This window comes from Channa argus, chromosome 13, assembly GCF_033026475.1.
Source record: "Channa argus isolate prfri chromosome 13, Channa argus male v1.0, whole genome shotgun sequence".
Taxonomy (NCBI): Eukaryota; Metazoa; Chordata; class Actinopteri; order Anabantiformes; family Channidae; genus Channa; species Channa argus.
In genome coordinates, this window is record NC_090209.1 from 20,868,625 (window position 1) to 21,012,803 (window position 144,179).

A 144,179-nucleotide genomic window follows, 5' to 3' on the forward strand; every position below is an offset into this window, starting at 1 on the left:
GAAATAAGGAGGATATTACTTGATAATATGACAAAAACCTCTGGGGCAAAACCTGTAACAGTCAATGAGCCTGAAGCTCTATTTAATACACTAACTGGAAGTATTATTTGCATTTGATCTGCTCTGTAGGTTTAAGCTTTTTATTGATGCATCCTGGTGTGCAACCTTTTTTTGAGAAAACGACCAACTGTGACTCGGTGGTAAAGGAGATTATTATAGATACAAGTCATGTCAGCGCTGTCACATTAAAAAGGAAAGTGGCATCTACACCTTTTAACTGACTTTTAACAGACCACACGTGCCTGTAGAAGAGCTGAAAGTTGCATGTATCCAGCAGGGGGCGCGTTTGTCTTAAATTTACTAGTTTGTGGGTCACTGGTGACAGATTAGGGGTCTAAATATTTAGCAAATTTACGCACTATATGGTAATTGGGATATTTTATATTAATACATGGTGTTACCCATGATCAAAATGCGTTAAAAAATAATGGCAGATATGTTAAACTGACAGTTTTATTAGGTTGCTAGAATGCATTTCACTAAGAAGGAAATTTTCAAAAACATAGGAAATGCAGCTCAGTTACCTCCAATACATGTGTATTTCTCATAGTCTCTCATTAGATTAATTTCATTACTCCAGAGCAAAGTTCTGGGCATGGATGTTAATTTAAATGTAGGTTATAGTACTAATACTATAACAAAATGTTTACATTGAACTCAGCCGTGTGTCTCCACTTCAGGGTTTTTCTTTTCATCGTGGAAAACAAAAAAGCCAGCAAAGACAGAAGTAACACCTGTGGGACACTACAGTGTGTGGTGACATTGTGGCTTTTTGTTGTCTGCTGTAATTTCTGTGTACATATACTGTGTTTCCCCATGTAATAAGAAGTATTTCAGTACAGCCGTGGTCATTTTAGTAATTAGGCTACTTTGTTTCCACTCCTGTGTGTCTCCTAGTTATGAGTTGACCTTCTAGTAGGCTACTGATCTGTAATATGCTACTGTAACACACTGGGCCTGATAATATTTAGTTACAGCTGTGTTTGTGTGTTTGTTTTTGTGCTCAGAGCAGTAGTGTGTGTGTATTGGTACAGGGTCCCCTGGTCCCCTGCTCCCCCCCCCCCCCCCCCCCCCCCATCTTCCCCTCCTCTTTCTCCTCCTCCTCCTCTCCCCCGTCTCATGCTCAGCTGGTTTTTGCCTCTGAGCGCGCTCAGCTGGTTGTTGCCTCTGCGCGCGCGCGTCCTCTGCTACTTTGGATGAACTTTATTTCCAGTGTGGCGTTAATGGTGGTGCTGCTGCTGCCGCCGCCGCGCTCCGTATCGATACTCGTGGAGATTTTTGAAAAAGTTGCTGCTGCAATATGGACTGAAGCAACAACTCCGAAAAAGTGTGGATATTTTGGGGGAAGTAAGAAGAGCAATTCTGTTAAGAGCGACCTCACAGAGGGTTGATTGCCATCATGGAAGAGGACGACGGGCATCTGGAGAACGGTATCCTCGCCTCTAAGGACTCGGACCGACAGCAGCGCCTCAGGCTTTGTGTTTTAAATGAAATACTGAACACCGAGAGGGATTATGTTCGGACGTTGCTTTTCCTTCAGTCGGTAAGTTTGTCATGATCTCTTCACGTTGCGTGTGCCCACGCTTTGCCCTCTGCTACACGGGCAGCACCTCACGCCAAACTCCAGTGACAAATATTAGCCTTTAAGGGTTTGGCCCGAAATGCACAGTGTCGTACGTTAGATTAGACGGTTTGTCACGTTCAATAAAACAACATGCTGCACTTTTTAATTCGGCCTTTTTTACGATGCATTAAATGACACACGTGGCAAGAAAAAAAAAACTTGGTATTTAACTCCGCTGTAGCTTACGGCCTGCGTCTGTAGACAAATCCGCTGTAAATTGTATTGGGTTTGGCGTGAATTCCTAACTTTGTAATTTCCTTCCAAACCTGTATATAAACAGGCTACAGAGCGCACGCAGTAGTTACAGCTGGTGATGACACCCTTCAGAAAGGATTAGAAAAGCAGCCAGCCTGCTGAATTTTTTAGAGATAGAACAATTCAAATAAAGTTCCCACAGTAGCTGAATGCGTGGGTTTTTTGGGGCATTCGTGCTGGGGGCCACCATTCACACCTCTGTCTTGTGCTTTAAAGAGTGCTCACGCTCGCTCTGCAAATAAATAGATATTCATGAGTCCTAAACGCCACCACGCCTCCTCCCTTTTTACCTCCCCAGACACAGATAAGAACATCGGCTGCCTCAGATGAATGTCCTTGTAATTTCACAGTAGAGGTGTCTCCCACCTGCATGAGCCAGTTGAATTTGTCACTTCTCCTTTCTCTCCAATCCTCCTCGCTTCATTATCCTATGGTGCATGAACAGTGCAGGTGATGTCTGCAGGCTGACAATAAGTCTTTGTGACTGTGACTCCAACGGGGCTGCATTTAATGTGACAGTGATAATGTGGCTGTATGACTGCGCTTCACTGCTTGCTGTAGGAAAGTCCCTTTTTTTTCTTAGCCCCTCAACTACAAAGGTCAGGGTCAGCTACAAAACACTTCCCTTTGAGCTGCTATTTTCTTTCTTGCTCTGCCACCCCCCTGGCTGACATGAAAAGGCAAAGTTTGATTGTTCTTATTTTTAAATAATCGCCTTTGCTCTTGTCTTATGACTCTGTACATTTTCCAGTTTCAACATCTGGCAAAGCATTTGTCAAAAACCATCACGGTTCCCTCTTTCTCTTGTGTTGTCACATGTTTAGAAACTTCCTCAAAGTCCTTGAAATAGTTCTGTTCATCTGCATGTTCAGGGTGGCTTAGTGTCACTAAGATACTATGTCTCATCACTTATGTCTGACCAAGCTCTGCTTTAATTTATTGAGCTTGTATGTATTTATTTATTTGTTTTTAAAAGCATCCTTTAACATTTTGGACCAACCCCTGTGATGCTGCTTCCTTTTTCTGTTAAACGTGGCACCAGAGGGACATGCTTTGACCTGCCCCCCCCCCCCCCCCCCCACCACCAAAACCCAGTTCTGGCACAGTGATAAAGACAAAGCCTCTGTGATTTGTCAGAGAAGTCTGGGAGCTTCTTCCTGTGGACATCTGAAATCTGTCAGGGCCTGTGCCCTCCGCTGTGCTACTCCCCATCACCACATCCCTTGGCATCTTTTGATTTAAACTGCGTGCTGTAAAGCCAATTCACCCACACGCTGTGAATTATGTTTTTTAGAGCTCTGAAAAAATACATGTTCTGACAGGTGGATTATTATTATACATTTTTGCATTGTCCTTTTAAGTGTTTCTATAGGCTGGAGTGGAGGGATATGATTGCTCTATGACTAATCCTCTTTAAATATAGGTACATGAAAACTGTATGAACTCTATGTTGCAGGAATTAGTGTATTTTCTCTAAGTTGTCAGTTTATGAGAGACACAGACAGCTAAAACTAAGTCTAATTTAGTCCTAGAAACCCAGCTTCATTGATACAGCTGTGTAAAACTCCTGGTAGTACAACACAACACAACAGCGTCAAACACTACAGCCTCCCTAGTGATCACACATATGTTTCAGCAAAAACTGAGCATTGTAACTTTCAAAAATAGATTTATTAGAGTGGATTAGTTTCAGCAATGTGTACGATCTGAACGTGTTTATTTGAAATGTTAAAATTACAGTAAAGTAGTTTTATCAGATTTTGTTGTTGCTGCTCTTCAAAGCCTTTTTTTTGTTCTAAGCTGGTTCTGAATTCAGTGAGTTTCCTCAAGGCTATTTTTAATTTGAAATAATAAAAAAAATCTATATTCATGAATTGTTCGTTTAGGTTTTCAATCTTTTTCTGTTATTTGTTATTTTTAAGTTGCATGTTATCGGAAGTAAAGAGAAATAAAAAAACAAAAACAAATCATCATCGGCCTCCATCCCTCCCTAAAGATTGGCATCAGTCAATAAAAACCCCTATTGGTAGACCACTAGTGAGAACAAGGTTTGCTGCTGTGTACTAATGTACGTATATATTGTGTATATTTGTGTTATCCATCAGTCAGTAGCAAAGATCACTTAATTCGGACATGGAGATTCAAAACAAAAAAGAGCAAAGAAATACCAGTCCCTAACTTCTGGACATCTTTCCAATATGCTCGATCCTGGATCCAGCTGAGCATGCCCCCCTCCCTTCCCTTTCCTCAGTAGGAGTCAAGGCTTTGTCACCGTGCAGATCCCCATGGTGCTGATAAGGAAAGTAGCTGTGAGAGCTCAGAACATATGGTTTCAGTAAAGATACAAAGAGGTTCTGGCTGGGTTAGGGAGACATAGTTCCAGAGCATGAGGGACTCCCCATCGCTGAATGACGTGGTTAGAGAAAAGGCTCCTTTTCTCTTTGAACCAACCAGTGAATGATTTTCACTTTTCCTCAACCTGCCTCGTGTTGTTAGATAGCTCCTACATTTCCCAGAATGCCTATAGACCTCTCATGTGATGTATGCATGCACATGGCGACAGGAATAGAGATAATGTAGGAGTTTAGACAGCACCAGGTGCTTTCCCCAGTCAAGAAAAAGTGAACTGCACCTATGATAGGGTTTGAGGTTTCCATGCTTTCTAGTCCATTGATGCCGCATCCTGAGATGCATTAGTGCAGAGTGCTGTTTATGTGGAAACGACACCACAAATTGAAAATGAAACATCACGTCACTGTATTCTGTTGTCAGAATTGGGGGAAACTGTATGTTGATGTAATGTCATGCAGATATTGAAGTCCTAAATACATCCTCAGGTCAAACTCTTGTCAATATGATGTTTCTTATATGAAGCCACTCGGCTTCTTTATGTGAAGTCACTCAATCTCATTAGGGTTTTTCCCTCATGTTTCTGCTTGTAGAGACTGAACCCCACCTAATTCAATAGCATCTTGCTTTTGACTGCCCACATCACTCTCCATTGCCTTATCACTGATTTGTTTTCCACCTCCCTTTTTGCCCTTCCACAACCTCCTCCGTCTTTAGCCTACGCACAGCATCACTTATCAATCACAATGATTGCATTGACACACCAAAGCGATGGTTATCCAGCTTTGGCATCTCAACCATTTTCCGTGTCACTCATCCTCTGGCGATTAACCAGCGCCACGGAGCTCATCTGATGTGCTGGAGTATAGCATGGAGGAATGGTGGCAGGAGAAGAGGTGAGAAAGGGGGTTGGGGGTGTGAAAAGGGGGATTATCATTGGCAGTCTCAGAATTGCTTCTTCGAGAAATTCCTTCTCATTTCCACGCTTGTAGTGATAATTGCTCTTTTCAAGCTTTGGTTGCATTACACAATTTCCCTATGGGATCAATAGTTGTTTGAATGTTGAATCTTTGAATTAAGTTCCCTGCTTTTTGTCTAAATTGGTAATTCATAGATTAGTGGGGATTTTATTCAGGGCATTGCTTTGTTGATTTAATCTAGGCAACTGGATTTTCCCTGCCATGATCCACCAAAATGTCTATGACAGCACTACGGTCAGTGGTGTCATGCCCACTAGACTATGGGAGTTTCCTTTATAACCATAAAAATGGGGGTTTGTCATGTTTAAAGAAGGATATTTTTTTTTTTTTTTTTTTTTAACCACATCCTTCATTTGTCAGTGAATCCTGTCCAGTAACGGCAACAGTGGGGTCATGTGGCCATTAAGTTTGTCCGCTTTTGAGCCTCTTTATTGATTCTAAGATGAGACACAGGTGACCAGGAAGGTCTCATCAGTGCTATAGGATGATGGGAAACATCTGGAAATCCTGCCCCCTGGTGTGACCCCTACTTTGGCCCACACACAAGTAAGATTACACAGCTAGTACTGATGTGTGCTTTTGTGGATAACTGACATTGTGTTATTGTGTGTGTGACTGAAGGAATGCTATGTAGCTGCAGTCTTTCACACCTCTTTATCCCTTTTCGCTGATGTTGTCTTTTCTACATGTCCACCTGTAGTTGACAGGAGATGCTAAGCAAACAGGATGAGAAGCATACATGCTCACAGACACACATGCATTATCCAAGCAGTGCCTGCAGGAAGCTTGAGCTTCCTCTCTGAACTCATGCTTGCGTATTCCTCTTTCCTTTCCTTTCTTTTGCTTTTTTTTTTTTAATTTTCTGCACCATCCCTGTAGCCCTCCCCAGTCGGTGGGAAAGACCGGCATCAAGTTTCTCTGGGCTAGGGGGGTATATAAATAGCTTCAGATTCTAACTCTTGGCCACAATGCTGGTGGTTACAGCTCACTGCAACCTCAGCCTTGCTGAAGTCATTCAAACACATCACAAATATAGCCTGAGTGAAAGAGTGGAAACAGCCCATGGAGTCCCAGCAGCAGGTACTGCCCCCCACTAACCCCAACAGTTACTGTAAGAGACTGTTGGGGTTTTTGTGAGGTTTTTATTATTAATTAGCTTTAAACTCTCATAAGAATTGATGGGACTATTTCAAGAGATGGGACACAGAGTTTCATCTTGTAGCTTCTAGCTCCCAGATTAATCAACCCTTCAAATGCAGAAGGTATTATTCAGTTGTAAATTGGAAAGTACAGTTTATTTATACAGTAGAGGGACACAATGCTGGTTTTAAAACAGAAGCGCAAGAGAAGGAGCTTTAGATGTAGATTTAAAAAGAATGTGACCTCCCCGCCTAATCTTTCATGCAGGACTTTCATGTTTGCATACTAAGACGTACAGTGCTACCTTAACACTGGGTCAATGCATAAATCACAGAGCTGCCTTTGGTTCACACATCATGTTCATTATTCAAGTTCCAACTGTGCACCCATCTCGCTCTGGACAATTGATATCTTGCAGTCCAGCTACTATGCCAGACTAACTGATTCAAATGCAGTGTGTTACATAAATGGGGTAAATGCCAAATTTTCAACTTAAACTAGTGCTTTTTGCAGTGATGTACCCCATTAAGCCATTTCTGTGAGGCATATGACTGCAGCAGGAATTTTAAGAATTCAAGTTTAACAAGTCTAAACCATTTTAACACCCGGAGGCATCAAACACCCTTCCCCTCCCTCCCTCCCTTCACAAGAGATGTTTGTAGATTCTTGGAGCTAAGAATTAGCATATGATCAAGTCATTTTACATAATCTGTATGGATTGATGTCTTTTTACGTTTTGTGAAATTCATTTCCCTTTGGATAAAAAATTTGTTGATGACTTAAATTGCTTTTAGTTCCCTGGTGGTGTTTAGGCAGTAAAAGTATATCTTTTCATGAGTGGTAAGAAGGTTGTGAATTAGTCAAGTATTATATCAGCCGATTTGCTTTGTCATGGCTGAGCCAGGCAATATCAAGAACGCAGCCCAAGAGATGCACTTCCAATAAGAGATGGTGTAACTGGTAATGAAAAACTCCATGAAGTGTTTTTCAACAGGCTGATATATGATACAGTGGGTGACTGGCCTAAAATTGCAAATGCGCAGCAACGTGAGATCTCCAGTGTCCCTTCAGAGATCATGACCCAGACAGAGTTGGGACACATATTTCCTCAGGATGTACTGGGTGTAGTAACTGTGCAGCATGGTTTTAAGTGCACTCATGAAGGTTGAATGAGTATGATGAATGGATGTCTGCAGAGTGATTTGCCATAGACTCTTCCTTGGGAGCTTCCTATTTGGTTAAGTGGCAGCAGGCTTACAGTGTTTGTTTGCATTCCCAACTACAACCAGATGTGTGGCTTCTCTTGGGGTTCGGAGGTCATTTCCCTGATAGAAAAATCTGAAGTGCCAAAGAAAATCTTAGCTCGAAGTTTCTGGGTGTGTGGCGAATATGGCAAAGATGTTTGATTGGGTTACATCACAGCACTGTTGGAGTCATTCAGGGCAGGTCAGAGGATATGCCTGGCCTGCACTATGTTCACATGATGCAACAGGACAAAGTTGTGTCAAACACACATCACCCTCTATCCACCTAGGGGTGTGTCTGTGCTTTGACTCATCCTCCACATACAGCTCATTCTTGTTTCTTTAGTCCATTACTTTGATCAGCGGGCTCAGGTCCGCTCTTTAATGTCAACCTAGAATTCCCACTTCTTTTAAAAGACCATCACTATTTGTAGTGACAAAACTGAAAAATTAACCTTGTTCTGAGTAAGAACGCCAACAGAGCAAACTTTGTGACCGACTGAATCAGTGACAGAAAAAGTGGTGGGTGAAGCTTTGCTGGATAATCTTTTCTAGCTGCCACAACAAGGAACAGAGAGCATTTACAGCGTTGAAAATAAGGAAGGCTTATGTTGTATTATTGTCACTTTGTTAAACATAAACCTAAAGTAAACACATTCATTTTTCCAATTAGTGGAGCTTCTTGTCTATTTATGTTACTAAACCCCACTATTCAGCCTGTTGACTGTGCTGTAACTGTTCGTGGCAGCTGTTGGCAAATTCCTGGACTTCATTGCCAAAGTGCTTTTACTTTGGCACTTATGCAACGTGATGACATTTTTGCCAACTAACATGGCACGATTAAAGGCTTGAGTCATAGTACATGCTTGCGCTGTTACTGTCATAATTGTGTTCTCACATGCTGACAGGAAACCTTTTAGGAAACTGTAGTACATTTTGAGATGAAGAATTACCACAGGCAATTTGGGAGGGATTTTGCCTACAGCTGTGTTTTTATATGATACTTTACACAATGGATGTGTAACAGGGTGGAAAAAAATCTTGACATTGAATCAAACCATTGTTTTAATGAGAATTACACAAGGACCATGGAAGATTTATTAAACAGCCCTACCAGGTTCAGACCCCGGGGGGCTGAGAGGTCAGGGGGGACCATATGAGCCAGAGACTTTGTACCTATTGGTCATATTTCTTGTGTGAAACACCTCATTTAAAAATAAGAAATGACAAATAAAGGCACAGAAGCCACATGCGAAATGACTTAAATTGATGAATGACAACTCAAACAACAAATTTTTGATCAACAGAAACAGACCCTAAATGTTGGAAAATAGACAATAAAAGGCAAAAAGTCTAAACGGCAGACCCAAAAGTTTAAAAACAAATGTATAATTATCACAACAGACTCAAAGACGCAAAAGAAAGGGTGAGGAACCATTTCCCTGTCTGTGCCCAGGCGCCCGGACTGTTGTAGGTTTTCATCACACGATTACATGTACAGTAATTCAGTCCCAAAATCCACACTCTGTTATCTCTCTACTGGAGGGAGGGGGGGACTTTGTGAATGAACATTATCCTGCAAGCATTAATTTTAGGTGTGGAGACGAGTGTTAGTTGCCTTTTTGCCAAAATGAGAACTGAATCTAGGTCAATTGCATCAGTTTTTTTCAGACAACAAAGGACTTTAACCAGCTGCTGCTTCTCTGTTCATTTAGCACTGTACTCTGTAAGGTTGGTAAATACAGTTTTAGTCAGGTCCAGTGGGTGTTCATCAGGAACCAGAACCCTCGGCATCGCCAAATGACCATTACTGTGTAGTGTGGGACTTGTTTCTTTGCCACGTTACCACTATTTTCTCTGCCTGTTTATGTCTGCCAACTGAATGCCAGGTGTGGCATGTTTAATTTTAGATTTTGCTCTGTTTTGTTATGTATATAAAAGAAAAGCCATGTGTGTGTTCTGAAACACACACGTGTACAGGTATTATGGAATATTACAAGTTTAGTTGAAATTATCAGCTGTGTTGGAAGCTTCTCAGGTGTCTGATGGCTCACTTAACACCTCACACACCGTGCTCTGATCTAGTCTGCGTGATCTCAGTGTCTGTCTGCAAAATATAAAAAATAAACCACATGTCCAATTGTGCAGATGGCTTCTGCAATCTGGTACATTATGTTATCTCCAGATCATCGCATGTCACCCTTCAACAGGAACTGCCACCTAGAAAAAGGGCTCACACAGTTATGTGGATTGATGTGAATTTGGTTGATCCTTTAGCAGAGAAGTAAATAAACATGCCGAGCAGAGATAAAGTTGGACCATTTTAACAGATTTACAGTTTGAAGCAGATGAGCAACTCCAAATGAGTGCTGTGTGCTCTGTGTTTTGTTCCTATAATTAGTGACAGAGTGAGTGTGTAGCTGTGTAAAAGAAGCTGGTTAACAAACTGAAGAAGTGTAGATATCATAGAGGATATTTATAGCACATTAAAAACATGCAGCCACTAACTAATTAAATGAGACGGTGAAAATGCCTGTTTGTTTAAATGCAAAAAAATAAGGCCTTCCGAGAAGTTACAGCTCTTGCAGTAGTGATATCTTTTGGAAGCCGAATTGTAATGGACTGTAAATGTTTGCTAATCCAGGTCCAGGCTTTGAGTTTTTTTTTTAAATTCATGTTAATTTGTATTTCACATAGTTATCATGTGCGTCATCCATTTATTAATGCAGTGGAGCTGATGTGGGTTTGATGAGTAGGCAATCCTAAAAAGGAAGTCCCTGGTCCAGTGCCATCTGTCAGTCTTCAGTGGTCGAGACACTGCCTCATCCCCTGTAGAGTTTAGTTTCCGCCCATGTGAGCAACTCAAAGAGCCAAGAAGTTTGAAGTCCTTTAAAGCGGAAGTGAATGAGGGGGAGCAAAAAAAACTGGAATGGACTCAAAGGAGACTTTGTGTTTTGGTGATTGGCTCTGCCAAAAAGGGGTTTCACTTGGAAGACAGCAAGGGACTGGTTGGTGGACGAAGGGGGAGCTGAGGGAGGTTTTGGATGGTTTGGGAGAGATGTGAATTACGGCTTCAGAGAGAAAGAAGTCTGCTAAGGCTGGGGTCTCTTATTGTGGCATCGCCACGGGCAATTCTCTGGCTCTGCTGCACTCAGGCTACAAAGAGGGGATTTCTTCATTTATTTATTCAATTTCATGCCATGTCGACCCCAGAATGGCCCCATTCCCTCCGCAAAACTGCCCTGTCCCTCTTTGTGGCTGGCCACCCTGGTCCTCTCGCCAAAAAGACAGACCCTTAATGGAGGCATTGTTTTTTAGCTTGTTGTTGTTTTCTCTTCAATGAGGAGGGGTAGGGAGTTTGAGACTGGTGACCTGAGAACCTGCATAGAAAAGTCCTGGACCAGTGGATCTGCGTTTCTGTTTGAGGATTGTTTCAGTAGGTGTGGGAACCGAAGCAAATTGAAAAGGAGCTCTCAGGACCTGCTGGAAAACCCCTGACAAATGTTACAGCTTATTCTTGACATACGAGGGTCTCTTGTGAGATATCTGAATTGAATGACCTGGCTGAGAATTATTGCTGAATGCTGATGATACCACAGGCAAACACAAAGCGGCCTAGTTTGCTCCCCATCCTTAGTTTTAATAGGGTGAAATAAAGTTTCATATGTTAAAGCCATTAAAGCAAGCATAGAATGTGATCTGATTGGCCCACTAATAAACAAACAAATGTCTCCATAAAAGGGCCTAATTTGTATTTCAGCACATGATATTAAATGCAGCTTTCAGTATGACAAAGAGAGAAACCAGTGCCACATCACCACAGCTTCTGAACTGACAGTCAAGCTGCCATGCGATCATGTTTTCAGACATTAATTTTCCCATTAATCCCTTTCTAAATGAATAACCTTTGCTGATAATAAACATCCATGAAGGATGTTGTGCTCCTGACTTTCAGGGACTCTCGAGGCCGGATCCCCTTCCAACTGTGTGACGGCACCTAAAGCAGCTTCAACCCTGGCTGTATGTCTCACTCCTGGGTTGCAAAAAGGATCGAATTGGCCATTTACTTGTTTCTCTCTTACCATGTTGATTTTAACCAATTTAATAATGTTAGGACAAAAATGGTGATAAATGATTATGACTGTAATCCTGTTGTGAACATATAGATGAACTCATTGCTCTTCACAATAGTGTTTTGCATTTTTGTGACCTCCGTACCAGATAATTAAAAACCACAGCAAAGAGAGCACAGTGTTGGATCAGGTTACGTGGTTGGCTTTGCTGCAGGTACAGAAGCAGACGAGGCAGACGTGGAGGCAGCAGGCCTTTTTACTCACTGTCCAGTGGAGCGAACGCTGAGCCCACACCAGCATATGGTCAATCTGTATCTTCACACCTTACTGTCTAGCCCCTCTTCGGTCTGATAAACCTCAACATTTAGCAACACGCCCACTCACCCACCCACATCTGACCCATTGGCTGCTTGTCATGTGAGATGATGCCTGATCCGTCATATGGCCAAGGACCAGTCATTAGTGTTCAGTGATCACACCGTCTGGGGTGGCAGGTGATGATAGAATTTTAGTCAGACATGCTGTGATGTGTTTTGACCCTATGAGTACTATGAATCGTAGTAGCTAATTGTGCAATAACCTTTCAATCTATAGCATATAGACTAGGGATGTAAATCACCAGTTTAATCACAATATGGACTCCTTAAAGCAGCAAGCTGATGTTTGCAGATATACACATAAAGGGATGCGTTTTTTATCAATATAAAATGACCTTTCCTGCCTATTCACATAGTCTATTTAGATTAATTACAAACGCAACCAAGTCAACTGTTGTGATTGAGACAAGACTCCACGACACTAAAACCGACATGTTTCCTTTTGATTTTGGTTATTTTCGAAATCAGTTATTTTCTCCAGAATCATCACACATTGTAGACAGATGAAAAATGTAATCAGGCAAAATGTCAAGTGCCACTAGCAGATACAGGACCTGAGCTGCACAATCTTATCTCCACCAGCATCACCATAAAGTACTATGTGTTTACTTGTTTTCTTGTTTTTCTTTTTCTCTGTTTGCATGTGAGTATAAAACTGTCAGACTTGACTTAAAACACAGTTGAGTTAGTGTCCAGTCAAACATACCTTCTATTTACTAAAGCCACAGTTACTGTCCAGAAATGACATCTGCTTTTGTGCAAGCAGGCACTGCTTCTTTGGGTGGACTGTTTGTTTGCCTTCCCTGCTGAGTTGAACTACTATATATCTGCTTAGAAAGAAATAGAAATTTTGTCAGTGATTCCGGTTTTTAAAACGTTAAGGCTTTAATTCGGTGTGATTGCATTGTTTTCACTTCTTCTTTGCATGTCAAAGAAACATGAACATGCCTCTTCTGTTGCAGCTTGGGGTTTTTTTTTGTTTTTTTTTACCTTGTCATCATTTTCTCTTGCACATAAATTGCTGCAATGAAGTGAACAGAGAGTCACTCGGTGGGATACGCCAACCTTACTTCAGTCGCTCATGTGCCTAGTCCAAAATTGGCACGCTTACAGTTTTAAGCAAAGTGTCACTTTCACACTTTGAGTTCAAACCCTGGCTAGTTTCTTTAGTTATTAGGGAGGGACAGTAATGGCCTATTAACTTGAGACTTTTTTGAAACAGTGACTAAATTTTGCCTCATGCATCCATGGCAAAACTGAACACTGCTTATGTCAGGTGCCTTAAACAAATGATTTATATAAACACATTTTATATTAACACATCTTAGGAATGTCCTGGCATATGCCCTGGCATATGTCATAATGATGTCATAATGCAGCAGCACCTGTAAATGAGCTCATAAGCGTGCAGACTTTCACCACATGAACACTCTGTTCTCTATTCTATCCATTATTTGCATTATGGAAGTAACAAGACGGACGTTTCACACTTCAGTAAACTTACAGTAATCTTACTCCAGCGTTGTGGGTAATAAAAACCCAAAAAAACAATGTTTCAAGCATGAAAACACCCTTCTTCCAGTTTCTAAATTAGCTTATATGAAGGGGTGTGGGGTTGTAAAAGTACTAACTGAAAAGATAAAGCCAAGAGCCAAGTGCTTTTAATAAAGCACAGACATTTGTTTTCTGAAAACTCACATGATTTAGTACTGCATCTTGTACAACTCACTTTTTCCCCTGTGTAAACCTGTCTGATTAAATACTTAAGGTACACGCAAGAATACCAAACAATGACATGTTATTAACCAATGACAGGAATTGGGTAGGATTTATCCTGCTTACTATTAATGGTGTATATCCCTTATGGTGTAATCAACAGATATAGGCCATTAAATGTAATACTATTTGCCATTCAGCCACCTCCAGTAAATTATTATTAAGCATAATGATCATAAGTATAATGTTTTTGACATAATATAACTTCTGTAATTGATAAATCATTGATAAACTAACTCTTTATGTCTATTTATAACTTATTTCTTATTCCGATAAGCGTCTGTTTTCAGTGCCTTCGAAAGCAAGTTAGATGTTTTTAGAATGACTTTTGGCTATTTCCTTTGTGGTTGATGTTAGAGTCTCTTGTCTTTACCATATTGAAATATCAGTGGTATTATTCTGCATTAGTATTGTACTTGCCAGCTACTTTGTGGTCTGTCAAGAAGCTTGATGGTTCCGTACTAGTCTCCTGTGGGATTGCATCATAAGCAGTTTCCCCTTACAGCACATCAGCCCTGTGGCAAGAGACCATCACGTGCAATATCTCTGTTGTGTTCTGTGCAGCAGCTGAGCCCCTTTTGTGCAGCCACTGTGGCCCATTATTATCAGTTGAAGAATATCAAAAAATGAATCTGTGTCCCAGCTGACTAGCTATTATTAACACATTGATTGATGCCATCACTATTTTTAGCCTTTGGAGAGCCACTAGGCACCTCAGTGAGCTGCTTAGGGAAACCTGGGAAGGGAATGCTACAATTTCATTCTACAATTTTCAAAATGCAATCATCGCTTAGTTCATCGAATCAAAATGTAGAATCCGATTTCAGTCAAGAACAGATGATCAAGCTTATTTATATTAACCAACATAGACAATTTTGTTTATCCATTAGTTATGTTAATACTATTGGATAAATGTTTGATCCTTTTCACATTTAATTATACACCCAACGGGCAGTGAGGTTACCTGAGATGGAGATATGAAAGAAAACAAGGACTGTCAGCCACATCCTGCTTCCTCTCAGCATGTTGATTAAGAAGTAATGAGCTCGACCACTGTGTCCAGTGAGTAGAGTTAGCGTTGTCCCAACTGTTTTTCTGTTTTTCCAATAACAACATGATTAGCTCTGTACTGTACTGTGGAAAGGATGTCTCCTTCAGTATTCATCTCATATCTTATTGTGTGGGTGTGGGTGGGTGGGTGGGGGCGGGGGTGCTCTGAGGTATTGTCCTTTACATGCAAATGATGCATGGCTTGTAATATGCTTGGGTTTATCTGAGGGTGCAATCACATCTGCCTTTTTCCTGTTATCCAACCCAGAGTGGAAAACCTGATTTGCATTGTATTCATTGTCCATGACTATGAGTTTGTAAATCTAGATTTAGGCTGTGGAGAAAGTGCAAACAAAGACCGTGCTGGAGACCTGTCTGTCCTCTTGGCAGGGTGTTATCTTGATTGATGCTCATTACTGTCAAATTCTCAAGAAAACACTAGATTTGAAAGTCAGTCCACTCTGCAGTTTGCCCAGACATGATGCTCAGCTTTCCAAGCTCAGTGAGCAGCTGTCCATCAGATATTAGCATCCTCCAATTATAACTGTAATACCTTGTTTTTGGGGTTATTTCTAGTTATTGATTCTGATCACATGCTACAGTAGGTGTGCACTCTCAGTTCATGCTCTGCTCTGTCGTGCACTCTGGCTCCGCTGAAACAAGTGCCTCAGTCATGATGGTGGACTGACAAAGCTTCCAATTTTCTCTCCAAATAAACCTGTGTGCTTTGTGATGGAACAATGAAGACAGCCAATACAACCCTTAGTGACTGTACTGAAAGGATCTCTTTGTTGATCCTTCCCACCATCCTCCCTGCTGATCCCCCTGTCACCACATCTGTGTGGCACATTGTAGAATCCTGCGTGGATGGTAACTCTCTAAGATGTCAGTAAGGAATGATTCTGAAGTCCGAATACCTCACCATCTATTCCACCATTACCCCTTTCCTCTTCTTTGTTATCATTCTTTTTGGCCCTTTTGCTTTCTCCGGCTCCCACCCTGCCCTCATCCTGCTTGCCTTCATCTGAATGCAACTGAGGAAAAGCCTTGTATCCTGCCTTTTCTTGTCTTCTCTGCCAGAGAGCAATCTCTCACTTGACTGACTTCTACAGTGTGGACACGATGCAGATTACCATACGGGAGATTTAATTAGTGTATGCCTCAAGCACAATCAGCTTCTTCCCAAAACCAGTCAAGAACACTGTGACTACTGCTTCCCTTTAATACTACTCTTAATTAGCGATGTTGCAGCTCACTGCTAACGACCTTTGCTTTCTATTTTGGTAAAACCTATGCAAAAGCTAGTGAAGAAGAAAAAACTGAACGTAACCATTCTGAAGTGTTCGGTCTCTGAGGAAATGACATGATAGTTGCCTGACATGCCTGCTCAGCTGGTTCCTTTTTTTTAGAGCAAATGCATGATTACAAGTGTCAGTCTTTTATTAAATGCAATTGACTTACGTGTAGTAGACTGAAATTATGTGGGCCTGTGTAGAGCATGCAAGCGATTTCTATAAAGGGTTTGTTCACCCAAACTACATAAATCATTTTTACTCCTACCTCTAGTGCCATGTGGCTGCGCAGACTGAACTGCTCTGGAAAACCTAGAGAAGGCAGTGTCAGCTATTTTCATATGATATTTTCTATTATAACTATTTCCAATAGTATTTGTTGGGGTGGATTTTGAAATTTAATATATTTTAACACCGGGCCCATCAACATTCCCATTCTTAAATTGAAACACAATTTCTAATTTTGCACTAAGTTGTTCAAAACCAATTTAACACTAAATAAGACTTGTTTTAAAATGCTTTTATTTTGCAGTGGACATTGACACAGTTCCTATTAAGACATTGCTGTAAAAAAATAAAAATAATTGATCCACTTTATTGGCATGGAGGCAGAAATCTCAGAGATGAACATCCTAAAAGACTGCACAAATGGCTAGTAACCACTAGAGCCACTGACCCCCGAACATGATGCAATATTTCTAAAGACCATTGTGCTGCTTTTTTGATCACTGTGGCTTTGAAGTGGCCTGTGAAAATCAGCCAAGAGGTAAGACAGCACAAACATCCAGTAAAATGTATTGTACATTCATCACTTAACTGAAAGCTTTTATCTTTTGTAAAACCCTTCATCTATGGAGCAATGTATCAGTTTTCAGCCTAGAGGCGCCCAATATACAGGCAGACACAACAGCAGGAGACAGCCAGATGAAGGAGGCTTCAGGAATTGAGTTTTATTTGGTGGTTTTGGAAAAGATATCTCCTCTCCTCCATCTTTTTTTTTAAAGGCGGTATTGGTGTCTGGAGATGAGGCAGACCGTCAGTCAGGCTGAAGCCAGTTAAGCCTGTCAGACACAATTTGATAGACAGTGAAATGAGGAAACTGAAGAAACTTTTTGCAGATTCACTTCCCTTCTCTCTAAAATTCTTTTTCCTGAGTCAGAAATCTGGCTTACAGACGTGAATACACAGACAGAAAGAGACAAAAGTGAACTTAGATTACATGCAAAGCTCAACTTGATACAACCGTATTACGGTTCATCTTCAGTGAAGTGGTGCAACTATGAAGCAGTTTCTGTGACTGATGTCTTACTGCAGAGTACTCAGGTATATTAGCCTCCACTAAATAAGAGCTTTAAGTCACAACACTGTGTCTTGTCCAGGTCTTGTCAAGTAGCTGAAAGCTCTGGAGGCCTTAAGGGACAGCGAAACAAGTGTGACATAAATCTTTTGACCCGATCTCTGGCTCCTCTTGGGTGCATGCTGCTGTGTCCTTGGACAAGAACGGGGGCTGTTCACAACAACATTTTCCCCATTGGATCCACAGAGTATTTCAAAATCAAAAAGGGAGAGTACAGACGTTTTGTGTGACTGTGTCACAGGAAGCAGAGCAGTTCAGTCCCCTGCCCCTGCAGACCATTTGTCAATGTGTCCTTGAGCATGACATTATGTCCTTGTGTGTGCCCCTCACTTAAGCTGCTTTGGATAAAAGTCTGTGTCAAATGATTAAATGCAAATTTGAATGCACTTGTTCCTATGTGAGTATACGTTTTCTCAAAGCTGAATGAATTTACTGACAAAAGTTCAGTAGAGGGAACCTGAACTTCCACTTCCACATCACTCTTTTGTGCACGAGATGGTTCAGGATTTCAAAACTCTGTCTTGCCGTTGAATCCGCCGCTCTCAGGATTTTGAAAGCACACCGTGCTTTCCAAAATGTGTGGCCCAAGCCCTTATCAACAGCACAGTTCTTATTTTTAAATTGTGTTTTTCTTTTTCTCCCCAGGCTTTTTTAGAAAGAATCAGACAAACTCCAGATGATCAACAGTGTCTCTCACCTGAACATGTCAAGGTACAATTGTCTTTTGTGCAGCCAAAACTTAAACATTAAAAATTATGCAGATAAAATATTTATTTGCTGATTTTCCTTCTTTTCCCACATCTCTGTCCATCTGTTGGTCACTTCCTTGTTGTTTTGCGTCTCTTCCTTCCACACTACTGCTTTATCTCTTCCTTCCTCCATGCCCCTTCCCTTTACATCATCCTTCTGTTTATAGATTCTGTTTTCAAATATTGAGGACATCCTGGAGTTGCATAAAGGCGTGTTGTCTGCTGTGGAGACCAGTCTACAGCCTGAAGCCCAGGCTTACCATGGACTGGGAAATGTCTTTCTTCAGTTTGTAAGTGATGCACAAGAACATTAAACAGCAGACAATCACACACATAGACATGCATGTGAGAGCACATGCATACTTGAATACCCCATCAATGCAAAAAAAAAAAAACACACACTAACTCTTTTCATGAGTTACCCGTAACCACAGATGCAGGGAAAGCGTGCAAAGCCTGCTGTGAAAATATCTCTGAATTCTCTTTTTCTCACATACACCTCCCATCTCCAAGACTCCCCATTCTCTCTCTCTAAACCCCCTCCCCTCCACACACACACACACACACAGATTACCTCCGCCCCTCTGCCTTTCCTCTTTTTCCAAACAGGCGTGCATCCTGTCAGGCAAAAGACTCTCTCTTTCCTCAATTTCTCTTCATCTGTCTATGCAAGTCACTTTCTGCCATTTCCTTGCCCCCCCCAATCCCTCAATCCAAAGATTTCCCTCTGCTCTGCTCTGCTCCCTCCCTTCCCACACCTCTCTCCTCTGTTTGAACTTGTTTGGCCCCGGGGAACAAACAAAGAAGTGTCTGTGTGCGAGGAGGAAGAGATGGTGCGACACTCAGCGAGGGGACAATGCTTCTGCTGGACTCAATCTCAGCTCTTTCTCTCTCTCTTTCTCTCTCTCTGTCTTTCTCTTTTTCTCTCTCTCTTTCTCTCTCTCTCTTTCTCTCTCTCTCTCTTTCTCTTTCTTTCTCTCTCTCAAAGCACTTCAACAAGGTATCAGCCTATGTTATTGTTTTTGAGGTTATACAGTTTTTGATAATTGTTACATTATCAAAAACTGCACATTGCCTCTTTTCACCCACATCTAACACTGGAGGAAAAGTCTTTTGGTCTTTGCCTATAAGATTAAACAGAATCACATCACTTCTCCTTAGTTAAATGACAAGATCAATAAAAGTCTATCCACTTTCTTCCTGTGACATGAATAACATTTAATCACATCTGGAGAGACTTCTTAAATTAGCCCATCAAATTGCACCTTCACACATATGTGAGCTGTCATGATCGTTCAGTCTGTCAGGCCAACTATCAGGGTGGAGAATTGATTAAAAGAGCTCAAGGTATTTTTTTTTCTCTCCTTAATTTAATTTTCCGTCAAGTTTGCCTCACTATATTGATAGGTAAGAAATCTTTGTGACAACAAATCTGTTCAGTTTCAGGAGTGATAATGAGTCAAATCAGTAAAATAAGAGTAAATATATCACTGCAGCATTGGTTTCATGTACATTAAACCTGTATATTACTTTTAATGAGTTATTCATGCAATGATGCAAGAAACAGGCAATCCATCACAATATCAGGCACCCAGTGGGACATAATCCGAACCCAAATATACTAAGTTTATATTAAAATAAAAAAACAGATTGTGTTTGGCATTTCATATATGCCATTAAAAAGACCAAAAGATTTTTAACAGATGCTACTGTGTAAGGCAATTACTTTTACAGAAATGACTGAAATCCAGAAAAGAGCAGATGTCAGAGGAGATGGTCCATACGACCACTAAACTGATTAAGGGAGAACGACCACTCACGGTTGTTGCTGCGGCATGACGGTACATTTGTGGGAGGTGCAGGTCAGCCTACGAAGTAGATTTGATGCATGTATAAATCTTTACACTTTCTTCTCCAACCCGTTACAACCTTGTCTCCTTCGTTATTGACATCTCTCAGCCAATGAGCTGGCCTTGCTGGTACCCTTCAGCCATAGCCCTTGAACTCGACCAGAGGTTAACACCATGACTGGGATTTCATTAACCTCCTGCATTATTCCACAAGACTGGCTGCCACTCACATTTAGGGAAAAGAAAAGATTTATTTCTATTCAAAGTCAGATGTTGCCAAGATGGCTTGGAATTCAGCAGATGTTAAAAAAATTAAGATAATGGTGAATCTTTTTGTAGCTAAAACCAGTAAACTGGTATTTTCATTTTTAACAAAAGGCAAAAGTTTTGAATGTGTCTATTTACTCAGACCAAACACACGGATGTTTAGTACTCAATTCAACCTCATTTTATGCTTTGGCTTAGTCAGACTCGACAAAGGTGAAAAAGTGACTCATGTTGAGGAGGAGAAATCAGAGACATCAATATTTGCTCTTTTTCTGAGAGTGTGTATATACAAGCACTATGCAAGAAGCAACAGTCATCTCATTATGCACTCTCTTAACTACACTCATTATGCTTTGACTCGATTTGATTTCTCTGCATGTGATACTACCTTCTGATCTATCTCCGGAATAACATTCCAGTGATGAAGAATTCAAATACCTATGTTTATCAAAAGAAAACCCACGTCTTAGAGCTATTCTGGGTACAACTGGTGTCTTTCAGTCTAGTCCTGATGTTTAGAATTGACTCTTTGGAGGTTAAAGGTTAAAAGTTTTTTCCTGGCTACGTGTGCCTGATCTTCCTAAACAGAGGCAACACCATGGCATTGGTTGTAAACGTAGCTGCAAATAGGTATGCTATTTTTTTATGTAAAGACTGCAGCTCTTAAACACCTAAAGCGCGGTGTTCAAGAGCTGCAGCGGTTATTTCAAGGTTCAGTGCCACCGTATTCAGGTTTAATGTCCATAAACCCTCAGTTATTAAAGATTATGTTGCTGTTTTCAGGCAGTTACAAAATGAACTCATCAGACTATTCAGGTGTAATGTCCATAAACCCTCAGTTATTAAAGATTATGTTGCTGTTTTCAGGCGGTTACAAAATGAACTCATCAGAGGTGGAAAGTAAAGTATATTTACTTAAATTATTAAACTGAAATGTAATAATTGCTTATTATAGATTCACCACCTGTCAGGAAAGAAAGTGGTTAAATTCTGCTTAAGCTTTACCAGCTGTGTTGTTGCCCATATTTCGAAATGATTACATTACTTTTCTTGGCCGGAATTTTCACCTGAGTCTTGATACAACTTGCACATTCAGCATCAAATTCTGTACTTTTTTGAATACATAGTTTTTGTTTTGTTTTTTTTACATGTATTTTGTACTTGAGTAAACATATTTGAAGCAGTAGTTCTTGTAGTGGAGTAGGTTTTCAGGCAAATACTTGCACTATTACTAGAATATTACGCTTGTGGACTTCTCTCCCCTTCAACTCAGAGACTTTTGTGGTATATGTACATGCATTTTATATTTAAAAGTCTTGACCCTCCTGTGCTCCCTTTCTCTTGCTGTGTTGTGTATTAACTGAATTTGACAGTAACTGGGGTTTTACGCCATATGCCAACCCAGCTGTTAGTCCCAGTGGGGTTTTGGACTGGAATCCCCTGCCAAATGCAGTTTTGGGTGTGTTTGTGTTCCTGCCTGCCTATGTGGTAAAGGCTGACCACCGTTTACACGGTGCCACTCATTTGTGTGTTTCGTGTGCTACACATCTATGAAAGATCATTAAAGTGAATGGAGCTAAGGGTTTTCATCTGCTTCTGATCAACAGAACAGGATAAAGCAGAGACAAAGTGTTCTATATAAAGAGCTGTAAGCTTTGTTTTGGCCTTTCTGTCATCACTGCTGCGTTACCATGTAAAACAGACACACACTGAACAGTGATGCATTGAGTTAAGTGTGTGTGTGTGTGTTTGTGTGTGTGTGTGTGTGTGTGTGTGTGTGTGTGGGAGGGAGTAAAACCACATGCATCCGTACTTGTGCAGGATGCTGGCTTGGTAACCATTTGTGTTTTTTAAAGATGTTGTCATTTTGTGGAAAACTTAAAATTACTTAAATATACCACCAAACTCTTTAGTGTGATTAGGCTCTAGGACAGAATATTGATAATTTCTTTACAGCATTGGTAGTCTTCAGGCAGAAGTATTGAAAGCGATGTCAAAGAACCTGCAGGCTTAGATTTCACTTAGTAGGCTGTTTCAGATAACAGTTTTAGTTTCTAGACCTTAAGCTCGGCCCACATTGTGCACATGGTTTCACATCCCAATTACGGTAGCATAATTAAGGATGCGCAATAAGCACCATTAAGTTTAAGGTTGCGAATTCATCTGCATCTGTCATATATATTTTTTTACTATAGTGTTCTGCATGAATAATTCATTTCAAGCTACAGTATATTTACTTCCCCAGGTGTTGTGTTACGTTTTGTAAAGGAAACTTATTGGCAGTTTGACAACAGCTTCTGTGCAGGTGGTAGGAATGTTTTTTCTTGTTGCACAGTGTCGCTGTCACTTTGTATAGAGTGTTGTGTGTTGGCATGTTTTAACCACTATGACGTTGACTTTAAAAAAAAAAACAGAAGTGTGTCAAATGATGGTGATGAAAAAGAGTACATATTGATTTAAAAAGCTTTATGAAAGCATGTGTTTTTTCCAGTAATTTTGTGTAACATTGGAGTGATTCCTCCATGATAGCCAGGTATCACAAATGCTATTACTGCTACTTATAGTAATGTCAGCTATGGAAGTGCATTTTTCTTGCTGTAGTATATAAAAATCTGTAGTGTAGCATTGGAGCCTCCTTCCAGTTTCTGCTCTATTGTTAGTTTTCTTAGTTTGTTCCTCGTTGTTGCCAACAGTTACTTAACTATATTTGTTAACTCATTCACATCCCTGAGCCTTTTTTTGTGTTTATGTCTTTTTTTTTTTTTTTTTTTTTTTTTTTTTTTTTTTTGCAGAAGGAGAGTTTTTCAGTATATGGAGAGTATTGCAGTAACCATGAGAAGGCTTTGCGACTTCTAATGGAGCTAAACAAGATCTCCAACATCAGAACCTTCTTGCTGGTAAGACATATTTACCCTTGCTTGTCTTGCTTATCCTTTTCGCAGCTCCTCCACACCACAAGTCGTCACAAGCACCTTTCCCCTGTATTTTTTACAAGCTTCCTTCCTCTTCTTGCTCTGACTCAGATGCCACTCTTTAATATGTTTTAATCAATCTCTTTTTATTATAATCTCATGTCAGATGAGTTTTATAAATCATGCTCTTTTGTTAGGCTTGTAGTGGTGTTTGTGCACATTAACCTCTCACTTTTTGTCTTTACTGCCCTCTTCCTTTGCCCTACATTTCTTTGTTCCTGTGTTTCCTCTCTCTACACATCCTCTCCTTCCATTTTCCTTCCATCATATCACTTCTATTTCCATATTAACACTTGAATAAAAGGCAGAAACCTTAACAAGGTCAGATGTTTCTTCCTGCCTGGACAGGATGTAACAACCATCAAGGTCACTTGTGTGTCGCTCTTGTAGTGCTTCCGTGGCCAGCTGTTTCCGTGTTTTGAAAACTAAACCTTAGCACCCTGGACAATGAACTTAGAATGTCGACAGGACCTATGATGGGGGCCCAACCAATAAATTAATCTGCAGATTGTGGGCCAGCCAGCTGTGGAGTGTTGGCAGCCTATATGGGATTGGCAGAAAGATCTGAGGCCCCACGGTTGTTGCTGCCTGATGGTTTGCTTCCATAGCATTATTCTGACCCACAATACTGGAAACAGTGGGATCATAGTGCTGCTGTTTTCTTCAGGTTTTTGCATCTCCTGCAGTGATTAATTGGTTTGGTGTTATGGGACATGAATGCTTCCAAAACAACATCTGGTTATCAGAGCGGTTACAAGTTCTGCTCAGTGTAATCTCACATACAGGAGGACAACTTGTCTTTTGTTTTTTTATCATCCTCAACCATCATCAAAATACAAACAAGATTGAGTTACTAAAATGTAGGACATGATCCGTCTAGTAGAGATGTGTTGACTTAGATAAACTGAGGATATAGACTGAATGTACCGTTGGAAATCACTGTGATAGTTATTAATGGCACTGTAATATGTATTAGCAGTGCCTTATTTTCAGCAGTTTTTAATTTAATTGGAAGTTTTGGGGGGTGGGGATTCAAACAATAAACGAAACTTCAGAGCTTCGTATGTCAAAATGAAGTTAATTTTATTGGAAGAGAGGAGAGAAGTGAAATGCAAGCAAAAGGAGGTCATAGTGAAGAGCAGAGGGAATTCTGACTTCAGGCTACACATTATATATAAGCTGAGATGAGAGAAAAACGAAACTAGAAATTTGGAAAGATATGTTGGTGTGGGAGCAAAATAGACTTGAGATTAGTGCTTAAGGAATTTGGGGAATTCCTAAGTTGCATTTTTGTTTTTTCTTCCCATTATAATGCTGCAAAATCCCTGCTGTCTTTTCTTGTTTGAGTTTGAAGAAAGTGCCAAGTGATTATATACTATACTGATTCCCCCCAGCCCAACAGCACCTTTTCATTATCAAATACAGTATTGTGTTTTTTAAATTTAATAAGCAAGCATTTTGAATCTACCTAGTTAGTAAATTTTAAACATATAACGTTAAATTATCGATAATTTCTGGTTATTTATGACCTTTAATTTCCTTATGCCTCTTGGATTTAATGCTCTATGTTATGTTTAATTTATCATTTATGTTTAATATTGGTGTTTTTTTGTTTTTTTTTCTTTAGCACTGCATGCTACTTGGAGGGAAGAAAAGCACAGACATTCCTCTGGAGGGCTACCTTCTCAGTCCCATTCAGAGGATCTGCAAGTACCCTCTGCTTCTGAAGGTGCCGTACGATTCCTGGTGCTGTCCTCAAACAATAACACCAGCTTTGTTTTGTGTAGATGTTAGCCACTCTAGAAACTGTTACATGATTATTGTGCAGATCAAAATGCATGATGTGCTGATTCATTTCATATTATTTGACCACATATTGTTACCAATGGTATATCCGCTGGCATTTTGAGCCAGCTGCTATTGTTATCAACTGCAGAGGTGGCAGTTTTGCAACTTATGTCGAAGAAGTTGTTGGCACTAAAGGTCACAGACTACTTCAATTCTTAAAATGACTTTAGTTTTTTAGGTGTTAGCCTCTGTAGACATTTCTCTGTTATACAACTCAGCCCCTCTCCACTTTCCCCACCATAGGAACTTCTGAAGAGGACCCCTAAGAAGCATGCAGACTATCCAGCAGTGGAAGAGGCTCTGCAAGCCATGAAGGCAGTCTGCTCCAACATCAATGAGACCAAGAGGCAGATGGAGAAACTGGAGGCTCTTGAACAGTTGCAGTCCCACATTGAAGGCTGGGAGGTGAGAGAGAGTTAGAAAAAAGGAGTTGAACATAAGCTTGGTACTTTTACATTTAGAGAAACAGAAATTGAATTATTTCAGGAAAAGCAAGTTCTGTAAAATAACAAATATTGAAAACAGACAACCTTATTTTAAGACCTCAACTACCACAGTATCCATCTGTCTTACAAGTTGAGCACTTTTGCAGGCAAATCACTACACAGAGCACAGGGGCCGTGGATGGGGCTTGGGACCCGGGCAAAGGGTCCAGTGAATTTTTCACGCCTCCCTCAACCACCACAACAGAAGCCTTGTCTTAGAGAGTACCAATGGGACAATCCACCCACACAGGGTGCCAAGGGGGATGCCAGCGGGCATACCGCCCAATTAGAAGAGACTTGGGAAGCAGAGTGCCAGTCTCACATGCTCTGGGAGGGTTATATGAGGGGACCTTCAGGAGGGGTAGAGGGGAAAAAATGAAAGCTTGAACCACAGAGTGGGCCCTCTGGGTCATCCTGCTATCTGGTATGTGCATCTAAAACATTTTTGGTTTCATTTAGAAGAATCTCACAATTTGACACTGATAATTGTTGATGAAACAACAAAACAAGAAATTATTAGTAACAACTTTGGAAAGAATATTTTCAAGTCTCTATTGTAATTAGTTATACTGCTTTCTTTCTTGTGTGTTAACTACTGCATGGCCCCCATTCTTTATACTTTCTCAACTTTATACAACTTTAAATGAACTGGATTGTTAGCCAAACAAAAATAAGTACAATTGAAAGTGTTGCCTTGGACTCAAGGAACATGTGATTAGCATGTTTTACTATTGCCTAACATTTAATACACAAAACAATCGCTGATTAGTCAAATGGTCCAGCCTGCATTATACCTCCTGAGTTATAGCTGCCATATTAACTCAGAACCTTACGAGCCATTAACACATCACAGCCATTATATCTGATTGAATTCTGAAAACCTCAAGCATTGTATTTTTTTGCAAACCAAGACTAGCATTTATTCGATTTTCTTCCTTTGAACAACTCTGTATAAACCTGGAAGGGCACTTTACCCCAACCCTGCCCCCCCACAGAGCCTTCCACCTAACAGCATTAGTCTCGCTCTTCTTTCCCCTCTCCAGCTACTATCCAGGCTAATTCCCTTTAGTTCTAATGGAAGAGGCCGCTAATAGTGCAGAATAAGGCCCAGATGCATTACTGCTGCTCAGATACACTGTTCAGGCAGACTAGCACACACACACCACCACCTTTATATACATTTTATGCTTACACTTACATTGTTAAATGCTTTCAATCCCACACAGCAACACGTGCATGTGTTTGCGCACATAGATACATTCAGGTGCCCTGGATTTTCATGCCATCATACACATCATGCCCATGCCCACCAGTGCATCAGGTGGGATTGTCTGAAAAAGGATCCCCTTCTCAGACGTATTCAGAGTACACCTTTAAGTAAAGCTCTGATAATGTTGTTTTCTCTCAGTGAGCTGTGGAGTGATTAACCTCCATCATAAACTAGACTCCTGGGAATCAATTATGGACGCTTGAGAGTGGGTGTGGCTGGTGGGTTTCCACAGATCTTGCTGTCTCTCTTGTGGATCCGTGTCAGAAACATCAAAGACAATAGTAATGCCCAAAGCTGATGGATATGTGGGTGCCTATGGGGAGGTGATGGTGGTGGGTCTACAAGCCAAAAGCTGGGGGGGAGGTTTCCCTAAATCCACACATGGGTGAATTTAGTTCCAGATGATTTAGGGTGGAATGAGCCATTGGACAATGAGTAATGAGGTGTCTTTTAACCATCACTTAATTTTTTTCCTAACCCTTTCTGACAGCTTTGTCGAACGGGGTGAACAGTCACCTCTCCTTATGGACTCAAGTTATCCTTTTAAAACTGAATGGTTTATATTTTCCTGGTTGGTCATTGAACTTTAATAGTAGGAAATTGCTTTGTCTGTTATTTACAAGTTGGGCAGGAAGTGTGACTGCATGGTTGCTCTTGCATGTACTGTATCTGTATCTGTGAAAGTGGTTTCTTTTCCCTAGTCGGAAATGTGAAAACTGAAAATGAATTTCTAAAAATAATGAAGTCTTCATAATGTTAGTAACTTGTCCAGAAGTGCAGACCCTTTTGAGAAGGTTAATTAGACACCATGCAGTAGTTAATCAACAAGGCAATTCTTTTAACAGTTCCAGATTGACGTCAACAACTTCATTATCAGCGACCTAAAGGTGCATACATTACATTTCTAAATATTAATTTTCTAATTTTAAGTCATAAGTTTATGATAAGAAAGAAAGTACTTAGCCACCTCTTGATCTTTGATGATTAATATAATTATGTTAATTCAGTGCAGAAAACATGGCATTATGTGTTGGAGTTTGTTTCATCTCTTAGAGTCTTTGTTGCTTTGACAGTGAAAGACCATTGCCTGTGGTTTGTAATTGTCCTTTGCTCTGCTTCAAAAGAGAAGCGCTTATTTTGGTTTTAACAGGTTGTGGTGTTATTCTTAGCTGACGAGAAGCAGCTTTTAAGAAAGACCAGATGACATCCTGTAAAGGAGGGAGAGGCTTAGGCTGCAGACTAACATAATACATGCATCTACATGCATACATACAGTGGAGTTATATATCAATTTTAAAAAATCTTCTTTGCATGGCAGCAATACAAAGCATTTGATTAGCGTTTCACTGCAGGGATCAGAAGTAGCCTTAAGCACATACTGTATGTCAAGATGGTTGTCATGATTCATGGTCTCAAGGTTAAATTTCATATTTTTTCACTGAGGCTGTGAACTCAAGTTGTTCTAAACACAGCCTTGTTTTCTTTGCAACTCACTAATTTAGCCAGGGAATAAAATAGCAGCTTCCATGTTGTGCTCAAATAAAGTAAATCTATATGTGAATAATCACTGTGTGCATGAAAATGTCAACGTCTTAATGTTGTTAATCTATGTCAGTATCTTATTTAATCTTGGGCTTCTATTTGTTTTTTCTTCAGGGAACCAACCTTACCGATATCTGCACAGAGCTGTTGCTGCATGGGAATCTCCTAAAAATCTCTGCAGGCAATATCCAGGAACGCGTCTTCTTCCTATTTGACAACCTTTTGGTTTACTGTAAAAGGAAATCAAGGTGAGAAATGAATCTGGACAACTGTACAGCAGATGTGTGTATCCAATTAACAAACTAGCATCTCAAAATAGTTTTTACTGACTGAATACATGTCTGTAGCAACCATATCTGTATGAATATGCATGTGTTACTAACACAAGTTCTTTTCTTACTTAGATCAACGGATGTTTTCCCTGCCGAGTGTAACCGTAGTGTCGTCCAATTTGCTAGGGTTTCTGGAAAGAAATCCACCAAAAGGACCAAGTCTATCAACGGGCCCCTCTATGTGTTCAGAGGCCGGATCAACACAGAGGTGATGGAGGTGGAAAATGTGGAAGATGGAACAGGTTTGTGTTTGCCAAGCAGAGTTTCCTTTAGAGACTGCCTATATGTCCATTCATGCAACTCTCGTGGGGAATTTGTTGAATTCTGATGAGGTTCTGGTTATTCCTGATGCATTGCAATGCAACTTTTTTGGATATTTCAGATAGTTTAGAAAACTAAATAGTGCAATAATAATTGCTGCTTTTAATTTGCCTACAGTGCTCATTTTTTATTTCAGGCCTTAGTTCATGAAACTGCCGTTTAGAAACTGCTGGTTGGATATGAATCAGGTACTTGTTGACAGTTTGGGTGGAGTATCTTACTTGCACCTAGTTTCACACAGGATGTAGCTCGCAACCTCACACACCACCTTTTGATGTCGGCTATTCAGTAATGGGTTGAGGTGTTGATGCAAATCTGAAGTGCAAAACAACCCCGAGCTAGGTGATAAACTTGAGGCGCTCTTGCACTGGGGAAGATGTTCTGCCACAGATAAACGACTCATCTTTAGGGCGGTAGTGATATGGTCATCGCTTAACTCATTTTGCCCTTGTGGTTTGTTGCGAGGCACTGCGCTATGCTTGGTATGTGTTCTCCGCTGGTGTAGAAACACTTTGTCTGTCTCTCTCTCTCTCTCTCTCTCTCTCTCTCTCTCTCGCTCTCTCGCTCGCTCTCTCGCGCGCTCTCTCTCTCTCGCTCTCTCTCTCTCTTTCATGTTTCCTCTTTTTCTTCCTCTGCACTGGCAGAATATTTTGCAAGCTCACGTGACCTTTTTTCGGCATGTTCGCTGTCAAAGTTAAACTGCTGAAGGGAAAACCACAGAGAAAAACATGTCTTATTTGCAGAACTAAGGGGTCCCACATTGCAAATGTGTACATATGTGGTCTACAGAACACAGATTATCTGATTAGCAAGTGTCAAGGATTTTAAATGTGGAGATTTGAATGCATGTGCTGAAAGTGTGAGCAAAAATGCTGAGAGCTCAAAGAAGTTAATTCAAAGAGCATTCATTTCTTGCGAGCTGAGTGGAAAACTGTCTTTCTTGCACTTCTGTCTCAATATATATAAAGCCTGCACTTACACAAGATTTCACTAGAATCCATCTTTTACTTCTTGGTGGGCAAAGAACACTCAACAGTAGTATGTATGTCCAAACCCATTTCCCTGCTCTCCAAGATCGGCTGCTCCCGGCAGGGGCTTAAGTATCGGATCTATTTATATGACCTTTGAGCGTGAGACTAATGTACCCCATTCCCAGTGCCCATTAATTATTCAGTAGCTGCTCACCTGCAGCTAAATGGATTATAAAGTTAGAAAGGGGTACGAGGAGAGATTCTGTTGAGTCAGTGGAAAGATGTTCTTTTACTGCTCCCTTGTTTATCTTTTGAAATGGCTCATAAATCTTTGCTTAAGTGGTAAATCCACTTTAGAGGTAACTTTAATGTTAATGTATACTTCCTTACCGGTGTGATATGATTATGCACATTATTTCTGCCTCACTTACCACATATGTCAGTGTTTACGTAGTATGTGTGTATCTGTGGTTGGTGTCTCATCTTCTTAGTCATGTGACTGAAAACAAGCATGACAAAAACCCAGTAAGCCAAAAAATTTGAAGTAGAACAATTTGACCTAACAAAGTCTTTAATGTTATTTTATCACGACCCTTCCCCCTTTGTTGAAAATGAATTTCTTGCCTTGCAGCGGACTATCACAGCAACAACTACACAGTGACTAATGGCTGGAAGATCCACAACACAGCTAAAAACAAGTGGTTTGTCTGCATGGCCAAAAACGCAGAGGACAAGAAGAAGTGGTTGGATGCCATCTTGAAGGAACGGGAGCAGAGAGAGAGTGAGTAACAAAGTGTCATCAAGATGTTGCTATACTTTGAAAATCATTTTATAGGTCCCAGCTATGGTTTTGCAGTTGTTTTCTTTTCTTTTGTTTTTCTGCTGTTGCACCCACACCACTTTGCCCTTTGTGCTAGTGTCACCTTCGATGCGCAAACTCTCAGGCTCCCTTCAGCTGGCACACAGCAATGACTCAGAATGTGCTTGTGACCTGGCTTAAATGTTTGTAGCCAATGGTTATGTCCCACCTTGAACAAGCTGCCTGTCTTTGTTCTGTAAATAAAAGCTTTGGTGACATGACTTGTTGGTTGGCCTGGCTGACCTGCACACCAAGCACAGGCTGCTACAACAATCTGTTCATTACTTTCTGGAAAAACAATGCATCAGAGGTGTTTGATTAACTTAAGCCCTGAATGGGACGTGATTGGTAAATCTTGCATCTCATTCTCAAAGAGCTGATGTTCTAAAAACAACATCTTAGTCTAATGCTTAAAATAGGAATTTCAAAGAAAGCGAAGTCCCATAATACACACCAACTTTAATTATTCTGGCTTCATTCTTACTGTAATCCAAGTATTTGTGTCTTGCATAGGCATTCAGACTGACTTTATTCCATTTGAGCTGGGTTTTTTTTTTTTTTTTTGCAGCCACACAATGAACATGGAAATGCTTTGAATTGCTGTGTAGAAAATCAAAAGTGCGGATGGTCTAATCCACCAGGCTTTACTGTAGATTTCATACACCGATGTCACATAAAGGCTCCACCACCATGTTCACTAATTTAAGATTAGCAATGAAAACCAATATTGTTGTTGCTCCTCTCATTTGCCTTGAAATGTCTTCCCACCTGTTCAGCACTGGCCATCTGTCTTTGTTATGGTGTGTGTTAGTCAATATAAAAGACTGCACAGGTTATAAAAGGGTGCCCAGCATGTCATCTGATATCATTGATGACTAAATGCGATTTGGATGAAAATAATCCTGAAGAGTTCACTTGCACCTGCACTTTGCATTTTTGTAAATTACCTCTTTTTAAAGTATGGATTCTTAGCAGTGTTAGACAGCATCAGCATCTGATCCTGCGATGAAAGGGTTTCAGAGTATGAATAAGAATGAAGGAGTGTGCTTCAGCTTTTGGTGTTAAGTTTCAACCCGGCGGAAATTGACCTGAGGCTAACAGATGCCGGATCAGTCACAGTGCCCAGGTTCCCCACACACTCCCTCTCTATTACCCTCTCAACAGTACACTTTGCTCTCAGTGTGCTTACATTTCTGTCAACCTCTTTTCTCCAGTCTAGACAGCTTCATGATGAATTTTGACTGCAATAAATCCTGGCAGGGATTTTATTTTTTTTACTCCTTTTCACTTAATGCATTATTGCTTTTCCTAAATCATGTTGTTTAAATTAAACTTTTCAGTGTGCTGCTGTGGTCCATCCCTGTAATTGACATGTGGCTCTCCTCAGTCCTCCCAATAGACTTTCATTGCTCAACAACTGCCAGCTGGAGGTGTTTTGTCGCATCACTGTTTTCACGCAAGTGTAGGGAAAATGTGTGGGTCAGAAAATGCAAAAGGGTATTAACTGGTGCCAGTGAGTGCATCGAGATGAGGAGTAGCGAAGGATGAACTCTGACAGCTGTACCAGAAGCTGAGGGGCCTCTATGCTGGACAAACCCCGTCTGTTGTTCAATGACACTCATTGTTGAAGTCTACTCCAGCTGCTGTCAAATGTAATATTACCCCACCTCCATCACAGGCTGCCACTGCAGAACCGCAAAGACTCAATGGGAAAATTGGATTCAAGAGTTGCCGTGTATCTTCCTACATTGTTTCTTCCTTTCAGCTGGTCAGACTCCCACCTTAACGCTTGTCTCTCAGCTTTATACCTTCAAATGGTCTAAATTGCTCAATGCGTTTCAAAAGTTATTTGTTTTCAGCTGTTTTACTTGGTATGTGCTGGGCTCTTTAGAGAGTTGGAAGGAAAGAAAGACCCAATGAGCTGACCTAAAAGACAGGTCTACTGACAAAGGCTGGTTGATCTCATCATCTCATGTCTTCTACTAAAAAGTGCACTTGAACACTCTGCAAAGGCTAGAGGGAAATGCCAACTGACAGCCACTGTGCACATCTGTAGCTGTGTCACGGGAAATACTTCACAAGTTCACAATATCACAAATTCATCTAAATCTCCTCAGATTATTTTGTCATATGCTCAGAATACAAACTTAGAATACTGTAGAGCTGCAACAACTTGTCATTGGCGTTTTTCATAATCATTTATTTGGGTTCCATCATTTTTCAAATAAAGGTGCCAAACATTTGCTAGATCCAGTTTCTCATTTCTGATTATTATTTTATCTTAGTCTTTTAGCTGGACAACAATTTGAATACAAAATGAAAGCAATTGTTAGTTGCCATCCATATTTAGACAATTTAAAAAGAAGTTACAATTACAACAGACATAATTTAAAGGCAATAAGACAAAGGAGAATACCACTAACTGAGGAAATGATTGTATTCTGTAGTAATTATATTGGTTAGCATTGTTCAATTGCACAGTTGCAACCCACTGTCCAACTTGACATCGGTGGCCTTGTGCCACTTATATACGAGATATATTTTATCAAGTATATGTGCCCCTGTAAATCAGAATACTTTATATTTAAGCTCATCAGCTTGATGTGACTCTCAGTAGAGTTTAGCAGCATATGGAATCAGTGCAGTGAACTGCTCCAGGCAAAAAGTCTCACAGTACGGTCCAGAAGTTCATTAAACCTCACGATGAGGTTAAGCTGCTCAACAGAGTATTGGGGCAGCAGGCCTTACAATGGGCCGTCACATGTTCTACTTTACAATAGAGCCCTCCTGAACTTCACTCACCCTAAAGACAACTTTAGAGATTAGCATTTGGGTTTGATCGAGAAAGATGGGGCATCCATGCTGTGCAATACCAGAACACGACAAGCTGTTCGGGCAAAACCCCTTTTCTCTTCTAACAGAACAAGGACAGCCTCTGCCTTTTGGGTTTGATATATGCGTTTATCTGTGGAAATCAACTTGATATTTGTGTCTCATAGTGGGTCTGTTGTGTTTTTTGGGGGCATAGTGATACAGTCACAGAGTTTTGGGTGAGCGTTTGTTAGTGCATTTATTTTCCTTCCCACACCATTCACCCGGTAGATTTTTGTTCCACTAAACATGACAAATCTTCTTGTATCTGATGTTTGTTTCTCTGTTGTTGGTAGGTCTCAAACTGGGAATGGAGCGGGACGCCTATGTAATGATAGCAGAGAAGGGTGAGAAGCTCTACCATATGATGATGACCAAGAGTCGGCATCTGATAAAGGACAGACGCAGGAAGCTCAGCATTGTGCCTAAGTGTTTCATGGGAAAGTGAGTTTGTTTGCTTTTTCAGTGCCTGTTTTCGCCAGCCTCCAAGAATGTGACTGCAGGGCTATGCTGTTCACAAGGGGATCTTTACAAATCGTTGTTACGTAAGCAGGCTTTCAAAAGAGCTGGTGTCCAGTCTCCCCAAGCCCTGGCAAAATGCCTAAACTGTTTTACCCCTGCATCCTCTTGTCTGTAATGAGCCCCCCTCATAGTCACCGGTTATAGAAAGACCCAAGTTGCTCCCAGCACACTCAGATCTCTGAACACATATTCACACACCCACACTTTCAGTACCAGAGGACCTTTTACACAGGCTCTATGACAGGCCATTCCCTTTTCTGTCCCCTTGATGTTTCAGTGCCATGAATAGACAATGAGATATTTGCTTAAGTTTGGTTTTGTGAGATCCTGAGCACCAATTAAAATTCTTTATTGCACTAAGGTGGCGAAACAAAAGAATAATACTAAGCAAGACTATGGTGAGGACTCATCTCCTGGTCTGTTAAAGAGGGGCAGCCAGGCAGCTAGCATATATAAACTAAGATAGCCTAGATCCTTAGATTTTTCTAGGTGTGTGTCTTTCTGTGTGTGTCTGCATTCACTGTATCAACAACAGTATGATATCCGTGTCTTCATGAGTAAGTTATATCTGTCCTGCCTTAATCCACTTGTAGGTCAGAGTTTACAGCCACTACTGTTCAGTGCCAGAACAGTAGCTGCAAAGTTTGCCACTATGGATGCCAGCCCACGTATTTTCCTCACTCCCAGTCACTTTGTACCATCTACCATCTTTCCCACTTTATCACTTGGTCATTTCCTGCCAGTGAGTGCAACATGCATTAGCTCTGCATTTGTCTTACTGATGAAATTAGCGGCAGGCATTCTTTGAGTGCTTATTGCTTTGAACAGAGATGATGACTGGCGGTTTGATGGCACCCTGTTGTCTTGATGGCATAATTCTATCATCTGGTCTGCTGTCTGCAGTCTGAATTGTGTTAACATATTTTCTTAATGAATAATTGGTACTCTTTTCCCCATGGCAGTGCTTACCTAGCAGTGTTACAGATATTTAAACCGATGATAAATCATATTCTAATTGTCTTGTATTGTTTTAGCCACACTTTTTTTTGCTAAGTGGCGATCTGGGAGGAAATGAAATTTAGTTTCAGCCCTTGACCTCAAGACAAATCTTTCTGCACAATTTCCGGATTGGCTCCTCTTCCCCTCATTTTTTGTCCTTAATATATTCTGTAGCCATGCTCTTTGCAGCCTTTCCAGTCATTATGAATTTAAATGCTAAAAAACATACTATTTAAGCAGAAATAATTTTAATTCGCTGAAAAAAAATAGCACCCCTCTACAATAAGATACATTTTGGAGCATATCTCTGATTAAGATATTTAAATTATTTATAACTTTAAGTACAGTAAAAAAGTGTAAATTTCTGCAAAATACTTTTGCCCTCTTATGCACACTGCAACCCCATAATGCACTGCACATAGGAAATGAAGCTGGAACAAATTAAGATAAATGTCAAGTGGTGGTGAGATGGCTCAAGTATAATCTTAGGAAACAAAGAAACCAAAAAAAAAAGGTTTTCAACCACATATTGTTTTTTTTCTGAAGTGAAGTAAAGTTCATTTAGCAGTGACATTTTAAGGTTACATTGTGATTGGTGTACAGTGGTGACCATATTATGTTCTTTTTTTGTCTGACAGTGCAGTATGATGGATACTCTATGCAAAAAAAAGTTTTTATAAATATATTATAAATTATAAAAGTTTACAGTTAGTGTATATAGCATGGAGCTGAGTTTTAGCACTTGTAGCCTGGAGAGTTTTTTTCTTTTTCTTTTGGTAACTAAAGTGTCATTTATAACAAAGCCTTTGCAAACAAATGCAGTTTCCATACCAATAAGTTCAACCAGTCATCAGTCATTGTCTTCCGCTTCTCCCCAGAAGGTCCCCTTTCTCTGATCCCTGACACACACATGCACACGCACATTCCCGCTCCTCCTCATATTAATTTCCATAACAACTTTGGGTCCAAAATTAAACTTATTCTCATTCTCAACATAACATCCTCACACACCCAATATTACCCAATGACATAATAACAGCCACTGGTTTTTGCATAAACATACAAAGCAACAATGAAAAAAACACAATTGTGCAAACACAAATAAATGAAGGCATTAAAGCACTTTTTGATTTAAAAGAATGAGACAGCCTGTGGAGTCTGCTCTTCACACACAAACATATTTTGTTTAAACCATGCATCTGTAAGGTCTCACAAAATTTGGAATTAATATTCATTCTGCGCTTTAGGCTAACAATAAGGACTAGTGGCAGATGGCTCAAGTTGTCCACACTTGTACATGATGATGCCCACGCTACCATCATATCCTTGTGGGTTGTCTTATTTACACATGGGTGCATACACTTGCACACCTGCCATGCTTGACATTTATAAAAGCTAAGTGATCAGCCACATAAGAGTTTCTCACACATGCGTGCTTCAAAATCATCCCAATGCCGGCATGTTAAATCACAAAACTCGTGAACATAGACACTCGCTAGCCTTTTCCTGCTGATTGTTCTATGAGTAAGTGATTTTACTCAGCAGCATGAAAGATGAAGAATGCAATTTTCTCCTTCAAACATTTGTTCAGAGCATATTGGGTGTGAAGAGATGCGAGTCGAGCTGAAATGCTTGCATCCAAGTAGGTCTGAGGATTCTTGCATCAAAAAATAAAATGATAAATTTTACTGTTTTATGAATATGTACTGAATATGCAGTAGCTCAGTTGTTAAGGCAGTTGTCTAGGGACCACAGGGTCAGAGGTTCGATCCCTGGTCCTGGCTATATGTCGAAGTGTCTCTGGGTAAGACACTGAATCAACATGCGGACATTCGCTGTGGCAACCCTGAACTCACGGGATAAGCCGAAAGGACAAAAAAAAACAAACAACCAAAAGGCAGTTTATATCCCTATGGTCGTTTTTTATGATATTCGTTTTACTTCTTATATTGGGTGAATAAATAGCCTTGTACACACCATCAGTGTGGCAGTCTGCTATAAGATCAGCTTTGCTTCAGAATGGATGTACAATATTTTATTGCTTGTATCACGTGGGCCCAGTTAAACAGTTGGTTCTGCTCGTAAGATGTGCACTACATTTCATGCCTCTTTGAAATACACAGTTGGCATTTTAAAGGCACGGAAAGTTAAACCGAATGCTCTGAAAACAGTTGTGCCAAAAACTCCATTCACAAAGGATTTTTTGTATGTGATTCCCCTGCTTGTGTGGGTTTTTCTCCAGCTACTCCAGTTTCTCAAACAGTCCAAACACATGCGTGTTAGGTTAATTGGTGACTCTCAATTGCCTGTAGTTGTGTATGGTTGTCTGTTTTTGTACATCTCAATGTGTTAGCTAGGAGATGAATTGACACCCTGTCCACAATGCACTCAATGACAGCTGGGATGGGATCCAGCAGCTCACAGTTCCTAATAAGAGAAGTGGTTAGGATGATGAATGTATTGTGACGATGTATGACATGAATAATTTCCTCTTTTCTTTAGATCAAGGGAAATGTAACTTGAGTGATAATCACCTTTCTTAACACAAAAACTGAATCTTTATAGATGAACATGAAGGAACATAGAGATACATTCAGCAATGCCAACTTTATCAACAGAAATCCAACAAAAACACATAGTGACATAGTTGCACCCACAGTGTTTCCCTTTCAGGTTACTGTGAAATTCCATTAAAAAGTGCCATAACCACATGAAAACTAAAACCGTGAACAGATAAACCAGGCCTTTATCATATGCTCTTTTGTCTTGTGTCCCCAGTGAGTTTGTGTCATGGCTGATAGAGAGTGGAGAGATCAGTAAACCTGACGAAGGCGTCAACCTGGGACAAGCCTTACTGGAAAATGGCATTATTCACCACGGTGAGGCAAAATCCACATTTTTCTTTCTGTCTTGCTCCACTCTTTATTTTCTCTAATTTACACCTTTTGTTTAATCTCTATCATCTTTCACACCACTGTAGCTTTTACTCTCGTATTGATGCTCTTTGTGGCTCCTCCTGTCATATTTTTATTCTGTTTTTTAACTTTATTTAGTCATCTTGGCTTGTTTAGCAACCCTCTCTGATTCACTCTCTCCTTCTTTAAATGTTTGACTCATTCATGGTGTAAATCTGTTCTTGTCTTCCTATTAGATCTCAGGTTTAAGGGTAGGAGCCACATAATACAAATGGTTATAACAGTTCTTGATATCTATGTTACTTTTACAGGGCCACTAACCTGAATTATGCATTAAGAAATGATTGACACACACAAACGCAAACATCTATAAATAATGTATGAACACAGTTGTCCAGAGTGTTGCTGAAGGGGCTCTTGTACATAGTAAATGCAAACCAATGTCACAATTCATACACCCCGCCCTCTCAGGGAAAGTGGCTGAGAACCAACTTTCCTTTTCTTTAATACCTGTGGAAAATCCCCTCAAATCCTCCTTCACATTAGCCCACAACCGCAAAGAGACACAATGATGACACGCAGGGCTCCGTGGGACACCAGTGAGGCTTTGTGGGCAAACTGGCGAGGCTCATAGCCCGCAGGAAAAGTGTAGGTGTCACCATTCAGTCAGTAAAAAGAAATCACACACAAACAAGTAATGTGACAGAGCTGCAAATTGGGCTACTACTGAGTCATGCATGAGTTTTGTGACATATAAAAAAGAGACCACATGCATTTCTTTTGAAGCACATCATGCAAACTTAAATCAATTACTTTGACACAACTTGATTCTTAGCAGGTTTAAACTCTTCTTTGCTGCCATAACAATTCATCCATAATTCCCATGCATTTTGATTCCATGGTTGATATTGTACAATGACTCTTTTGCAGTGCATTCCTTTTGTTTTATGAGGGCATTTTACGTCTAGACTAAGAGAACCAGCAGCTTGTTTGAGGCCATGCCAACTTGTTGTGGTGGAACCAAAGTGCCTCTGTTTGGCAGATTTTACTGTTAGCTTCTCCAGCAGGCATCTGTTTGTGTGTGCATTAGTCATTTTCCAATTTCTGCATTGAATTGATTATAAATTAGAAGTTGTTTGGGATTGTTGGGATATGTCTGTGTTTATTAGTGCTGACTGAGGGGATCTTTACGAGAATTGGCGGCTGCCTGGTATGTTAAATATTTGAATTACACAATAGAGAATTTACTGCTGTGTTTCCCCCAGAACGTTTGCTCCTTGCCTTTTGCCTTTTTGCTGTGCATACCCCAATAGACCGAACATATTAAAGTTGAAATTTGTCAACAGAATACAATAAACGGATAAACCCTCCCCTATCCTCCAAACAATATGAAACTTGTTTGCGGACAGATTAATAGCAGTTTGAGCTTTGCCGTACTTTTAAAAACTCTTAAGAGGTGGACTCACAAGTAAGCATAAACTCTGTAAGCAAGTGTTTATTAATTTGTTATCTATTGTCCATCCAAGAGTGACTTGGGCCAAATCTGTGTGTATACTTAAAAATCATGTTGGCTGAATGAAATGATGCAAGTTCTAATTACACATTCTTTGCTAGAAAGACTAGAAGACAACTACTGAAGAAATAACTTTTCTTCTGTTGATATCTGAATACATTCGTGAATGGAAGAGTCCAACTACTTTGATCACTGATAAGTATTGTTGACAATATAGACATACCATCCTCTGCAAAAAGAAGGGGCAAGCAATAAGAAGGATCACTGATGTTAAGGCAAGTATATTAAATGGAGGAACTTTCTGAAGATTTGAAAAACTCAGAGGAAAGAGCTTCGACAAAGGCATAAATAAAGTCAATGGTATAATGAAAGGTTGGTGGATAAGCCTACAGGAAACTGCTGTATTCAAACTGAAGCCCAGCTGAGGTGACATTTTCTCTCTCTCTGGTGGTTTTTCAGTATCAGACAAGCACCAGTTTAAGAACGAGCAGGTGTTGTACCGCTTCCGCTATGACGATGGCACCTACAAGGCCCGCAGTGAGATGGAGGACATCATGTCCAAGGTAACTAAAAGTCTACTATAGGTGGCTGTAAAAATGTAGGTTGGAGAAAAACGACGCAGCATTAGCAATAATCAAAGCAGAAAGACACAGTAGGTGTCTGCACAAACTTTAAATGAGGAAATTTGCAGGTCAATTAACTTGGAGTTGATGTAGAATTGTTCAAAAGTAAAACAAACTAACAACTTTTAAAAATGATTGGTTCCAACAGCGATGACTGCACCTGTGCAATCATTGATAGTTTCTATTACATAATAATTTCTGCACTTTGCAGCAGGACGACATGAAAAATGAATGATTCATATATTGAACAAATGCATTTTATATAAAGATACAAGCCTAAGCTTTGGATTTGTTGTTTCATGTTTTAATCATGTTTATGCTGCCATACATCAGTTGTCAGACCACATTTAGAGAGAGAGTGGTTTTGAAACTTTTGTCCTAAATTGATGGCCTAAGGGTGAGTTTTTCACAGTCATCAGTGAAATCTGTTGTACTGCTTGTACTTGTTAACCCAAGGTGTGTATGTTCTATGAGTCAGTTGCTCTGCTTTCCTTCTCTTTGCAGGGAGTTAGACTGTACTGCCGGCTTCACAGCCTCCACACGCCTGTCATCAAGTGAGTACCTGCCCTTTCCTCCTCTCTCACCTTCCCCCCTCCACATATGCTAATGTTATGACACTCCAGGTGCACGCACTGCATATTTATGAAGGGTTCACATTTAGCCCGAGTCACCATTTGTGTAATGACTGAACAAACAGTAGCACTGCCAGGAATGACAACCCTAAAACCAACTTGGACAGTGAGCAACGCTTTAGCTGCTTTAGGTCAGGTTGTTTAAAATTCAGTTCAATTTGAAGATGCTGGGTTCTAATGACTCCAGGGTTATATAAAGAAGCTCTTTTAAAGTATAAAAAGCCCATGTTTGTGAGCATTTTCTTGTTAACCTTCCTAACCTATTTATATTTTTATGTTGTTGTAATTGAAGTAGGAGTCCAGACAATAACATTAACCATCTTTTTGACCTTATTAGTCACTTTTTATGTCTCCTTCGTGCTTTCTCCAGCCTTTATATGCATAAGCATATGCTTTTTTTTGCTTTCTTACCTAATTATGTAATACACATATACTGAATATACTTTATAGAAGCACATATCTAACAGGCAGATTACCTATACATATACCCTCTCTGGCCACTTTATTAGATACATGTACAATCCAATTGTACATGTATTGTACAATCCAGCAGCTCTGCCATGAATTCTACTTTTGAAAGGTTAGAATTTCTCAGTTTTTAAGTTGAGACTGTCAGAAAGGTCGTAATTATATTGGAGTGCATTATATTAGGAGATGGTTCTAATGTTTTGGCCACCATATTTAAAATGAATGAGAAGGTCAAAACATTATAACCACCTCTTCTTATAATGCTCTATAACTCCACTAATCACAATTGCATTAGATTGTACAGATGTACCCAAAACAAAAAAAAAAGTCTAATGAGTGTATATGTACATATACTATATTGGTTCTTAATTGTTCTTCTAAACCAAGTTTTATTATAATTCTAACCCTGAATTCTTGACCCAAGACAAGCCAACCTGACCTAAAAGAAATAAATTGCAATCTTGAAAGCAAAACAAAAGTAGAAGAATGAGCTTGCATTTGCAGGAAATGCACATTGTCTTCCTCCTGACACACGAATAAGCACACACGTTCTCTGCCGTCACCACCCTTGCCCTACCATCTCTCTGTCCATCCCTCCATCATTCACCCACTGATTGAAGTGACCGAGTTGCAACTAGTGCAAACCAAGAGCTTCTGGTTTGGAGACAAATCCTATTAACATACAAAGGCAATCGCTCTGCCTGCCAAACAGTTGTTATGTAATACGTGTTGGCTTTTTTAATACATCACTGAAATGGCCTTGTATGTGGCAAACATAAATTATATTGTTTGAGCGATGGACGCACTGCATAATATGAATCATAATCAGAAACTGTGCTTCTGTTTTTATTAAACTTTGCTAAACAACAAAGCATCCGCTGGTTTCATAAGATTAAAATGTCAATAGTGAATAATAACATGATAAAACAGATATAAACCAAATGAAATCAATAATGAAAACACCACAGATGTTTTATTATCTCTTCAGCTCATGAGATGCGGAAGCAGCTCACGTTTTATGTTGTTCCAAGGCTGCATTATCAATCAGTACACTTCTCGTCTGTATCTGCACTTATTGCGTTTGGCTTTCATTCAGAACACAGGACTTTATAGTATGGGTGGCCCGTGTCTTACGCACAATGTTGAGATTTTAAAGCAAATACACTGTTTTGTTAATTTTATCAGCTCTGATACACCCATCGGGTCCCACAGCAACCACACATCCTCTGTAAGATTTCCTGTTTCACATGTTTACATGTTGAGCAGGCTGGTCCAAGTTCAATGCATTTAACCCGAATGATGCAAGGCAGTCTGCTTCTTGCATGTATCGGAAAACTACATGTAACATGAATAATTAAAATAACAAAAAATAAATTAAATTTTTCTGACTTTCACAGACTGCTGTTTTTAATTAGTTTTTTTTATTGTCTTACATACAAAATGTTGCTTGTTGATGCATCTCACTTGCAGTGTATTTAAACTTTTAAATCTTTTTTCTATTTTAGGGACAGAGACTATCATCTGAAAACCTTTAAATCTGTAGTGCCTGCTAGCAAACTGGTGGACTGGCTACTCTCACAGGTAAATGAGTCACTCTCTGTGCATTTTAGTGCATATATTTTGTGTAATTGTACTGTTTGTTCATTTTAATGCAAAATAAACTAGCCACACAAAAGATGTGCTAATCAAATTAGGCTTTTGTCCCCATACAGTGACCTTTATGAGCACAGCCTAGGATTTTTTTTTTTACAGCTACAAGTTTGAGTTTCCTCCAAATATAACAGAATGTTGCAGCTTGTGTTTCACAATTTTCAGAATTCTTAGATGTAGTCATGTAGCTAACAGCAAATGAGTGACAGTTTAGTAGTAAATAATTCACTTACATAACACAAAAATTAGTTTTACTTTTAAATTTATCATAGTTAGATGTGTTCAGATGACACATAAATATGTCCAGATTTCTTTTAAAGAGCAGTGATCATACAGTGCTCTTATTTAATTTAAGTGATGACTAGCTGTTATTTCACAGTAATGAATAAATAGACTTGAAAATCCTGCATTAGATATAAATTTATTAACGGGTGTATCCTCCAGATACATAACTCAGGTCAGTGGTGCTTCAGCCTGCTGTTTATGAGACGGCATAAATAGACATTTTAACTGATCCACTGTGTGCGTCACTGATTTGGTTTCCCAGGGAGACTGCTCGACCCGAGAAGACGCTGTGATGCTGGGTGTCGGGCTCTGCAACAATGGCTTCATGCACCACGGTCAGTGAAATTCTCTCTCACACACGAAGGATGGACAAACACAGTATACAGAGTATACCACGGAGCTCAGACACGTGTCACACATACACTTGGTGTGGTGATGTCTCTTGTCTGCTTCTAATTATTTGCAGCATTCTTTTTTGCAGCATGTGCAGCTTAAATGTCATTAGTGCCGTTATCTTTTTCCCCCTGTATTTTCTTTGTGTGTGTGCTGCTCAGTTACCTCATCTATCATTTGGTCCCTAATTTGCAACCCCCTTTTCTCTCTACGCACAAAAATGTTATATTAGCCTCCCTGTCATTCCATCATAGGTTCAAAAAGGGGCATAATAAATTAATATACCCACTCCAAGCAAGCCTCAGTAACAGATATGACCACATTATAGTGAAGGGGCTTCGGTTTTAAACCACCATGTTGAACGTAAACAGCATTAGCAGTGTACCCTAACCAGATGTGTTTTGCTTTGCTACATGGCTGTCTGGGTCGGTCCACTGAACCATGACCACTGCTTAGGGTCTAACATTAAATTGATCATCTTCACTGGCCAAGCGTGTGACAGGACTGGAATCAAAGAAGCATGTGGGTGACAACAAATTATCACCCACATGCATTAGAGTCATTGAGGGGCTTGCTCTTCATTTTTTTTCTCGGCTAATTGGCACTCACACTCACCTTCCTCTTACTGCCATCTGTTGGAAGGTGTCACCTGTTCTTTTTTATCTCTCCTTCTTTCCTGCTCTTCTTCAGGGTCGTGACCTTTCTCTTCGCAGCCTGTCTGCACTCCTCACCTCTCACCAAGTCACCATCTTCAGTCTGTAGTCAGCACAACTGTTCCTCTTCACCTGGTTACTCTTAAACTTTTCGTCTTTTCTGTTCCTGACCTTGTCTTATGTCAACTGTCTCTTTTTTTCTGACTCGTAAGTAGTGGGAGATCACTGATAACAGATAACACAGCTAAAATGCCATTCACCTGTCAACCTTACATGTTTACGTCATTCATCTACACGTCTGTCGTGAACACCTGTTGCATTTTGCCCTTTAGACGACTCGGCATACAGACGACAACAGCGTTTACAGCAACACTTTCCTTCTGCAAGGCCCGTTTTTTCCAGTGATAAAATGTGTCCCATGGAGATTGATTTTGTCAGTGTCTGTGTTTGGTGACAAAACCAGATCCATGTTTTATTTGGTTATTTTACTGGTGAATTTGTAACTTTGTGTGTGTTACTAGGAAATGACAGAGTTACACACCCTCCAGTTAAATAGGTTATGTTAATACTGCCATGGCCTCTGTGACTCAGAGGAAATTTCACATTTGGTTTTGGTCTAAGCCCAGTGTGGGTGGGTGTGGCACGTGCGTGTAATCCTTTTGTAAAGGCCTTTGTTCACCTGAGGATGCCAGATGCTCTCCAAATCTTTCAACAGCTGCGTACCTTTTGCTTATTGTTGTCTGTACAAGCCCAAATGTCTCCATATACCTACACATCTACACACCTTGGTCTTGGATCTGTGAATGTATGCTTCAGCTTTGGGCTCTGTCACCACATTTTCACAACATTAAACACAACAAACTATAAGTGAAAACCTCAAAATGGTGAGGTGCACTAGTGGCTTTGCACGTGTAGTATATGTATCCACTACTAGTGCTTTGACTTGAAGCATATTAAACCTGGCAGGAATCATGACTGAACAAAATATGAAGAAAGGGCAGTACCAAATGATATTAGGTAGAAAACGTTTCTGTCAAGATAAAAACTACTTCAAGCAGAATAAATCCTCTGTAATTTAGCGCCTAATTTTAGTGGCTTAGCTCCTTAACACTAATAAAATCTAAAGGTTTATGATAGTGCTTTTTGTTTCTCTAACATTTTGTTGCTGAAGAAGCACTCCTACTATGCCCCTCACCTGCTTAAAGTGCTCCATGTGTTGGAGTGAGGGTCTGCCTAACAGTGGGATTTATAAAAACACACACACTCTCACTCTCACTTTCACTCCCCCTCGCTGCTCCCGAGAGTCTTTCTATCCCTGGCATGTGCTGGCTATGACACAGATGTGGTTTGGCTCCAGATGTTTCTGCTAGCATCATTAGCTAATGAGCTAATTAACTGTTAGGATGTTTGTGTAAAGACACATTAAGTGGCAGATTCTTTTGATTCTGCTCGAGCAAACACATGTATCTTCACTGGCCTTTTGAAGTTGCAAATGACCTGCAAACAGCGCTTGTGCCAACATACAACATTTACAAGGTCCAATTTTGAAGCAAGCCCATTTATTTAACCAGTATGGAATAAAACATTTTTTTTTTGATTATTAATAGACAGGTAACAATTTACAGGCAAAGCTAGCAACTGATCTTATGGCATCATGTCACCTCTTTATCATCAACTTTTAGAAAGACTGAGATGTAATCCGTTATTGTTCTGTTCTTTTTGGATTTTGGCTGTGACTTCCTAATTATATGAAGTGTGTGTGTTTTATGCCCTTTCAGTCTTGGAAAAGAGCGAGTTTAAGGATGAGTCCCAATTATTTCGTTTCTATGCGGACGAGGAGACTGAAGGAACCGGTACCAAGAGCAAGCAACTCCAACGCAACGACTTCAAACTCATTGAAAATATCTTGGCCAAGTCTCTGGTGGTGAGTTGTAATGTGCATGCCCTCACCAACACAGATACAAAAACATCCATTTCCACATTTTCTCCCACATTAAGTGTATATTGATGCAGAGATACCTATTATAAAATTCTGTAAAAGGCACAGGATGGAAAAAATAGCCTAAATCGGACGGATGCATACAGTGGGGGAAATGGCTATAAAGATGTCATTTGCCTAAACTGTATACGCTCTGTGTGTATGGTAATAATATTATAGGACCTTATTATGTACTGTAGCTAGTTTAACTAACACCCTGACATCTGTCTCATCATCTCTCCAATTTGTTTAGACCTGTGTATGTGTGCTGTTTTTTTGTTGTTCTCTCCACAGCTAGATATAAATAATAAAAATATACATTAGGACGTGGCCCCTCCTCCTGGGAGTAGTGGCAGCTTTAATAAAAAGAAACATCTCTGAATTTGCTATGATAAATGTGCATCTTTGTGAGCCTGGTGTGGTGCTGCTGAGACAATAGATAAAACCTTAACAGGAGACGAATATTGCAGTCTGATTTTACTGTACTATACTCCATACATTTCCAAATATTTCACTTTACTGCACAGATGAAAAACGGAACCTAGTAAATGTTCTGATGTGATTTATTATAAAACATGAAAATGTCTGGTAAGTCACAATTTGTGACCTGTCATACCTGTTCCATGTCACTCAAGTAAGATCCTTTTACGAAATACAGATCCTTTTAACATGAAACCCAACAGTTTCTCAGTATTGCTTCCTCATAGACAATCATTTTCAGTGCATACAAATTTACTTTCTGTCTTATCTTTGACGATCCATTGTCTTCTAACAATACTTATTCATGACATGGTGCATTAGACAACAGGTGCGGCGAGAACTGGGTGAAGATGTAAAATCCTACCTGGCCTATGTAATTTGTATTGAGTGAAAAATAAAATATGCCTGTTCACTTTACTTAAAACAGAATTAAATATAGTGCAGTGTGGCACCAACACTCATAAAAACTGTCCACTCGTCCCCATTGGTAGATTGATTACTTTTGTGGGTCTAGCAGGCAGTGTTTATCAGAAGCTCTTAGATATTGTTAGTTGGGGAAGACTAGACTCTGGCATAGTTTTCATAACAGAGTGGGAAGAAGCCACGCTATTTGGGCTTCCACAAGAAGTGGAAAAGCCTTTTGTCCTTGATTACTAGAACTAATCCTTCCTTATAAGTAATAATGAAGTGAAGTGCAGGAACTCTTTATTTACCACAGCCATCTCCTCTCGTGTAGTGTAACAGCAGAGATCCCTATCTTATCAGGGCCATGCAGCAGGAAGATGGCCCCAGCAGCTTACCTAATGGAAGCCGAGACTAATGTGTTTGGTGATGACAGCGTTTTACTAAGCCTCGCCCTACTGGGGAATACAATATGAGAGGAAGAGAACATCATCAGATCATCAGAAGCAAGACACCTGATGCGATGAAATCACAAATTGCAAATATGAAGTACTTGAACCATCACAACATGTGGTGTAGTTATAGTTTGGATAGTTTGTGTTGAAGACCACCCACAAATCGGGGTGCATCCGTCACAATTTTTTTTTTTACATGAAATTTCACGGGTTAAGAGTCAGATGTATAAAATTTCTTTATCAGGTATTTACAGTGAGAGAACAGCCGAAAGGAAAAGAAAGAAGACTCATGATGCTAAACCACTAAAATAAAAAAATAAATAAAAATTCTGATAGTCAGTCAGCAGAGTCAGTGTGGGAGTAATTAGATTATTTTCTCTGTGCTAGATTTACCCTGAGGAGGAAGACTACGGATTTGAGATTGAGGAGAAAAACAAGGCCATTGTGGTGAAATCTGTCACCAGGGGCTCACATGCTGAGGTAATGGTCAAGACACACACACACACACACACACACACACACACACACACACACACAGTATCTCCTTCCCGCCCAAGGCATTAGTTCCACTAGGTAATGGCTGTCTACTGTTTGGACGGCTTCTGTCAGTCTGCCTCTGTTCCCTTCAGAAGGACTTCACTCTGATTGGCTCTTGAGCCATTAGACATGCTTATTCACATCACTGGCAAAAAAAAACACCTTTATGTGAAATCTTATGCAAGACCACTTTCCTTTCTTTTTGTGTCATGTCACCTCACTCGGTTGGACAGGTGACAAACATCTGGCAAAAATGACCAGTAACAAAAGGCTGTTTATGCAATCCTTTCAGCCTGTTATACTTAAAAATACAGGATGATGTCCTGGCTGTTTGTGGAATTTTCCTCCTCCACTGATCCAGAGATTGAAAACCTTCCTCAGCATCTTTAATTGTTTTGTCCTCCACCATTTCATTTAACCTTCTTTTTTCTTGTATAACTCAGACTCAGGCTAAATCTTTGCTTTTTGTCATTTTATAAGCTGAAGCTCCACATTTCTCTTCTCCTGACTCACTGGATAATCTTTCTTTTGCTCCTCTGCCTGCTTCCACCACAGTAAATCCTCACTCTTTTGCTCTCTCTTGGCCCTTTTTTTTTTCTCCATTTCTCTCTCCTCTTCTTACTCTGTTATTCATCCCCCACAATAACGGGATTGCTAGTTGTGACACAGCCCATGTGCCAGAACAGTGAATGAAGCTCAGCTGATTCCCATGGGGCTCTGAAAAGGGCTGAGAGACACACACTCAAACACAGGGCTCTTTCAGTATATGATACTGTTATAGAAAGTCACGTGCAAACTGGTACCCATGCTGTTTAGTCTCTCTCTCTCTCTCTCTCTCTCTCACTCTCACTCTCACTCTCACTCTCACTCTCACTCTCACTCTCACTCTCACTCTCACTCTCACACACACACACACACACACACACACACTGACACCCTTCCACATTCAGATTGCTTTCGCTCCTCCCAGTCATTGCTACATCTATCCTGGGCCATTATCCAGAGTGGGGGCTCAGCAAAGCCAAGACCACCCCACCGGATCTGTGCCTAGGACACTGGTCTCACACAGCGAACATACAGAGGCAGCATTATCCTCCCAATGTGACTGAAGATGTGCAAGGTGACTGCATTTAATGCTGTGCAGCAGGCTGTGGTGCTGTCTGTCTGTCATCTGAAAAGGGGTTTTTAGTAGCTGGTATCTGACTGTGCAAAGCCAATGATTTTTGATCCTCTATGATTTGTTGGAGCAGCTGTTTATTTCTACAGACTTACATGCAGTGTGACCAACAAAGGAAAGATCTGATAACTGTGCATACCACTGGAAAACTGACAGTAACCATTTAATCTGTGCAAATCCAACAGGCAGCAGGCCTCATATCTAGTAGCCAATCTTGATGTGCACTTCTCCCTCAAAAAGTTTCTTCATATGCTGGAAAATACATGACAAGACTGAACAGGCTTTGAAAATATTCAGCCTAGTACACTAGTTTGTTTCTGCTGTGCTCCTTCCAGGCACATGAATGGGGACACTACTTGGGTAAAAACTCAAACCATTCTTCTAAATGTTATACAAGGGAGGTAATTCATGAATGCATTTCCCACCTAAAAATCAGAGTCTTTAAAGGGAGGTGAAACAAGATGCAAGCTAAAAATAAGAGCATGTCCCCTGTCTGTTCGTCTGTCCATCCAGGTGGCTGGTCTGCAGGTGGGCAGAAAGATCTACACCATTAACGAGGACCTGCTGTTCCTCAGGCCTCTCGCCGAGGTGGAAACCATGATCAGCCAGGCCTTCTGCATGCGACGCTCCCTGCGGCTGCTGGTTGCCACCAAAGCCAAAGAGTGAGCGAACACACTCCCACTCTCATAGAAACATGAACACAGTGTACACAAGTCTGACTGGCTTTTTTCTCTGCCAGGATTGTGAAGATCCCTGACAACCCAGACAGTCTCCCGTTTAGACTCTCTGGCTCTGCCCCTCCTCATGTCCATGCTGTCAGGAAAGGTGAGTGACAGATTGGACTGACATCCTGAGCCAGTGCAGTCACCCTAATACATGACTTTTATTTTTGTCAGTGGTGGAGGAATTTCACTATTACAGTTTTAATGTTGGGAACAACAAGCCCAGTAAACACATTTGCACTTGTATTATTAGACTCTTCTCACAATTTAAAAGAAGGTCTAAGAAATGATGCAGCAGAATAAAAGATACTGTCTTTTCTATTTTGAGTCTGTGAATTGTTGTGAAATCTAATAAACAACAAATGTTATGGCATGCAAGTAACTGCTTTGAGCTTTGAGCCTCAAGCAGACATGAGGAGTCTGGTTGGCTCAGTTCGTCACACCCCCAGATTTTTTGAATACTCTTAGTATTCAGTGCTCAAGTGACATCACTTCATGCATTTTATTAGGTTGTGTCCAGCTAGCTCTGGGGCTGCAAAAAACATTATGGAATTAGTTTTTTCTACTTCAAAAGCCCTAGAAACGAATAGTTCCTCTTCCATTGTTGTGATGTTTAAAAATTCATATTGAAATTCAGAATTCCATTACAAGAAACATATGTGTGAATAGACTTGGATGTATTTGATTATGTTGTTGCAACATCAATGTTAGTAAAAGATTACTGTTTCTGTGCTTTTAGAAAGAAAAATAATTCCAGTTGTAAGGATGAGTTCTGGGGAAAAAATGAGGCATCAGGCACAGCTTCCAATAGTTTTTATGACCACCTGTCAGCCAGACAGCCTGTGGTCGGGTTTCAAACCCCTAATAGACCAAAGCCTGCTTTTAAAACACACACCCATACACTCTGTGATCAGAGGTAAAAGTTCAATAGGTAACTAAAAATACACCCTCACCAGATGTTTGTACTACAGAGACTGACTCAAAATAGGAAAATTAGAGTTTCATGACAAGTTGGATCAGGGTTTAATCCCAGTGTGTAAACTAGACAGGAGTAGGAGAGGACACACACAAAAATAGTGAGGAGAGGAGCTTTATTATGGTCCGGACGCTTCTCTGTTTTTCTTCCTCTGATTTCACTCAATTTCTTTTCCTCTCCACATGCCCTTTCCTTTTTCCTTTTTCCCAGTTGTCTGTATCACTGTTGGATCTTTGCTCTGTATGGAAGAACAGTTTTTCCATCTAAATTCAGTCTCCGGTTGTTGTTTTTTTTCTTTTCCTAAATCAGTCCCCCTGGGTGTTCTCCAACCATGGGTCAACCATTCTAGTTAGGTAATTGCTGGCACCCAGAGTGGAAGTGACTCCAACCTTGGTATTTTTAGTTTAGAGAGGGAGATGATGGAGGTGTTGATTGGCCATCCAGGCTGTAAAGACATTAGCAGCTTGGGACAGCATGTTACAGCACTGAACGGAATAATTTTCTATTTTCCTGGAGGAACAAAAGAGACAAGGTTATGTACAGATACAGGCACTAGGTCCTAAAGGAGGTTTTTTTTTGTTTGTTTGTTTTTTAATAATGGAAAATGAACTTTCATTCAAGTATTTTGGAGAAATTCCCAGTATTAAAACTGACTTAGGATTTATGTTTTAATAAAAGCTCCGTGTCTCATAAAGAGTTCCACTGGATGTCTGCCACCCGATGAGTTTTAACCTCTGATCCTGTGTTGACACTTTACAGGCTGGGAGGCTGCCGCTGCAGGTCTTCAGCCCGGCCAGGTAATCCTGAAAGTCAATGGCAACAACGTAAACCAGAGTGACTGCCAAGAGGTTCTGGAGCACTTCACTGCCCAGCACACACACGTGGAGCCTCCTCTAATGGTGAGTGGACACATGAAAACAAACTAACACACACTTTCCTTAAATGTTGCTGACCTTGTAGTGAAAATGAGGCAAAATGAGAAGGTTGCAATAAGCATTGAAAAGGTTTTTTTTTTTTTTCCCCAGTCTGTGTGTGTGTTGTTATGGCTCTTACTGTAAAGGGGAACTCACTGAGCATTTTATTTATTATTCAAAATAATTAATAGGATAAGCAGCATGAAAATAATCAGTAGTCATTTTGGAAGTTAGTTTACCAGATTCTGAAACAACGTGGCCCAGGGTCACTTAATTCCCATTTGAAGGGCTAATAGAGCAGAGTGGCCCAGTGACCCAGACATTCCTGATCTGAGATGGTACATAAAACAGTGTTAGCCTTGCTCAGAGTTAGAATTGGCTGCAGTAGCTTAGCCCTTAGAGTGAAAAAATAGACATTAAACACTACAATAATCTCACACTCGCTCTTTTAAAGTCCAATCTCTGTATGACACCAAGGTTGTATACGCCAACATGTGTCTTCATTTTGTCAACAATTTTCACGCCTCACCAGTGGGTGGCCCAGAGATGTACAACATAGAACACTGACTGCTACTTTGTCATGAAAGCTGAACATTATGACTTTCCACTGAATTTGAATCCACTCTTGTTGTCAAGCTTGTTGAGTTACAGTGCATACTTCAAGGCCAAGGGCCAAACTCCAGAACTCATGTCTAGTGGTTTTGACATTCTTGCAGCACCAATTCGTGTTTCCAGGCAGTATTTCAAAAGCATGCAGACGGAGTAGGATGTCCTCTTTAAAGTACAGTGTTGTGTTTTGTTTTATTTAGCCTGGCCTCCTCTTCCGATATATCCTCTTCGCTCAAACCCAGTGAACAGGCTCAGCTGAGCAGCCTTATTTTGGACTTGTTCCAGTAAATCTTTGTCGGTTCATTAAACAGCAGGATAAATTGCCGGCATAATTTTGATGTTTGCTGCTGAATTCAGGGTGGTGCAGTCAACCCCTAATGCCTTGTCAGGTGAAAGGTGTCCATGCCCACGGGGACATACTATAGAAATACTGCAGATTCTTTCCTTGAAACTCTGTTCGTAGCTAAATATGACAATTTCCTCATTCTTCAACTTTCATGCTCTCTCCTGTTATCTCACAGATTACATACTTCTTCTGGTATTTGTTGTTCGACTTGCATGTCAATTATTAAAATAGGAATGCACTTTACAATCCTACCTAAAATGACAACTCAGCTCTAATCTCTTTCCACAGTGTCAGTGGGTGTTTCGTACATTTGAGAATGTGGAAGAGCTACAAAGAGAAAGAGGTGCAGTTGACAAGGAGGAGAGTCCTTTCAGGCCTTTTCCAATAGAGAATGGCTCTGACCATGAGGAGGAGAATGGCACCAATGGAACAGGTGAAATGCTTATATGCATAGTGTTTTAAAATGGGGTTGGTGATCAATAATTTCAAAGAGAATCACAATGGATGTATCATATGCTAGATGCAATGCTAATAATTTAAAAAGCAATTTGATTTGTGGCCCATCTCCCAGCAAAACATATCTGAACAAGCGTAGCATTACTTGGAAGTGTCCTGTGTTTTTAAAGTGTGTTGCTACTTTGTGTGTGATTCTAGATTTATTGTAGGCTTAATGGCAAAACAAAAAAATCGGTTGCTGCCGATCGAGATGATGATAGAGATATCTTCTCAGATGACCTCTGGTTGTAAATGTGACAGTAATTCATTTGTTATGGGTATAGAAAATTCTTTGTTTGAGAACCCCACATGCTTATGCCACACTAATATTCAGTGTACCTACTGTAAATACAGTAAGTGGTCACATTTTCCTGATAATATGCAGAAGAACCTTCAGCTTTCTATGAAATAACTTAAAACTGACATAAGTAATCTTACTTTAAAATTTTGATCCAACTGAATTTTTTTTAAATAATACAACAAAAGTGTGTTTTAATTTTTGACCTTCAAGTTATTTCAGAGAAAACTTTATTCTTTTTTTTATGGACAGGAACAAACACATTTTTTCTTGTCTGGACACTGTCAAGCTGAGGCTTTCTTAAACAAAACAGTTTTTTCCCATAGGAAATCTATTTATTTCATTAAATTTTCACCCCTGCTTCACAACGGTATTCTTGTGGTTTTTGAAATAATTAGACAAATTATGGTCCACAGACTACCGGCTTGGAAGACTTTCGCTCTCTGATGATCTGCCTCTGGTTAGTCTGACGGTAGATAACGTTCAACTGGAGCATGGTGTTGTCTATGAGTACGTCAGCACCGCTGGAATAAAGAGCCACGTCCTGGAGAAAATAGTGGAGCCCAAAGGCTGCTTCAGCCTCACTGCTAAGGTAATTGTGGAAACATGAGATGTTTAGTTAGTTGGCAAGCTTAGGGTAATGACTTTTGATCATAATGAGTACGTTGAACATCTAACACAGATAAGAGAATCTCCCTCAGGCATGTAAGTCATACTTTCACTCATTCATGAGCAAAATGCAATCATGACATTTAACTTGTTAGCAGTTGTTTCATGTTCTCCGCTTTGAAAACACCCCATGATATGTAGTAGAGCCACATAATAGTCAGAGATATTTGTTCAATTTGTATTTTTATGACTAAAATCAAGAAGTAGCCCATTTCTTTTGTTGCTGTTCTGCTGTAAGTAATTGACTAAATCCGATTTCTAGACTTTAAATATAGCAGTGATCCATCCTTTCCAATGGTTCTTGTCTCTACAGATCCTGGAGGCATTTTCTAGTGATGACAGCCTCTTTGTTCGCAACTGCAGTCAGCTCATCTCCCAGAATGACCGACTTGTTACCATGCCTCAGTACGAGTTCAGACAAATCTGTGACACCAAGCTGGAGAGCATCCGACTGCGCATCAGCAGCTACCAGCAGGTACTGAGACGCACTTATGCTTTCTCTTGAGCACATGCAGTAGATATAAAAAAATAGCTTTTATGCTTTAAAGTTAAGAAAAACTTTTCAGTCAGATTTGGAAATTTTCCTTTTCTTGTTGCTGATGCAGAGATGGCAGCCTTTTTTATACATTGATATTTGACCTTTAAGTCAGTGGCAATTAAAAATGCTGACAAACGTTTTTCAAATAAGACAGCACATTTATAAACTTGTGTATAAACCTTACATTTTCCAATACTCACGGATAGCAATAACTCACGTCAGCCAAAGGGAGGCCTGTAATAAAATTACATTATTAATCCTCATCCTGTCTGTCATTATGTGTTGTGTCTCCATGTCTTATTTTCTGCTACAGTGACCATGTTTTTTTTTTTTTTTTCGTGAGGAAACCGAAAATTGTTATAAAAATAACTACAAGATATTAGAGCCATGAGTCATGCTGCCTGTTGTTTCACAAAACTTTATCTGTGCCCTATTACCCATTATTTGTTTTGTTTTTTTCATACAGTTTGCCTTGGAGCTAAGGAACAAGGTGTGGCCCTCCTTCAGGCAGGCTGGCGTTCAGCCTCACACACTGGGCTGCATGGACTTTATTCCCACCAATTGTCATGTCAACTTGATGCAGGTCTCCTACCCCAAGAGCACTACCTCTGCTGGAAGGACTTTCAGCATCCGCTTTGGGCGCAAGAACTCTCTGTTTGGCTTGGACCCTGATCAAGGTAGCGGCAGTACAAAGATACTGTACACACATCTCTGTCCAAGAAGATTTGAACACTAGTTTAATCTCCTTCACAGATCTGCTGCTTATTCTAAGCTTCACTGAGATCCATTGACTTCGTGATAGTACAGCCTAACCTACTTAACACCAGCTCAGTGATCATTTTAACTAATTACCCTCACGACCATTTAAATCCCACAGCACTAAGAAGGGAACACCAACGTAAGTGTGACAGAGTAGCCATAAGGTCCCAACAAGGGTTGTCATAGTAAAGTAGATAAGTGGTTTGCCATTAAGGCCCCATTAGTTCCAGGCCACACTCACATTATTGTCATGAAGTGAATGAATGATGTCAGCACCGACGATGCCTCAAGGCAGTGTGGGAATGTGCTCCATTCACTCACTACTGCTGCTGCAGAGGTCAGAGGGGAAATAAAAAATGAGACAGAGTGAGAAATGGAGGGTGACTTCACGGAAATCTTACAATCTTTAGAAATCTTATAATTCACAGCTACAAACACAGGCATTCTGTTTATATGGCCCATCTTAAAGCTTTATTGAACTCCTTCTACTCACAGCATAGATGAAAATACAGTACAGCTGTCTAGACAGCAGACAGTTATCATTGCACGTATTGTTCCAGGATGCCTTGCCCTCATCTTTCCTCCCAGCTCCAGCTGCCAGTTAGACATCTGCCTAACAGTTGTACTGGTGAGAAGCAGAGAAACAGCAGGAAAATTAAAGGGTTTATTTACTGAAACAATAGAACAGAATAGGTGTTATTCTGTTTTTTGATTCTGTTATTAATATACACTCTGGGTTTTGGAAGCACTTTAACGGTCTACAGTTTTTGTATATCTTTACTTATTGCAGCTTAGTTTGGCATTCGACCCAAGTAAACAGTTTTGCATCCTGCTCTGGCTGTGCATATCTGTTATTCAAGTGCCCTTTAAGAAGTTGTTTTTCATCACATCCAAATGCAAAACAGACAAAATTGTTACTTCATAGCTTTTGAACATCTGGTGTAGATATAATTGTCAAAGAGCAAAGTCTGTTTCATAGAACTAAGAGAAATATGTTGTTTACTCCCCCCACTTCCTCTCCTCTCCAGCAGCACAACTGAGCCCAATGTCCCACACTCAGCACTGTGTGACCAGCATGGGGGCTCCCTCCTGGAACTGCTTCGGCCTGGAAGGGGATGAGGCGGATGGTAGCGGGGAGGTGACTGTTGATGGGGAGGGCTTGGGGGAGAGTCGAAAGGGTGGCCATGGAGAAGGCGGGTTGAGCTTCCTGCTCAAACAGGAAGACACTGAGACCCAGGATAACTACATTAACTTGTATAGCCGCCTGGATGTTGCTGTGAGGGAAATGAAACAATATGTAGCTCAGATAGATGTGTAAGTATCACAAATAATTTGAGCATACATCTTGTGTATTTGAATGTTTAGTCCTAGTATTTTTCTATGTTTTATTTGTACCTTTTGCTCATCTTTACCCCCTATGACACATAGCATCTATGAGATAAAAAGATGTGTGTTACAGCTAGAAAATATTTTCATACAAGTGCTGGTTTCATACAATGGCATTCCACTGCTGTTTGTATGCAAGTAGGCTATTTTTGTAGCCTTCACATTGACATTTAGAGATATCTGCCTAAAATCCAGGAGCTGTTATCCCCACACAAGCCTCCCGAGGCTGTTCGTCAGCCTCTCTTTGTCTGTCTGACCTTTGTCTTGTTTAAAGCTGATTTACAAAAGTAACATTTTTCAAGGCCAAAATATTTATGGGCCGGCCCCAGTATGGGAACAGGGAGTGAAGCCAGAGTAACTTCAAGATAAAGAAATACTGTGTGTCTGTGCTGAGGAAGGAGAGTAATAATGAAAATGACTAAATTTGTACTGTATGTTTGATTGTGAAGACATTTATACACACGCATTATAACAGAACTGTAAGATTATTACTGCGTTGACAATTAGATTCTAATTAAGTTAAAGTTTAAATCACGGACGCTACATGTGCGTTCGTTCAAAAGTAATTCATAATTTTAACAAATGTTAATTTAACTTTCCCAGCCTCTTGTCATCTATCACTGAGCCCACACAGCTGGAAGGGGAAGGCGGGGAGCCTCCGGCCTATGAGCCAAATAGCCCACCTCCTCTGGCCCATTGCGAGGATGGCTGTGACCAAGACAAAGTGGAGCAAGGTGGCATTAAAAGGGTCTGTTTTAAGGTTAGCGAGGAGGACCAGGAGGACTCGGGTCATGACACAATGAGCTACAGGGACTCCTACAGGTAACTGTTTAAATACTTACTGTGTGTGATCTATTGGTTTAAATTTTCTAATGTCGCTTAGTCACAAATTAAAATGTCAGGTCAGGCTAACAAACTGTAGTCCAAGTAGCTTTTACACCAATAAAAGAAGATTTATACAGTGTTTGGATCCACTTGAATATATTAAGTTTGACTTTGTTATTGTATTATTGTCATTCTTCCTTTTCAACAAGCTGCTTTATCTGTATTTACTTGGTATTTCAAAATCTTTATAAGACACATGTAAGGAGATATGGGACATTCTTGTCCCACACATGGAACTGTGGAATCTTAAGAAAACCACATTCAGACTTCTTTATTTATCAAATGTATAATGCTGCTCAATTGTCCCCTTTGGAGACTACAACTCATCCCAGATGTTGGCATCTTAATCAAGATCGAGGGCTAAAAATTACTTCAAAATGTTTTGGTCAGATCTGGTTACGTCATTTGCTTGTTGTGCGAGTTCATTCACATGTGTGTGTGCAGCTCACTGGGCAGTGCTCCACTCAGCCCCACCCTCCACCACCCACTAAGATTTAGTTATTGGTTGCTAGTGTGGTGGGCTGGTGCATAATACAGCCAAAAGTTTGGGGCGCGGCTTCCTTACCCGCTCTGTCATTAAAGCCCCAGCCACGGCATGTGAAACACAACTACCTCATTGCAGTAAAATGTAAAGGAAAGTGTAGGTTCTTATGGTACACACACAGTGAGGTGTTTACTCAGGGCTGGATAGGGGGGGAAATACTTAAGGTAGCAGTACAAGGCTGCATAGTGAATGCGAATGAATTGACCGACTTAAAAAAAAATTTGTGATGAAGCGGTGCTGTGTTTTAGAGATGGGGGTTGAATCAATTTTCGTCAGTTGTTTTATTTTTTTTTTTGTCGTGCTGAAAGAATCAGGCATTAAAGCCCAACGGGGTGACAGACCACAGCAGAGCTCAGTAGTCAGAGTTCACTGTGAAAAACATAAAACAGGAACAAACACTGGAGAGAAAAGCTTGTAAACGTAGAGAAACAAAAAAAGATATTGAGATATGAAGAAATCCTTGTCAAGTGGTGTCAAATCGTTGCCAAACCGTTATCGCTCAAGTGTGCATCTGCGTATGTGTGTATGGCACTGGGAAGACCTTTGTTAAGACAAATCTTGATTATGTCCAGATCTAGCTGATATAGACTGCAGCTCGCTTCAATCTGCCAGTCTAAGTGACTGATCATCTTATTCTTGCTTAACCACATTGTCGTACAGACTGCAAAGGTTTTATCATTGCATAGATTATATTCTACACTGTACTGCAGTGTATGCAGATGGGACATCCTGCAATTTATGAGGCCACCTGAGAGGAAAATGCTAATTTTTTAACTGGGATCCCATGTTCTCAGTGGGTTTGACGAATGCATTCTCACTTAAATTTTTGAAAGGTTTATTTAAGTGTGAATAACACCAGTGTTTGTCTGTTTGTGCGTCTACTCGTATGGCTATTATTGTGAGGACCAATTTTATATCTTGGGAATGAGAACATTCCTGAAAATTGAGGACATGTGTGTATTTGTGTGTGTTTAGGTTAGTAGTAATATTGTCACTGTGGTACTCAGGCAAGAGGTTTGTAAAGCTAAATTTAGAATTCACCTCTTGTGTGTTTTTGAGTGTGAGAGACAAACAGTGTGTCTGAATTCAGACAGAAAACGCCCAAATGCAGAAGCAAATGGCCAGAGGGGGAGAAACGCTGGATCCATAGGCAGGGAGGACATTGTGTGGGTGTGTATTAGGCAACAAATAAAGACGATAGCACAGGGAGGACTGAATAATGATAAGAAGCGAATGGTTCAAAGGACAGATTAATAAGTGTATACAGACATATTACAATGTTAATGTTTTTGCACACGTGTGTGTGAGTAAAGCCAGTGGATAATTCAAGTCATATTTATCACCAAAAGATGAATCTCCCCATACTTGTAGCAGCTCTAAAGTAGCCAGTCTCCCTGCCTGCCCTGACCACAGAATAACCCAGCAGGTGATCTCCGCCAAAGACTCGTCTTTTAGTCACCCAGCCAAGCCAGATAATAGTAAAAGAAGACAAAGCCAGTGTTGTCGTTTTGTAGTCCATAGTGGCTCATTGACCATTTGTCATGGTAATTCAGCTTGTGAATCATTCAGAGCTCCTCTGAAGGGATCAGGAGCTCACAAACAATTTATAATTTGAGCTACATAAATCTTCCTCGTGCTGCCAGTAATCATGTCGAATTAAATACCAGACTAAGTCATTTTACAAAACAGTCCAAGGCAGGCAGAAGTTCTCTGCAACACACCAGCATGTAGTGAGACACTGGCAGCACTGAAAAAATCGTGTTTATGACAGTGTCTTTGTAAATAGGCGAGCTGAACTTCAGTGTTTAAGCCAAATGTGTATTTTTTTTGTCAATCAAATGTGTTGTGCTCTAATGGGTTTCTTGAGCACTTCTTGTAAACCAGAGGTGGTTGTTAATGTGAGAAACATTTAATTACCTTTTAGTCTCACATGCTGTAAATCAGAAATGGCAATCAGAAGGATTATCTGGCAGTATAATTACAAGATGCTGTTTTGCAAAGAAATTCTCTCTGTGGTTTAAGAATGAATGTTACCCATTGGTTTTTAATGCATTTCAGCAGTGTGTTTTCTGTGTTTTTAATTTATGGTACTGCAGTGAATGCAACAGCAACAGGGATTCAGTGCTATCCTACACCAGTGTGCGAAGTAACAGCTCATACCTTGGCAGTGATGAGATGGGATCAGGTAATTTTGTTTTTCTATTCATCTCCAAATATAGTGTTTTACTAATCTGACCTCTCTGACTGCAATATCCATCCTTTCATCTACAATAGAAGTATTTATTCACGGACACGTTTTCTATTGTTTTGCCTCTGCACATTGGATTTCAAGTGTAACAATAAGCACTTCAAATCCAATGTAGAGTGAAGAGCCAGCACTGGGGGAAAAAATGTGTCACCGTCCAGAGTGCTTTCAACGTAAACAGCATAAGCTAAGCAGCAAATCTACAGTTTTCAGTGCCAAACAAAAACAAAAAAGAATGGATGTTTGCATGCAAATAGATCAGTAGTTGCAGTATCAACCAACTTGTGATAGCTGTCAGATTACCCAGTCTGATAAGTACCATGGATATTTGTTGGAGGTGACTTAGAGGTTAGATATTTAAGATACATTTCGCAACCCTAGAGCCACGTTTTTGCGCAGTGAGCCAAGTATGACTCTTCTGCTGTTTATCACATTGTTTTTATTAGCATTAGGTTTTGAAAAGCCGCAGTGATTTGTTGGCTGAATTGACTTGATAACTAATTTACATTAAGAAACATTGGATAACAGTGTGTTTATTAACTCCATATGGTCACTTTAAAATAAATGCCAGTGTCCAAATGTTACCTCACCTCATATTAGTGTGTTTTTATTTATTTATTTTTTTGGTGGTTGTTGTTTTTTTGTTTTTTTCTGGGTGCCAGGGGACGAGCTACCATGCGACATGAGAATCTCCTCAGACAAACAGGACAAGCTGCACGGCTGCCTCGAGCACCTTTTTAACCAGGTAAGGGTTTAAGTAGCGAGTACTGTAAAGCACACTATCAAATCTGAGCATCCCTAAGATTACTGAAGCTTAAACCCAGTTAAAAGAACAACTCCACACGTGTTAGCATTAACACTCCCTTCTCTGCAAGGCCACCTGGGACGGACAATTGTGATAGTATTGATACAACATCTGGTCTTGGTTATCTAGTGGAGGTCTTTCCGTCCTCTGGTCTGGATCCTGAATTTCTCTCTTCATCTGTGACTTTTTTTTTTTACTTTTTTTTCCCTTTTCTTTCCTACATTCTCTCCACACATACACCAGCTTTCACAGATATGCCTCATGTCCCCCTGCAAGCATTTGATGTGACTCCACGTGGGGTGCAACCTCTTTGGCTGCTATAGTTCTTTCCACATGTAAACAGCAGCTCAGGGGGCCTGCAAACACATCTTGTTGTTAATGCTCTAAGACCTTTACCAGAATTTTCCAAAGTGCATGACTGTGAGCATGTGTTTATGTTTGAATGGCATAGAAAGATAAGAGTATGAGGGGTAAAGTACAAAGGAAGTTTGATTGACGCTGTGTCTGGGTTGATATGTTCTTTTATTTCTGCACATAGGTCGATTCCATCAACAGCCTGCTCAAAGGATCTGTCATGACTAAAGCATGTGAAGAGACCAAACACTTCTACTCTGACCACAGCCAACCAGGTGTGTGCTGCATCTTTTACTGAGTTTACATTTGTATGCGCTTGCTGCTTGAGACTGACACACTTACCCAAACATTTCCTGTGCTTTTTGTGAACAGAGTTTCGCCAGACAGATGACTGGACCATTCGTTGTCGCTGCATTATACACAAAAACATCCAGGAGGACCCTTGGAACCTGCCAAACTCTATCAAAAACCTAGTGGATAGCCTGCAGAAATTTGTGGATGGTGAGTGGAACACACATGTACACACTTCCGTCATGTGATCGTATGTAGTTACAGTCCTTCATACCATCTTGTTTTTCCTCTCCCTCTGCAGATGGAAAGAACCAGCTTCTCCTGGCTCTTCTTAAGTGCACAGGTAGAGTAATATGACACTGTTAAAAATTGTTATTATAAGCATATATATTATAAGCATATTTAGAAAAGGGTGCTGGCAGATGATCTAACTAAATTTTGTTTTAATTTTACCTGAAATTACTAGGAAAATATGTCAAATGAGCTGTGTAGTCACTAAGCAGTCCCAGTCAGGATCTTATCACTGGAGTGTTATAAATGATCGCAACAGTTTAGAGCTCTTTGCAAATAAGAGGATCAGTCAAGTGAAATTACACAAGTTTGACATCACAGCATCAGCAGGTCATTGAAATATTTTCATAGAAATTTGAATAGAAAATGTATTTATTCATTTTGTAACATATTTTTTAAAAACATTTAAGGTGAGCATCGCTGTACAAAGTTTCATCATCAGCTTTAAACTAAAGATAAAGCAGATGTTTAAACTAACTTATTTTGCAGTTTGTTTGTTTTTTTAGAAGGATTTTAATTTTCCAAAGCAGGGACAGGCTGAGTTCAGTTGTTCTTAATGTTTGTACAGAAGAGAGGTTTGGTATTGATACTCCTTTAACTTTGAACTGTGCACAGTGGCATATGGTGCTAGTTAATGGGACTTATCCTCTCACGAGATCCAGGCTAGGCCAGGACATGTGTCATAAGAAAGGGTGACGTTTTAGGAGGCCTCACCCTCTCCTTCCCACTACCTCCATCACTCTTAACAATAACAAAATTTCTCGCTGTCCAACTCCCACTACCAGACACATCTCTGCAGTTGCGACGGGATGTGATCTTCTGCCAGGCAGCAACGGGTGCCCTCTGCGCGCTGGCTGAGCAGCTGCTGGCGGCGTTGCGGTTGCGCTTCAACAATGCCGGCGAGTACCAGGAAGACAGCAAGGAGACGAGCCGCAAGTGGTTGGAACAAATATCTGCCATTGGTGCTCTGATGCACTTCCAATCCTCGCTAGCACCACACGTGGTGAGGACAAATTCAATTTTTTGTATCTGACTAGGTCAAGCCAACAGAATTTCTATAGATTAGAGGTTTATAAATAGGAAAATCTTTAATGTATTGTCAAAAACAAACACAACAAAAAGATGTGTATGTTCTCCATAATCCACTATGCGGTCTCAGGCTAAAGCAGATTTCCTGGTCTATTATGAATTTCTAGCTGTGCAGCTGTCTTTCCCCGGTGTGACTTCTGAGCTTTCTTTCTTTCCTCCAACAGAAAGAGGAGCGAACCATGCTGGAGGACACCAAGGCGGCCCTGTTGGACTTGGACAAAGTCACTGTGTTCTTCAGGCAACTGGAGGATGAGTGTCTAGTTGCAAGTAAGAGACACCATCAACAAAGAGTGACTTGCCTCATTCAAACCAGACTGCTGCTAATGAGCAGCTGTATGATTTGACCAACTGAATAAATTTCCATTATATTGATGTATGGTAGCTTTTTGGGGGTGAAATTGTCATTTTGCCATTCCAGATTTAATTTTCTTTTCAGTGGAAAGAAATTGAATAGGCAGCTAAACCAACATTCTAATGGCTCCATGAATCATGTTAAACAAGGGCAGATCATGCAGGTTCTTGAAGTCGCTGTGTCCTTGTTTAACCGATAACACTCTCCCTTCCCAAAGGCTGTGAATGGCTTCATTTAAACTTTTAGTGCCGTTTTGACACACATTAAATACTAACACATGTGGAGGAAGCACTCAAAAATGTATACGTAGACATTAAATCTAAAAGCACATATGCAGTATTCTTTCATCAGAGTTTAGTGTGTGCTGAGGTAGAAAAATATTCTCTTGAAGTATGAAAGTGACAAATTGATTTTGTGGTTTGCATTACTTCTATCTGCCCTTACTGCTCAAGGTCAGAATATTTATTTAGCATAGGAAGATGAAAACAATGGTGTACTGCAGCAATCTCGACTAAGGGTGGACCCAAGTTGTTTAAAGTGGACATTGTGGGTGTCTTCTCATCACTGTTTGTATAAAGTTCAGGACCTAGGCGTTTTTTCTGCATTTAATAACCTTCGTATCTCTATTTACCAAACAAGCTGCAGGCCACCAGAAGAATTAAAGCCTGCAAGATTAAAAAGGTTCTCTTTTCAGCAACCTCAATATGGCCAGCTGAGATTGCCACTCAAAGGAAAAGCACAAAATGCACTTCCCATTTCGGTAGGGGAAGCAATGGATGAGGCAGTAATGTACAATTCAAGTTTCACAATGAGCAGCAGAAAGTATTTGGTGTGTACATGCATTATTTGTGCGTGAAAATGCAAATCATTATGTGTTTACTTGGTGATTTATACTGTACTGGTACATTCATTACATACAGCACACAGTGTAAGGACCCAAATAACTTTCATGTTATATATGCTAAAACTTTCAAAATAGTTTTTAACCAAATTTGCTGAAGTTGCATATTCAGCCTAGACCGCTGCAGTGCAGGCAGATAATTTGTGGCGGCATCATCCATTGAAAAGTATTGATTTGCAAATAGCATCTCCAGCAAACTGGGAGCTATACTGAAGGTAGGCTACAGTCATGCAAGCACCACAGTGTCTGAGGCCAGTGAGTTCGGCCTGAAGCATCTCAGCCAATTCCACAGAATTATGGCTTGATGAGTTCTCTAGAAAAAAGCACTGACCCTAGAGGTCGCTCGGTAAAGGTTATCTTTTCCAATTTCCAAAGAACTGCTTATATGGCTCAGTAAGAAAAGGAATCGGTACAAGTCAGCGTCACACTTGTTTTTAAGAATTTGAAAATTGATGCAGTAACCACACATTATTTTAAAATTCAACTGTTTTACTTGGAAATATTAAAAAATGTACCACAAAAATAGTTCAAAGCAGCATGTAATTTCCTCACATGAATACATGAAGGATCGGCCTCAGTCCATTTGTTCTGCCCAATCATTTTGTCACCACTGCTTAGATTTTTGCAAAATGTAATTTGTATGTATTTATTTCATTTAGCTGGTTAGAAAAATAGTATTCTATTTTCACACTCTGTGACCACATAAAAAAATGCTTATGCATAAAACAACGTGTATTCCAGATTTCCCTAAGATGAATAATACACAGATCATTCCCCCAGCTATATTTAGATAAACTTTTAGCTATTTTATTTTTCTTTTTTTTTTTTCCATTACTCTGTCCACTTTGTGGCAGAGTCAAGTCATTCTAGGGAAAAGCCAGAAACTCAGTTTTTCACATTGAGTTCTTTTTTTAGCGTCTGATATTGTAGTGATTAAGTTTTTAGGAAGTCATAAACATTATAACATGAAATAGTCGATGATACTCACCAGTGCAGCAGTGCTTTTTTAAAAACTTGCACTGTAAGAGAATGCGATTTTTAAGATTCTGTGGTCAATATATTTGATTGTGAAAACTTTCCCACTTGTATAATATATGTCAGACTACCAAAGGTATAATGGCAAAGGCTTGTTAACTTCAACCCTGCCTCTGTGTGTTGCAGACATACCAGTGTGTTACCAAGTGGAAGGTAGCCGACAGGCACTGAGGGTCACCATTTACCTGGACAGCTGTCACTTCAGTGAGCTGCCCAGTCGGTTGCAAAATGGAGGCAGCCTGAAGCTTCACACTGTCTTCTTTACCAGAGGTAAGACTGGGCAAGCTGGGAAAGAAATGCTGGAGAAAGGGTTATTGGAAAAAAAGACACAAAAATGACCAAACACAACATGAAAGCCTTATTGGATCTGAGGGTCTTTTGTAGCAGGGCTGAAGGGTTGGTTTTACCAGTCTTTTCCTAAGCTCCCATTTTCTCCTAATCTATCTGTGAGAGTAAGTTTGGGGTGTAGAGTATGCTGTAACAGTTATTTCTTCGAAAAACCTCAGTTTCAGCACCACAGAATCACTTTAATGTTTACCTAACACAAAATCCCTTGGATAGTTTTAATACAGTAAAATTGTTTAAATACTATAAATAAATAATAAGTATTGTGATTTATGAACTCTTTCAGCCTTTCACACATATATGTGGGATTGGTGCTTTATGTGCTCTTACTACAGTAGATTGAAGCCTTTTAGTGGCCATTTGAAACACTGAGCTTTACCCCCTAATTTGCTCCTATGCTCCTTTCAATCAGTCTCTACTGGCCTAGGATGAGTGGATAGAAACATTTGTCATGCTTATTTCTGCCAAATAGCCATTGATTTTCCAAAGAAAAGCGCATTTGGAGCAGTAATGCAATGAGCGCGCTCCTAATGCCCCAATTTACTTTAGTACAGGAGGAAGTGCAAAGTGTCGGAGATATGTGGATAAACATCGCCATCTACTGGTGAAGGATCTTAGCTACAGTTGGAGGAGCAGTACAGTGTTTTGGTTTTTTGTTTTTTTTGTCATTTTGGCTTATCCTGTGATTTTAGGTTCGCCATAGCAGATCATTAGTCTGCATGTTGATTTGGCACAGTTTTTACACCAAATGCCCTTCCTGATGTAACCCTCCCTAATTTCTACCGGGCTTTGGACTGGCACTACACTGTTGGGGATGGGGAGGGTGAGGGGGTTTTAGCGTCTTGCCCTGAGTCACTTCGACATCGGGAAGAGCAGGGCACGAACCTCTGACCTTATGGTCGGTAGGCAGCCATTCTACCAACTGAGCCACAGTACAGTGCACTTTACTGTAGATGCTGAAGTGAGATTGCGTGTCGACATGTCTATAAGTGCTACTCATCTATGTGGGTAAAAAACTATATAGTAAGAGGATGATAGAGAAGCCTAACTTTTTTAAAATATTAATTTTAGCCAAGGTTAAGTGTAAATGTTGGTTAGATTGGGTTGATAACGTGTGTAGAGTTAACATTTAAAATGTGTTTTGTGTTAGTGTAGGGCTAGTGAGGTTGACATTTGATGTTAAAAGGCATGACATAATGAGATCTTATAAATATGTGACCATGCATATTGATCCAAATAACCTCCATTTTTATCCAGCACTGGAGCGTCCTGAAGGAGTGTCCCAGCAGGACAACATCGCCATGGAGGAGTTCCAGCAGCGCACAAACGCTGTCTCACTAGAGAAGGTCAAGGCCTACTACCGCAGACTCAGGTTCGTTGTGCTACACTGCATCACAGCACTCCAGTGGCTTACTCACTAGCACTCTGGATCCATTTCACCTTAAAGGGAGAGTTCACCCTGTGGTGTTGTGTAACCAAGCAGACACTATGATTCAATTGCTGTTTTCCTTTTCTTTTAGATGTTTTCAGGGGCTAGAATTTCTGAAGGTTATAATGGTGTCATTAATCTGGAAGTCACGTGTAGACTAGTTTGTTAATTTCATTTATTTAGATTTTAGTTCTACTGATTGTTATTGTGCTGCAACATATTCATGCTTGTAATAGGCTGTTAACATGGTTTATGGGGGTCTAATGTGCATTTCTTATTTGTGTGCACTAATTCCCTGGAAATTACTCACGCAAAATCAATAAATAATGAATGTGTAGTGTAGCAGGCTCATATGCTACTGTATACAGTGAAGCATACTAGATACTGTACTAGATGACTCAGCTCACTCCCAAAAGTGAGCCAGAGGAGAAAATTGTGGAGAATTGCAAAAAAGGTGAGGAGTTTTACAAAATTAGCTGCATTGAGTGCATTGAGCTGTTCTTGTCTCAACAGGGCTTTTTATTTGGAGAAGTCCAACCTCCCCACAGACTCAAACACCACAGCTGTGAAGATTGACCAGGTAATTATACACTTATTCTCAAACAGAAGTCTCAGAATATGTACATTAGAGTTTATTTAGCCTTTTGCCAATTTTTCTACAATAAAAGTTTATTTGTATATAATGTTGTCACTGAATATAAATGCAAGCGCAGATACTGGGCCTTGAAGTTAGAGACCTTCACCCAAGCATTGCCAAAGTAAGGTCAACTAGTGTCCTGGTCCCTGCACTGGAAACCCTCACTAGCCCATAAAGACCCCTCTATTAACTCCAACTAACCTCAGCACATCATTTTAAAATGTTTTAATTTGTACTTCAGTATTTAGACTAGAAAAAAAAATTCTAGCACCTCAAACTGACTACACAGTAGCTGAAATAAAATCAAGTAACTAGTTTCAGTATCCTCTGGTTTACATTGTCTTCCGAAAGGAAGAGCGAAAAGAGTTAAACCTCACTGTGTAATTTAGTGTTGAGATATCAAGTGCTGTGGGAAAATGTCACTTGTTTCTTATACAAATCAAATTGTCCAGTTTTAAATTTCTTAATTTAAAATTACTGTGTGATTTTGGACTTTTACATTATGCTGTCACTTGTTTTGAGATAATTACTAGAACTGGTGAAACTATATAAGAAACAAGTCTCTTTTTTTCCTCCACATGTTTGATAAAATACAGATTTTAACAATTAATAGCCATATAAATTACTTTCTAATATGCCTGTTTTATAGATATATTTTATTGCATAATGTTGTTAGCTGTCCATTTAATTACTGTCCCCCTCTGACCTTCACTTCCTCTTTTTCACAGCTGCTGCGACCCCTCAACACTCTGGATGACCTCTGTCGAATAATGCAGTCCTACATCAATGTGCACACGAGTGCCCAAAGCCACCCATCAGGCGTCAGCGTGCTGTGTGTCTCCTCCGAGCTGTGTAACCGCCTGGGGGCCTGCCACATCACCATGTGTGGGACAGGCATGCAGAGGTCAGCCTGGCACCTTGATAATGTTATTGTATTGCTTGTGTAGTATCACTGGCCTGTCAGCTGGAATAAAGATTTACACAGTGGCGAGGGGATGATTTGCACCACTGACCCTCAACAGTGCTGCGTTGACTCACTGTCTGAATTATTTTCTGCTTCCAAGTATCCAGGGGGTGCACATGTGGACGACCCTATTATCATTCATTACAGAGATTCACACGGGTATATACTTTATTTTTTGCAGATGTACCTTAAGTGTGACACTGGAGCAGGCGATGATTCTAGGCAGGAACCATGGCCTCATGCCACGCTGCATCATGCAGACCATGGACATAATGCGTAAACAGGTAAAACTCAGCTCCAGCTGATCTCAGAACAGAGCCATGAGGTCATAACACCTCCAAACTACAGTGTAGTTTCAATGTCCACTTCATTCACAGTCTGCTGCAGTTTAATCCAACAGTTGTGCTATAACTTCAAGCTTGATAAGGTTTATAATTTTCAGTTTTTGTTGACATTATACATTAATTTAGTTGTTTTACACCCAGGTTGTTGCTGGTTGTGAACCTCTCAGTTCATAGTATACAGACAGAATGTGATGGAGTCCAGTGCAAAACCACTCTCCTCTGTGCTGAAACATATAATTGAATTAATGCTTCTGTGACAGTGCAAGATAACTGCAAAGTAACATTATACAGAGGCAAACACAGCATAGAAAAGTATAATTTTATGAACTTCAGTAAAGTAGAGTTTATGATAGTGCAGCTGTATTGGAATGCATATATTTACACTCTATTTTTTTAGATAACTTTAATTTTGTGTGTGTGTGTGCATTGTTCATAGAGTAGGTAACAATAAAAGTTTAAACACTTGCACAAATTGAGACAAAGTTACCATCTACTGACTTCAAAGTTTTTAACTACACAATTTTTTTAATGTTTTTTGTTTTGTGCAATTGGCCAAACTGCAATATGTGATGACTGTGGCTCTTATAACATTTGTGTATTCTTCTGTCAGGGAGCGAGAGTTGAGCTCTCTGCTAAAAATCTCAAGGTAATGGACCAGATGCCCCCATCAGCCCCAAGGTATTGTATAAAACCTTGTCTAGTGAACTAATCAGCTCATTGCACCATTTATGGTTTCTGACAAAGCTAATCGCCTTCATTTAATTTTCTTTTTTTTGTTTGTTTTTTCACCAGGCTCTTCAAGCTCTGTTTGCCACCTTCAGACGGAGAACTCTAAGGAAAATGTCACAGAGAACTCATTAGAGAGAGGGTGAATTTGGGAAGAGCAAGAAATGGAAGAGACGACAGTAGCAAAAGAGGCAAAATGTCACCAGATTTCCTCCAAGAGACAATGCTGATGGAAAGAACTTTGTCTGTCCCAGTTGTATAGGAATCATTGCAACTTGAATATCTCTATAGAGATTAAGCAGAACTGTACAGATGAATGATAAATAGAGAAAACCCACAGTGAAACTGACGCAACTTGAAGCTCAAGACTGCTCATGTACTGTTATACTGGTAAATCACCAAGTAAGTAGTATTACTGATTTGACTTTCTACAAAATGGTGACATGAAAACCCGACAACTGGTGCAGATTACTCACCGCATAACTCAAGAGGAGAATCCGCTTTGATGGCCCCTAAGGACAACATCCACAGTTATTAACTGGATTAACCAAACTACCTGTAGCTGACTGTCATCCATTTTGCCTTGGACTGCAACTCCAGAGAGCCGTCTCTTTATCTGTTTGGGCTGGTGTTGCCCAGGGTGCAATGTTTGAACCCCAAGTGAAGTAGAAGACTGGAATACCCTTGTTCTCATGTATAAAAGCGGACTGAGTAGATGTAGAAAGTCAAAGAATAGACTGAAAGATGGAAGTAGGGATTGAGGGACAGATGAAAAGCTGGATGATAGGTGAGGCTGCTCGCTCTTCAGCCGCTGCATGTGCTTACTGTGCAATTACTGTAGGTTTAGTGCAAGTACTGTATTACTGCACTATAAGAAGGATAGTTATTTATTGTGTCCAGAAGGAGCATTTTATCACTTAAACTATATCAGGTATTAAAGAATCTAAAAGCATTCCAGCCTACGCATTGAACAGTATTTAAAGGACCAATGGCATGCAATTTTAATTTTTTATTTTTTTTTTAGATGTAACTCCTTGTGCATTTCATTTTATTTATGTGTACGGAATTCAATCATGTCAGGAAGTGTCACATATACCTTCAGGGAGTGCAAGGGAGGGAAGATAACAAGAAGCTAGCTAATGAGAATCACAACAAAGGAAGCTAAAACAAACTATACAAGGCTGTTTGTTGGTCAATACAAGCAGCCAGGTTAAGAGGTTGGGATATTGAATTATTGTTAAATTATTAATATATTAATTAAAATGTACTAGTTGGAGACATTGTGCTAATTTTTAAATTGGCTTTTATGTTGTCTTGGGATTGTAACCATTTACTGTAGGTATTAAGAGAAGCACAATGATTGGTTCATCCAAGTTGCAGTGTTAGGAATAAAGTACTGTAAGCAAACAAAGGGATTGTTCCAGGACAGAATCCCAGTAACATTATTTTACTGAAGATTTTAATTTCGTGTACATACAAACTGTAACAACGTCAGAGGAAAAGATAGGAAATGTTCTAAAGCAGCAGAGTACTGCTATAAATTAGATGCATTATTTTTATGGAAATAATTTAGTGTATAAAAATTTTGTATTCATCACTGTGTATTTGAAGAGAAGCTGTTTCTCTTTGCTGAGTGTAACATCACTGACATTGTGTTATTTTACATTGTTAAAAAGGTTCAACGTGCATGTCAACAATCTTTCTTGACATGCTGCATTCATTGTTCAAAAATCACATAATACTTTTTATTTATTTAAAAGCAGTCTGCTTCCATCTGAGCATGTTGGCAGCAGTAGTATGCCCACTGTGATTTTACCACCATTAGGACTCATTAAATCCTCAGCGGATATTTGCATCATCACCATTTCCTAAAATCAAATTTGCTCTTAATCTGAGCAGTGTACATTGTATAAACTGAGAATGCGGCATTGCAGTTACCGTAACCTGGTTATAATCTTGTGTGACCAGTTTAAAACACCTAATGACTGCAGCATGAAGGTGTAACTGGACAAAAACAAAAAACAAAACAATATGTCATGGATTACACATTTATCTACATTATTCTAATGTTTCACTGTTGTATATACTTTATTTGCAATTTTATGTTGCTTGAAACTGTACAAAGGATCTTTATTGAATCTTTCTAAAAGCATCATTGTAAATGCAAACTTAACAAGCTAGAAAATAAAAAGTTCACATGGCTCCGGTGACAGAGGATGTGGTGTTAAACATGCATGTTTGTGATGCTTTTGCTGTACCTCACCACAGTTTCACATGGAAGACGAGCTGAAAATGATCCTATTACACACAGGTGTATTACAGGTGCAGGCTCTGAAAAAGTGCTACTGGTAAACAATAGGACTTCAGACTGAAGTGGCAGTTTTTTTTTGTTTTTTTTAAGTCCACATATTTAGAATGTTTTATGTCACAGTAGTTGTTGACCATCACCTGCCTTTCTATCCAACCAAAGCTTCATGGGAAATTTGAATCACCCAAGACCTACTGCTATACATTATTTGGCTCCTATTTTTCACTTTCATTTTGCTGCAGCTTGATCTACATTGTGAAGTGTTTGCACAAGCAAAAACATCACAAAAAAAACATCTTCTGCAGATGTTGACAGATACTTCTAGATTTCACTAAGCTTTGAAACATGGCTTGACATAGTTTCAGCTGCCCATTACCCTGACTGAAATGAAGCTTCTCATATAAATATTGCATCAACACGCATCATGAAATGAAAGCCTCCCATTGCAGCTTCTCTCTTGGGCTGCATTGAAGCAGAGAGGAAGGACAGTGATCTCCGGATAGATTTTTAGATAAAGACATGTCCCCAAAGATGTTTGGACACACAGCTCCGATTAAGTAAACCCAAGCAGATGTTATTTGCGCTAGAAGATTAACTTTGCAGTGCATCTCTGCGGATAACCTCTAATTTGTTAATGCCCAACGTGATCACTGAAGTGAATTTTCCTCCTTGCTGTGTCTGTCAAATGGCCGGAAGGAGCTAAAGTAAACGCATACACAGTGCAGTTTCGTGTGGATATTGCAATTGGTTTTCTAGGGGGACCGACTCCGACTGCACTCGCCACCAGCACACACCCCTCAGCACCGGTGATGCATCCCCGCGGCAAAGACACGGACAACTCCTTGTCAGAGTCGTCTCGACTTTAGAATGGTGCAGAAATCTCTCAACGGCGGGGTTTACCCAACTCAAGCCGGAGAGAAGAAGCACAAAGTCGGGTTTGTTGGGTTGGACCCCGGGGCTCCTGAATCCAGCAGGGATGGGGCGCTGCTCATTGCGGGCTCGGAAAGCACCAAGCGGAGCAGCATCCTCTGCAGACCGAGGTCCAGCATCTCCGCCGGGAGACCCAGACCGTCGAAGAAAAATGCCAGTTATCGGAGACTGCAGAATTTCCTTTATAACGCCCTGGAAAGACCGCGCGGATGGGCGTTCATCTACCACGCTTATGTGTAAGTGATGCGTGTTGATTCTGTCTTCGTGGCCTTTGTACTGGCATGATTTGCTATGGAGTTTGTCGGGTTATGTGCCTCGAGCTTTGATGATACGGATTATGTTCAGATGGTGCATTGAAGGGTTAAACATTGTCCAGCTGCCAAGCGGCGTCAGCCTGATTTTTAGGACTCGTTTCACTTCACCCGCATAACTCCTGCTCTAACTCTTACAAACTGCTTATTGCGACACACCAGGCCATGTCCTATGTACATTTCATTTAAGTAGATTTCTTAAAACGTTAATGCTGATGTGAGACACGCCTGCGCTCTGTCTGTGGTCATGTTGCTCATGTGTTACACACCAGGTCCCAAGTGTTGCGGCCACGTTAGATTTCAGCACCGGCTCCTGTGAACAGCTCCGCGCCGCGCCGGTCCTTTCACTAATTACCGCTGCAGTCCAGCTCCGCACAGCTACACACCGTGTGTGTGTGTGCAGGCAGAGGGAGGGTTCTGGATACTACAAGTGGAAACCAGACAGACTGGGACTGGGCTTTTGTTCGTAAATATGTAGGTTGATGGTCTGCGACCTCTGGTGAGAGACCACGGACAGCAACAACATGTGGGGAAAAGCCTTCACCAAGTCTTCCGTAATAAAGCGGCTCTGCAGCGACAGGACACAGGTTTCACATACAAGGGACATCATTTGTGTAGCAGAGGCCAATGCCTGCTGCTTTACCGTGGATGCTATGTCCCCAAATGCAACCAGTAGCATCTCTGTTAGATCCTCCCTGCCTCAGTTGTGTGTGTGTGTGTGTGTGTGTGGAATGCTGATTTTTATTTATGTATTTTATTACATTCTGTAGTTGTGTGCATGCCATAGAGGTGTTAATTTCCGGTATGTTCATCTGAATAGTAATTTCCCCTACAGCTACGGTCAAACTGTTCAGATACTGCATGCTTGGTGGTGAGGAGTTTAAATGGCCACAGCATTAAGGAATTCGCTGTGCACAGCCTATCGGCTGGGTGCCCAGAGCTGATGATGACACCACAGGCATGCACGCACTCACACATGCTCTCTGGGTAGTTTTGGAAATATAACTAAAACCCCGTCTTAACCATTTGCTTCTCTCTTTTTTTTTTTAGAGAACTTCATTGACCAGCATTACTATCTTTTTAGCAAAATCCAGTGCAGACTGGAAGCTAAAGCATTTGGGCCCAACTGAAACCAAACAGCTTAGTTAGAAGACGCTGAGTATCATGTTTAGTCACCTGAAAACAAAGTTGTAAATGTACAATTCTAACTTTATACAAAATTAGTATGATTAGTATCAGAACCCTAGTCATCCTGATGATGCACACAAAGGGTTGCACAGGATTTCCTGTATTAGCATTGAGTCATACAACTCTTGCACATTATTCATACTCACCACACTTAATTTAATCTCCCCACTCGTTTTCACTATCAGACACCTGCCTCATAACACTGTCCTATGCATGTTCCAGTCAAATCACTCGCCTCCACTATTGTTCTCCCATATCTCTGCTGCAGGAGACAGCATCTGAAAATCACTTTGCTGCCTTCTATACTCTGTGCTCGCGCTGTGTTGTTGTTGTTTTTGGTGGCTTCTCTCTGGAATTTATAGGCAGGTGTTTTTGTTCTGTAGTCTCATTTGTAATGCACATGTGAATGATCGATATGTGGAACACGAGCACCTTATTTCAGAGTACTCTCTGCTTTGCTGCCTCCGTGTCTCTCTTACTCGCTGTCTTTCTCCCTCTTTCTGTCTCAGACCAACACTGACCTTCCCACTTCAGCTCTGTCTCTGGTCATACACATTAATTAAAGGCAGAGCACTAGTGATTCTCAATTTTTCACTAAGTGAATTTCCAGCCCTGTGGATCTAAATGTAGCATCTTTTAACATGCAACGCACTGTTTTGATTTTTGGAATAAAAAAAAGGGAATCTTTTACACCTGTCAGATGAACAGCTGCTGTCTGTCAGTGTCCATTTATGACAGTTCAACAGCCTTGTCAGACACAGGTCGATCATTGTGATACAGAGACAAGAGATACTGCTGCTGATTTTGCACCAACAGGAGCCTCATTACAGTTTGTCCTCTAGCAGGAAGCACCAGCTGTGTGAGCTACTTGAAAGGCCTCTGCAGCTGTAACATGACAAAATGTGTCGGCTTGGCTCTCGAGTGCAACACGGTGGAGTATCATTGAAGAGGATGGCAGAGACTAAGGTTTTAGTGGTCGAGCAAAATGTTCCTTTATATTTTCTTGAAGCGACTCAAAGAGACAGATTGAGTATATGGTACTCGCGGAAAATTACTATTCTGCTGAGCTGGCCTGCCGAAGACAGAGATGCGAGGACATCAGCAAGCTCAGGCTGATTCCAAACCGTTGAGATGTGATCGAGTGGTCTGTTTAAGGAGGAGAGAGACCTGGAAGTCTGGTGGCTTGATGCAGGTGCATTAGGTTAGGAATGGATTGTGTCACAAAGGGACAGAGAAAACTATTTTAATAGTTGGTAATTTTGCCCCTCATGATGTTTACACAAAAGCTGCCAAAAAGACCTCCTAACTCTTCAAAAGTTAACACTCTGTTAGATGTTTTAGTCTTTTACTGTGAATCCAGGACAGACAGGTGGTTTTTATACACTGACAATCCTTTAAATTTTTTTTTTTTTCCTCAGCTCACTTTGTTTTACAGCTGGGAACTTCATAGTTATGTTTTAGTGTAGTTTTACATCCACATAAAATTGCAGAGTCATTTAATTCAAATGGAACTGGCTTCAGTTAGAATGTACATGTACTGCCCATTAATTTAGAGCCCAGGCTTTTATTTTTTTTATCAGTTTCTTTCTATTTAGTAACAGAATATTATCATAAAATATATGACTGGGTGAAAAGGTTTTTCACTTTCAAAACATGCAAATTCAACCCTAAACCTATATAACACGCTCCTCGAGTACAAATCAGAAGTACATTAAAATGCAAAAGTTAACTTAGTTTAAGTTCTGATAGAAGATTGTTCATAACTTAATGTGCATTAGATATTATGCTGAAAACAATGTTTTACTCTTTTTGCCATTTCAAAATAAGGGGACGCAAATGAATCCAGGCTGTTTTTCGGAGCAGTCTTCAGTATTTCCTTGAATGCCTGCTGTGATTGTGTTGGCATGCAACAGCTCTGTGGCTCCTTAACAACACATTTCCACCCTGGAGAAACACTAGCAGGGTCACTTGTGCATTTACTGACACAAAATGAGCACCAAAGAACATCATTATGACACATACTTTCCTGAGGAGCCCACAGAGATGAGCCCCAAGTGCAGGCACAGGCCATTTACAGACACTATTTGGTTAATGAAAAAAAAAATCCTTTTTGTTCTCCCGGAGTTTGTCGCAGTCTAAATTTAGCATGATGAGTACGTCTGGGCAGGCAATGTTGTGCTGAGCGGAGCAGATCAATGTTTCTTTATCTGCAGCTCAGGTGGAAATGCAGGTTTTTCTGTATCCAACAACAAACCCCTCATCTTGGCTGACTCTGAAGCCCAAATTTCTGCTGATGTTGTATGGAGACCTCTGTCAACAAGCTGATGTCTGCGTGTGGTTGCTTGTGGACGTTTGTCAGCTGGGAACCCACTCAAAGTGGGTTATTTTTTTATTGAGGACACTGGTGGCAATCCAGAAGCAATGGTGTAAAAATAGAGCTCCAGGGTCATATGTGTGTTTGTGTTTGTAGTGCTGCATGTGGTATTGAGATAATGTTGCAATTTATCTGGAGTTGAAACATTAATTTCTCTAAATGACATGGAATCAGGTACAATTGATTTTTATATTGTTTGGCCAATAGAATGAAAGCTTTATATAACTAATAATGTTAGAATACATTACTACGCGGATAGAAATATATGTTAATCACTCAAATCTTTTTCTCATTTCTAGTTCGGACTGTTATGCTCAGCTAACTCGGCTGAAGGCTGCAACTTTCTATTTATTATTTATTATCAAGTTTCTCATCCAAATTTCCCCAGGAACAAAAATATGATTATTTTCCAAAATGTCAAACTGTTTCTGTAATGGGCAATCAGCAACTTCACTCAACTGTACACTGTTTTATTAAAAAATTTTTTAACCTAACCTAACTCATATTTAAAGGCATCAGGGAAAGTTTAATGAAGCTACAATTCGCTGATGGTTAAGAGAGAGATTAGCTGTAGGAGGTGCAGCTGTCTGACTGCTTTAGGAGACAGGTTTTGGCCCTTGTGTTCTCATTAGTTGGTACTGATGAGCTTGGCAAGGTCGAGGGAGGGAAGTTGCAGCTAGCTTTTTTCACTGGCTATATGTATTTAAGGAATAAATGGCCAGTTTTTCTTAAATGTTGATATGAGCCTCTGCTAATGGCACAACATGGGGCATACTGCAAATTGTGTGATAAGTTGAAGAACTGATTTTATGCAGTCCTGTATTTTTTGGCTTTGCAAGCTACTGAAACCAGGTCATACGTGGTATGAATCAGCTTGTAAAAGAAGTGGTTCAGCGTTTTGGGAAATATGCTTATTCACTTTCCTGTGCTACCACTTCCATTTAAGTCCATTAAATGTGAAGCTGTACCCAGGAGATCAGTATTATCACACGAAGCAGGTTGCAACTGCTAGTTTGGTTCCTTCCCAACGGGAATGAGATTATTTTGGTTCGTTTAATCTGTAAACACGGTGCAATTTAAGTTTTATGTTGGACCCTGTCTGGATGAACTGTCAAGTCTCTCTGGTGGTCTGCAAACATCAGGTCTGTCCTCATGACAACATCAAATAACAACTCCTTTAAGGCATCTGTTTGATTGATGTAGAGTGATGGACTCAGTTAACATAAGATGATGAAAGGACAAGATGTAAAGAATCTGACTCTTTGACTGACCAGCATGACAGTGGAGAAGACAAGATAAGTGGACAGCTCAGGGTACAGAATATACAATAAAAGCAGCTTTGTATTTAACAGCATCAATCACGCAACAAAAAACATATTCATAATGTTTCTCTGGACTTTGTGACACTGGATTCTTGAACCAACAAGACCCTAATGCCTATTTAGTTGTTTAGAGCATCAAAAACTGCTTGATATGTACATTTAAATGTCATGTTGTTATTGAGGTGAACAATTCGGGCATTAGATGTGCTCCTAAATGAGAAAGGAAGGAAGGAATCTGTGTTTTGACTTTCTGACATGAACAGATGATGTATGATGACCATCAGCAAAGCCTGCCAGCATCTTGCACAGAATTAGAATTAGAAAGAATCGGCTCATGTCTTGACTTTACCATGGCTACATTCACCACTGATCTCTGAGTTTCATGTGATGAGTGAACTGGAAGTGATTGCAGCCAGTGTTTCTTAAGGGACCAGTCCACATCTATTTAAGTAAAAGAATGAAGAATGAAAGTGTACAAGACTCAGTCTAGGATGCATATTTGTTAATATCAGTGATGAAAACAGAATTCCAGGTTGTTCCGTCTGCGTGTTAGACTCTGCTATACACTTTTTCCTCAGCACTACGTGAAAATTTGCCAATAGCCTACAGTTCCTTCTAATTATGCATGGATCAGTATTTATATTAATAATGAATGACTGGAAGGTTGTCACTGCTAGTGATGAATATGCAGCGACTCTTAACCTCTTAAGTATTTTGGTTACAAACTCTGTGCCTTAGCAAGCTGCGGTGTGATCGCTGTCCTCCAGCAACAAACAGCAGACGGTTTAATGTAGCTGCTGAACTCCATGAAGCAGTTATGGGCTAAAGAGGAGCCCTCATGGAGCCCTAAAACCAAGCTAAAGGGAAAGGCAATACTGGACCTACATTCATCAGATGGACAGAAACGCATCTCCAGTCTCTCTGCATCTGCTGGATGTGTAAATAAAAACATTGCAAACACACTACTCTCACTGAGCCTTTTGGTTTCTGCACGTGAACTCATATTATTTATGAGACACTCTCCATTGGCTCTGCTGTTGTGCTCCTTCCTCTTCACATCACATTTAATCATCCTTCAAAGGAAGCACTAGCCTTAAGGTTTCCTCTAGGGTTGTGGCTGCAGAATTGATTTTTGACTAAACCTCTTTCGAGTCAAAACAATCATGTTAGTCTACTTAAAACCATCAACCAGTTTCTAAATTATGCATGTAAACAGTTTGATTGACCTTTGTTAAACTTTTGACCTTTTGGTAAACACTCTATGACATTAACTCTCATCACATGTTAATGTACTAAATATTTCTAATGACTTTTGCAAAAGGCAGACATTGTGGCGTGGACTGTAAGGTGTGTGCTGGACTCACAATAAACACACCACTACACTTAGGTGGAATAATGAACTCTGAGGTGGGTTGATCAGCTCAGTATTCAACTCTCAGTGGTTATTGGATTTCCTGTTCACTTGTGCGCAAACATGTTCATATGGGATCACACTGGAAACCAATTTAGTGCCCGCCTTTCACGCTTTAGCTTCTTTTAAGGGTTATTTACTCACCAACTCGCTCATTTAATCATTCCAACTGAGCTGCTGCTGTTGAAGCAGTCTGGCTCGTTTCCACTAACGAAGGCACCGCGGCCCAGGGTCTGCAGCTCCAATTATTCATCCAATATCCAAGTGCAGCCACTTAAGCTTGATAAACAGTCTGAGTGATAACTTCTGACAGACATTTCAAGGGCACCAAAATGCATATTGGATAAGCACAAGTTTCGGAGGGTTTGTGCCAAATGCTTGACACAATTATGCTTTTATTGTTAAAACATACTGTAGCAGTTTTTTAGTTGAGCCAGCTCTTCAGAAATGACAAACTAAATTACCATGTTTTTACATTTATTAGATATAAAGCAAGCCAGCTGTTTCATTAAATGTACCCTGTGTTGTGTATTTTAAAATAAATGTAGTACTAACTTTTTTCTTTTTCTCTTGTCATATGTTTTTCAGATTCCTGTTGGTCTTCTCCTGTCTCATACTCTCAGTCTTTGCCACCATCAAAGAGTTCAAAAACAGCTCAGAGAGTGCCTTGTACATCCTGGTAGATAAAAATTCATTTGCTGAAACACACCACTTCCTATGTTTTCATATTACAGGGTTAACTCCGTCATTTATTTTTTATTTTTTTGCTTGATTCTTCAGGAAATTGTGACGATCGTGGTGTTTGGAGTGGAGTACATTGTGAGGATATGGGCTGCTGGTTGTTGCTGCCGATACAGAGGATGGAGAGGGAGGCTGAAATTTGCCAGAAAGCCTTTCTGCGTCATAGGTGAGAAAACAGGGCTGGGTTGTGTTCTGTCTGGCTGGCGTGTCTCTCACCTTCCTCTCATAGAAGAAAGCACTCTAACTTGCACACACATTGCTCAGTTTTTTCCACTCCTTCCACTTACTGGAGGGTTTGAGTGAGGCTGTGATAACCAACCAATCTTAATCCTCACCTCCAAATGTCAACAAAAATTGAATTGTTGTAAGTGTTGTTTGTGTTGTTTCTCTCTGTGCAGATATCATGGTGCTGATTGCCTCAGTATCTGTACTGGCAGCTGGATCTCAGGGCAATGTTTTTGCCACCTCGGCCATCAGGAGTTTGAGATTCTTGCAGATCCTGCGCATGCTGCGTATGGACCGCCGTGGAGGCACCTGGAAGCTGCTTGGATCTGTAGTTTATGCCCACAGCAAGGTGATCCCACTGTTCACTACTGCTCCTTCACTAAAACACTTTATTGTGTTAAATTGATGTAAATTGAACAATTAATGCTGCTTTCAAGCTGCCTTTGTCATCTGATCGTGGGATTGAGATAAATCCCATCAAGGCCAGATACTTCCTTTGTTGGTCGACTTCATGGTTAAGTACCACTGTTTTGGTGCAAAATTGGAATAAATGTGTTTTCAGATACATTCCTCTTTTTTGAAAAGGTTAATTGTGTTTTCATTTTCACTGTGATATGTTTGGAAGAGATTAATCAATCAAGTTTTGAGAAGGTATATACACTTTATCAAGAATAAAGCACATTGTCACAGTAATGTCATGAGAATAAATAAATAACTCGTACCATAAAATACAGATGGTAGAAAACATCTTCACATTGGGTTTGAAGCTAAAACTGTTACAGCAATTGAATTTCCACAGTGACTCATTATTTCCAGCTGCACCTCATCCAAGTAATTCTGTCACGGTGAAAAAACACATTTCTTTCACTTTTATTTAAATGAGCTTTGAAATAGAATAATTTCCCTGCACTAATAAGGCTTGGAAAGTTTGTGTGAAAGAGCATGTGAGTGAGCGTGTGTGTGTGTGTGTGTGTGTGTGTGGGCAAGCTGAGGGAAATAAAGACATTTATGAAGTACGTGGTTTACCACAGTGGACATGAAACTCACGTAATCATGTCCGCTATCAGTACAGAAAAGCCTCTTTTGCCAATTCACAGGGGTCGCATCACCAGTTTATGCGGCATTGCGGACGACACTTTATTACTCTCGCTCCTCTGATGCTCATTGTGTTGGTTTCCTCCGTAGGAACTCATCACAGCGTGGTACATAGGCTTCCTGTGTCTGATCCTGGCTTCGTTTCTGGTCTACTCTGTGGAGAAGGAGTTAAATGATGAGTTTGAGACCTATGCTGATGCTCTTTGGTGGGGATTGGTAAGACTGCATTGGAAAAGAAATTACAGTGGAGAATATCAACTGCACAGTTGTGTGATAATAACATAACATTCAATGGTGTTGTGGTAAACATATCACATATTACACTGCTACCACCTTGTATCACACCTCTCAAATTGAGACACTGAATTATCTTTGCACCAGGTCACTCTCACGACCATTGGTTATGGTGATAAAGTTCCCAGGACCTGGTATGGACGATTGTTGGCAGCCACATTCAGCATGATCGGGGTGGCCTTCTTTGCACTTCCTGCTGTGAGTATGGGAGCTCGGCAGCAGTACTTTGAACCCAGTGTTGTTTGTTGCAATGCTTCAGTCTCCATCCATCATGGTGTTAAGTGCTCACTGGTGTGGAGTCACTCTGCACCTCCTCAAGAAGCAGTTCTGCGATGCATTTCAATATGATTGTTCTGTTCGCTGTCTCTGATTCTAATGTGGAACTTGTTAAATAACGCCTTCACTGATGTAGTTTGGGGATACCATGTTCATAAATGCCATTAAACTCCCGACTTACATCCTTATATTAAAATATCTCCAGATGACATCACTTGGAGGAACCTTCAGTTCAGATAAGTTCGTATTGCTGCTCAGACTATGAAGTTTGTGACCGTAGTTAACCAGTTTTTCCAGAGCTCACCCACATGACATCGTCTGTACTCCAAATGATGAAAAACTCCTTTGGGGTGATAAAAAAGCTTTTATATGAGCAAGTCAGAGCAAAGTTTAAAAGCATTAATGTACATTTACACACTAAACCAAAGCCATAGGAAGCAATTTGAAAATGGGTGATGTCGCCTTTCAAGGGAACAAAATTCTAGGTGTGCTATATGTGTACTATATGTGTGTGGTTAATAGTTAATGTCAGAAAGACCCAAATGAACTGAACCATGTGCACTAAATACTTTGGGTTTTCATAAATTTAAAGATGTATGTTTTTATTAAAGTAACTCCAACCACTGATTTTTATGGAAGTGGCTGTTACCATACATGTTCAGCATTTCATTTGAGATTTAAAGATGTCAGACTCAGCAGTGAGCCCTGTTCAGTCTATCGCACATTTAAAAAAATGAACTGCTGTATCAACACTTAGTTAACAAGAAACCGTCACTTTATTTGCCGGACTGACTCCTGGTGTGTGTAGGGGAACGTTTCTCGCAGTTGTATTGCCTCTAGGCTTTGCAGACGTGTGAAAATCTGTGGCCTCGCCTGTTCCCTGGATGTTTCTGGTTCCCTGTGCTGTTGTAGACGTGTTTTACAGGATGAGCCATTTCGGTTGTTGCTATTCCAGCTTCTGTCCAGTAAAAGTCACTAAAGGTCACTGATCTTTGTATGAGCCCTTTTGTATGTGTCACGTTGCATTCATATAGGGCATCCTGGGTTCTGGCTTCGCCCTCAAAGTTCAAGAGCAGCATCGCCAGAAACATTTTGAGAAGAGACGCAACCCTGCTGCCAGCCTCATTCAGGCAGGTGTCAAAGAAAACCTCGTGCAAATTTACCAAGCAGAGATCATCATTTTTTTATGCTCCTGACAATCAGCTACAAAGGATTATGTATTTGTCCTTCCAGGCTGCCTGGAGGTTTTATGCTACCAACCTTTCTCGTACAGACCTGCTGTGCACTTGGGATTTTTACGAGCAGACCATATCCATTCCAATGTACAGGTGAGTGACTTGGTAATGCTGCATTTCCAGTGAATACAGCTGTTTTTCCATATCCCATTCTGCCATGTTTCTTAAATCTGCCACTGTCTGCCCTGGATGATCACACACTGGTGTGGCTTTCACTTTCTGCCTTAATAAGGGTAATTTTACAGTGGATGATTCTTGGCAGGGACATCAGAACCTCTTGGAAATGCTGTTCAGAAGACAAACACTGCCAGTGCTACTTTCTTAAATTAACCACTTCTGAATAAGCAAATATGCTGCTGCTTTCACCGTGCAGATTTCCGCCATTTTTGCATTTGTAAGACAAAACTTGCCGCTTGTGTGTTGAAGTTAAAGATTACTTTGTGATTAGTTTTGTCTAAGTCGTATTTCGAGGTGAAAAGGTGTCCAGCTGCCAAACTAAATGGAATTACCTTCAACGCGCCCAATGGGAAGTTTGAGCCTTTCAACAGTGTGTTGAAAACATCTTGACACAATCATCAAATGCTCTTTGACTTTTTTTCAGGCTTATTCCACCCCTGAATCAGCTGGATCTGCTGAGGAGTCTGAAAGGCAAATCATTCCGGTAAAAGAACAAGTTTCCAAGCTGATGCAGAGAAAGCATGATCTCATGATAATGATGTCAGGATGCTGAAAATGGGGATAATAGTTATGATGATGGAATGATTCAGTGGTGAAGCACTCATCTTTAAATAGCAAAAGGAAATAAATTGCAAATCGTTATTATTCATAAATTAACAAAGCTCACATAACTTATATTCTTATGTTTTGTTCTTAGTGTTAATCCAACACGTCCTGAACAAGTCGGAGCAATATTGATCACGGCATATGGTATAATAACTGTCTGATTTGCACGGTGTAACTTGTGTCTTCACTCCTCACAGGAAGGAGTCTCAGCCAGATGCCACTCCCAGGTCTGTGATCTGATTTGGATTTTCGTCCCTCCTCATCTCCCTTTGGCTTCTCTTCAATTATGCTCTTAGCTGCTGCTGAGGCACTCTTCTTGGGGGAGTGTGTGTCTGTGTGTATGTGAGCATATGTGTGCGAGAGAGAGTGAGAGAGAGAGATAGGGGTTACTGTAAGTCTTCACACATGTCAGAAATGGATGCGGCTGTGTGTTAAGTGCCTCCTTCAAGAACGGTCATGCTGCATTTGCTCACATGGTGCTCAAAGATCAGCTGACTTTGGCCTCACTCCCAACTAGCAGCTTTATCAAATATTCACCAATAAGCTGTTCTTTGATAATCAAGCTTTCAGCGTCACCTTGGGAAAAAGTGATTTTGGACCCTTTAAGAGCCTTGCTTGATTTTTATCACACTGTTTTTGATAAAAAGAAACAAGTGTAGTTTACTGACGATGTGGTAACACTTTATCATGGCTCAGTCCTTTGCCCAGTTTGTGTACGTTAGAAAGATAATGATGGGGCATTTACAATCATTCCACCTGTGCAAATATAGTCTAGTATGTTCTTAACCAGAATGTCAACGAATAAGAGGTTGCAAATTAAATATACAATATATTTCGAATAAAATGTTACCGGCATCGCTGTATGGTACACACTGCTATTTCTGTGACTGTATCCACTGCTATGTTATTTTTTTGTGTCTTCTCTACTGCCCACCACTGCAGTTATGAAAATGCACACAAAGACAGACTTTGTGGGTGCTGTCCAAGAACTATTAGGTATAGTTGCTGCACATATACTAACAACTGCACTGCAAGTTTATGTGTCTCATATCATCCCTACCACTGTTCCTCTTCGTCTTTAATTAAACAGATGCATAATGAAGGTAGAGGAATCACAGAATTATTCTGTGAATTATTGTATTTTCATGATAATTGATCACTCACTGAGCAATAACAATCTGAGTAGTTTACTTGTTATAGTGTAGTTCAGTTGTGTCAGCTGACCTGTACGTGGAGAGTTAGAGCTGAGCCTGAGCCTTTTACGTTTTCCCCAGCGTAAAGTCAGACATACATCTGTGTTTACTCCCCTGTCCCAGTTGATTTCTGGCTTATGTTTAGCAATGTCTTTATGCAGTTATTTTGCTTGCTGCCTATTTTGCCTAATCAGCCTTTCTAAAGCTCCGTTCAGCAACCAAGGCATAATGCTGACTACCTAACAATGTGTTTCTTTTGACAAATTCCCGCGTATCAGGGAGCTCATACTGTAGGACTGAATAATTTTGCATGATTGGTGTCCACTTTTTGCATAGAGTAAGATCACGGCTCTTCCTTTTGAGATGAGCAGTGTCACTTTGCTTTCCCGTGCATGCTTGCTCGTAGCTTCCTGCTGCTTGCCTGGCCCACTGAATGCTCTACTGTGTTCGTATGTGGAAATGGCTCCTTCTGCTGTACGACATTGCCCAATTTTCATTTCTGCGGAGGTAAGATTACTTAGTGCTAAATTCTGCAAAATTCCAAAATTGCACAAAAACAGTAGGGAACAAGACATTTAGTTACAATTAGTTTTAATTTTATTTTAAACAAAAAAACAAATAAATCAGTTACATCTCCTCATTGTCTTTACTTCCTCTCTATAGTCGGAAGCCCAGCCTGAAAGACAAAGTGTTCCCCAGTCCTTCCAAAGCTCCTGTGGTTAAGGGGAAAACACCATCCCCGGGGGCAGAGGAGGGGGCTGAGGCGAGTCCCAGCAAGGTCACCAAGAGCTGGAGCTTCAATGAGAAGAACCGAGGGCCAAAGCACGCCTTCAGAGCCCGGGGCAGCACGTCACGCCAAAACTCTGAGGGTAAGGGAAGGCCACACAGTGCAGAATAACATCTGAGCACATTAGCAAACACTGTTAGAGAGATCAGGGTTTGACAAAAAAGGATAATACCACCATGTTTTTGTTTAGAAATAGCAACCAGGAATTTGATCATAGAAAAATAAATCTATTTTCTCAAAGACTGTCTTCGTGTTACACTAGGAAGTGAAATAATGACCTCTGTGGAAAAGCAGTTCCCAAAATGTCAAAGTACATTTTTAATCCATTTGTTCAGCGTTTAGGTCATTTTGAGTGTTTCAATTTTAAATACATTTTTAAAAAAAATACCAAATTTAAATAAAAACAAATGGTTGCTATGAATTTAGTTGATGTGGAAGAACATACAGTACATCAAGCATCTGAGTTGGTCTTTGCCAGCTTAACAGCTCATCAACCCATTTGAGGTGTGTTGATAATTTTTAATTAATCATGCAGAATGTGCCGTAATTATCATGCAGTTAAAGTTGAGGTATAGTTTCTCCTGCACTGATTCAAACAAATTAGGGAGCCAACATTTCCACATTAAGCTGGGGAAACAGAGGAGTGTTGGTTTGGATGCCCAGCCATCATTGATTGCTAGACAACCCAACTGCATCCATGTGTCATCCAGGCCACCGTATCACTCTCAACAAATATATTTCTCTCCGTCACCATTTCTTTGCCTTTTTGTTAAACAGTTTAAAGCAATACTCATTAGTTGTTTTTCTCCTTCCGCTTCATGGCATGTTAAAGTGCTGATTGAAATGCAGGACGAAGACTTTGGACTGAAGCGTTCTCCAGGTTAGACAAGTCATTCTGACATGTCCTCAGTTTAGATTGTGCTGTAATATACTCTGTACTTTCTAAATATATATGCATAGTTTCCTGTATATGTACATAAAGCTTTATAGTTTATGCAGTGGATAGTGTAAATGTAAGAGTAGAGAGACCAGCCCTTTCAAACATGAACTAGAAACCATTCACTGGACTCCTCAAGTTCCCATGTTTGGAATAGTTTTGTCTGCCATTGTCATTCTGCTAGAATCCATAACAAATCTTTTCCCACCTCTCTCCTCTCTCTCTCTTTTTGCAGCAATTGAAGGTTTAATAAGTAAGACATTGGGATATTTTGTTCGTTGGCTTCTATGGGAAATAATCGAAAGACAATCAGCTTCACCGGTCTGAGAAACCTGCATGCTAAAATCTGCTGTGAAGATGTGTTCACTTGACATGAACCCTTTTTTATTTGGATTTTTTATTTATTTTGTATGTGTTCATATAGGCGCCTAAGCATGGGTATAGATGAGAACGAGCATGTAATGATTTATGTATTTATTAGGATTGCAAGAGCTCCGTACAAATGATTATCTGTATCCAATTACACTTTTAATGTAGAAATTAATCCTGGGTTCAAGTCAAGTGTTGCCAACATAATCCAAAATTGACCCAGAAACAAAATGTCCAAAAGCCCTGCTTTAGTTTGCATGAAGAGACCTCACTTTCCCTACCAGATCCTCTTCAAACTTTTGACCAACATTGATTAGGCCGACACCTTCTCCTCTTTGCGATGTGTTGCAAAATCCATATATTAGCCCTCTGGCTAAACTATAAAAGGTAGTTATAATGGTAATGTAGACTGTAATTGGTGGTGGGAAGAGAGTATTTGTCATTAAAAGTTTGGGTAAAGCTTTTATCCCATCAGCATTCCTATCCTTCAATATCCTTCAATTCTGCACCAAGTATTTTTTCTGTTGTTCCACAAAGCTCGCTGGCTTGAAACCAACTCGGTAATTGAATTTTGCACCTTCAAAGCTCAAAGCAACAGCTCTGCTTTGCTTCTGCTGTTGATGCTGATTGTGAGAAAGCTGATGAAATATTCTTTAAGAGTGTCCTTGTCTTTGCTCTGTAGAGGCGAGCCTTCCAGGAGAGGAAATTGGTGATGATAAAAGCTGCCACTGTGAGTTTTTCACTCAAGAATTACCTCCAGGATTGAAGGTTTCTATAAGGGCAATCTGGTAAGTCCTTGTGTAAGTCATGTCTCATGAAGTCATTGTCAAACACCAGCTGGCTGATAAATTAGGGCTTCTTTCCAAATTAATTGAAGTTGAATATTGTATGTACATTGCAGTAGAAAACAGTCTAAATGTGATGACTGGAAAATGTATGTGAAAGGATCTCTATGTTTATAATTCATTTTCCGCACAGTTTCCTAATTGCAATTGTAATTGTAAGTGAATCTTTTCCTTCTGAAAGTTGGTTGCGAAACTCTCCATTGCTTTATTCCATCCTTTATTTTGAAATGGCAAAACAAGTAAAACAAACAATCCAGAAAGTGTCCACTTGTTTTATCCACAAATTGAGTGCTTTCGATAATCAGGCTAAACTCCTGGCTTATTTACAGGCCATGTTATTTTGTTGTAGCATTTTCCAACATCCCGGCCTTTTGTAAGTTCACTTCTATCATCAAAAATCTCATGGCCAAAACTGAACAATGGACAAAACAAACAAACAAACAAACAATATGCATGAGAAGTGTTCATCTAGACAACTCTTAGCAGGATCAGTGTTACACTGTATGAATGGGTCATAGCCTCCTGTTACTCTTGTTCTCATTACTATCTTCATTAATAACACCTGTAATTTTCCAACAAGTCAAAAACACCTGCTATGAAATATCTACTCATGTCAATGTGTCATTTTCGAAACATGTCCTCCCTCAGCATTATGAAGTTTCTGGTGTCAAAGAGGAGGTTCAAAGAGAGCCTGCGGCCTTATGATGTCATGGACGTGATCGAGCAGTACTCTGCAGGTCACCTGGACATGCTGTCTCGCATTAAAAACTTGCAGTCAAGGCAAGTAAAAAATTTGCTCTTTTATGCATGATGTATATTTAGGTAGTTTCCAAGTGAGTTGGCAGCCCAGCTGGGCACATTGAAGCATTTCCTGAGGTGTTACTTCAATTTGATAAATAGTTAAAATTCAGTAAAGGAATAGAAATGACTCCATAATGTATAATGTGGTGTGGTTTCACTGGATACACACATGTTTACCCTCAACTCACTGATTTGCTTGTTTCATTTGTCCAGCTACATGTGTTGTATTCAGATCTTTATATGAGTAAACTTTATAAACTTTCAAAATATGACACAATCCTTCCGCTCTGACTGCATCACAAATAGATTTAGATATAATAATGGCATATACAGTAATTCAAATAGTTTTCTGTGTTTCTGTGTTGGTCTCTCACTAATCAGCTCCACACATTTGCTCCCCTAAAGGTGTAATATGTAGAAAAAACAAATATATTCCAACAGTGAAATACATACACTTTTCATCCATGAAGCCAGTCAAACTCACTGTATGTCTTGTGTGTGTGGAATATATTGAGACTTGTTCTCCATAGCTGATGTGATTCCCACGTTGCTTCATTTTGCATTGCACTCATATCGTCTCTGTGTGCCTTGCCAGGATAGATATGATTGTCGGGCCCCCTCCCCCATCAACACCTCGTCATAAGAAGTCCACTGAAGGTCCTAGGTTAGGTTAACAGACTGCACCTTTAGAATGACCATTTTTACCAGCATTATGCTCCTTTTACCACAGTCCAAGTTTTGAAGAAGTTACATGCTACCCTGTTATTTTGACTAATGGAACCCCTTTTGAGTTCAAGCCAAGTGACCTGACTCATTGAGCTACGAGGCACGCGATACGAGGAAGCAGTGTTAAAGCTTTACTATGAAAAGAAGACAGTTGTTTAATATGCAGTTATGCACCTTTTTACAAGATGTTTTGCAATCTAATGACACATTACAGCAGCTGCTATAAAAAAAAGAAAAAAAGTGAGACATCCTTTCTCTCTAAATGTTAATGAGCCATGTCATGTGGCCTGACTCAACAAGGGTTTGACAGAGCTGGATGCTTGCAGCTCACACTGGAGACACGGAGGGACAGCTCCCCCTAGTAGGATGCAATGGAAATACAGCATGAAACAGCACATGAAAAGCATGCCAAGTGATGCATTTTGGCCCTAGACAAAATGTCCCCTGTATTCACACATGGTTTTGCCTAATCTCATTCTGCATGCATTCATACCGTCAAAATCAGGTGTTAGGCCGTCATTCATTCATTCAAAACACATTTCTTTGTAGCTTCATGAGAAACCTCAATATACAGTCTTTCTGTACTAATTTCCCATGTAGACGTTACTCCCATTATGGCATCATCATGAAGTATAGAAGCAGTTAAACTCATGTGGCAGAACAGATTGTTTTTTAAAATCTCAGATATTACCTTTCTCAAATGCCAGAGTTGACCAGATAGTTGGTAAAGGTCCTAAAGCTGAAGGAGAGGCTGCAGAGGACCAGAGCATGATGGGACGTCTGGTCAAAGTGGAAAAACAGGTAGGAAATGTTTTGCTCAGGTTTCGTCATGTGAGTTGGTTTCCACTGACACCAAATCGGTGGAGTAATTTATTTTCAGTTTTCCTGGGCATGATGATGGGTAGTAATTTGATTCTGCTTATGAAACACTATAATGGAATACAATTTCCTCATCGTGGGTTTTACTTTTTCCATGTAGGTGTTCTGTATGGACAGGAAACTTGATTTCCTGGTCAATATGTATGTGCAACGAATGGGAATCCCTCGATCTGAAACAGAGGCCTTTTTTAGTTCTGAAAAGCCGTATCCAGCTCCCCCTTACCACAGCCCGGAGGAGAGCAAGGAGGAGAAGGAAGGAAAAGAGGATATGAAGCAGGAAAAGGAAGTGAAGACATGCTCAGCTGCAGATGTCCCGTGCTCTGATGGATCTATGGAAAAGAAAGATCCTTTACTGGGTCGTCCTGTTGCGAGGTCAGTGGGCACGTCGTCCAGCAGCAACAGCCGCCCCTCTACCTCCTGGCAGCACCAGCTACAGCACCCCCTCAGCCAGCCTGCCTGGAACAGCAGCGTGGCCAACACGCCTTCACCAGTTGGTGGTAATGGCGATCATTCGCCCACTCTGTTCCGCCTCCCGCCTCCACCTGCTCCAGTTCATGACCGTTCCTTCTCTGGCCCGGGTGGCAGCGGCAGAGAGAGTGGCTCCGAGAGCAGGAGGCGCCACCGGAGGCAGAGGTGTCAGCAGGATGCCACCGCCGTGGAGAGTGACACATCTCTCTCCATCCCATCTGTTGACCATGAAGAGCTCGAGCGCTCTTTCAGTGGCTTCAGCATCTCCCAAGCCAAGGAGGACTTCTTTGGGCCTTCTTTCTTTACAGGCTCGGGAGGGGGAGCTGGAGCGGGGACTGAGGCTGGAACTGGACCTTCAGTCTGTTCGAGGGTTAGACCCTTCATAGCAGAGGGCGAATCAGACACAGACTCTGACCTCTATGCTCCCTCACCTTTGTCCTTCACTGGAGAGGTGTCATGTGCAGAGCGGGGATGGCCAGGACTGAAGTAGGTCAGCGAGGACTGCTCTGCCTGGCAGAGAGGCTTTTGGGGAAAGAGATTGGTGCTTCAGTTGCCAACAGGAGACCTATGATGAGACAGTGTAGCCAACTTGACCGACTGTTTTTGCTGATATCATTACAGACATTTTTAGGTTAAGTGACGGATTAATGTATCAGAGGAGACGATAAAAGCAATTGGGTCTACTTAATTACCCATTATGTCTGTGATGTGATGCTTTACAAACGATGCTTAATAACATTTGCATTGTACACATCAAGATCTTAATTAAATTCAATTAAATGTATTTAGCAACATCATCTTTAACTCATTTGCGAAATTTCGAAATTTTAGTTGTATTTATTAGTTATAAAAGTTATGAGCGAGTGTGTGTATGACACTCGATTTTGCATTGGTTTATATCAAACAAGATTAACGGCACTCGTTTCGTGAGTGTATTTCAGCACTTTGTTAAACACTGGTCACCTAACTTTGAAAACGTAGTGGAGGTTCTCACTGGAAGATTGTTCAAGTGTTGCCATATGTTTAGCATAGTGTCTTGATAGCTTCTGTACCTTCGAATGACTTGAAGTGTTATGATGCCAAAGTCTTAGCTACAATTATCAATTAGATTCTTGCAGAGGAAAAATTGCTTTTCACCGTCATTAATTCAGCCTGGCATTTACTAAATACTAAAGAATACCTCTAAAAGTATTGCACATACGTCCCCATCAGTAAACAAGTGACCCCCGTGCATGGCATGTTAAATGGTTAATTTATGGACTGTGTCAAGCAGGCTGCAGAACTAAACAACAGTAGCAAAAGTACAGACAAAATGAGCAGTGAATAAAACATGAAAATGTGTATGCATGACTGGTTTCAAGCTTGAATCTGTTAATTTTTAAGGAGCTTTGTTGGAAGTCCAATCATATAAATGCAGCCGGAGCTTGCTAATTTCAATGGCTCTTCTTTTCTTGGCAAATATGTCCTTAAATTGTGTGCACATGAAATACAAAGGCAGATGTTTAATGTTACATACAGTATGTTTGGAAACAGTATGGGCTTAACTGACATTAACACATACATTTTGTATTGTTATCACACAACATGCGATGTTGAAGTTGGACTCCTGTGGCATAATTATGTAGTTAATCAGACATGATGGTATTTAGCCTGTAGTGCAATGGTCAGTCACTGAAACTCTGTGCTGCTATGTCAATTCTGCACGAATTGAGGTAACGCAATAAAAAAAACAGCAAGGCAATCAAGAACCATCCTTCACAAACTTTAACATGGCCTTATTTTTCACATCAAAGGATGTTGTTTTCTAAGTAAGCATAGATTTCATTCTTAAAGTTTCATAAATGTAGTACATTTTCAGAGGTTATCTGGGTAAAGAACAGACGTTGTAGGTGATTCGTCACTGATAATGCTAAAAGCATGGGATTTCTAGCAAACTTCTTGTTAAAACTACTCCGGAGTCACAGAAAGCTGCAACCGTTTCACATTAACACTGAACCATGGACATCGTGCCAGAGGAAATATCATTTATTAGAGACTGTTCTGACATAATCCATATTTTTCAGAAAAGAAAAAAACTAATTTCTGGCATGTTTGTTACAACCCAAAGAAAGGGCCTGTAGGGTTTTACATTATACAGTAGCTTTTAGCTCAACACCTTCATGTAAGTGCACCTTCTTCAATAATAAAACTTTGTACATCACTGAAAATCTCTTTGGCCTTTTTTATGGTTATCTGTACAGAGACAAACCCAGCTGTAAAATTAAGTAGAGTGATGTAATAGTGGCCATGTGTCACTAGATGGCAATCAAGAACTTTGAGTGTGTGTTTCAGGAACATGTGTGATAAATAGAATTATAGACAAGTTGTGTAACTGTGCACTGATGAATATCCAGGTTCATAATCCTAATTTTTTTTTTAAATCTCATTTTTGCAAGCACAAATTACATGATCAGATGCAAAAGGTGAACAGTAAACTCAATATGTTTCAGTGTTTTTTAGAAGGTTGCTCTAACCCGAACCTATAATTTATTTCTCTGACTGGACTCCAAGTTACACAACTCCTCAGTCCTTGGATCATTTATTGCTGCCCTTATGGGCCATTTCTGTGCACTTTATGTGGCCTATCCCTGCCTGTGTAGGTTTCTTCACACAGGCCAGAAATTAGACATAAACAAAGATCATTGCACGGGGAAAACAAAACCTCCTCTGACAAACATAATTAGCACCTATATGTATGGGTATACACCAGCACTTCAATAATTGCCATAGTTGCAACTTATGAACCTCATAAAGTGTGACTCATCGGATTGTGGTACCTGGAAAAGTTTTCACATGATTTTGGAACCAAAGGATTTATTTGGATTCAGCCCCAAGAGTATAGGTGAGGTCAGCCACTGCCAACTGACAATGAGGCCTGAGTGTTTTCAGCCCAGAGGTCTTAGATGGGTTTGAAGTCAGGAACTCTGCAGACCAGTCAAGCTCAGCAAACTTGCAAAATGAATTTACATTTACATTTAATCATTTAGCAGACGCTTTTATCCAGAGCGACATATAAGTTATGTACAAGGCAGCAAAAATCTAAGTCAAGAAGAAAAATTGTTTATTGTTTCACAAGGTGGAAGTGCGGGAAAGAGCCGAAAGGAAGTTTTTTAAAAAAAGAGAGATTTTAGTGCATAGGAAGGCGTAAAAGAAGTTCTGTGTTCAGCAGTTTTTTTAAATATTGGGAGTGAGTTTGCTGAGCGTGCACGTTCCACCATCTTGGGATCACTGAGCTGAAGAGTTTTGCTTGATGTGTTTTGTGTGGTGCTCGGACCACCAGACGTCATTCATTGGCAGAGCGCAGCGGACAGGAGGGACCGTAGACCTGAATGAGGGAGTTGAGGTAAGCAGGAGCTGTTGAGTTGAGCCACCAGTAGGCAAGAGACAAAGCTTTGAACCTGATACGGGCAGTTACAGGAAGCCAGTGTAGAGATCTGAAAAGTGGTGTGACATGAGCCTTTTTTGGCTGATTGAAAATGAGTGGTGCTGCCTCATTTTGGATCATCTGCAGGGGTTTGATCATGCACATACCGGTAACCCCATAAACAAAGTGTTGCAATAATCAAGACTAGATATGACCAGCGCCTGTACAATGAGTTGGGTTCTATATTCCGTGAGGTAGGCTTGGATCTTTCTGATGTCATAGAGGGCAAATCTGCATGCTCTGGAGACTGAGGAGATGTGGTCCTTAAAGCTTAATTGGTCATCGATGATGACGCCCAGATTTCTGGCAGACTCAGTGGGGAAATCACTGTAGATCCAATGTTAATGCTGATGTTGTGTTGTGTCAAAGGTCTGGCTGTGAAGACAAGATATTTGGTCTTGGAGAGGTTGAGCTGAAGATGTCTCTCTTTCATCCAGGCAGAGATATCGGAGAGACAGGCAGAAATGTGTGATGAGAAAATTGAGTCATCTGGTGAAAGGACAGAAAGAGCTGTGTGTCATCAGCATAGCAGTGATAGGAAAGACCATTTGAGTGGATGATAGAACCCAGGAATGTAGTATAGACGGAAAAGAGAAGAGGACCAAAGACTGAACCCTGTGGCACACCGGTAGAGAGGCTATGAGAGTGAGAAACATGCCCCTGCCAGGATACCCTGAAGGTTTGTAACGATAGGTAAGACTGAAGCCAGGCTAGAGCTGATCCAGAGATGAACCTTCAGAGTGTGAGGACAAGAGGATCTGATTGTTCACATTGTAAAAGGCTGCAGATAGGTCGAGTAGGATTAAGACAGAAGACTGACATGCGGCTCGAAGACATTCCACGACAGTCAGGAGGGGCATTTCTGTGGAGTGACCCCTCTTGAAGACAGACTGGTTGACATCAAGAAAAAGATGGAGTCTTGGATTTGTGCCACTTCCTCTCACCACTGCTGAACGTGGTGCGTTGCTCACAGATCCAGTCGGTGAGCCATGGGATGAGCTGAGGGACGAGTCGGTCTAGAAGACATGAGGCAGAGACTATCCGGACACGATGAGAGTGTATTGCAGAGGCTGTCCGTGGCTGCAAGTGTATCGAAGGTGGAGAGGTCCTGTATTGGGGGCAGAGTTGCAGAGACCAGTGAAGAGAACTGCTCCGGGTTGTGAGACCTGTGGTTACAAGTGTGGTGGGAGAATGCAAATAGTCTAGGGGTGAAGACTGTGGGCTGAATGAGGAAGTGATCTGATAAATGCAGAGGAGTGACCAAGAGGTTGTCTGTGGTGCAGTTCCGGGTGAGAATGACGTCCAGGTTGTTGCCAGCTAAGTTCCCCAGTTGGTCCGGTGGTTGATATATCGCAATCACAATTCAGTCTAGATGCTTGTGTAGGAAAGGGGAATTTTTGAGTCTACAATATTTGTGTATGCTATAAATATAATAATTTCTTTAGTTATATTTAAGGTGCCCAATTCAAACTACTTTATGATTAGCGGCCTTTCTGCAACAACTGGAGTATTGACCAAACGTACAGCACACAAAATCATATGACCCATCCACATGGATTGGGCCCTATAGTTTAAATGAAGTCACTGCAACTATCAGCTTATGTGTATAGATCAGCAAAAAGCTTGACAGATTTTATTTAACAGCCTATTTAGCAACGATTGCTTATTGTCCACGAAACAACCATAGACGGTTTCCATGTTTCACGCTCCACCTTAGGTCAGCCAGTTTGTTAAGTGATGTGAGGCCAGAGCTTGAGTTGAAAGGGTGATAATAATAGGAATTGATTATCTCATTAATAAAAGTCAGATGATGGCGACACAGCACTGAAAGCTTATTTACTTTCTGCAGCACTTTTGCAATGGTCTTGATCACCCCAAGCACACAGCAGAGGACAAACAAACCGCAGAGACAAGCACTTGAAATTGAATCTGTAGTTAATATCTACATATTATGATTTATTTCTCTACCTGGATGGGAAGTGCAAATCTGTGGTAACAATGTACCAAGGACAAATCCAGAGTTTTGCTGCAAAAAACAGTAAAAGTAAAGTATAATAACTAATATAAATTAATACAATTGGAACGTTTCCACCTTGCATTATTTTTGAGACTTTCCTCACAGGACATTTATTCAAAAATAAGAGATTTGTGTTTAAACAGTGCCATTAGATAGAGGTGGGATATTGGCCTTTGGTGATGAATGGTAATAGCCAACAATCAATGAAACCATTAGTGATCTTACTCTTATGAGAGGCCTGGGAAGCGAAGCCAAACACAGATGGACTGAATGCATTTTCATTTTGGTATTCGAGCTAACGTGTTTTACCTTTGAATTCTGTGACAGGAATATAATAGTAATGTAGCTCTTTCCACAGCTCTTTTATGTTCGGTCTTTTGTTTTTCAGCTTACATACATACATTGCCTTGATACTCTTTGAACTGATTGTACTTTATATGAGTAAATAAATGAACTTAGTGTGCATGCCATTTCTCTAAATGAGCTCAGATCAAATAAAAGGCGCTCATTTGCTGCAAATTACTTTCTACATGTGCCCTTGGCACCAGATGTGTTAGCATGCAAGACGGGTCTGATGGTCTCCATGTGAACATTTTATTTATGTATGGTGTTACCATCAGCAAAACGGCATCGGTGTTCACCAAGGGCAGATGCAAGTGACCTTCTTTTCACTGTCTGTAACACACACACACACAGAGACATGTGGATCTGTAATGACAACAGGGTTGGGGATTAATGGAGATGTAAATAATACTGTAGAACAGATATCAATTTAGACAATTTAGATTTATTACCTATTGGCTGCAATTGAGACAAAAGCTTTGCAAAATGTCAAAGATGATCTGTATGGCTCTACTGCTTCTTGTCGCCATTGTCACTCTCAAAATATAATGAAAAAACAAATTAAGGCCAAAATGTAATATAAAAAAGTAAGGACGGATTTGTAACTAAATAAGTATATTTATTATACGGCTCTCTTATCACGTATTGTCTTACAATTAACTATTTTAATTACGCGTAGACCATCAGTGTGTAAACTTAGTCTAATGTGATTATTGTGACCAGTCCCTACGAGATGACAATATTCCAGTCAATAATTTTAATAAATTGAGGGAGTCTAGATATTGTTTCCTGAATGAGAATAATACACTGGGCTAAACCTAATTAAGTGTACACAGCTTATCATTAATCATAAGACAATTACCAATTTGGATTGATCTTAACTCCCCCAAGGCTTTTGTCTACTTATTTATCTATCAGATTGGAGGAAGAATATGACAATTTTTTTTGATGTATAACCTGACTTGAATAATTAGTCTGATAAAATAATTATCAGACGGCAAAGTCAGTTGTTTATGCTTGAATGTGTGTGTCCTGTGGAACAACAGCTGTATACCTGTGTATAGTATGTATAATATATGAATTACATATATTATTATTATTATAGATTGTATATTATATTATAACAATAAATCATTATTGTATAGTAGGACGCTATTTGTGGTTTACGGTTAAAAGAGCACTTTAGTTTAAAAAAACACCACAAAGATTAGAAGATTGTTAGATCATAAAATAATCAATGAAATATTTTATATGAAAGAAACATGAGTTGGAAATCTGCCGTCTGTCTTTTTTTAGATTTAACAATTGTTTTAATTTAATTTGATTGTTTTAATTTAATCTTAACCACTTAACCACAAAGTGACAAAATATAGAAAGTATTGTAGCAGACTACTCTGTTAACCATCTTAGTTTAGTGTTCAAGCTTGGTAACATTTACTAATTAGCAACAAACCCAATGTACAAAGGATGGGAATGTCCAAAAAGGTCATCATTTGACAAAAAAGTGTTGACCAGATGGTGGCACTAGAGGAAAGGTCAGGAAAGTGGCAAACAAATTAGGAAACATTGCCTGAGGACCGTGAATGTCTGTAAAATTTCATAACATTACGTGGAATAGATTTTTCGGTTAAACCAGTGTGGTGGACCACCAAAATTATGCAAGCGAAGCTATGCTGCAAATGTAATAGCAAACAAATATCCACTTGGTTTTGGTTTTCTATAAGTACATCTTCCAGATGAAAAGGTAAAGGATGGGGTTGGGCTAGGATGATCATAGCCTCAGAGTCAAATGTAATGGGTACCAAGGTGTCAAACAAGGTCATAAAAAGGAATGAGTATAAAAAAGATATTTGTTAGGTATTTGTTATGTCAACATAATCATTTACTAATAGAAAGCATATTTCCTTAATTCAAAACATATTGCATAGGACCCCCACCAATATATAAGGTAGAAATGGAGACTTTGTTGTGTAATAATCTTAAACTAAAACAACACCAGAGATTAAAAATACTCTACCCGGCAGCCAGCACACATGCTAACAAGTGTGGGAAGAGGCAGGCACTGAAATCAGTCATAATTTATGAGTTGTATAAGTTGTATGAGAATTTCGTGAATCTGTAATGAAAACGGATCATTTACTGATGCTGGAAGGGCTGCGGCAGTAAAAAACACAGTTTAATAGCTTCAGACTGTAAAGGCTGTGAATATATGAACAATATGAATATAATATATATCTTGTAAACAAAATCTATGAGATGATGACAATGATGACGTCACCATTGTCTCCCTCTCTTCAGTATCCAAACTTCTCCTTTTTCTCAAGCCTCTGTAATTATAATGAACATCACTCCATCATCTCTCCCAGGTGCAGATGCCCTTTGCTAGTTAGCTCCACCCAGCACACCTGTGCTCTGCTGAAATTTTACAATTTCATTTGAAATATTATTATTACTCTGCTGCACAGTGTTTTTTGTTGTACCAAGCTGATGAATGACAAACACATAGACTCCAGACTAATTAGTGTTTTTAAATTCACTGGCTTAAATTGATGACCGGAAGAAGAAGTCAGACCTTGTGTCCTATCTGAGTTTCAGTGGGCAAAGCACCATACTGGTGTTTGTACAGTCAAACATTGTTTGAGTCAAGAGGCATCGCTCTGCGCCACTGAAATAAAAATCAGTGGGCTGTGTCTTCCTGTAGTTGCAACCTGTGAGACCTCTTCTCTTGTAAACCATCAGCTGGTCTCACATCTGCTTCACCATCTGAAGTTTTATACTTTTTTCAGTAAATCCATCAGATCACATTTGGTTCTGAATTAGGAGCTTTTAAATGAAAAAAAAACAACTGTTGGAAAATAATGTCCCAATGTCTGAGGGCTGGTAATGTGTAAACACATGTTTAATTACCATCTGAAAATATGTTTTTTGCTGCTTTGTATACAGTATATGTATTCTAGCACAAATCTATCTCTGGCACAAAGTTGTCTTGAATGTTCAATGTGATCTAATTATCAGATTGTAGCTGCAGGTTGTTAGCATCGGCTTGGCTGCCACTGAAAACTGTTCTCAACATACAGAATTCTTTTGAAGTTTAGTTAATTTTAGAAAAAGGTAAGAGCAGGTGGCAGGCTGTGCAGAACATGGCCAAACATGCAGGAGGCTGATTTGCAAAACACTAGACTGTGCCATGATTGAAGAACAAATTTATATACATAATGGTTAAAACAGCAGTTTGCAGTCTGCAGTTTTTATTATTTTACTTTGTACTTGGTGAGTAGTTAATACAACCCCAGTTCCAAAAGGGAAGATGCGTAAATGTAAATAAAAAAAGAATGCAATGACTTGCAAATCTCATCAACCCATATAGAACATAACCAAATCAGATGTTGAAACTGAAAATTTTACAATTTCAATTGAAATATTATTATTATTCATTTTTCATTCATATTCATTTTAACAACTATCGGTAAATGTCTGGGAAGTGGGGAGACCAGTTGTTGGAGTTTTAGGAGAGGAATGTTGTCCCATTCCTGTCTGAGGCAGGGTTTTAGCAGCTCAACAGTCCTGTACTTGTGTTGCTGTATTTTCTGTTTTATAACGTTTAAAATATTTTCTATTGGCGAAAGGTCTGGACTGCGGTGGCGTTTCTGGATCGTGTTCACATATGGCTTCTTCTTTGCATAATACAGCTTTAACTAACATTGAACCTAATTAATTCTGTCTTGTTGCCCCTCCTCCAACTTTAAGAGCCCTTGCTGCCATCAAATATAAAATATCTGTTTCAGCATCTGATATGTTGTTTATGTTCAATTGTAAATAAAATATGGGTAAAGATTTGCAAATCATTGCATTATGTTTTTATTTACATTTTCACATGATCCCCACTCTTTTGAAATTGGGGTTGTAACAGGAAAGACTCATCACATATATAAAGAACATTGGAGGAGAGCAATCTGTGGTAAGAATAGGACCAGAAAAAACCTATTGTTAAAATAATATTCAGGCCTTTGATAATGTATATAGGTGCACACATTGACCATTACCCTTATTTTATATAACTTTTCAAATACAACTGCATTCAACATTAGTGCTGCAGCAAATACAGTAAGAATTGCACTAGCTTAACTTTCCCAAGCTTTTACATTTGTGGCGATGCAACAAATCAGCCAAACAATGGGAAGAGTTACTCTGTCCATTAAGGTTTCTCTGTGTAGCTCGATAAATCCTTCTCAGCAAAATAAGGAAAACATAATTGAACTCAGAATATAAAGTTAATTGAACTCCAAGCAGACAAAGAAACAACACAGCTAAAGCACAAAAGTTTTCAGCTAATGCTGAAAAATGCTGTTAATTATAAGTCGTGTAAAGTAACATTGTTCGAGTTGAAGTAGCGCACATGCTCAAGGAGAGGAGCACTAGCCTGCATTGAGCATGCAGTGCATATTTGAGCTATAATGGCTCATCTAGAAATGGACTTAGGTGAGGGTTGACCTTCATGGCCGTGTGACCTAGACAGGTATATAGATTGTTGTGTGATCACCAGAGTGCCAAACAAACATAAATCCCATGCCTTAAAATATTCTCCTTGCCAACTTTAGATGCATTCAAATGCTGCTGTTTTTGTGTTACGTTATACTTACATTGAACCTAACTGAACTGTGTGTGTGGCAGAAATCCTGTAAGAGTAAAGTTATATTTTTTTTCTGAAAACAACAAATTAGTTTGTCCCCTCCACATTGACGATGGAGCACAAAATTAGCCAGAATGCAATACTTCGGAGCTTGTGAGGATGTAGCTGTCAGTGTGAATACATTCATCAATATTCAGTGGGAATAGCATGGCAAATCTCATGCAGCCTTGGGGGGGATGCCTTACTGATGAACTGAGACCCAACCTAAGCCAACTAAAGTTTTGTGTGTGTTTGTGTCTAAGAATGAGGGCTACTACCTGATGGCAACATCTATAGGAAGCTGTTAAGGATTATTTGTGATCCTAATTCCATAAATGACACGCAAGCATTGCCCCTGACTATCTCACATCACAGTTGGGAACTGATACAGCAGTTATAATTACCGACTTATTGATTCACAGAGCAGAATGTGAAGGGATTGTTAAATTAAGGAAAGTTGGGCGGCAGGGAAGTTGTTGTCATGAGTAATTTGACTGCCCTCTGGAGTTGTAAGGTTTTGCCTTTTTGGAAAAGAACCGAAGAGAAGGACAAAGTATGGCAAGTTGGGGAAAGAGGTATGGCAAGGAGTGGAAAACAGATTATTAAATGGAGAATGATTGCAAGGGGAATGACTTGGAGCCAAAGCCTTGGTCTTGTTCCTCTCCACCCCTCAAATAAGAAATAATTTGGGAATTTGTTGACTTGATTATTACATTGTCAGTGTGGCAGCTCTAATTAACAACTTGGCGAGTTGCGTGTGTGTGGTGACTTGGTCTGCTTATGTGATTGAGAGGGGATCCTGGAGGAGGACTGGCATATGCTGAGTTCATGTAGGTTCAAAGGTTATAATAAGGGGCCAATCTCCCAATGCCAAAGCATATGGGTCCTTTAGTACCATTTGGGGGTCTTTCTGTATCTGTGTGGGTGGTAATGAGAAGTTGAAGGTCAGAGAACCAATCAGCAGTTTTAAAGGGGGGGGCATGGTGAGATAAAGGTGAATGGAATAAGTTCAAAAGGAGAATAGGTCTCAGCAAATGAGATGAAGCTCATGACACAAAGGGTGTAAAGGAAAAGGCAAATTGATGGTCTTTAAGCAATTCAGTGCTGTCAGGCAGGACGAAAATGTAAGGAGATGGGCGGGAGAGATTAGCACAAGGAACTTGGTGTTGAGGTGTGTTCAGTCGGAACATAGCAATTGTATATAATGTGAATGACACTATAAAAAAAAAACGGATGTAAAGCAGAGGGGGTGCTATTGGAAGGCGTCCCTTTCACTCGCTCTGTTAGCAGAGTGAGTGAGTGAGGGCAGAGTATACTGACATTTGAGAGACTGAGCAGGGGAGATATCTCTGATTGTGCTACTGATTACAACAAGCAACACTCCAATCTTTTCCTCGCCGTGAAATTTGCTTTTCCCGTCTATGGTGGGCTGGCGAGCACAGTGCACATGTTACAAACAGATGCGAGATTTATTCAGATAAAGCCCTACCAAGCAAGATTTCTTTTTTATTGCTGCACTGAGGGCAGTTTCTGGAGAAACGCCTGGGGATTTTTATGAACAAGCAGCTAAATTCTGTAGCATCCAATGCAAATAACAGAATGCTTTTTAGGTTTTAACTATTACCTATTTTCTTAATAATACTCTCGACCAAATATATGTTTGTAAATAGACTTAGAAAGATTAACAACTAAAAGCAGGTGAGCTCTATTGCGTTGTATCAAAACAGCATGAGCATTTATTCTGACGCGATCAGATGCATTATACTATATATGTATATAGAAAAAGTTTCTCCCTTTGAAGGCAGCAAGACACATGTCCATAAATATACAGCCTGGGATTTGAGATGCGCCATGTCAGAGCAGACTTTCCGTTGGTGAGTTGGATGCTGTGTTCTAATTTTTGTCTTGTGATTTTAAAGTGTTGTGTTGCCATAGTAGGTCAGTACCTCTTTGTAATTTTATGTAGACATATGGCAAATCATTTGACACAGTGTCAGAAAAGGAGAGATGTTCTGTAATTTGACCTCTGATAGACATGAGTTGTTTGGGAGAGCTGTCAGTGTAATATAAAAGTCCTAAGGTTTGAGACGAGGTGTGGGAGACATAATTGTGGCCATTCATTTTCCTGCTTATGTTTTCCCCCTGACCCCTTTAGAAATTGCTGTGTTGCCGAGATGCCTTCTCACGTCTCAACAGCCTGTAGAGATATTCTTGAAGGGACTTTCAGGATCAGATCATAAAGATTCCACTGAAGGTGTGTAGAACCAATGGCACTGTAGCTTCCAGTTAAAGAAATTAAATGATGTTAAATTAGACAAAGAAAAAAATGTCAGTCGCAATTTGAATGGTAAAACATGAAACATAAAGTAGCCCCGGGTATTTATAGCCCAATTGTCCACATGTGCGTGGTTCAGCTCGTTATATCAGTTAAATATCTTGTGAAAGAAATAATGCCGAACTTTATGAACTTTACCACATTCTATCAGGAATATAATGGCAGTTCTGGGAAGTGTGCTTCAGACCACAGTGGGTGGTGTGGGACAACACTGGAGAACCCCAGGAAGTCTTGTCAAGCTCCGCAATACAATTATCGCTCATCCATGTTTAATATCTCATTTGTCTTCTCGTCTTCACTCACAGAGCGGTACTCACCCTGCAATTATTATCACAGCTGGCATCCAGATTGAAGGAATCAGATGCTTTGCCCTCCTAAATAACTGATTGAGACTTAATAAATAAAATTTAGAGAGACAAAATTATTTTGTTTATAGACTCCATGTGGATAGGCTACCTAAAGATTGACTGATCAACTACAATAAGCTAAATAAGCAAGTAAACATGCTTCTCCATTAGGGAGTCACTGAGACATGAAGCTAAGTTAAAGAGGGAGTTCTTTTGGCTGTTGTTGTTTCCAGGCTGGATACATACTTTTTATTTTCTTATTGTAAATATATTTCCTGTGCAAACCTTATCACAGAAAGTGACAGTCACATCAAGGACAAGCTGATGGAAAGAGTACAAACTTGATTACTTCTGGCATGTAATGAATGCTTGGCACAGTCAGATGTGTGACGCACACATCTGCTGTTGCAGTGGCACTAAATGACAATGAAGTGAAATGCTTAGCTGAACTATAAATTAAATCGGGAAACGGAGGCATCTTAGCTGGGAACACCTTGACTTAGAAAAATAAATCTGACTTATATTTATAAGGAGGCTCTTGTAAGTGCACTGTCAAAGATGTGAATCCTCATTGGCATTCCACCTATGAATTATGAACTCTTTTGGGGTCCAATGATTTCTTGGTTTACTGTTCCTTTTCCTAATGAAGAAAACAATTGGTAAACCAATTTGTAGAGGTTTCTTACAACATTGTGTTTACCTTTATTACTTACTTTCAAAGCTTAAACAATATGTATAATATTGATTATACTTTGCTCATAAGTCTTTGATCCAGAATGTGCTGTAAGATTGGTTAGTTTCTGCCCTTTGGGAATTAAACAGTCATGAAACAGTTGGCCCTTCAGTTTGGACGCTGGTGAAACAACTTCCATTAAATTAAAAGTCCCATGGATTAGAGCCTGAAGGCATGGGTGCCCAAGAACCCTCAAGTGGATTAAGAGGTGTATGTAAATACCAAGGGCTTTGGTTAAACAGCACTCTGAATTAACTGCATTGTAAAAGAAAGGTTGCATTACTGAAACAGACCGATTGGCCAATGTCCATTTGGATTAAGTGCTTATCTTTTCTGGGCAAAGAAGCCTGGATCCATGCACTTTTCATGCAACCATTTGTCGCATTTATGTGTCGAAGAAATGCTGAGGTCTTGACAAGAGACCACCCCTACAGACCTCTGATGGTGACCATCAGGGGAACACCAGTCGCTACTGACGGCAATTAAGTATTCTCCATTTAATTAAAGCTAGGAATGGGGTGCTCTTTAAACTGGAAAATCACTAGGCATTAGTGGAAGACTCATAACAATAGGAGAGAGAAAGATAAAGCTCTCAAAATGTGGAATACCATAGCAATCCAGTACAGGTAGTGTTTTATTTTACTATATTGTTTTTTGCAGAAAAGAATATTAATGCTGGTATTTCAATCTTGCTCATTTTGAAAACTACAAAAAATATGCCACTGCGTTTTAATAATCGATGCCAGTTACACGAGAGAGAGTTTCCTTTTCCATTTAGGGTTTAATGAAAAGGTCCTTAGGAAAGTCTCACGAAAGCTAATGAGTTAAATACACTGAGAGACGAAAAGTTATGTATCTGTAGTTTAAAAAATTTTGATTTCAAAAGTATCTGTAGAAATTATATTTATACAGTCCATAAAAATTGCTGTCAATGTGTTTTTCTAAATTTTTATTTACATAAGGTGTGAAGTATGTATGTTTTTTTATGATAATTTTACATTTTCTCGAAAATAAACTGCAAAAACTATGTAAAATTAAGACAAAGAGAAGTCAAGTAGTGTATTTGTTCTGTGGGAAAAAAATATCAATTATCATATAGCCAAATGAGCGATGGGTTTAAACGTTGGTGATGATTTCAGTGTGTTGTAAGGTTGTAAGGTTGCTGTGATCAAACCCCTATTTACAAAACCTTTTCTTGATGTAGGTGTTTTAACCAATTACAGATTACAATCTCCCCATTATTTCTAAAATTCTTTAAAAGTAGTGGCTAAGCAATTATTACATAGATTCAAATTAGTTCATGTTAATTGTAAATCTTTATACGATCATGATCTATATCATTAGAAATGTCTCACTAAATGTTTCATAAGTAAGTATAAACTCAAGTTTGGCTTCGGAATATACTATTCAACCACATTACTAAACTACTTAACTGTTAAATTTATGAGTGGGCCACATTTCATATTGTAGGAGAAAAAAATATTTTAGCTTTAAGGTACTGTCTTACGTTTAAAAAGGAGCAGTTTATGCTCAACTGACCCACCAGGAGCAACTCTGGGTTGCTCAAGGACACTTCGACATGTAGCCAGGACACGTCGAAGGACTCACCCTGTGGGTCCTCCGTGGACGATTGCTTACCAACTGAGCCACAGCCCCTGAGCTGTGATGCATTTAGTGAATCGAGCGGGATTAGCGTGTTGGCAACTGGAATGGCAGTGGACAAATCAATGCATGCTCATTAGCCACTGGCTATGCAATGAATGAATAAATGATTGAAATGAGTTACATAAAGACTTTATAACTTTTAAAAATCTTCATAACTTTATATTACAAAATCTAATGAGCCAGCATTACTGCATATGAAAAGTGAAATAATTACCTAATGAGTAGGTAGCAAAGTAAAACACACTCTCCTTAGAGACTGTCTACATTTCATAGTATACACAAAGTGGAATAAAAGTATACGTTTTGAGGTTTTCAGTCATGGTTATCTGAATGGCTGCATCTGAATGGCTAACAAAAATGCCAGAAGCGATATTACACTTTTTATGCTTTTTGTTGTGTCTAACCTATTGTAACTGGTGTGATGATGGCTGTCCATGATGGAAAGGCTTTAAAACATGACCCAGACATATGTAGAAGAAATCCCACGAAACAAAATCTCTTTTCTATTGAAAGTCTTTCGAGAAGCTTTACAGCAGCCATGAGAGACTTTTTCTGGACCCTCCCAGTTTTGTGTCTGTACGCTCAGAACGCACACACCTTTAGACCTGCCCTGGTTATTGGTGGACCTTTTTGTAGAATGTTATTTCCGTGTAGGTTGTTAAACGCTGGAGCTGTTGCTCGTCGTTTGTTTGGGACCAGAAGAAAATCCCATGTTAAATTTTTTTTTCTTCATGATCTGAAAAAGTTATAGAGGATAGTTTTAAGCAAGGGAATACACTGGATTAATTTATGTCCACAATACCAATAAGCAGCCTTTTAATGAGCGGCAGTTAATCAGCCTTGCTCCCACAGCAAAAGCAGGTATGTGTCATTAGTGCGCTTGCTGAATGCAGAATTACTCCCACAGCTACAAATGTCAGCTATAGGCTTTAAACTACATTGGTATAAATGAATGAACAATTGTGTTAAACCTTCTCCTTATTGTAGCGTTATAGATGCCTTTCCAGCACACACACTCATGACAAGAGGTTCACAGTGGGGGACTTCAGCAGTTATAGGCATCTATACATTGTTAAAAATCAGGTCACATAAACACACCCAGACACTCATGTGCACACACTCCCTTGGCCGCCCTTACACTGAAGGGATGACAGCAGGTGGATTTGGGGAGACAGATTGAGATAGATAGAGACCCAATAAGGGACAGAAAGTGAGAGAAATGGGGAAAAGTTATGGGGGAGGTGGGAGGCAGGCAACTGTAGGACATCCATTACTTTTGTAGCCAGCACACATTTCAATTATTATTGACGTCTGTACTGTATGAGCGGGAGAGAGTCAAGAGATGTTGGCATTTCTGAATAGCTTAGGGCACATTCAGTAATCAGTGCTCAAGGCCTCAGTGCTGGAAGTGTTTCATACGTAGGAAAACTATTCAAACTATGCTATTTGAAGAGGACTTACCGCTTTTAGGCACCTAATATGAGAGCGAAGAAAATTCTACCTTTGGTAATGCAGCCTGTTCAGCTACTTTTAAGAGGCTCCTCCAAATGATGAGGCTCGGTGTGTGCTTAGCTAAATTTCCAACACTGTCTTCCACTTTTGAATAAAGTGGATGTGGAAACAGCAGACAAAAAAACAACCCCTCCAGCTATTGACACCCTAAAAAAAGCTGAACAGCGCAAATGACTTCCTTGTCAGTCTCTGAGGAGCCTTGCTGCCTGGAGTCAGACAGCCCTCTTTCTCCTCCATTATTACACTTTATGAGAAAATGAGATGGGCTTGATTATGTTTATTGTTGCTCCAGCTGGTGGGCACCTACTTCAGCTACATGTTTGGAAATAAGATCAGGGCTCAATTGTATTATTTGTTTCAGAGGGTGAGGTTGTAGGGCAGTTTTATAACATTACTCTTGTAGTGTAGGTAGTGTCTTCTCTAAAACACATACACTAGGTCACCCTGGTTTTATTTTTTTAATGTAATAACTTAATGTTGACAACAAATGAAGGAAAATTATGAAAAATATTTTGAGAAATTAATTCACTACAAAGCCAATGTAATCCGTATGGAAGGACTTTCTCATAGGAGGCATTTTGAGGCATTTTTGAGCACAAGCATTGACATTGACTCTGTTCTGTTCAAGTGTCCCACAAATCTGTGACAGTGATCCAGCATGCACGGTACTGGGACCTGGAAACAACAGCTTGTTGAAGTTTGGCCATTTTGACTCAATTGCTTCCTCTGACTGATGTAGTTATCTTAATAATAAAGAGTAACTTGAAAGGCTGTTTTTGTACAACCTTCACTGTTTCAATGTTGCTTCATTACACCTGCAACCACACCGACCTGTGATGCCCCAACCATACACGATTTGCTGATTAATATGAGAGACATTAACTCCTTTGTATGACTTCTGTGGTTGCATGCTGACCTGGCAAACTGCATCAGCAAGTTGAAATCAAACCATTACCTCTGACAAGAGGGGCAAACACTAAATATCTTGTGCTTGAGCATGAGAGCAACACTGTAGCCAGGCTGACTAAGAGCCATAGTTCTGTTGAGCCTACTATTCCCTTAATTTTGAGCAGCAATGACTTCATGACCTTCTTTATGAATAAAATTGTAGCTATTAGAGAAAGTATTCACCAGATCCTCCCCCCAAAAATTACAGATAGATCTTCATGTACAGCAGTGCTAGAATCATGGATAAGGCCCCACTCCCTGTTAGACTGCTTTTTACCCATAGATCTCTCTGAGCTAACTTCAATTATTACCTCATCTAAACCAACAACCTGTCTGCTAGACCCTATTCCAACTAAGCTGCTCAAGGAAGCTTTACCCTTAATAGATACGTTCATATTAGATATCATCAATCTATCTTTAGAAACAGGCTATGTACCACAGGCCTATAAGGTAGCTGTAATTAAACCATTACTTAAAAAACCCTGTCTTGACCCAGGTGTTTTAGCCAATTACAGACCAATATCTAATCTCCCCTTTATTTCTAAAATAATTGAAAAAGTAGTCGCAAAACAATTATGTGATCACCTCCATAGGAATAATTTGTAGAGTTGAGTTTGTTGAGTCCTGACTGAAGAGTTTCAGTCAGGATTTAGAGTTCATCATAGTACAGAAACAGCACTGGTAAAAGTCACCAACGATCTTCTCATGGCCTCAGATAATGGACTCATCTCTATACTTGTTCTGTTAGATCTTAGTGCTGCATTTGATACCATTGATCATAACATTTTATTACAGAGACTGGAACATGAAATTGGAATTACAGGAACTGCACTAGGTTGGTTTAAATCCTATCTGTCTGATAGATTTCAATTTGTTCATGTTAATGATGAATCCTCCATGCACACAAAGGTTAGCTATGGAGTTCCACAAGGCTCTGTGTTAGGACCAATACTTTTTACTTTATATATGTCTCCTTTAGGCAACATTATTAGAAAACACTCCATAAATTTCCACTGTTATGCTGATGATACCCAGCTATATTTATCTATGGAACCAGATGAAAATAATCAGTTAATAAAGCTTCAAGCATGCCTGCAAGACATAAAGGCCTGGATGTCCCACAATTTTTTACTTTTAAACTCAGACAAAACTGAAGTCATAGTATTTGGGCCCAAAAATATCAGAGATATGATGTCCAACCATATTGTTACCCTAGATGGCATAAGTCTGGCCTCCAGTACTACTGCAAGGAACCTTGGAGTTATTTTTGATCAGGATCTGTCCTTTAAGTCACATATAAAACAAATCTCTAGAACAGCCTTCTTCCACCTACGGAACATTGCCAAAATTAGGAGCATACTGTCTCAAAGTGATGCCGAAAAACTGGTCCATGCATTTGTTACTTCTAGGTTGGACTACTGTAATTCCCTACTTTCAGGATGCCCCAGTAACTCCCTAAAGAGCCTGCAATTAATCCAAAATGCTGCAGCAAGAGTGCTGACTGGAACTAGCAAGAGAGATCATATTTCACCTTCACTAGCTTCTCTCCATTGGCTTCCCATTAAATTTAGAATAGAATTTAAAACCCTGCTTCTTACATATAAAGCTCTGAATGGTCAGGCTCCATCATATATAGAAGACCTCATAGCACCATATCATCCCAGTAGACCACTTCGCTCTCAGAATGCAGGCCTACTTGTGGTTCCCAGAATTTCCAAAAGTAGAATGGGAGGTAGAGCCTTTAGCTATCAAGCTCCTCTCTTGTGGAACCAGCTCCCAGTTCAGATTCGGGAAGCAGACACCCTCTCTACTTTTAAGTCTAAGCTTAAAACCTTCCTCTTTAATAAAGCATATAGTTAGTTATAGTTATGCTGCCATAGGCTTAGACTGCTGGGGGACCCACCCCCCAATGCACTGAGCTCCTTTCCTCCTCTTGACCATCTCTCCTCTCCTCTCACCCCGCAATTCTCACCACTGTATGTCATTAACTCTGTGTGTTCTCTCCCGTAGTTGTCTTTGTCCTCCTCTGTCCCCCTCTCTCTGTCCCTTTCTGCAGGTGTCCCCCGGCTTTGAAGCTGTGTGTCTTCCAGCGTGCAGCTACTGGTCCTACCAATCTGCCCGATGTTTTGTTATTGCTTTTTGTTGCTCTGTTCTTTTCTCTCTCCCCTTTCCACTCACCCCAACCGGTCGAGGCAGATGGCCGTCCACCCTGAGCCTGGTTCTGCTGGAGGTTTCTTCCGTTAAAGGGAGTTTTTCCTCTCCACTGTTGCCTATGGCTTGCTCCAGGGGGAATTGTTGGGTTCTCTTTATATATCTTTATAATCTTGACTTTATTCTGTAAAGTGCCCTGAGATGACTTTGTTGTGAATTGGCGCTATATAAATAAAGTTGAATTGAATTGAATTGAATTGAACCCTCCTATTTCTTGCTGCTGATTGGCTACATTGGTAACAGTTGGCCGAGGTTTGAAAGACCCTTAAATAACTACTGTAACATATGTTAAGAGGTCACCTGTGCAAATATTCAGAAATCTGCTTGTCACAGCAATGATTTATATCACTTATTCAGTATTGGTAGAGTTCATGTGAAGAAGATGCTGGTTCAGCCCTCACAACTCAAAACTCACAATATGTCTTTTGGTTGACTAACTGCTGTAACGTATTGTGCAGTTGCTGTAGCTTCATAAGCGGAAATGTTCTATAAAATAGACTGAGAAGCTGACTGAGAACCACAATGGAGAAGAGTAATAGATAATAAAATAGCACACAATGGGTTAACAGAATTGCAGCCATAGTGCGTGCCAGACAGTAGCCTTAGTATTGTGAAGTCAGTACAATAAGGGTGGCAGTATGGTGAAATGTTACCTGTACTAACGTCATTGATGGATCACCATTTGGAGAAAAAAATGTCACTCATGGCTTGCTGGGAAACGCAGTGGGATAGCAAGGAAGGATCAAGGGCTAATAGTTATAAAAGTCATCCAGGCACATTGTGTGCTGTCAAGTTGGCTTGTGATGGATGAGGGAGCCTATTGAAACATGCTAGAGGCTGCCAAGGATTTCCAGGATCTTGGTGTCAACTTGTGATCTGCTTTCTGCTGCTGAGACAAATGGCGCTTAATATGCATTGGAGATTTCCCTTAATTTACTTGACATTTTAGAGGCATCTTGTTAATTCCACCCCATCTCCTATGAATAGGATTCATAGGTGAATAAGATTCATAGGAACAGTTCGCCAGTGCCAGTTTATGCTTGGCAGCAGAGTTTAGTGGCCATGGAGGTAATGCATCTCGTAAAAAGGAAAGTAAAAATACAACAGTATGCATGTGAAGCTCTGTCGTTTTATGACTCTACTCATTACAGTATGCTATGATCTTTTTGTCTGCAGTAGCTTCTTGCTTAACGTGATGCCAATAATGATAGGTTCCATCCCCTGTATTCATTCTCCTGTAGTTGTCACAAAAGGTATAAGGCTTACTGTATAGGCAAAAATATAAACTACACAAACATTTGAGGTGACATGCAACATTGAAGAGATTGTTGTGTTAGGTGGAGCTTATGCGTTACTGAAGCGCTCTAAATTTATCCAAATCAAATCTTGAAGCTTTTTTTTTTATGTAACTATACATTTTTTAAATGTAAATTAGATTTTTTTTTTCAATTCAGGGGATTTTCATTGTAGTACATTTAAATAAACCAGTGTGCCAAATACAGTAAAATGGTAATTAAAAATACTTTTTCCTTTCAGAAAGTGAATTTGTGGTCCTGCACTGTTCCCTTGATGGGACTCCTGAGTGAAATATTCCGATACACTGCTGACACACCAAGGACTTCACACCATACTCCTCCATACAACACTTTTCTCTAAACACACCCTCCAGATCACATTCTGTAGCAATATCGGTGAAACGATGCATTGTGCAGGTATTAATCTTTGCTCATTTTCTTTTTGAAAGCCATTGGAAGTTGATGGCAATATTGCTGTCTAATATTAGGGTGTATTGAATTATACGGCAATAAAAAATATTAGAGAAACGCATCCAAACATGTATGCAAGCCTTACCCACCATTTTCTTCTCTCTTCTGCTGTTGCTTTTATAATCAGTTCAATTGAATTCCTCTTTGAATTCAAGTGGAGCTGCGGGGGGATTTTTATATTAGTGACTTGCTTTTTGTGGTTTGTTTGAATAAGACCTACACTGGGTAATGACAGTCATCGTTCCAGCTGATATTTTTCACTTTTATAGAAGAAACATACAGTATAAATTCAAAACAAAAAAGCTGCACACGCATGGAACTGTATTTTTCCACAGACACGTTTGAAAAGGACAAACCTGCGTGAACAACACTGTACCATTAATGCTGTTGTCTTTTTACCAAAGCACCCGTTTTGTAACTATACTTCTATAGTTATTAAATAAAAGTAGCTGCAGCACCTGCAAATATGCAGAAGATTATTCAGAAGCTCACAGAAACATCACATAGATGTGAATTGCAGTAAGAATATACTAATATACTATAATATAAATAAGAGTTTGGCATAACTTAGGGGTCAACAATCAATCTAAAAGCTTCTCTTACAATCTTTTATTGACAACCCACAATATGGATTTAAAGTGCCAAACGAGTGAATTCTGTTAGCATAGCCATGCACTGTATTAGAGTGGATTCGTTGGTGCTGGTGTGTTGAAGTAGATAATTGTGGATCCAAGTAATTCAGGCTCTTTGTGATGACCCAGTCTGAAGAGTTTAACTTCACATTAACTTCAGAGCACTTTAACTTCAGAACAGGACAATTGTGTACAGTATAATCACGGTGGTTGCTTCAATTTCTAATGTAATTAGGCAGTTTATGATGAATGCAGTTTTTACATTAGATCTTCACACTGTACAAAGGTAAAGTGAGACAGAAAAGATAAAGAAAGTGGGGTTTTAGTTACATGGGAACATACAATCTTCCATCAGCCTCCTCCACTCACAGACCTAAATTCAAATGACCAGTATAGTGTGCGCTCCTTTACCAAGGTAATGAACATGTGCCTTGGGGTAACAATAATGGCACACTTATAGCTGCCTCTTATTTCACATTTGTAATTATGCTGTGCCCCGAGTGATGTAAAACGTGTGTCATAAAAAGCAATATTGGATTTTCGACAGGCTATTCTCCCTGCAGGGCCATGCCAATACCTGAAACCTCAAAGAGACGAAAAGGGCACGAGTCACATCTGGTCTTGACTACCACAACACCCCACTAAGAGGACTGTCAGTACGCGCAGTAAAACCTAAATGCAGCAGCATCTCTCCCTTTTGATCAGACACAAAGGACATTCATATGTCTGCACCAGTTGCTATATATACAGACATACAGATAAACATATACAGTCTATGGTCCGACTGGCTTCCGGCAACTTCCAGGACCTGAATTAGGTTCAAAGCTCTGACAATTACCTACAGAGTGGTCAACTCAACAGTACCTTCCCAGCTAAGCTCCCTCATGCAAGTCTACAATCTCTCTTGCTCACTGTCTTCTGTAAGTGCATCTGGTGGTTCCTACACAACACAGAAAAACATCCCAAGCAAAGCTCGTTAGCTTAGTGTTCCCACAATAGTGAAATGAACCACTCCTCACTCCTGGCAGCTTTACTCTCAGTTAAAAAAAAAAAAAACTGCTGAAGAAAGAACTAGTCCACAGCTTCCTATGCACTACCTTATCTGGCACTTTAACCACTAAAGCAAAGGTTTCTAATCATTGCACTTTGCTCTCATCCCAAACTCAGCTTTTTGCATGCTTTTACCTCATTTGTAAGTTGTTTTGGATAAAAGCATCTTCCAAATGATTAAATGTGAGAGAGGGGAAGTGGGAGGGACAGGAGGAAATGGATATTCTAATTAAAGTAATTACATTTCATATGAGGAAGTGCTATCTGTGACACTGAATTAGTGTGTCTACCAACTTTTTCCAGACCACCTCCTGAAGTTTAGTTGGCATTAATACTACATATTAGCCTTTTATGGAAATCACCGAGTCAGCAGTGGCAGCAGAGAATTGTAAGGTTTGTATCTTTTGTGTATAGTAATTAAATTGTAATTGAATTTTGCTGCGCTCACTGTGCACTAAATGTTTTTACAGTATTAGCTTAAACCTCAGGTGGCTGTTGAGTTAATCAAGTTCAATATGGATATTGTGTAATCTCAACAAAGCCGCCAAAAGCCTAATTTCAACTACATTGCAATGTAAAACACCTTTTTCAATAATTATGTTTAATATAATTATTGTTCCATTCATTCTAAAAGGCCCCACTATTGCATAAGCCTGCAGTAGACGAGCTTCATTGATTAGTTGTGTTTTATGATAGTTATGTTTTTGTTGGCAGTTTAATTACAAAGCTTTCATGCTGTATATGAAATTGATTTACATTGATTGTATGTACGGCACCAGATTTAAGAATTGAATTGCCATTAAAAATATAATTGTGATAAAACGCTAAGCTAACTGGACAATGAAACCTTCGGTTTTATTTTACAGATATGTACTTACACAAAGATAAGAATTTGAAAACTGTATGCGCATATTTGCATTGGTTGGGGCAGTTGGGTGGAAGGGTGTTGGATCCTGAAGGACATTCAGATCTTCTGCCCTGAGCTGCTTTCTTTGCAGTATAGAGAACGACAGAGACAGTGAACAACGTTCTTTCTGCTAAGAAAGTTTGAATATGTTCACAGACAATGCCTAACGTTGTGCTGAATAGAAGTGCACCATCATATGATTTGGAAGTACCACGTGTTAATAGAAACTTGTTGTTTTATATATATTATTTTATTATTTTTTGATCTTAGTCTTATGGAAAGTTAAACCATACAGACCATACAGATGCACTTAAGTGCATGCGAATGAAGTCATTGGTGAAGCAGCTGGAAAATTTTTCCAAAAGCCAAATGTAAAAGGTGAGAATGGTGAAAGACACATTTAAAAGAAATGATCTGCCTCAAGGTTATTAATTCATTTTGTTGTACTCATTCAAACATCTACGGATGTTTGTTATCAAGAAACGCATTTTATTTTTGCAAATAGAAACTAAATATCATCTTCTACAGTGGTTTGGTGCCCCAACATTGACATTACAATATTGTGCTACAAGTGTAGGTGCCATTACTTTTACTAACTTGTTACATCTACGAACACCATGGTAATGTAGCTGTAATGGGCCAGTGATCAAGCTAATACCAACCGACAGTCAAAAGAATGCAGCGCATGAAGGCGTGACGGCTTTTCTCCTGGACGTATCATTTAGTTTAATGATGTTTGTGGCTATTGATTTTTTTTTCAATGTAATGCTGATGCCAAACTCAGCGATATTTTGTTAAGGTTGTGTGTGTGTGTGTGTATGGTGGGTTAACATATGGTACTCACGCCACAGATGCTGCAGATACCCCTTGTACCGGATCACTTGCTGTCTCTGCATAGCCCTGGGGATCTTACAGGTGTTTTCATGTTTGGCATCCAACTATGTCAATATCTACCTTTTGCCTTCAGCATTCAGGATGCTAGTTCCATTGTGTTTGACTTAATTTCCAAACAAAGCTATGACAACCATGTGACAACAGCACGATTATTATGATTCTCTAAACCTGGAAGATTTGCTTCATTTCATATCACTACAAGGTATTCAGATATATAATTGTAACACTCTGTTTCACACAGATAATCCATGAAAAGCACAGAGGCATTTTTGTCTCTTTTTAAAAGAAGCAGTAGGTATGATTGACAGGTGATGTTGGCAGCCCTAGTAGGCCAGGTGTTTATGCATGCAAGGGATGAATCCCTGTTTCTGTGTGGGTTTGCGAGTCTGAAGGTGGATGCATGTTGGAGTGCAATAAAGACAGCTGTGTGAATCACGAAGGCAAAACATGCTCTGTGGAGTCCAAGCTGACCTGGTGAACCCAAGTCCCTGGGCTGTTCGGGGAGCTCTCCTCAAAGGGACTGCCTTCAGTGGAAGTGCACTGTGGTGTGATCAATACTGCAGATGCGTCACTGGGTTGCAGGAGCCCATTTACAATGCTACCGTTCTCATGTGTGATTCAGTACCCTTGAGACTACTGACAGTTATGTGACTTATTTTAAATTTATAGCTCACTTTCCAACAATTCCTCTAATGGTTTCCTGCTAACAGGAATATGCTAACATAGGACATCTATCTTAAATCACTGTTAATGAGCATAGAATAGCATAGTGCATGTGTGGTGTACGTGAGAACTTGGGCTGAGATGTTTTTCTGAAAAGGAAGTGTTCTGTTGTAAACCTTGTTTTGTCTTTTCCCAAAGGGACCTCCACCACATTCTTCAAGCGCTAACTCACACCAACTTCATACCACTATCGGTCAGCTGTGCAGAAGTGAGAAAGGACAGAGTTTGAAATTCTTTGATTACCTCTAGTTTTTTCTGTTCTTCATTCCACAATTTTTGTCACTTATTTGAAAAATACAGTGCAACACTATCAGTGTCTTATAGATCAGATTGTCTAAAAACGTGCGTGGTTTTCCCCATATTTAAATGATGTTACTCTTGTTCTCTTTTTCTCTCTGTGGTGGCTGTCTCGTCACCATGCCTTTAAGTGTGGCTTTCCAATGTGATCAGAAAAATGTCCCAGAAAATAATATATGCGGCTTACTGTGCTGCATAAGAATACATTACATAGCTGCCTGCATAGGACATTAAAAATAATCTTATAATCTCAAAACCTATTATGACCTAAAATAATTTACTTAGTCTTTTATTTCTATGTGTAGAGCTCGTCACCTCTAGGATGCTGACTCCTTGTCAAAACTGTCTCCACTGCATGTGGGGACTAGCAGTAGAGTAACAGTGAAGCCTTTGTTTTATTCACACATTTGTCTCATTAACAGCCAGCAAAAATAGTTTTTTTTATTTAGAAATAAATAAGGAAATAATGCTGGGGTACAAACACATTTTAAACCTGCAATGGATATAATGGTAAAACTTGAAACTTATTTGTCAAAGCCAAATTTGAAATCGTAATGTTTTTACGTTTCAGTCCTGAATTTGGTTTTCATTAATTTGACTCACTTATGATTTTTAATCAACAGTCAATTGAATGTGAATTATACTGATGTATTAAAATAACTGAAACTTGGCTGAATAATAAGTTCCAATCAGCCTGGGCTGTCTTGGACAGTCCAGTCGAGGATATGAAACAGCCGAACAGATCCTGGTTCAATTGTACCGGTCTATAATAGTCCTTTTTCCATTTTAGGATATAAGAGACAGATTGTCTGTTAACATGTTAGTCTGTTCAGTAATTTTAATCTGGACACACTGTTTTTTTCCTTGTCTCTAAACTCTGTCTCCTACACAAAAATAAAAGGGAGAACAACGAGCAGAAGCACATTAGCAGCATGAGTCATTACTCATGCAGATAATGTGAAAGGTATCAGCTGATTGCAAGCCCTAAGGCTGAAACCCAGGTAGAGTTTTCAGTCACTGGTGTTTAGTTACAGAATATATTTTACTTACTTATTTATTTATTTTTTGGTTTGTCTAAAGTCAGATCTTCAGTAATAAGACACAAAAACTCTAATCACAGTAAGTAAAAGTAGGAGTCAGCATCCTAGAACCCACAAAATATACCCACAAAAATAAGTATACTATAACTAAACTTACATTACTATATGGGAGTCTTTTGCTTTTAGACCCCAAAAGACAATGAAATGGGTGGAATTTTCATCTTTGTCACCTCCAAGTGCTTGTGCATGAGAAGCAGCTTTGACACACGGTAATATACACCAATGACCTTTACTAACCGGGAAACACCTACACTGTAACTGTTTTTTTACAGGATGATGTCAAACACAATCATAAACCAGACCGATTTTTCTCGAAAGCAGTTGATCTTTAGTATGTTTATTAGCATTCATATTTATGTAGTCACAGTGCATTGTAGTACAGATACATTAACTATAACTACCATGACCTACCGACTGCCTGGCAGACAATATAAACAGGATTGTATGGAACACATTTCTTAGGAAATGCTTTCATCAGAGACATTTCACTTAATCCCACAAACTCATGGCAATGCAGAAGGAAACATCACAGGAACTTTGAAGTCAAAAGCATACATCATCTGGAATCCATGAGTGTCTGTAAAATGTTTTATATCCATCTAGAAGACGGATGATACTTGAGGCGATAAGTGAAACTTTGATCTGCCGGAGAAGTCGGAGGAAAAGGGACCATTGATATGAGTAGTACACAAATGTCATTGCGGTCCAAGTGTTCACTGAGACAATACAACAAAAATGTCAAACCCACAGATGGTTCTTGAGGAAAACTTAAAGCAGTAGCATGACAGACTGACATTGCTGTCCTTACAATCATGTTACTAGCATGGCAAATTTTTTACACAGTAGCTTTAACACAGATGGAGCTGGATGAGTGATTAAATACAAATCCATTGCAAAGCTTAAAAGTTAGTCTGTGTGTGTTTGGGGATCACCAAATCCCTTCCAGAAGGAAAAGATGAATTCTTAAGGAGGCTGCTGCTAGAGGTGAATACTGCCCTTTCTCCGCTACTGTTGGAAAAGCAAGAACACAGATGGTCGGCCTCATCAGCTATATGTGTGTGCATTTGTAGGTGTTAGAGATAAACTAATGTGCATGTCACCCACCAGGCTACAGTATATCTTATTTACTGTATACTGGCCCTTACTAAAACAGAAATCTCTCTTCCAGTGCCCCCCTTGATGCTGCGCTGTCCCACTTAAAAATTCCTGCTGGACTCCTGTCAGCAGTCCAGCTTAATAATCGGCTATCAAATCTCTGATGGTAAGAACATACAGTACATCTTTACGTACGGTTATGGTGCCACTCTGGTGAGAGGAATCTCTTCATCTGTCAAGTCAGTGTTAGTCATCACTGGATCAAGATTAGGAAAAAAAAATCAATGTGTACACTGCGGAGGCTTTTTTTTTCTGTGGGCTCATAGTTTATTGAAAAGAACCATATCCGACAAAGACTTGCACACCAGCAAAATATATCTCTGCCTGGACCTCTTTTGCTGCACTTTCATATAACACGATCAAAAAGAAGTCGGAAAGTCAGAAATTGGCTTTTGCTATAGTCGATCTCAAGTAAACACAATTTCTTTAAGTCAATTGTTTTTAAGTGCCTCAGGATATTTAAAACTTGACATGTTGTCACTGCTGGGGAAAAAATAAAAAAGATGTACAACAACAATAAAACACCTCAAGCAAATGCAAGTGTCTGAATAGATGGCCAACCTTGGCACTGAGCTCTGCTGACGTATGAAAGCTGTAAAGGAGACTGGCAGTGAAGCACAGGAAAGTTGCAGGGATGCAGGAATCTCGGTCTGTTTGTAAGACATTTCATGAAGAAGAAAAAGAAACAAAAGCAGGTGATGGTCAGCGGTGTTTAAAAGAGAAAACAGAGGAGGGGAATTGGACATGATATGCTTCAAGGAAACAGAGCAGAGATGAGACTGAAGAGGATCCAGAGGTCTTTTGACTCACTGCTACTTCTATCAGGCTGGACTTTGACAAGTATCTATACACAGGGTGCACACAGCTGATTGTAATGCAGCTCACATACAAATAACTGGCCTGCAAAAGCACATGCTCACCAACACATTAACAACACAGCTCATGTGTGCTGCATAAACCGCCTGGACAATATGAACAGATACATTCTCTCTCTTCCTTTCTCACACAGCCTGACACAAGTTCACTGTTTTTGTGGCAAAAAGTGAGGTAAAAAAATGGAAATGGGAAAAGAAAATAAGTGGGAGGAAAGGAGAGAATGCAAAGAGAGAAATGAGGTGATTTTGTGTGTGTGTGTGTGTGTGTGTGAGTGTGTGTGTGTGTGTGTGTGTGAGAGAGAGAGAGAGAGAAGGAGGGAGATGAGGTGAGGAGGCGGAGAGATGAGAGGCAAGGGAGGGAGTGATGTAGACAGGGAGGTGGAGAAGAGAGGAATAAGCCACACTTGATCAAGGATTCCAGTGGAGCGAGAGGGACTTTTCAAGTGTTGAATCGGGAAAACTAGATTACAGGTCTGACGTCCTTCAGACTGACGCTTAGACTGGACAGAGGAACATGTGAAAAGATGGACAGATGGAACCAGGAGGAACACCAGGTCAAGGGACGACATGGACAGACATGAACTCTCCATGGGGCTCTTTCACCCGGCCCTCCTGAAGACCTGAGTTTCAAGGTTTGATCAGATCGGGGAATGACTGACCACCACGACTGAAATCCAACAGAAGTTGGAGGGAGTTCACTCACACAGTTGGATACTACTGGAGGCACTATGGATATGTACACATGTTTGAGCTTGCTTGTCCTGAGTCTTTCTCCACAAGGTAAATCATTTTCCTGCTTGTCAGAGTGTCTTTGTCCTTCATTTTCTTCATCACCATAAAGGACATGGGAGAGGTCAGAAAGGGGGGTGGAGGAGGGAGGGGGGGGGAGATGTATTTTTAATTTTTTGGTAGAGCAGGGCAGGGTATTTAAACTTTTAACACCTCAAATTGTTTTTGATTCATTCTGTGAGGAAAGTATATGCTCTCTGAAAGATGGTGAGTGGTGAGTACAGTATGTTGTCAGTTAAGTTATACTGTAAATGCATTATTATTATTATTGTTATCTTTTTGGGGGTTTTTTTTGGCTTGGGAGGGTATTTTGGTTTTTTTCTATGTGACAAAGAATGCAAACTAAATAGTCTTTGCACATCTTTACATAAGACGTTTGTCTCTTTGAAATATGAAATTAGAACACAAAAGTCATTTCTGTCCCAGTGCAATTTGTCATTCAAAGGAGGGTTTTTCTCTACTTGTCAGACTCGTTTGACAATTACTTACAAAAACCCACAACCTTCAGGATACAAACTTTTGTACTGTTTTTCTGCAGTTTAATTGGATAACTACCTCTGTTGCTTAGTAGCCTAGTAACAAGATTTGTCTGCCTAGTTGAGAAGCAGCATTCCCTTGAATAGGGAGTGATATTTAGTGCTCAATATGATTGGCTTATGAGAGGGCATTTATCAAATAAGGACAGAACTGGGTCTGACACATCACAGTTAACTTAACATGATGATGCAGGTCTGAAAATAAACATAACTTTTATTAGCTTATCAAGTTGTTACCTACAGTACTTTCTCTTGCACAGTTTACTGCTCTGTGTCATACATTGCCAGAGCGCAGACACCATGTGAGCTCCCTCATGTGAAGCCATTAGGAGCAAGGCTTCTTTAGAATTTCCTGGACCGTCCCCATGTCCGTAATATCAGTTGTATTCAATGGATATTGTTGTGAGCTGGGTAACAAGGGTATCTGTCTCAGTTTTGCTTATCTGAAAAGGTAGAGACATTTCAAGGTTGCTCGGTTTCTGGACATGTCGTACGGATTCAGTTGGAAACAGGAGGAGGGAACATGGGGTGGGGGAGAGACGAAACCATATCCTTTTAATAACATATTGATCCCAAGCCTTTAAAAATTGTAGATGCCAGTTTTCCGGCAACTGAAGGGCAGACAATCAGTTTTGATTGAGTAGGGAGGAGGAACTGAGAGGAAGGCCAGCAACATGACAACAACTGTGTCCTTATTTTAAGATCACAAGTTTAACCAGGGCATCTTTCTCTGAGATACATAGACTCGAACACACAAAATAATTTGAATAACCAAGTTAAATTAGAACAGCTCTGTCTCATTTTTCAGTTACATGACTATGGGGTAATACATGAGTTTGTACAACAAACACAGAGTAATTAAAATATATTGCTCCACATGGAAGAAAAACAGAAGTATGCAGTGTGGGGCATAATAAAATATTGGTGAGGCTGGATTGAATATGGCTAATTGAATACGTAAAAAGAGGGAAACTCAAAGGTATTGTAATTATACTACGCAGACCTCGGGACCATCTCCGCCTCCTTAATTGTTTCCAGGTCTTGTTAGGTCATCTCCAGTGCTATGTAAGCAGTTTCTAAAAGTAGGCAGTGATTGAGTTGCTTGATCGGAGCAGCTGTGGCAGTGAGAAACACGGACACCAGACAATGTCTTCCATCAGCACGTCTGTTCAGAGACACAGCGGATGTGCTCAGATTCAGCTCCATCCTTCCTCTTTTCCTTCTTTCATCTCCTAAAATCCCCTCCCAACCATCCATCCTCTTTCCCTGTTGGCCCCATCTCGCTGATAGTCTCATGTAACCATATGCCACCTGTATAATAGAGGTCACCCTCCTTTTAAATTACACTCCATACAACAGTGGATTCTTTACGGTGGCATTGTCTCATCAGATAAATCAATTACAGATGAATGTATTGTAGATGGCAGAAAATTCAATATAAATTTAATGCATTTTGAAGACGTGATTTCTATTTCATACATACATGTGATAGAGAACATAGAGAGAAGAACATACAGAGGGTCACTTCAGAGTCTGACTTGAGCATAAAGGATTTTTATATTGTTGTGTGCATATGCATCAATATGCAGTCTCAAATAAATGTCACAAAAAGGTTACAAGGCCATGCCTTGGCTAAGCTTTACTTATGTGTCTAATTTCTTATCTTTTTCTAAGTTTCTTCCCAAGTTGCTCCTCGTGCCCATGCTGAAGAGAGGCTGCTTCAGGATCTGTTTGTAAATTACAGTAAGCTTTCTCGGCCTGTGGAAAACACGTCAGACACAGTGCTGGTCCACTTTGGACTGTCTATTGCTCAGCTTATTGATGTGGTGAGTGAAAACTTACAGCCTTGTTAAGTTTCAGGAATAACAGACTTCTGCAATGTAATTGTGTACATGATATGGTTATTTTTCATTATGATCATAATAGCAACCAGCTTAAAGCTACACTAGGCAACATATAAATTCAAATAGAGGGATCACTTCTCAGCAGCAATAAAACCAGAAGAGATTGAGTTGTTTTCCCAAATTAAATTCAGCTGTCAAGTATCCTGACACTGGCAGCAAATATTCCAAGCTCCCTTAAACAGCAATGCAAACACAGCTGGTCTCAACACACTCATAATGGTGCCTTTGCATTACAGACACCGTAGAGTTTTAGGATTATACATTTTACACAAATTATGTTGCTGAGGTTAAAATGTTTATAATGGGCATTATAAACATTTTTAAAGCCATGCACATTTGTCTGGTGCAACTTTAGGATTAAATATGCACAGCCTGCATTGCTGCGGGGATGATACTCAGGGTTTTTGACACACAATTAGGTGACAGTGCTTGCTCCACAGGCCTGTTAGTGAGAGTCAGCTCTAGGTGAACTTGTCTCTCCTACACTGTTTTCACTGAGTGCTTTGTCTTAGATGTTGCGGGGAAGAGCTGGAGCAAGCAGCTTGGCAGTAAAGCAACACATTCCATGCAGTGAGGGTGTTTTTGCATGAAGCACTGCCTAATATATATATATATATATATATATGTATATATATTTCCTCAAGTATTACACAACTTATTTGTCTTTATAAATAAGTGGTATGTATTTAGATTTGTTCAATAACTGAATCATGAGTGCGTGTGGCAACGTTGGAAAAATATTCATGACCAGAAAAGCAATAGTTAAAAGAGGGTCTACAGCACAAATGAATGGCACAATAAATTTTCTTCTGTTTGTATGAAATAAGGATGAGAAGAACCAGATGATGACCACAAATGTTTGGGTCAAACAGGTATGTAAACATAAGAGCAAAAACTCGTGCTAAACATACACGGTCCAGTAAAAAGCTACAGTGTGTGAATGTGATGGTTTTCCATCAGGAATGGAATGATTACAAACTCCGCTGGAACCCAGAGGAATACGAAAACGTCACCTCCATCCGTATTCCCTCAGAGATCATCTGGAGGCCTGATATTGTCCTCTACAACAAGTGAGGAGCTTTTTCAATAGCGTGTAGAATTTCTTTTCAGTCGAAAAAAAAGGTGGCAGCTGCCAGTTTTAAGACAGAAATAACTGTACGGAAACTAATGTTCAGGTTGTGACGATCTAATTTTAACAGATGGTATGACGTGAGGGAAAACATGAAGATTCTGTTGTTGTGCCAAACATCCTTTCCTGTGCCAATGTCATAAAGTGATTTAGCAGGAAAAAATGTGAACAAGGTCAACTCTAATGAATGTGGCCACAAACAAAGCTTGGTACATCATACAAAGTACAATACAGTACATTAGGCTGGGAATTGGAAGATGAAATGTAATTGGATGTGTTTCAGTGGGGCCTCAGATGTATTATGTCCTCAGGTAGACCTTTGCCTCATTTAGACCCCTATGCATGCCGCTGTAAAGGAAGATCAGCTAATAATAAAAAACAACAACTTTATGGCAACAACAACAGCATAGCAGACATTGCTGAATACAACTGTCAAACTGATGCCTCGGTTTTTTATATGTAAAAACTAGGAAGGCTAGGGATGGAATCGCAGCTATATTTGTAAAGGATAACAAGAACTTGTACATAAGATACAGATATAGATTAAAATAACAATAGAACATGAACTGAATAAAACGATTAGCAGGTTTTAATCAGTTCCTTGAGAGACTGGAAGTCAGCGTGCGTGAAGGGATGTGTTCAAGCTGTCTTAGACCTTTTTAAGTCTGAAGAATCAGAGTTGTAAACGACGTGTGGAGATATAGGTGAGGGGGTGTATGGTCTTTATTAGGTATATGGACTAAATGGCCTCTTCATAGAGTTATAGATGGTGATAGGACTGATACAACAATGTCATGCAAAATTACTTAAACATGTTTTTGCCTTTCTCTCCATTCTGCATTATTTTTATCTGTAAGTGCCAATGGTGACTTTGCAGTAACTCACCTGACGAAGGCCCATCTGTTCTATGATGGTCGGATAAAGTGGATGCCACCAGCCATTTATAAGTCTTCATGCAGCATAGATGTCACCTTTTTCCCCTTTGACCAGCAAAGCTGCAAGATGAAGTTTGGCTCATGGACCTATGACCGTGCTAAGATTGATCTGATCAGCATGGCCAGCGATGTAGATCAGATGGATTACTGGGAAAGTGGTGAGTGGGTTATTGTCAATGCAGTGGGCAAGTACAACACCAAAAAGTATGAATGCTGCACAGAGATCTATGCAGACATCACTTACTACTTCATCATCCGGAGGCTTCCGTTATTCTACACCATTAACCTCATCATCCCCTGTCTGCTTATCTCCTGTTTGACCGTGCTGGTCTTTTATTTGCCATCGCAGTGTGGAGAGAAGATTACCTTGTGCATCTCGGTGTTACTGTCTCTAACAGTGTTCCTCCTGCTGATCACAGAGATTATACCATCTACATCGCTGGTGATTCCACTGATTGGTGAATACCTGTTGTTCACCATGGTCTTTGTCACGCTCTCTATCGTAATTACTGTCTTTGTATTAAACGTACACCACCGATCACCACAAACCCATGGCATGCCGCATTGGGTACGCAGAGTCTTTTTGGATTTGGTACCTCGAGTCCTCTTTATGAAGCGTCCGCCAGGCACGGCAAAGCAGAACTGCAAGAAGCTAATTGAGATGATGCACCGTCCAACCATGGTGTCTGCGACAGGTAACTCACAGGCCTTTTGGGCAGGGTTGGAGACAGGATTGAGACAAATGGGACAGGTAGAAAATATGATCCCAAAGACTCGGTCTGACAGTCCGAGCATCCTTGTCTGCTCACCTTCTCCTCCCTCCTCTCCTCTTGACGATGCAGATGAGGAAGATCACTCGCTGAAGGCCAATGTTTTCTGCCAATCCACATCAGTTCTCTCAGAAAAGCAACCCCTACGTGGACACAACTCCTCAGCCTCGTCTTCTTCCCAGTTATCCTTGCCCCCAACTTTACCAATGGGCACACTTTGCAGCCTGTCCAGGGAGGAACCAAATGCACTGGCTCCGAATGGGCGCTCCCTCAGTGTTGAGCAAATGTTCGACCAACAGAAGGAGTTCCCTCAGAGAGCTGCGTATCGGTGTCGCTCACGCAGCTTCCAGTACTGCTGTCTGCACGATGATGGACGTGTTGTCACGGGCAACGAAGGGCAGGTTAAGAAACAATCTCCCACAAATCACTTAGCAGAAATGGGAAATGCTGAATCGACTAAAGATGCAAGCACCCAACAGGATTTGATGGTTCCAACCATTTCCCCAGCTATCCAGCGAGCCATAGAGGGAGTCCAGTACATTGCTGATCATCTCAGGGCAGAGGATGCTGACTTTTCAGTGAGTTAAAAATTATTTTTATGTAAGTATCCAAAGAATGGTTGGTAATAAAACAACAAAACAAACTGACAATTTACTGAGACCCCAAAGTTTTTATTCATTGTTCTGACTTCCTTAAAGTTTTTGAAGATGTCTCACCTCTTTTGGACTTTTTGGACTTTTCACCTTTCTCCCAGATAGGAGATGATATGTCTTCAAGAACTTTAAGCAACTGCCATTTTACATCAATCAGGACCTTTTGGGAGAACCTTGACTTGGATGTTTGAGAATCTCCGAACATTATCCAACAAAAGACTTTTAAACACTGTTCAAACATTTGTATAAGTAACTGTAAAATGTGCAATGAAACTTATGTTATTGAGGGACATCAGCTATTACAAGTTCTTCCTGTAGTAAAAAAAAGAAGAACAGTGGTTGAAAAAAGTAGGATTTCAGTAATTTAACATAGAATTTTTCCTAAACAAAGCATTGAAAAAATTGACTGACATTTAGGAAATCACCTTATATTAAAAAAATGCCTTTTGAGAGAAATTAATAAAGGTGAAAAACTGACAGCTGGTGTGGTGTTAAACTATCCCTCTCTCCTTTCCCCTCTCTGCTAGGTGAAGGAAGACTGGAAGTATGTGGCCATGGTCATTGACAGGATATTCCTCTGGATGTTTATACTGGTGTGTATACTGGGATCAGTGGGACTCTTTCTTCCTCCTTGGTTGGCTGGAATGATCTAGAATCTCATCATTAAGAGAATGATCCAAGAACACTGACATAGATGCTGTCTTATATTGTTATAAAAAGTTGTATTTTATTTTCCAAAGGAGTTCCAAGTCACATTCCTTGCAATGCTCTGAGTTTTTAAAAGGTTACACACTGCGAAACAAGATGAAATATCTATTATTGATTCCATCTGGCATATAAATACTTTATGAGGGCAAAAGGCCAAAAGTGAAAATATCCTTGTGCACAACTCCATTTTGACATTGAGCTTTACCACTTAAGCTTTCGCCTCCATGAAGAACAGCAAAGAACAAAATTGTCCAACTTACAACTGCAAATAATCTAGACTTTGGGACCTATAGAGTGTAAAGTTTGGTTTAAATAGCAATTTTAACATTCATGCAGTAACATTGTTAATGTATCCTGATAATAGCAGAGTTGTCAGTGAAGAGCTGTCATCAAATATTTATGAAATAATTCATTCCTGGGATTTCTGAGTAGGAGTTTGTTTGTTTGTCTGTCTGCGTGTGTGTGTGTGTGTGTGTTTGTGTGTGTGGGTGTGTGCGCACGTGCACTATTATTACACATACTGTAAAAATTTGTGAGTTTGTAGCATAAAAAAACATTTATTCAGTACATTTGCATTTTTACGGGTACATTTTTTAAAAATAAAAATAGACATAGTCAACCAGTTTAACCATTGATACTTAAAGTCAAAAGGTCATAATCCACAAACATCATTGTTTTTGGAGAGATTTATATTCAGTTTTAAAATAAAGAAAACCAGCCTCCACAGTGCATATTTACAGCGCATCGTTAAATCAGATGGGAAAGTCAAGGCCTTTAATACAGTAATTGAAGGCTTCTGGCAGTAGCAGGGAGTGATAGATGTTAAAAGCTGATGATGTAGTCGCTTTTGAAAGTTTATCCTCTTTAGTGAAACAAAGGAGAAACACATCTAGACCAATGACACCAATCACTGCGCTATCACATATTTAATAAATGTTGCATACCCATTACCACAGACACAATTATCACTAGAAGTCGATGTAAAAAGGACTTCTAGGTGTTTTGTGGCTTTGTTTAATCGGCCTTTTCAAAATCTACATTTAAAATCAAACAATTTTAACTCAGTTGTGATTAGTTAATTGTGTTGAGGGTTAATTGTTCAAGGTATTGAAATGACTTGGAGGAAGATGATTAGCTGCATGTAATGTGAAATACTAAACTGTATATAGTGTGTATGTAGGGACCCTTAACAAGTCACATGGCTCTGTGGATGTTAATATAGATACATGATTTTGGTCGAGAATGCTGTATCTTGACTGTAAGATTTGTAAAGATAATGTTAATGATTCCACAACCTTTCCTCCAGTATGACCAGCAGGTCAACAGTTGATCTATGTCAACATATTTTCATCAAATATGTTGACATATTTTAAGGACAAATGCCGATGACTTTGGTGATATCCTAATATTTCATCTAAACTAGTGACACCATGAGGTTTCATTGATTGATTTTGAGTCAAATGGCTTGACAAGAAATGAAATAAAATTGGGTAAATATATTTAAGTTTCCTTCAGATTAAATTATAAAATCAAAATTTTAATTTGTTTCAAACTATGGGACTTTGTGCAGTGATGAAATACCTGCATGAGTATGAAATACCTGTAAACCTCATATGTAATTAGCAAACATTAGCATCCAAACCTGCTAAACTAAGAACTTCATACCTGCTACATATCAGCGTGATAACATTGTTATTGCATGCTGATGTAAGCATTTAGCTCAATGTAGGCACTGACCAGCCATAGAGAACTACTCGCATAGCTGCAGAAGCCTCATGGAGTTTTCATCACAAAATCAGATCGCAAAATCGATTCAATTGTTGCTATAGTATTGTACTGTAAGAGCTCATAACCACATTTAACTCTAATAGGGATTGGGTTAAAATCAGTGTTTAAATTAAACTTTTGTACAAAAAAAGGTATTTCAGTCCCTTCAGGAAGTCGTGGACCTTTTTTTTAAGGCAGCCTAAAATGCTGCATTTCACTTTTTCTAGAATAAAATTGTGGTGCAAGTTGCAATTTATTTATGCTGATTTAATTTGTGGGGTCATGCAGAAATTACGAGGGATTAATCGTTTTGATCACACCGTTGCCACTTCCTGGAAGGACTAGTATTTGATTTAATTGAATATTGTTTAAAAAGATGAAACCGAAAAAGATATTAAGAGTTCTAATAAGAGCTTTTGAGTATATTTATTGAAGATGTTTAGTTTGTGTTTTTTTGTTTTTACATTATATCTATGTCCTTAAATGGGACACATGCAGTAGATACTAGCACTTTGACATAAGTAATGTCATTAAATAACTGCTACTGAACAAAACACATGAAGACCCATGTGTATGACAGTATAACAGTCAGTTCACAGTGGCTATGTTAAACCATTTCCTGTTTAATGATTCTTTTTATTTTTTATTTTAAGTTGCATTTAAATGTGAATCCCCTAACATTTAGCATAAATTTGTTTTGTACAATATTTGTTTGTCAAATTCTTTCTTTTTGCTTAGATGTTTTACTTTTCTGTTCCTTTGTGCCATTTACCTCTGTTTTGATATTACATTTCTTTAAATTTTGTGCCAAATTTGCTTGAGCTTGTGTTTTTGATTTCCTCTTTTTCCTTGTGGCATGAATTGTGAAAGCTTCCTTGGGTTTCACTTGGTCAGTTATGTTTTTTGTCTGAGTTTTCATACATTTTATGTGCATAAAATAAAGCTTTATGAAAAAAGGCTGTATAAGGTATGAAATTATTACATCAAATAGCTCGGAATAGTGAGGCTTTTTAAAGTTTCTTGGTAAGGCTGTATAATCCATACCTCTCGAAATATGTTCTGGAAGACAAAATGAGCAAAAAGCAGCACACAAACACAACTAACAATGCACTAACACCACTAACAACCCCGTGCAGAGAGTTTTCCAACACCTGAGGAGCAAACTTACTGTGACATCTTTCTCTTGTTAGTGCATCCATTAAGAACAAAACACAAATTACTATGCACCACTACTCTTTTCCAGTTTAGTCTTGTTTCAATATACTCTATCTGCATCCTGTTGCTACATTTTAATCCAACCTCAGATTAGATTTAAAAGCGTGTAATGTTACACTTGAATGTCTAAAGAAAGTAAGGACCTAAATTTTGAACTTAGCCAACAAACTTTTGAATTTCCATTAGCTCAGCAGAAGGTCCACCATTGATCACTATGTAAAATCACAGACAGGAGATAATGATAATTTTGGAATTTTGGAACACAGCACTACAAACATGATGAAATGCCTACAATGCTTTGTATAAATTCATTGATTTCACCATATAAACTGAAACTGAATGCTCTGAAATACACTTTCGTTGTATGTCCAAATGATTAAAAACCAAAAAGGACAGGGTTAAATCAAATTTAAATTGTCTATGTAAATTTATATATAAGTGAATATTAATTTTGATGTATCATTCCAGTTTTCTCTGAGAAAACAATACTGAATATTGTCATTGAATTCTGAAAAAAATCTTTTTTATAAGACTTAATGATATGGATAATTTTTATTACATACTTTTTTTGCAAATTACGAATTATGTCCATAAAGGTCCTCTCTGTGGGAAGCCTCAGGAAAGCAATTCAAAAGGCCATGCAAAGGATATGAAGGTAATTACAACTAAATGTCATTGTATTTAATTTGCCTTGATAATAAATTAACCTTCAGTGCTAATTTTAATTAAGTGGTTGTCTTTGCATGTGACAGGGTTTGATAATTATTTTGGGATAAGGAGAGGTGTTTTAATTTAATAATTTTGGCTAAATCCAGAGAATAAATCCCGTAATAAGGGTTGTTACTGATCAACAACCTGGTGGTTTGAATATGTAGTGTCTATATAGCTGAGAATAAGTATGATGTGAGTTTACAATATAATGTATATTTAAGAGAAATTAAGGCCTTATAAGACAACATATGTAAGACAATATATATAATACATGCAAATACACAGTATAGAGTTCTGTACATGTTTTCTCTCTCTCTGCAATTTTATGTTACCAGCTGCCTAAAAAATGAAACAAGTTTTTTCTACTATAGCAAGCAACCCCCATGCACCACACTTATTTACTCTTGCTATGCCTCTCAAGCTTTCCTTTCTCACCTGCCACACGTATTTTACCAATTGAATCTCCCAATAAATCAAGCAGATGCTGACACTGTTCAGACTACAGCATCTGCTTGATTTATTGGGATATTCAAATGGTACAGCCAAGATTCAAAGCCAACTCGGCAAAGAACGCCCAACTCTGACTGACTGTCTTCTGACTGGCGTGACAATTGACTGGCAAACTGATGCATTAATAGCCATTTTTTCCAATAAAAATCTATAAATCAAATTTAAAAAAAATGTAAAATTTGCAACACATGAAATTACCTGAAACCGAAAGACTGAAAATCAATGTTTCGACTGTGGTATCAAATATATATCTTTTAAAGAAGATATATAAAATTGAAGACGATAATAAAAATTATTGAGTTAAGCAAAGAGATTTTTAGTGATTAGTCACCACAGGTATGAAGCATTTTTATTAGAGTACGACTGTATAGATTTTAGATGCTGGTGTTGGTGGTAGAGTTGAGTCATTCAGAACTATGGTATTCATGCAATGACTTGCATTAACTGGTTTGAAGGATGCAGGCAGGTCACCTCATTCACTAACAAGGTGGCAGCCATTAGTTCCTAGTTCTCTCCGAAAGATGAAGTCACCCTCCTTCATGAAACAGAGCAACACTCTCTTTGCTCTCCACACTGACTGAGAACAACACACCCACGCTCCACCTTTCAAGCCACCCTGCCACATCGCCTCACTCTCCGACAAGCAGTTGGACCCATGATGCCCCCAGCTATTAGCAGGGTTACCCCACTGCTTAAGAAGCTAGCTCTGGACAGCTTTTCTTTTTTACATTTTTCACATATTACAGACCTGTCTTTCATCTTCGGGAAGAGAATCGGGAATACACAAATCTGCCAAACGATTAGAAGTGAATGTAACATGTATTGATATGGTGACATCTGCGCTATGAATGGAGGCAAGATGGAAAGAAAAATATGAACAGGGTCATCTTACATTAACCCGAAGAGCAACCTATCAGAATGTGATGGAAAAGATATTCCTTACTGAGTCAATTTTATTTCTTGCAATACAAACGAATAAACTACATTGTCCTACTTTAATGTACAAGCACAACCACTGCTGTGTGGAATGGGTGAAAATAGAGTGTGAAGTCAGAAATAATTCCTTTAGGCTGCATGGTCTGCTAAGATAGGGCCTTGGATCTCATCCCCGGGGCTTTATAATTAGCCAGAGCAGGTGCTGGTGCCTGTAGCCCTTGGCAGTGCTCTACTGGCACCTTTAATGGACAAAAAGTCACACTCCAAGCAATTTCTTATCTGGCTCAGACTTAATCGGAAAACATCCAAATCCTTAACTGTTAACCATTGGATGTGTCCTCCAGTACAAAATCAAAAAGTCAGAGGTAATGTAGTCAATGATCTGTTCAGAAACTTAAAGGAAAACTTCTGTAAATAATTTCAAGGATCAATATTTTTGCCTGTCTTGCAAAACATTAGATGAATTGTTACATAGTTTTGTTCAGATCTTTATATTTGTCACATGAAGTCACGTCTTTGACCCCGACTTTTGCTCAAGTATGATGAATGTCTCACAATATCCACAAGTTTCAGTTTGGAGTCTTGTTTGTAATTGTTTCTACTTTTAAATTAGGGTTCAATTAAATTAAGATTAATTTAAATTACTGAAGCAAACATTACGCCTGCTAAAAACCAACATGGTAGCACTGCAATTTTAGAAGTATGTTGTTGTTGTTTGTGTTTAGGTAGGAAGGATGTGCCTCACAGACAAGTGTCGCCTCATAAGAAATTAACATGATGGTGATAATTTTTCACTTTAGACAAAACAACTCAAGGAACTCAAGGTCTACTTACTATTTCTTTTCAGCACCATGACTTTCTTCCTATGTTGTCGGAAAGGTTTTTTGTTTTGATGTAATTCTTCTAAAAGCTCTGAAAAGCTAATAAAGGGAACTTGAATTGAGATCAGTGTATTATTTCCAAAATCAAGATTGATCTTCGTCGCTTAGTCTCAGAGCCAACAAATCCTCTTAGTCCCAAAAGCACTGTCAATAGATCCATCTTCATGACAACTGAACAAATTTCAGCTGCTCTATCTGATTGTTTGGCTGAGTGCTTCGAGGAATTTAGTCATTCTAGTTTAGGAATTTTTCTATAAAAATCATTTTGTCTGCACCAGAGCAAAGAAAAAAAATGGTGAAGTCTAAAATGTCTGAGGCCACTTTACATGTAATAAAAACTTAAAAGTACAAATACAAATTTCTCAAGAAATAGAAAATGCAGTGGATAACACAGACTGCAAATTTGTACCTTGGTCTCCAGATTCAGAGCCCAACCCCTGATGACTGACAGCCCCTAGTTCAACAGCTTAGCATGAATTTCTAAGTAAGAGATCTGTCAAGGCGACCTCCCAATCAATTCCTCCATCACACCTCCTTAATCACCTAATCCAGGCTCTGCTAAGTTCCGATAGCAGGGAAAACTCCCCTAATAGGCCTGTCTGAATCCATACGTGAGACAGATGTTTCCAAAGGTGTGCAGTGCATACAGAAACTTGAAACAGACACACAGACAGACACACACACACAAGAAATCTGCTGCTGGCTGGGCAGATACCCTCAGAGACCAGAGGCTCATAAACTGGGGAAAGAGTGAGGAACAGACCCCAGAGGGATCCCAAACGGATACACATGCCTGTGTTTTACCATTTTGTGTGACGATCAGCAGATTCAGTGTGATCCTTCCAGTCACCAGCAAGAAAGAGCTGCCACTCAACGGACGAGAGCATGAGTTTCCCTTAGGGTACTGAGTGAAGGGTTCATGAGTTCTGCATGTGTCACTGCCCCCCGGTCGGCCCCAGTCCATCCAGAGAATTCACCGGTGGCTCACAAAATGCAACGTTTGTTTGGTCTCTGCTCTTACTGATTTCATGTATTACCATCTCTTTAGCCTTAAGGACAACATAGTTGCTGTGACATGCTGATGGTCACCAGTTTTCTTGCTGTCTTTCATAGACATAATAAAATTCAGCACATTTTTGCTGGAGAACGTATTCATTAAAAATTAATGTAGCTAGCAAAGACTATAGACCTGTTCAACTTTTCCCTTTGTCAATATGCTTAACTTTTAACTATTCAGATTCAAAATTTCTCCCTAAAAAGGCTTTAAAAGATGACGACTTTATCTACAGCTATATCTAACATCACGACTTCAACCTTTACTTAAGGTTCAGTCAATACCCCACCCACCCACCATCTACAAACAATGCAGGGCAGCTCTGTGAGCAGACAAGCTGCTCTCTAATTCATTATTTAACAGTAAGTCATAGCTTCAAAGATGCAGGTGTGACGCAGTAAGAGGCATGGGTGAAAAGAGAGGCTTCACTTCAAAACTCTATAGTTCTCCCAACTCCTGTGGATGTTCTGTCCAGAATCACTGAATCCTCTCCCAGAACAGTGTAACATAGAAACATTTAATATTCTATAAATGACACATTGCTTTACAGTGGTGTTTAATGGTGTGCCTTTCAAGGAAAACTAACACTAGTTTCTCCAGTATGGGCTCTTTATAGTACATATTAAGAAAAATATACGAAGGCAAAATATTTGTTACAACTAAAACCATTTTAGAATTATTGTACTTGATATAATTTAAATCTAAACAACTCAAAACACGAAAAGCACCCAGTCTTAAAAATACAGTGTAGCAAATAACTGACAACAGGCAAGGGCCAAAAGTTCATTTCAGGCAAGCAGTGCTTCGCTTTATCCTGCAAGTCTTTGAGAAAAGTGGGCTTAGAACTCAGTCATCTTCTTGTGTGTGTTATCCTTCTTGTGCTCTCTCTGGATGGACAGCTCCTGGGCTTTCTGCTTGGCCAGCAGCTGCTGGGCTGCTGACAGCTCCTCTTCCAGCTGCTTCACTATGGATGCGCACATTTGTACACTGAAACAACAAATAGATTAGGAAGTGAGGAGAGATGAGGAGACAAGTTGGTTTCACCTGCACTTCTCAGAATAAGTTGGCAACAGAAACAAGTGTCTAATCTCCAATCTTCACACCTTGTTTGCATTTTCCCACACCTCCTACAGTTTTCCTCATTTGCAATTTCAAATTACTGTTTCACTTGACAGGAACATCAAAGCAACAAAGCAACATTTTAATCATAGTTGTTGTATTTGTATGAGTGCACATGTTTTTTGTGGAAACTAATGTGTCAAGGAGCAGAGATTCCATTGCAATTACCTGATTGTTTATGGTTCATTTAAGATCAGTTCACAACTTTCACAGAAGTCAAACTAGAAATTTAGACGTATTAAACTCAATACTGACCTGCCTCTTTTCTTTCTGAGTGACTCATTCAGTTTCTGAATCTTCTTCTCTGTCTGGGACACCTTTGCAGAAGCCTGAAACAGCTCCACATTTAGATTCCTCTTGGTGCTTTTCCCTCCCCTGTAAGCCTCCACATCAGTTAACGCTGACGGCGCAGCAGCACCCTCCTCAGCAGGATCAGCGCGCTTGTTTCCAAGCTTGTGATTGAGAAAGTCAAAGACGGTGTGACGTCCTTTGGCGACTTGAAATTTTCTCTTTTTCTTTTGGCGCCTTGTTAATGGATCACATTTTGCAGCCTTGCCCTGCAAGGATCTCTGGGTGGACATGATACAATGGTCCAGAGACTTATGTTTTGGTAGGACCACTGCCATGATAGGCTCTACACGCCCCTCCTGCATCTTTCCTAAGCCTGAAAAAACAATACAGAAAACATGGCTTTTTGATTATTATTATTATTATAATTAGCAAATCCACTCCTCCACAATCCTAATTCTATCCCTATTCATTTTGATAAATTTGAAATTTCAAACAAACTTCTTTCATGTTTTCATTATGGTGAATTGTTTGTAGACTTTTGAGGTAAATAATGAATTTAATCCATTTTGAAATAAAGCTGTAACTTAACAAAATGATAACTTTCTGGATGCACTGTATGTCAAAAAACTTCTGTGAGCTACAAACTATTATACAGGACACCGGAACTTCAGAACATGACAAGTTGTACCCTTGCACTTACCTTTCCCGTATTCATAGCCCATTTTTAGCATAAGCTTAGAGCCGATGCCTCTGGTGTGTGCCTCCCAGCCTCCAAAACAACTATTATTTAACATAGCTGAGGATTGTTCTGCAGAGTCCATAACTGTTGGGTGACAAGTGAAAATAGAAGTAGAGCCCTTTTAATCTATTAAACTAAACCAAGATCACAGTTGTGTTTAGCAAGATTTCAAATACCAGCTCAATTAATGAAGTTGGATTGCCAGCACGTATTCAAACATACCTCCTACAAAAGCAATGTCATCTCCTTTTAAAGCATCTTCAAGGTCAGAGGTGAGCGGATCGTCTTCTCTTAAAGGTGGGATAATGCAGTCAGCCTCGACGACAGCATGTTTTAGCATCAATGAGTCAAACTTCACAGTATAGAAGCCACTGTCTATTTCTGCATTGAGAGTAAGTATTTAAGTCAGTAAAACAAACAAATGGATACATTTATTTACAATTGCCTTGCTTTTGTTACATTGTGTAAAATCTAATTGTACTTTTATGAAAAGGTGACCCAACCTAAAGTTTATTTTAAAGCAAACCTAGAATTGTTATTTCTCATCATCCTCATCAAAAACGGCCCCAGTGAGTGGAATACCTTTGATTTTGGCAGGGTACCAGATGCCGTCCTCATGTCGAGCCAAGCACGATGAGCCTTCTTCAAGATTACTGAGGTCAAACTCCATAAACTCTCTGAGCTCAGACACATACACCACCTCACCGTGGGAAAACCTTAAATATGATAAAAAAATCTTATCAAAAATTCTGTAAAACTGTGACATGAACTGAAAGTTAAATTAGCAGATAAATGTTGCAATGGAAACAATAATTCATAGAATCTTCTGTAGCCATAGTAAGTAAGAATTTGCATCATGTGGACAGTTGGTGACACTTGCTGGATAACATCTGCTATTACAACAAGGGAAATACTGTATATATTTAAGGTAACTTAACGCAACAACCCTTTGTAAAATGTAAGTGTAAATTAAACAGTGGTACCATACCTGCAATTTTCTTGGAAGCGACATTTGTCTTCCAGGTAGAATGGACAGGGTTTCATAGATTTTTGGGTGGGGTACACATACAGAACTCTTACTTTTTCCTCTTCTCCATCTGGTGGTTCTGCTCCCACCACCATAGCATTGTGATACTCCAGTGTCCCCCATGTTGTCCGGTAGGGTGCTCTTACTTTGGTACCACTAAGATCATCTTCTTCCTCCTCTTTCCCCTCCTGGTTCCCTTCTCTGGTATCAGTACTACTGCCTGAAGACTCCCCCAATTCAGAGTAAAAAGCAGCAAAGTCTGCATCCAAGCTACCATTTGCAGTGTTCGAGTCAGCTGCTGCCTCTGAGGTGTTTGCCTGCAGGTCATTGCTGTCCTCTAGGCTGGCCAGAAGCAGACTTTTTTTTACGGACACCAGACTGGCCTCAGTGAGTTCAATCAGCTGACAAAGGTCCTCTTTTAGTTTGACCAGGTCTGACTGCTGCGCGGGGTCCAGATCAGCTAACAGGGCCTCTTCCACCTGCTGCATCTGGGCACCATAGGCAGCGATGGCTGCCTCAAGAGTTTCTTCATCCATACCGACGCTCGGGACAAGGCAGTACAGAGATGGATAGTATCAAGTCTCCAAGTCACCTGAGGAAACAGAAACATTTGGATTTAACGTGATATCAAGTACGCAGAACTCAAAGGTGGAACGTGGAATTGATCAAATTGGTAATACAAATTGTCTTCTCAGGAATCATTCTGTGTCCATCAATTGGCAAAGACTGTCAGTGAATGGCCGGAAATTCTGAAGGGAGGTGATCATAGACGAGAAACAACGTTCAATCTTTGATATTATGCTGTAGGAGGACCTGCTTCTTGCACTGGTTATCTGTAATGAAAACGCTTTCCCATAAAACTCCTGAACATCTTGAATGCTGATTGGAATTTCCAAAAGATTTGTCCTATGTCCAATGAATCGCTAACAAACTAGCTCCATAGCAAATTCACGCTAAATGCTAGGCGTCTTTAGGGGACAATATGGATATTACCTTCGTAATTAGACTTCCTGTCGGGCATCTACTGCGCCGATATAAAAACGTCTAGCGAAAAGCTATGTTTTGTTCGGAAAATACGTAATTCGCGTGGAAACTCGAAAATAAAAGCGGCCACAGGAACAACAACATGAACTGGTTTAGCATCAAGCTAGCGGAAATGGATGAAACGTGAACTTCCGTCGCGAATTGACTTTCCTTACAAAATAAAAACAAATACCAAATTGCAAAGCTCATAATGGCCATGCCAGTAGGTAGTAGGTGATAACAAAGCATAACTATGGGCTGATAACAGCTGGTGGTGGTGGAGCCATACAAAAAACAGCAATAGCATTTGAACCATGGCTAAATAACTAACTAGAGGTTTCCTCTGACAATGAACTGTACAAACAAAAGCTAATACAACAAAAATATAGGGGGGTGGGGAGGGAACCCAGGTTCTCTTGAAAATGACAAGCACAATTTCTGAGCGAGAGAGAGACAGATCGACAGGGAGCTGGCAGAAACCGAGCAAGGGGAGTGTATTTATTAAAAGTGGCTACGAACTGGTTGTGTGGACAGATCAGGGGGCAGAGAATGAATACAAAGAATACTAGAAAAAGCATTTCCAAAAAGAAAATGCACTGTGAATGCTTCGGCACTGGAAGGATTTTCAAAGCAAAGCTGAAAAAAAACTGTTTTGCATCTGCTGACATAGCTGAAACAAAATGTTGATTCCTTATATAGACTAGTTAGGCAACTGTAAAAGCCAGTTAGTCTTAAAAACTTCAAAAGCAATTCTGTGATGTGTATAAAAATCTTAAAAAGCCTAAAACACATTTAAAAACGAGCACTTTTATAAGCTGAAAGTTTTGAACAGATTGAACACAGTGGCCTTAAGTGTCGACTTTGCCTGTAGGTTTTCCACTATAGCCAGATCCACATGTTTAATCCATTTAGAGACTGTTTCTAACTAATGTAAATGCAGGCTTACTCATGTTTTGTGCAATTATTTTGTTATCAGCTCAATTGTGAAATGCAAAATTGAGTAAATGTTTAAGTTTTTTTTGTTTGTTTGTTTGTTTGTTTGTTTTAATAAGTGTTGGACCACTGAACACGAGTAAACCTGCCTCTACAGTAATTTTCATATGATCGTGTTTGAAAGAAATTCATTAGTATTTTATATTATAATTCAATTTGAATATTTAATTGATTGTTCAATAATTGACTATCAGCAAAAAACCCACATATAAATAATCACAATTAAAAAATTTTTTATAATTAAAGCATTTCTTATCTTACATTTTATATGTTTATATGTTTGTTTTTTTTAAACTAAAGCTTTTAGTTCTTTTATTTAGAAGCCCGACAACCAAAACCCGGAAGTTATATATTTGCCCTGTGTCAAAGGTTTGCGCCGTCGACGCAGAATTATGACGTTACCATTATATGGAGTTCAGCAACTTCATGCCATGGATGTGACCAGTTCTGTGTTATGTTGTTTTACTGTTTGAAATTGTACCTTGTTGGGGGCGTACTGTTGGTCACAGTCGACCGTCATAAGGTAGGCTGCTTGTCTACTAACGTGTAACGTTAACATTAATGTCGAGGATGTGGCTTCGCTGCCGTTTTGTGTTCCTCGTTTTTTTTGACAGTAATGTGTTTATTACCTGACAAGGATATTTTGTGTCATAGTCAAAAAACGGTAACCCGATATATTTTGGAAATGTCTGTCTTTAATTGAATCCAGCTTTCGATTACCACTTAAGTTGGCAGGCGACCATTACTGAATTACAGTCACTATCAAAGACAGAATGTAAATTGTTTTTACAATTAACCACATTAATTGAAGTTTATGCGTATGTTACTTGAAAAGTTGTGTGGTTCCCTAGTATTATTCTTACATTTCCCAATTCTCTTTTCAAGTTTCCTCACTAAAGTGACCTCTGCCGTGATGCCTCAGATCATGGCTCAGATCAGTGATCCAAAGATTGCGTTTGCCTACCTACGTCCAGCCTGTGTCCTGCTCACCCGAGAGCCCACAGTGACCAATGTAGAGACACTGAACACCCAGCTGAAGGAGGTCAACGATGCCACATTGCAGCAACTCCAAGATTATGTCTTCTTTCCTCTGCGCTTTGTCCTCAAAATCCCAGGGCCTAAGAAGGAAAAATTGGTGCATGTTGTGGTGCAGGCCATGAGCCATGTCCTGGAGAACACTTGTGTCCAGAGTTGGGAGACCCTCCATGATCTCCTCTCTGAGCTCTGCCTCTGCCTTAGCTCTCCAACCGATCCTGGGAAACCTGCAGACACATCAGAAGAGTTGAAATTAGTGCTGCTAAGGTGTCTGGATGCCCTGTTACATGCAGCTTATGGTGATATAATCTTGAAACTCTTTGAACCAGTCATGCTGCCCAGTCTTGGTGCTACCATATCACTGCTCTTGGCTTTAGGAGAGAAAGAGAAATCTCGGGAAATACAGGCAGCAGCCTTGAAGTGCCTACAGGCTTTGACTCAGCAGTGTGACTGCACTCAGGAGCATGCAGTCCCATCCCCGGAGGAACGATGTGTTATAGGCAGCACCATGGCTTCATTCTTACCTGGGATCACAATGGGGGTAGCCAGGATCATTACAGGAGATCTGAGACAAGGCCATGCAGTCACAGTCAGGGCCATCAAGGTGCGGTGTTGATGATTTCTCTCATCTCTCATATCAGTCAGTCTTGTCTTAAATTGTGTTTATTTGAGTAGATTTCACACTGTTATTCATTTATGTTTATTGTTACAAGAATAATTCTGTATCTGTAAGGCTGCAACTCCCTATTTTTACTAGCAATAAATATGTTGTTTAAATTACAAGTTGCTAAAGCCTGTATTGACAAGCTACAACACAAATTTGCTTCACAAATAACCTAATTATTTAGTACTAATTAAAAGTTATCATTTTACCAGGAGCCTAGTGGTGTAGTGGTTAGTGCTGCCACCTCAAAGCCAGGACGTCTTTGGTTTGAATCTATCTGCCAACTTCAGCCTTTCTTTGTGGTGTTTGCATTGATGTGTAAAAGCAGAAAAAGAAAAACACCCCATCATGTACAGATTCATACAGTAAAACTCTAACAGGGAATTACAAAATTCAATAAAATGAGAAACACCGCATCCCGGGAAAAATGTCATGCCACATGATTATCTGATTATCATTCAGATTTGGTCTAGGACTGTGGGGCTTGTCATGGAAGACACCCAGCTTCAGGCTGGGGAGCCCTGGAAGAAACCATCACCTGACTTGGGGAGGATTGCACAGCTTGTGGTCCATCGAACCCAAGACTGGGTGAAGAGTACAGCGGGGAAGCTGGCTCTGCTGCTGAAGAAGATCATCTCTTGCACCTCAGCCCATCAACACTGGAGGGTTCGCCTGGAGATGGTGGAGCTGGCTGACCATCTGCTGACCACATGTAACCAAATGCTGGGAGAGTGTGTAGGGCCACTATTGGAAGCACTGGTTGGAGCAGTCAACGATGAGGAGCCCAGAGTCAGAGAGAGGTTTGATTGATTGAGGTTTTTTTGATAAAGAAAACAAAGCCCAGACTAAATTGTGCATAATGTTTATGTATTTGTACTTCTTATTTCTCCTTTGCTCTAGGTGTGAGGTTGCTCTCAGGGAGGTATCGCAAAGGAATCAGGGCTGCTGCAGCAGCAGTAATAATACTACTGGCAGTAGTCAGATCTTCATTGACGTGCTTTCAGAGAATCTTCACTCTTTGGCCACATCCCTGCCCAGACTGATGAGGACATCTGATGACCAGAAGAAGCTGTTTGTCCTCAAAGTGTTTCTGGGCTACTTAAAAG

General features: G+C 39.8%; 5 protein-coding genes across 23 annotated transcripts in view; 4 read left to right on the plus strand and 1 right to left on the minus strand.

The window, feature by feature from the left end:
* Positions 1–1,209: 1,209 nt before the first annotated feature.
* Positions 1,210–72,778, plus strand: prex1 (phosphatidylinositol-3,4,5-trisphosphate-dependent Rac exchange factor 1). 8 transcript variants are annotated; one of them, XM_067526458.1, is made up of 41 exons: positions 1,210–1,603; positions 18,223–18,288; positions 18,494–18,616; positions 23,236–23,340; positions 25,043–25,144; positions 25,507–25,668; positions 28,675–28,808; positions 28,965–29,134; positions 30,816–30,965; positions 34,211–34,358; positions 38,214–38,314; positions 40,323–40,426; positions 40,991–41,040; positions 43,092–43,167; positions 43,784–43,856; positions 46,346–46,491; positions 48,270–48,362; positions 50,110–50,258; positions 50,336–50,421; positions 52,054–52,193; positions 53,452–53,596; positions 54,373–54,548; positions 54,939–55,100; positions 55,630–55,840; positions 56,954–57,236; positions 57,912–58,130; positions 60,834–60,922; positions 61,645–61,727; positions 62,326–62,416; positions 62,514–62,642; positions 62,734–62,775; positions 63,509–63,726; positions 63,977–64,079; positions 66,227–66,370; positions 67,703–67,817; positions 68,388–68,454; positions 68,588–68,632; positions 69,240–69,415; positions 69,657–69,759; positions 70,430–70,497; positions 70,612–72,778. In XM_067526458.1, the coding sequence occupies exons 1-41, from the start codon at positions 1,460–1,462 to the stop codon at positions 70,652–70,654; spliced, it is 5,034 nt and encodes a 1,677-aa protein (XP_067382559.1). In that variant the 5' UTR covers positions 1,210–1,459; the 3' UTR covers positions 70,655–72,778. The 8 variants fall into 8 exon arrangements, with proteins under 8 accessions (XP_067382559.1, XP_067382564.1, XP_067382558.1 ...); XM_067526463.1 differs by having other exon boundaries at positions 29,019–29,134; XM_067526457.1 differs by having other exon boundaries at positions 1,211–1,603; positions 56,951–57,236.
* Positions 72,779–72,961: 183 nt separating this feature from the next.
* kcnq2a (potassium voltage-gated channel, KQT-like subfamily, member 2a) lies at positions 72,962–94,243 on the plus strand. 10 transcript variants are annotated; one of them, XM_067526466.1, is made up of 19 exons: positions 72,970–74,019; positions 80,978–81,068; positions 81,170–81,296; positions 81,529–81,704; positions 82,541–82,666; positions 82,832–82,942; positions 84,055–84,150; positions 84,254–84,348; positions 84,857–84,916; positions 85,236–85,265; positions 85,981–86,034; positions 86,895–87,100; positions 87,851–87,898; positions 88,191–88,208; positions 89,007–89,112; positions 89,818–89,949; positions 90,566–90,634; positions 91,404–91,497; positions 91,676–94,243. In XM_067526466.1, the coding sequence occupies exons 1-19, from the start codon at positions 73,721–73,723 to the stop codon at positions 92,531–92,533; spliced, it is 2,796 nt and encodes a 931-aa protein (XP_067382567.1). In that variant the 5' UTR covers positions 72,970–73,720; the 3' UTR covers positions 92,534–94,243. The 10 variants fall into 10 exon arrangements, with proteins under 10 accessions (XP_067382576.1, XP_067382567.1, XP_067382569.1 ...); XM_067526468.1 differs by lacking the exon at positions 85,981–86,034; XM_067526467.1 differs by lacking the exon at positions 87,851–87,898 and having other exon boundaries at positions 72,971–74,019.
* A 28,154-nt stretch (positions 94,244–122,397) lies between these two features.
* Positions 122,398–131,819, plus strand: chrna4b (cholinergic receptor, nicotinic, alpha 4b). Its single transcript, XM_067528412.1, has 6 exons — positions 122,398–122,464; positions 124,684–124,835; positions 125,741–125,785; positions 125,874–125,983; positions 126,900–128,325; positions 128,928–131,819. Exons 1-6 carry the CDS (start codon positions 122,413–122,415, stop codon positions 129,051–129,053), a joined length of 1,911 nt encoding a protein of 636 aa, XP_067384513.1. The 5' UTR covers positions 122,398–122,412; the 3' UTR covers positions 129,054–131,819.
* A 4,859-nt stretch (positions 131,820–136,678) lies between these two features.
* Positions 136,679–140,524, minus strand: zgpat (zinc finger, CCCH-type with G patch domain). Of its 3 annotated transcripts, none has more exons than XM_067528268.1 (8): positions 140,352–140,524; positions 140,039–140,107; positions 139,320–139,950; positions 138,914–139,047; positions 138,554–138,712; positions 138,293–138,415; positions 137,557–137,965; positions 136,679–137,169 (listed from the first exon to the last, which is right to left on the minus strand). In XM_067528268.1, the coding sequence occupies exons 3-8, from the start codon at positions 139,892–139,894 to the stop codon at positions 137,022–137,024; spliced, it is 1,548 nt and encodes a 515-aa protein (XP_067384369.1). In that variant the 5' UTR covers positions 139,895–139,950; positions 140,039–140,107; positions 140,352–140,524; the 3' UTR covers positions 136,679–137,021. The 3 variants fall into 3 exon arrangements, with proteins under 3 accessions (XP_067384369.1, XP_067384367.1, XP_067384368.1); XM_067528266.1 differs by having other exon boundaries at positions 140,039–140,191; XM_067528267.1 differs by lacking the exon at positions 140,039–140,107.
* A 1,236-nt stretch (positions 140,525–141,760) lies between these two features.
* The window catches only part of tti1 (TELO2 interacting protein 1), an 18,029-nt gene continuing 15,610 nt past the window's right edge, over positions 141,761–144,179 (plus strand). Inside the window, exons 1-4 of the mRNA XM_067527759.1 lie at positions 141,761–141,897; positions 142,260–143,013; positions 143,536–143,873; positions 143,974–144,179. The exon at positions 143,974–144,179 is cut by the window's right edge and continues 74 nt beyond it. Of these exons, the coding sequence (XP_067383860.1) occupies positions 142,288–143,013; positions 143,536–143,873; positions 143,974–144,179 (1,270 nt within the window). The 5' untranslated portion in view covers positions 141,761–141,897; positions 142,260–142,287. The remainder of the gene's footprint in view (positions 141,898–142,259; positions 143,014–143,535; positions 143,874–143,973) is intronic.

Bases quoted from the DNA above. Each gene is read 5' to 3' on its own strand.
- chrna4b (XM_067528412.1), top strand. From the start codon at position 122,413: ATGGATATGTACACATGTTTGAGCTTGCTTGTCCTGAGTCTTTCTCCA. The intron at 122,465-124,683 runs GTAAATCATTTT...TCTTTTTCTAAG, and splicing joins CCTGAGTCTTTCTCCACAAG to TTTCTTCCCAAGTTGCTCCT. The intron at 125,984-126,899 runs GTGAGGAGCTTT...TTTATCTGTAAG, and splicing joins GATATTGTCCTCTACAACAA to TGCCAATGGTGACTTTGCAG.
- kcnq2a (XM_067526466.1), top strand. From the start codon at position 73,721: ATGGTGCAGAAATCTCTCAACGGCGGGGTTTACCCAACTCAAGCCGGA. The intron at 81,069-81,169 runs GTAGATAAAAAT...TTGATTCTTCAG, and splicing joins AGAGTGCCTTGTACATCCTG to GAAATTGTGACGATCGTGGT. The intron at 81,705-82,540 runs GTGATCCCACTG...TTTCCTCCGTAG, and splicing joins TAGTTTATGCCCACAGCAAG to GAACTCATCACAGCGTGGTA.
- zgpat (XM_067528267.1), bottom strand. From the start codon at position 139,894: ATGGATGAAGAAACTCTTGAGGCAGCCATCGCTGCCTATGGTGCCCAG. The intron at 138,713-138,913 runs GTATTCCACTCA...CTCTCAATGCAG, and splicing joins GTACCCTGCCAAAATCAAAG to AAATAGACAGTGGCTTCTAT. The intron at 137,170-137,556 runs GTCAGTATTGAG...TTGTTGTTTCAG, and splicing joins CTCAGAAAGAAAAGAGGCAG to TGTACAAATGTGCGCATCCA.
- prex1 (XM_067526457.1), top strand. From the start codon at position 1,460: ATGGAAGAGGACGACGGGCATCTGGAGAACGGTATCCTCGCCTCTAAG. The intron at 30,966-34,210 runs GTGAGTAACAAA...TGTTGTTGGTAG, and splicing joins GGAACGGGAGCAGAGAGAGA to GTCTCAAACTGGGAATGGAG. The intron at 58,131-60,833 runs GTAACTGTTTAA...ATGGTACTGCAG, and splicing joins AGCTACAGGGACTCCTACAG to TGAATGCAACAGCAACAGGG.